General features: G+C 38.7%; 2 protein-coding genes across 15 annotated transcripts in view; one reads left to right on the top strand and one right to left on the bottom strand.

Moving 5' to 3' along the window:
- The first annotated feature begins 5085 nt into the window (after positions 1-5085).
- On the top strand, positions 5086-112870 carry AFAP1 (actin filament associated protein 1). Of its 12 annotated transcripts, none has more exons than XM_015862715.3 (20): positions 5086-5181; positions 52581-52709; positions 56885-56982; positions 68758-68866; positions 72101-72312; positions 75204-75383; positions 85236-85328; positions 86309-86393; positions 88813-88962; positions 92010-92221; positions 93846-93991; positions 97588-97705; positions 99236-99493; positions 100804-100918; positions 102725-102889; positions 103408-103598; positions 104270-104431; positions 106180-106242; positions 106336-106386; positions 109390-109529. In XM_015862715.3, exons 2-19 carry the CDS (start codon positions 52583-52585, stop codon positions 106339-106341), a joined length of 2490 nt encoding a protein of 829 aa, XP_015718201.2. In that variant the 5' UTR covers positions 5086-5181; positions 52581-52582; the 3' UTR covers positions 106342-106386; positions 109390-109529. The 12 variants fall into 12 exon arrangements, with proteins under 12 accessions (XP_015718201.2, XP_015718199.2, XP_085403526.1 ...); XM_015862713.3 differs by adding an exon at positions 22966-23054 and having other exon boundaries at positions 106180-106386; XM_085547400.1 differs by lacking the exon at positions 109390-109529 and adding an exon at positions 106786-106962.
- An 11964-nt stretch (positions 112871-124834) lies between these two features.
- SORCS2 (sortilin related VPS10 domain containing receptor 2) overlaps positions 124835-126440 on the bottom strand; it is a 513640-nt gene continuing 512034 nt past the window's right edge. For 2 of the 3 annotated variants that reach the window (XM_085547385.1, XM_085547389.1), the window contains one exon: positions 125491-126440. This exon is cut by the window's right edge and continues 1482 nt beyond it. The gene's annotated coding sequence lies outside the window, so the exon portion shown is untranslated. The other variant, XM_085547390.1, reaches the window with a different exon arrangement.

Genomic DNA, 126440 nt, shown 5'->3' with positions numbered 1-126440 from the left:
TTACAGTTGTCTGGCCTGAGATAATTTAGTTGGGGAACTGGGTTAATGGTCTTCTTGTCAGTTGATAATTTTGCTAGTTGTGGCTTAAAAGAAAGTCTCTCAGGGGCATGGACAATTTGGGCAGCCCTGTTTTGCCAGAATAATAATAGGAATTGTTCACCTCCCAGGTAGGTTTCAATAGATGGCAGTGCCTGCAGCACTGCGTGAGGCACAACATGAGACACAAACAACATCAAATGCTTCAAATTTAATTCTTTCACAATCAATTCTTCAGTGTAATAACTAGTTACTTGTAGAGTGCAATAAAAATAACAACAATCTGAGGCTACTGAAAATATTTTATTTCATCCTCGATGGCACAAAAGAGAATATAAATATGCAGTAGAAGCTGAAAGAGATTTTTTCCTGAGTAGGAGCTGAAATGAAAGGGTTCTGCAAAAGAACCCATGGTCATTAGCAGGACTGTGAGGAGCTGAATTTCAAGCCAGATACCTCCATAATTTGTGTTTCTGGATATGTTCTATATAAATATAGGTAAATGACTACATACTCTCACATTTACTTTGTGTTTGAACCTCTGAAATGGGCTCCCATATAAACAATTCAGAACTCCTATGCTCACGGGACAATTCAAATTAGTATTCCTACTCTAACAATCATCAGTCTGGCAATACCTATTCTGGAATTAGAAGCATTTATGATAATTTTCTCATATCCCTTCTTGTTTGCTTAAAAAGCTAAAGAAAAAAATATCTACTGTAAGAAAATGCATTAGAAGTAGTAATTTGCCATAGTTTTCTAGGCATGGTGATTATGGGCTGGGCTAGATGATCTTAGTGGTCTTTCCAACCTTAATGATTCTACGAGTCTAAGAAATGAAGAGAACTACTACTTGTAACACAAACCTTACAAAGATGCCAACTCTGCAACATTGCATCTTGATTTCCAAACATTGTACAGAAGGCAAACATTTGAGTAGCTTGTTTACAGACAGAAAGAAGGTCTTTTTTTCTTTCAGAAACTTTCAGAAATTCATTACCTTAAATTGAAGAATTTGAGCAAGTTTTTATAGCATAAAAGCTTTATAACGTATGGCTTTGTTACTTCTGCAAGGATCAGTAAAAGAAAACCTGGCCAGGATTTATTGAAGGAATAAGAAAACTACTGATGTTAACAAACAAACAAACAAATAAACAAAAGACATTGCAGCCAGTCAGCTCAGGAGCAAATAACTTTTCCATTGCTTACATGAGAGTGTGAAGAGCCAGTGTGGTAAAACACAGTGGGTTTAGTTGAATTGTTGGGAACTTCAACAGGATTGCCCAGGCATGATTTTGACAGATTGTAAGTGTAAGAACTGTCTGTTCCCTGATCTTGATGATAAAGGTGAAGAGGGGAATGTGTTGTTCAACAGTGCAGGGGACAGGAGAAGAGGCAGGGAAGGGCTGAGCTTCCATTTTCAACACCATTCTTCTTGAGTTCAAAGACAGCAGAAACAAGAACGCAAAGATTACAAGAAAACTTGCCCTACTGTGTTCAGCTCTAATATAAAACATAAAAATAATGAGAGTAGGGTTAAACAAACAAACAAAACACTGATAACCTATGTTTGTACTGCAGAGATTTGAAGCTACTGTTCAGTGACACTAGGAGTTTAATGGGCAAAGAATGAAAGGATTTAGTGTAGCATTTTAAAAATGTCAAGTGTTAAATGCTAAGCCCACCAAAATCAGTGAAAGTCTGATGTGCACAGGACTGCAAAGGTCAGGTTATACAGAGCTTTTTTAAAAGCTGGAATCAACAGGGGGCTTATTTTTAATGGGGAGTAACCACTTCTAGGTACACATGCAGATTCTAGAAAGAGTATATGAGAGAGTATATGAGACTCTAGAAAGAGAAAATCACAGTTTCATGGTGACAGAGGATGAATTTTGTTCTAAAAAGCCGTATCTTTTCAGTGTGCTGCGTGGGGCAGGGGGGCCATTGCGTGAAGGGCCATTGTAGTTGTAGGCTTCGTAAGTCTATCTGGGGAAGAAAAAGAAATGAAGCAGATGATTGGCTGTGTTGACTACCTTTCTGGTACCCAAGATACAGGATGTTTCTTACAGCTCTGATTTAAGGTACTGACAAAACCATACTCTTCTTGAGGCTATCAAACAAACTTACTGAAAATACTGAGCAGACTTTTGGGGAGTGCCAGTCATCACCTTCATCGTTCAATAGCGTCTATGGAATGGTTTATTTCACCAGGACATCGCTGAGGTTTTGAGGCCTCTTATACTACTAAGTTGTCTGATATGGACTCAGTCCAAGGCATATTTGAGGGGGAACTGTATATCTTTAAAAACTGACCCATGCTTCTAAATGCTTAAAATGCTGTTTTCCTGGCTTTTTACATTATTTAAGTGAGCCAAAGCCAAACTGCTTGGAGTTTCCTACAAGACATAAATCTCTACAAGTGGTAGGGGATTTCTTTTATCATGCCTGTGCTTCTCCTATTTCATCCAATGTTGATTATCTGAGAGGAAAAAAATCTTCAAACATGCCTAATAACTCTCCTAAAGATAATAAATAAGGTCTTTCATTGTGACAACTTTCTTCCTTCAGCAGTCTGGGGACAGCTGAAGTTCTGATCTTGTAAACAGCTATACTTAGATATTTTACTGACTGGAGTATTCTAATTATTTCCTTCCTTCTTTCTTTTTTTCTCACTGGTATTATTGTTTATTTGTTATTCGTTATGATTATATTCTTTGTGATAACCCATGTTAAGAAGATTACAAGAATATGCCTGTGACTAGGCTTCATTAAGTAATGTATAAGACGGCAGTGTCTGTTTCTACAGTAACAAAGTAACCCTTGATAGAGCAGAAAATTAGGGTGAATTACTGAGAACAAAGACAGCATTTGGAACATTACATGGATGTCTGTCATGACCTGTAACTTGTTGGTTTTGAAACCACTTTTTCAGACACGAGGGATGTCTGTTTCGAACTGGGAGATTTGCACACATTTACCCTGTAGAACTTTGTGGTAGAAGATGATTAGTTTAAGAAGTTTATTGGGTGCAATGTATGACGTACAGTTACTGTGAACCACAGGTTTCCTATTTATAGAGTAACTCAGTTTCCATGCAAGAAACTCCGCAGTAATCAATTGATTTATTTCAATCATGTTGTGTTCAATGTGAGTTATACGCTGTTCCTTTTAATTGCATAAAATAGATCTTGTGTTTAAATAGTGTCATTAATGACTCATAGGTAAGAAATTCAGTGAATCTCTAAGGTCTATTTAGCAGCTCACAGAATGACATAGACAGACTCAGATTTGGGGAAAAAGTGTCACTTTAAAATGCTTTATTGTGGAAAGTGAGAATGCAAATAAGACAAAGTTATTTGGAGCCCTTCAACTTTAAGGGGAGTTCTCCTCTGGAAGGAATCATTTTGCTGCCTGGTGCTCATCTCTGTGGCACACATTCTCTTCTTTTGTCCCTGTGGAGTAAATCCCAGAAGACTAGAAGTACTCACAAGTTTCACCAGCAGCGTGAGAACCAGCACATCACTATCTCATCAGTATGGGGCATAACATGCTTCTTTTCCTATCTTCCTTGATATTAATTCTCAGCTATGTTGTAATAGAGCTTTTAAGTCTGCAGAGGGGTCACACGACTTATGCACAGGCTATGCATGGAAATATTACTTAATGTAATGTAAGCACTAAAACACATCAATCCAGAAGCAGAAATGCCAGCACATCCTAGAAGTGCTTGCTGCAAACATATGAATCAGTGGCACTGTGCACGGATTACACTGTATGTGCCAGAGCAGCCAAGAGCTACTCTGAATTTTCCATCAAAATCTTTTGGGCTGCTGCTACTAGCTATCATGTTTTACACGTCCCGATACCAATCAAGTAGCTCAACAATAGCTGAAAGCAGTTGAACTGTGAAGAAGAGGTGTTATGGTTTAATTTTTCAAGGCCAACTAAGCCCTTTAATATTGCCAGAAAAATGACTGCTTCTGTGTGCTCCAAAGCCCTTCCTGCCAGCTCGTAGTGTAATGAAAAAAGCATAATGAAAACAAGCAGATAGCAGCATGCTGCTGCTGGAAGAGCTCACCCAGTCATTCCCTGCCCATACCCAAAGGCAAGAAAGAAAACAGACAGAGGTGAGATTTGGTCTCAGTATGTTTTCTGGACTAGACTGAATTGTGAATTTAGCACTCCAGTTTTAGGCTACAGAGCTCATGCTGATACTGCAACATAAATACAGAATGAATAGAATTTTTCCTGATTTAGACTACTACTTGGGATATCACCCTATTGCAGTGAATGAGGATGATAGGAAAGAAGACCACAGAAAATTTGGCAGGATCACTTAGAAATTTATTCACCAAATTTAAAACCTCTTAAGGAGCTGTGCACTCTGAGATGTACAACATAAGCTACAAGCTCAAACAGAAGGATGTACTTGCGCATAGCATGTTCCACAACGCTCATTACAAAAGAACATTTGTATATCCAACTGTTACAGCAAGGCAAAGTAAAACATGTTGTTACGCCTAGTGGGATTGAAGATGAAAAAATTAAAGCTTTTTCTTTTTCAGCATCCCTCTGTGGCCTTATGTTTCCGGTTTCTTTATGGAAAGAGAAGATGATAAAAATATGAACTTGTCGAAGCTGGAATGCAATTATCCACCTTGTGCAAGAGTTGCACTGGACCTGCCTGCAACACTACTAAATGCTGAAGCCTGCTTTCAGCTCCCCAAGGAAACCTGAAATATAAACTTTAATCAATATAATGCCTATGATTTACATCTGGCTTATGTCAAGCTAAGCTTAGAATCATAGAATCATTAAGATTGGAAAAGGCCTCTAAGATCATCTAGTCCAATCATCTGCCTATCACCAATACTGTCCATCAAACCATGGCCATAAGTACCACATCTACACACTTAAAACCTCCAGGGACAGCGTTTCCATCACCTGCCCTGGAGCCACCACCCCGCCCCGCGCCCGGGGCCGCTTTGTCCCGTAGGCTCCGCCCCGGCCCGGCCCGGCTCCGCCCCGGTCCGCCCCCTGCTCCTTGCGCGGCGCTGCCTGCGCGCTGCTGGCTGAGCTGCGCGGCTGTGCGCAGCTCCGAGTTTGCTTTGTGCCCGCGGTCGCGGCAGGACGGCCCCGCAGGTAGGAGGGCTGCGCCCGTTCTGTCCCGTCTCGTCTCGTTCCGGGTTAGCATCTCTCCGCCGAGCTCGGCGGGCGGTGAGGGAGGGAAAGGGTTAAGGTGAGACAAGGGATTTTTTTCTGTCGAGGTTCTGCTTGCTGGAAAGCATTCCAGCCCAGGGGAGGACAAACGACACAAAGTCTCGGTCGGTTTCTTGGCCGGGAGGTGCACGTGGAAAATACTGTGAGCGAGCCCTAGCATCCGGCGGCGGCTTCTCGCCGGGCCCCGCCTCGCCGCTCTGTGCCGTCCTCGCTGGGCTTCGGGAGACCGAAAACCCGGCGGAGATCCCCTGGAGGGAAACACGGCGTCTGCGGTGCCGAAAGCGGCATCCCTTCCCGGGGGGAGGCAGCAGCCTGGCTGCCGGGAGAGCTGCCGCTTTGTACAGCTGAGAGTTTCGTGCTTTTCTGCCTTTTAGGGAGGGAAGAGGTGGTCTCTCTCTAGGCTTTACCATTTGAACTTGTTTCATCATAGCAGAGAGATTGCATCATGTTACAGTCCTGGATTCAGTAAGGGCAAAGGCAAAAAGAACCATCCTTCCAGATTTATCCCATTGGCTTCTCCATCTGACCCCCTCCTTTTTATTTCCTGTTTAACTGAAAGGTTAAAACTAAAAAGCGGTGTGTGATTGGTAGAAGGCTGCTCAGTTCACAGCGACGTATTTTGATTTCTTCCACTGAGAGGTTTTTTTTTTTTGGAAACTCAATTTTAACTTGGTCAGTTCTCGGTGTGGATCAGTGTGGTGGGAATACAGGAAACTTAGAAAAGATAGACTGTAGGAAAACAAGCAGTGGCAAAAGAGAGCTGGGTAAACAGCTAAACAGATGTTGCTTTACATATGACAAGCTCTGGAGGAACTGAATGGATTCAGATGGGCATCCTCCAAAAGCACGGCATCCACGTGCCCAGAAACACGGAGCAGATGAATGAGTGCCCGTGTCCCAGAGCCTAGGCAGGGCAGATGTCAGGAACTGATGTTAAACTGATCTCCCCTATCGATGCTACACCAGTAGTTTGATGCAACTAACACTTGCTGTGTTTGTGCCTGTTTATGTGTCAAACCTGTGCAAGGATTGACCTTTTCAGCGGAGGTCTGTCTATAATAGGTCTCAAAGCAAGCAAGATCTGATTAAATGTTGTACAGCAATCCCGACCTTTCTCGCCTTGCAATTCTTTTGTTCTTTGTGCAGTTCTTTGTTTTGTCCCGGAGGCTGAACTGTCACAGTGCAGCTCAGTTTGGTTCTCGGAGGTGTTTACCCCAAGTGTGGTATCGCCCTTACAGGTGCTGTCACTCCTTGCTATGAGTGTTACAGGGCTACCCATTTCCTATAGGGAAATGGCGCTTTTATGGAGGGCTTCTCTGATTGCCCAGGAAGGGATAGGGGTGCAAGGAAGCAGCTTGGCAGCCAGATGGACCCATCCATCAACATGCTCCTATATGGGCACTCGGTGCCCTTCAGTCACCCTCATGCCTCCTGGTGGTCTCTACGGGAAGAGCTACTCCATTACTTTTGAACAATTCCTTTTTCCTTTTGGTACTGGGCTGGAACAGCACCGAATTCTGTGTTAGAGATGGGGAGAGAGCAGTGCTGCCTTTTTGGGGCTGTGGGGCACCAGATGAGGCTCAGAAGAATTTGATATGGATTCTGAAAGAAAAAAAAAGCATTCTCAGTTTTCTTTGTGTGTCTGAACACACTGTGATCACAGTGACAAGGCTGCTCATAGAACAATGAGCAGACATCCCCTGCCTTCAGTGAAGCACAGAACTGCTCGGTGTTTCCCAGGAAATATGCTAGCTAAATTCCAAGTGTTGCACTTTGTTTCTGTCTCGCAGGTGGATCTGTAGATACAAGGATTGGAAAGGTCTCTGGGGTCGTAATTTCATACACGTGTGACTAATTGTGGTGTTCCTTTCAATGGTGCAAAAGGAACCTGCGGTAAGGTCAGAGCGGGGATTGTCTTGCCCAGCTGCTCACTGCAGACTTCCCCGAGACATTGCCTTGGGACAAAGAGCCGGTGTTTCCAGGCTGCTTTGTGCAATCTGGAGTCAGCCAATTTAATTTCCGCCCATTTTCAAAAGTTTCATATCTGATAGGTCTGTCAGTGAGAGCCCTGTTAATGGGGGCCCTGCTTGGTTAAGTGCTTTGTTCAAGGCTGGGCTCTTTGTGTGGTGTGGATGAGGCGAGAAGGAAGAATGGATGTGCTCTGTATTCATTTGCAAGAGATCTCTGTCTTGCATGTGGCGTGCAAGGACTTTGCATCCAAGCTCAGATACAGTTAACTCTGTATTATTGTGGTTTTACTCAGACTGAAGCTCTCTGTGTCAACTCTTGAAAAAATCATTCATCCCTTCTAGTTACACTATTCAGCTCTCTTTACATTTGCTGATGACATACAACTTGTAGTGATATGTGTCTCTTTGAGCTCCTGAGTATCCTTAACACAACACCGCCACAGTGAGCTAACAGTGATCTTATCTCTCTTAGAGCATCCCTGGGAGAGTACACTGAGCACATCTCTCTGCCATCACGTATTTTTGAGTTGACTGCTAATAGCTGTTTCTTTGGAGGACAGTTGTTGGTTATGCCTTTATTGTGCCAAAATCTTGACAAAATGCTGACTAAATATCTATCTTTCCATTAATAAGTGCCAGAAAAGTGTGCTTGAGTGATTTCAGATTTAATCTGCAATCCAGCTGATGTCTCAAAGATAACATGTTTTTACCCCCACAAAGCACAGCGCTGTGTATGTGAGGTAATTGCCTCGAGTTGGACTGAATATATATTATTCATTAGAGGACTGTCATCGTATCATGTTTGTGAAATCCCCAAAGTCTCTTATCACTTTCCTAACCACTTCCAAACACTTATGGAAAACAAGATCTTGGTGTCCTTCTACATCATTGCCTGATGCTCTGTCTCGCTGAATTCAGTCTATGCTGGTAGCCACTTTCAGTGAGAGTGTTTGCTTCCTTCATCTCAAATAAAGAGACTTTGGGAAATTGGCTTACTTCTTGGATTCACGTTATCGGGGACAGCACTCTTACACAGAGAATGTGTACTGTTATCTCAGTTATGCAGGGAAGCGAATAGCAGAAGCTCTTTAATATGCTTCTTTCCTGTTCAGCTACTGTTATGAACTGCCCTCCAGTGTATGAAGACTCAATATTTGGTTGCTGTGGGCGGATCTTTTTTCTCCATTCAAGCATGTTTTTCAAACATCTTTTTCAACTATCTTTTTCAAACTTACCTGCTCCCTCATTGGTTGCATGTGCTTATGGCATTGCTGCTGTCCAAATGTGGAGCAGAAGATAAGGGAAGGGAAGGAAGGAATTCCCACATTATTAGCAATTAACAGGTCCAGATTTTATTTTGCTTCAGTGTTTCTTCCCAGGAGCAGCTGCAAATAGAGAACACAAGTGTGACCTTCACTGCAGCTCTGAGCGTAGCCATCAATCAGGTCTGGCAGGGGCTTTATTGCGTCTGTCAGAGGGGCTCGTAAGCCACATGCTGTCTGGTTTGGGGAGGGGGTGGGAACAAACAAACAAAGGGAACCACTGTTGGTTTTGCTTGAAATAAAACAAACACGAGTGAGCTTTTCCCATGTATGCCAGCACTGGAGACAGATTTCAGTTTTTACTATGAGTCTTTGGTCTGATTAATAAAATAGGATTGGCAGTTGCACCATGCCTCAGCATCCCTAGCATACCACTTAGAAAACAATGCATCCTCACCTGCAGTGAGTGCTCTCTGATTAGTCATGGGTGATAATTTTACCAAGGAATTAATACAATTAATTTTTTTTAGGTAGTTTGTGCACATAGGTGTTAGGAAAGGTTGGATATTAAGACAAATTTCTTAGAAAGAACGGTGAGGTTCTTTCTCACAGGCTGTTCATGCAGGTTGTGGAGTCACTGTCCCTGGAGGTTTTCAAGGAATGAGTGAATGTGGCACAGAGGGACGTGGGCTAGTAGGTGGTCATAGGCATGGCTTGATGGTTGTTGGACTTGAGGATATTAGTGGTTTTTCCAACCTTGGTGATTCTATTAGAGAAAGGATTTTCACACTTGTCTGAATCTTTGAGGGAAATGAGGCAGTTCTGTCAGATAGAGCAGTTCTGGGGCTTTGTGAGAACACGTGCACCTTCACAGGCTTTTCTAGGCTTGTGTTTGGAGGCAAGTTCGCAATGAGCAAGCCCAGCTGATGAGCTCAGCTGATGATCGCATCCCACTTTTAAGCACGTAAAGCATTATTCATACCATGTAAGTGCTTTGTATGTTTGCTTTGAGTTCATTTGTTTTTTTGGGTTGTTATTGTCCCCTACCAGCCTTGATATGCTTTTAGAGTTCTACTGGAGTTCAAAACAATTTGCGTTCATAGATTTATTTTTTTTTTTTCACCGCTACAACAAATCTATGCCTTTTCCAAATTCCTTTGCTGTCTTTCTCATGCTAGATCTGGAAGTGCAGCTTTCTTGCCTTCTTTCTGAGGGCTCACACAGCACATGGAATCATAGATTCACAATGTTGGAAAGGACCTACAAGATCATCTAGTCCAACCATCCTCCCTTTAGCATACCTACAGAAATACCACTAAACCATATATCCTAGCTCCCTATCCAGACATCTCTTGAACACTGCCAGGGATGGCAACTCCACCACCTCCCTAGGCAGCCATTCCAGTGCCTGACCACTCTGAGAGAAAAAGAGTTCTTTCGTATGTCCAGTCTAAACCTCATCTGATACAACTTGTGGCCATTTCCTCGGGTCCTGTTTATTGCTTGGGAGAAGAGGCCAAACCCCTCCTCATCACAGCCTCCCTTCAGGAAGTTGTGGAGTGCAATGAGGTCTCCCCTGAGCCTCCTCTTTTCCAGGCTAAACAATCCCAGCTCCCTGAACCTCTCATCATAAGACTTGTGCTCCAGACCCCTCACAAGTTTTGTTGCCCTTCTCTGGACACATTCCAGGGCCTCAATGTCTTTCTTGTAGTGAGGAGCCCAAAACTGAACACAGTACTCGAGGTGCGACCTCACCAGAACTGAGCACAGAGGGATGATCACCTCTCTGCACCTCCTGGCCACACTATTTCTTATACAGGCCAGGATGCCATTGGCCTTCTTGGCCACCTGGGCTCACTGCCGGCTCATGTTCAGCCCAGCATCAACCAACACCCCCAGGTCCCTTTCCTCTTCACAGTCATCCAGCCATTCAGCCCCAAGCCTATAGTGCTGCATTGGGTTACTGTGGCCAAAAGTGGCAGTCTGTCACTTCATGCTTTGCTGCCAGTTAAATTGGAGGTCAGGAGCAATGGGAAAGGCAGCAGTGCTGGTGTGCAGCCCTAACTTACTTTGTGAGCCTATGTTTGTGTGTATACAAATGGATGCATGTGGATTTTAAGAGAGCACGTATAGGTGATATGAATTAAAGCTGACATTATCATAAGTATCTGAGGGAAATGGCTAATTATTAATAAATATTTAGTGTTGTTTCACTACCAGCTGACAGGTTGCGGCTCTGAACTGCAAACTGGTAATGTGGGATATTTGTATTATTTATTTTGCATTTTAACCAGCCAGTCCTTGGCAGAAGTTCCCTTTTTACCAGGTTTGGGCAAGGAAGCTTGAAATGCCATGAGAAATCTGTAACAGCAGGTGCAAAGAAAGCACTCAGAAAATGTGAAGCAGATCTAGGCACCGGGGAAACTGAGCTGCAGAGGGGCCTCTGTGATGTTGCTCTGCCACTGGGCTTAGTATAGATCAGACCAAAAAAATTACACTGATAGAAAGTCGAATTTATTTTTATAAGCAAAGTCTGTATTGGGGAATAGAGTTAAATACTTACTGGGCATTGTTGCTGGCTGTAAAGAAAAAAGAAGAAAAAATACCTTTAAATATTAAACAAATAACCTCACCTTTAAATGTTTAGAATAAACAATTTTTTCAGCTCTTCTTGAAATACACTGTCAAAGAATGACCTTTGAAAAATGAAAAGATCTTTTGTGGTAAAAAACAATGGGGGTGAGGAGCTTCTGTGAATATCTGTAGTGGATCTCTTCTCCTTGCCCTGATCCCTCTACCTGCGCCATGTGCTTGCAATTAGGACCATGAAAAGCTGCAAATCCCCATGGACAGGGGCTGAAAGGTGCATGGTGGGTCCTTCAGGAAGAGCCAAGAGAACTGGAAGGAGGTAGAGGCTAGGTCAGGCCATGACATTTTGTTTTGAGCTAAACAGGAATGAAATCCACCCTAAAGTGTCTTGGGGAAAATTCTGGATGGCGGCTGGTGTGAATAATGCTGAGTGCAGTTGGGTGGGACCCCACCTGGTTACAAAAACAGTTGTATTTCCAAGGTTAGTTAGTTCTGTTGGAATAAGAGGAACTATTAAACAAGAAAGGTCTCATTTGAAAGGAAAATCCCAATTGGAGACCTTAAAACAAAACAAAAATCTAAGTCTCCCACTTTAGAAATTAATCAAAACAGGCCCCCAGATACGCAAACAACTGAAATCACACAGCAAAACTCTCAGTTAAACAAAACAAATGTCCTCTGGGGAAAGGAAGAGCTGTTCCTTCTCTGGGAAAGTTTGTCTGTTCTTGTGGCTTCTGAACTTTTCATCTTCTCTGGGACTTTCTGTTGTGTTTGGTTCACTTTTTGCAGCTTCATGGTGTCCTGTGTCTTTCACTGGAGAAGAATTTATGCAAATGCTTAGCTTTAAGTCAGTGAATCATCTTTGATGTTGGTGAGATGAGTATGTTGGGCTGTGCTTGTGTTTACACTGCTCTGCAGCAAGGGAGCTCCAGCCAACACAAACCAGCTGGGTGGGTACATGGCAGCCTAGCATCAACCTTTTTGCCCCAGAATAGGCTGTCCCACTGACCTCCAGCCCTCTCCCTGAGCTGATTCTCGATCAGGCCTTATTCAGCAGGCCAAGGATGCAAAACTGAATGTTAACCTGACACAGGTTCACATTTGTCTTTCAGTAACTGCTGTTACCATGTATCTGCTCTGACTGAGCCTCACAGCCACCCAGTGCAGCAATTTCCTTCATGTCCCTTTGGACGTTCTCCTTTATTATTGTTTACAAAGTGCTGAGGCTAGATTTTGCATATGTGGAATGACTTGTTGGGAGATGTCACCTCCCCAGTTCTCTCATTTTTCTTTCTTCTTGCGTATACTCTACTGTGCAACTTTTGAAAGGAATTTGAATGTAAAGATTAGCTATGCTGAAGATTTCCTTCTAAACAGTTACTCTTTGTGCAGCTTGAGGATGAATGCAGATAGGTTTGTAAGGCCCATGCACTATCTTCCCCAAAACGGCTTAAATATTGGTTATACTGCAAGGAAAGCAGAAGCTGTCTTGTAAGGGTGTCCTTGTTAGGGATTTTTAGAGGTTTGAGGGGTCTTCAGCCCTTCTTTTTTTGTGTCATAGTGATGCCATTTTAAGTACTGTGGGACTAGCTCTGCTGTACTTGCACTTTCTGGTTCTTGGTCAGCATATCTGAGGGCTCTGAGATCTGAGTGGAAACTCAGATTGCTCCAAAGTTTATTGTACTCCATGAGAGCAAAGGGTAAAATCAGTCTTTGAGACTTGGTGTCATTTGGGATAGGTTTCCTTACATACCATCCCTTATAAAAAAACAGCTGTTCTGAGGCTGTCATTCTGCCAGCTTGAAGGAAAAACAGCCAAACAAAGGAAAAATACCCTGCCAAATAGGGATCAGACCTTACTGTGGTTTGAGTGCACTTTAAGTAGTCTCCGTCTTTGCATTCACACTAGTTAAGTTCTTCTTTCCCTTCAGGGAGCTGACTTGGAGAGCAGTATTTATGATAGTTTGGCCCTCTCCCCCTACATCATTGTAGGGAAGGGCCACTTCCTCCTGTGGGCTAAGCACTCCTCTCTATGAGTCAATTTCTGGACAACCCAGAGCAAGATCTAATTGTAAACATCTGAAAACACACATAGATGAAATCAAGGCACACAGCTTCACTGGGTGTGACCATGAAGCTGTTATGGACCAGGAGACCTCACCTGGGTGGTTTGGTGGCCAGGCTGGGCTTAGGACCAAAGCTGCCCACAGACAGCAGTACAGGAATGAGCACTTGCCCCTGAGGTACAGCTTGAGCCATATATATAGCCAAAGAATTATGTGCCTTTCTTGTGAGTTGTCATCAGTGACTTACAGAGCACTTTGTACCTACAGCAGCTCTTTATGTGTTAGTAGATCATAAAGCATTGGCAACTGTATGAGATGGGACAAGGAATGTGAACTGGCAGGGTACAGAGGAAGGAAGGGAGAGATGGGAGTGAGTGTTTACTTCTTGAAAGCTGGAAACAAATGTTTGTGAGTATTTTGGTATACTGCTTGTCTCTCATCAGCCCCACTAGTGACTCAACAGTCCTGAGATTTTGGTACAAAACCCTGATCCAACTGCATTTTAATAGAGTGCATAGGAGTATAAGAAGCACATAGATATCCTACAGCATTTCTTCTGCTATAGTCACCTCTCTTTTGCATTTTAATCTTAACTCCTGCAACTTGAATGAGTTTAGGAACATTTCTAAAAGCTGGGATAGGGAAGCATTTATTTACTTCTTAAATCTAGATGTTATACCCACACCACTGCACCGCTTTTGAGCTACGGTTGATAGAGGTTGGCTCACCTTGCCCTTCTGTCAAGAAGGAGCAAACATCTCATTTACTCTTCTATGTGACCAGTGGCACATAATGCTGTAGAAGACTGCACTCTTCTATCAAGCCAGTTGTGAAGAGCCATGTGAGTTATCTCATGGATGTGAGATGTGCTGGAGCTCTGTGCACATACATACATGTGTTGTTTATTTTTTTATTGCATTCACTAGGATCAACTGCAGCCCTGCATTACTATCCCAGATCTGTTCCTTTCTCCAGAACAGTCTGCCAAAGTAATCCTTCCCCTGTTCTGTTCTGCTGCACCCAGTACGGCAAAGCCAGAGAAATATGCATACAATTCATGGAGGCTCTTACCGGCTACACGGGTGGTGGGACAAAGTGTGGCTCTGGGTATATCTCAGCACTTCACCATGGAGTCAGTAATGGACTGTGTGTTTCAGAAAGGTACAAAGTAATTGTGGGTAACCATGCACGTTTGATAACAGGGACTGAGAGAGTATGTATAAATATGTGAAATCAGGCAAAACGTGTTACGAGAAGGCTTTTCCTTGGATTGGAGAAATCGTTATTACTGGCATAATTTTCCAAAATTGTAAATATTGGATATTTTCTCAGGTCAGCCTAAGAAAATGTTAAATTCCTTTTGTCATTGTTTCTTTATTAAAGTGAGAATTTCCTCACAGTGAGATTTTTGTCAAACTAGAAAATAATGAGGAAATAGATACTCTACATTCCCCAATGGAAGTTGTCCAAAGCAGAAGGGGAAAATGCCATTTCAGACTGTTAAGAGCAAAATGATAAAAGACATCTGCAAAAATAAATGTTCAGTGGTTAATGTTTTCTCATTTAAAGTGCATTTTCTTATGGAAATTTAAGCAATTATTTATACTGTAGTAAACCTAACACAGCATCTGGTAATTTATTCAGGTTTTAATTTAGAGTTATTAGCTGCAGGTTAATTCTTTCTTTTGCTTAAGAATAGCTTCCATGTCTACAATGAGCTCTGCTCTGAATCCAGAAAGTGAAATTTTTGTCATTGACTAATGAGCAGAGCATCAGTGACTTATGACCCTGTAATAAGACTTCTGGAAAATCACTGGACTCCAGCAGGGAGCCCTTTGGAGTGTGATTTTTTGTTGTCTGCTCCCATTATCTTCTTTTTCATTCAGCCCGTCTGCTTGCTACTAATAGCAAAGATTACTGGAGTCTGTGCTTTTGAGGATACCATTATTTTCCTTTTTTTTTTTTTTTCTTTTTTTTTTTTTTTTTCTTTTTTTATCTGATCACATCATAGAATTATGTCACTAAATAAAAATTCTGGCACTGGTAAGACAGTGTGTCCTCAATGATTAAAAGCTTCATCAGCATAAAATGTTGTGTTCTTTAATTTAAGAATCGGAGATCTACATCCCATCTGTTCTGAATCTGAAGGCTAAGAATTGGCATTATTAAGCTAGGTAAACAACTGTACAATGTATATGAGCATTTGTAAAGGAAACTAATTTTGTGTTATCTGAGCTTCTTTATCTTCCTAGAGTTATTTTTCATATCCTACCATCCTCATATATTCATCAATTTTCAAACTCCTTCAAGGGAAGAACTACATATTGCATGAGATAAGAGACAAATAAGGTGTCTCCATTTTTTTTGCTGTATTATTATTGTAGGATTTTTACAGAGATACTTGCTAGGTCAGATTACAGTTGGTTTTCAGATTGAAAATTGGAACTTAGAAAGGAAAAGTTTAAAATGATTTATTGACTTTTACGCATAACTCACTTTCAATTTTCAGCTTTTCAAATCATGACCTATTAGTGTGTACTCATTTAGGATACTCTACAATGTAAGTTGAGCTTGATCTAACAGCATTGTCCAAAGATGAATTTTGGAAATGAATGGTACTCTACACCACTTTGCATGATTCTCTACATAATTGTCTGTCACCCTGGTTTTTTGATTTTCTAATTTTTTTTATTGCTTGCCTTCCCTTCCTCGGCATTTGATGGAGTACCTGCATCTGCTGTGAGAGGAGATTATGGATACAGGATCCTGACAAATAGCTTTAGAAGATAAATGATGAGAAATTTCACCATTGTAAGAAATGAGACAGAGTTGATCCAGCATGCTGATTTCTCAGTCCCACAATAGAGTCTGGCCAGTGGGAATTTGCTTGGGTCTGATTTTTTTTTTTTATTTTTATTCTTCCAAAAGGCCAACAGGAGAAATTATGTAGGAGATTTCATTTCACATTACCTTGAACCATTGTCCTTCAAGGACAGTATGTGTCTTGACATACGCTGCAATCAGAAGCACCTATCTGCTGCCAAAGGCAAAATGAAACAATGTGGATGTTGATCAAAGAATGATTTCAAATTTTCAAATAGTGCCAAAGAGGGTTATTTGTGAAATAAATGTGTCAGTGCATTCTTACACCAGACATAGAACAGTAGTAGTGCATACAGAAGAACAGCAATGGTATGTGTAACTGTTATTCACTGTACTGTGGGATATGAAGCTGCATTGTTGCAGCTGAATTTATACTGATAAGTTAGAGCAAAGAAGTTGAGTACAGTGTAAGTTTCTGCTTATCCACAGGGCTTAACGAATGGCACATACATTTTCTCAAAAAGAATATGACAGAATCACAGTTGTAGGGGACCTCTACAGATAATTTAGTTCGACTTCTTGCTAAAGCAGCTTCCCCTATAGTAGGTTATGTGGGAAGGTGTTCAGGTGGGACTTGACTGTCTCCAAAGAAGGAGGCTCCACAACCTCTCTTGGCAGCCTGTTCCAGTGATCTGTTAACCTCATTGTAAAGAATTTCTTTCTCATGTTTGTATGGATCTTCCTATGTTCCAGGTTGTGCCCGTTGCCCCTTGATCTGGGCATCACCAAAAAGAGCTTACTGTTTACATTTGTATAAACATTTATTTGATCTGTCTTCTTCTAAGCTGAACAGTCCCAGGTCTCTCAACCATTCCTCATAAGGGAGATACTTCAGGCCCCACATCATTTCTGCAGTCCTCTGCTGGACTCTCTCCTGTAATTTCCTGTAAGTTCAAGGGAACTGAGGAGCCCAGAACTAGACAGAGCACTCCAGTTGTGGCCTCACCAGGGCAGAGTATGGGGGAGGGTAATCTCTCTCACCCTGTTGGCCATACTTTTTTTAATGCACCCCGGGATATCATTGGCCTTCTTGGCCACAAGAGCACACTGCTGGCTCATGGCCAACCTGCTGTCCACCCAGGTCCTTCAGTTTTCAGAGGCAGTTGAATTGGTTATTCCCGATAGTAAGGAGGCAGTAATGGGCTCCAAGTACTTTTTCCACCCTCCTTCCTTCTCTTGAGACAGCAGGGTGAAATCTTTAATTTGTGCGCTAAATCTATTATGTTTTTGATGTATGAGTTTAAGGCAGGGAAATACACTTGATGAGGCTGTGACAGGGGGATAACAGGGAATTTGAAGTGAAATGAAAATGTATTTTCATAAATTAATGTATTTTCAAATCTTGAAGATTACAATTGGGAAATTTACTTCCTATGTGAGGATAAACTTCTAAGTTAGGATTCTACTATTGGTACATGATGTGCACTGATAAAACATTCCCTAAACCAATCTGTATTGAAAAAAAGAAGAATGGAGTTCAGTTTCATCATCTGTTCATCACTCCTGCCTCTGTCTGGTGTCCATAGCTGCAGCCTGACGTGCATGATGAGTGAATCAGAGACCATGCAGTGAGATCCACTGTGAATCTCATCTTGAGAAAATGAACTCCCAGTGGGGCCAGGCATTCTGTAGTTCAGAAAACACAAGTCTAGATATTTCTCTCATTTATATTCCCTGTTAAACTGATTGAGCACAGGTAGAAGGTATATTAAGATATAAGTAATATTAACACTCTTAAATATGCGTGCGAAAAATATATATGGCTGTATTTAAACAACTTTCTAATCATATTTAAAGAGCTTTCTCATTACAATAAAGCTATTTTTTACTTTCTCTTTAGCAAACATTGTGTCAGAGTTTCAAATTAAATGGCTGTGTGAGTCAATAGGCACTTAACATTGGGATCCATTCTGCTGGACACGAGACATACTCATGTCTATAGCTGAGTCTGTTCCCTGTAGACTTCCTGTACAATCAATGGATAGAGATTTGCTTCTCTAGGATGCAATCAGATCTGTTCTGTTCCAGATGTCTATTTTAGGAAGGCTGAATTTCTCCATTGACTGTGCAGTGAGCCTAGGGCAAGTAGCTCAGATGCAGATGACTGCATTGTAAGTGTTGGCATTAAGTCAGAGGAATGTCATCTCTGAAGTTCGAATGGCCTTCCCCTCTACTTTCAGCCATATGAAGTGAGTAATTCTTCTAAACTCAAAGAGTGTATTCAGGAGATTTAAAACAAGATGATGGCTTTTTGGATTTGCACAGATAGGTAGCTTTTTTGTAATGGTCTTAATTTAGGTTTGTTTGGCACTTATAACTAAAAAGTTTGTCTTGACTTTTATGAGCAACTACTTAAATGCTTTGAAGGCTCATAGGAATAAATGAAAACATCATTGGAAAGACACTTGAAATGCAAAAATGATGACAGATTCCCAGAAAATGACTTTTATGAGAGAAAGTTCTTAGCTGTGCAGTTTTGAGAAAGGATGTATAAGTTTAGTTCTCAGTTTTACAAGAGATTTTCCATAATGGTCTCATATAAGATCGTTTGTATACCGAATGCTCGTTCATTCATCTGTGAGATTTTTATTTAGATTACTCAGTCAATTATTGAAGCTCAGTGCCTCACTAATTAAAATGTCTTGTATTGGGGTGACCAAGGTTCTCAGGATTAAATGGATCAAAAATAATGAGCTTTATTACTACTGTTTAGAGTTTATTTAAAAAAGAAAGGGAAAAATTGTTCTGTCAGATCACAGATAAATATTCCAAAGACAGAAGAGGTAAACAAAGAATCTCATTGTGTGTGTAGTGCCTTGGGAGTAATCTTTTGAAGATAACTATAGGGAAACTGTATGAGGAGGAAGTTTTTCACTCAGAGGGTGGTGATGCACTGGAATGGGCTGTGGATGCCCTATCCCTGGAGGCATTCAAGGACAGGCTGGATGTGGCTCTGGGCAGCCTGACCTGGTGGTTGACTACCTTGTACATAGTAGGGGGGTTGAAACTGGGTGATCATTGTGGTCCTTTTCAACCCAGGCTATTCAGTGATTCTGTGAAAATATAGCTAGAATTTGCTTGTGTCCTTAGAAAAAGCATTCATCAGGGGGCAGTGAATTCTAGCAAGTATATGGATTTAACCAGTAACATACTGATCAGCTAAACTTGCATCCTAGATCCTGTAATATCAAAGATTCCCAGTTTTTTAAAATCTAAGGAGAACTGGTGACTCAAATTTATTATTAAAACATGTGGGTTTTTTATTAGCATACTACAGATCTGGATAGAAGGTATAAGTGTAGATACAGATAATGGAGAAATAAGGATTTGTCTAACAGAAATTCATGAGATGTATTACGCTAAGCTTGTATCTGTCAAGGCTGTTGGATGGGCAAGTTTTTATTTGATTTAGTAATAAACACGCTGCATATTTCATATTATATATAATATATATAACATATATAATATTTTGTTCTCAGGCAGTTTAGCAAAGTAATAATTTCCATATAATTTATCAAGGAAATTTCCGTGGAGCACAGTTCCTGTATCCAATCTGTAACATGCAGCAGCATACAAATGACTCCAGTAGGAAATGAGCACCTATAAACCGTGAGACCCAGTCCAGCAACATCCTTTACATGAGTGGTTTAATTTAAGCTAATAGTAAAGTTCAGATATGTTAATATGTCTATTTGTGTGCCAAAATGTCAAATAACACTGCATACCAGAAGGATGGAGTGTGCCCTGTGGAGTTTCTTCATACTGGAGTGACCTTCACCCATAAGGCAGACAGTGCATGTAACCCTGTGCTGTTTCTTTTCCTGTTGACATTTGTTTACTAGGATCAGCACTTGTCTGACTTTCTGTTGTTGATGAAGTCTTAAAAATAGTTCAAAGCCTTAAAAATAGTTTAAACCATCTTTTCTAAAGAGTGTAGTTCATCACTATTTCAGGCCGAGTAATTGCTATCTGGCTACATCTTGCTTATGTTGCCTTTTGTGGCTGACTATCCCCCTGCGATATCTTGTTCATTGTTGTTAAAAACATGATGATTGTTGCACTGTTTTAAATAAAAGATAAGTTGAATATTGTTAGGAGCTGGAAAAGCTATGTGTTTGTTAAAGTGCTATTCTTAAATACATCACATTATTCACTCAAGTGTAGACCACCACATAGTTGCTGTTTAGTTTAAGCTTGTGAGTGTTTCTTTTTTGCAAGGGCTTATGACAGTCTGAACAGATTTTGTTAGCATGATCTATTAACCACAAAGACAAGACAGAGCTAAATGAGGGGGTCAAGCCTTAGTGGATGTTTCTGTTCTTTCCCTGAAACTGTATTCAGTTTTGGAACTGTAGCAAGTTGTTACCTATGTTGGTCAGAGGTGATCTGTTGAGGATACTCAATGCTCCTTGATTGTTTGGAGAACTGCTGATATTTCTCAGAGATCAAGATCGTAGGTGCAGCAAAATGTAAAGAGAGGGGCAGGGGTTAAGAGTTTAAGTGCAAGGAACATCTTCTGGAGATGCCCTTCTTTTACTATTGACCTTGATTTGGAAGAAACTGGTTTGTAACTTCGTCCATGCAGTAAATAGATTTCACCTCAGTAGGATATCAACAAATACTGCTATGAATAGGCTTTATTGAATTAATTTTAAGTTGTAACTAGTCTTCTTCCCTGGGAAGATAGTGAAGAAGTAAAGTGTATTGCCAGTGTGGTTCTGAAATAAAGCTGTATGTCATTCAACAATCCTAAGTCAAGCATGGGATATTACATGTGAACTCAATTTTCTCCAATAAATAGCTTTATTAAATTCATTTTAAAGTGTAGGAATGTGTATTTATTGTCGATTATTATTACTGTTTCTGTAGGATTTGAACAATATGACTAAACTCTACTTCTAGGAAAAAAAGAATGTAGAAGAAACTGTATTGTACTTAATTTAATCTGGAGGACAACAGTGTGAGGTTAAAATATATCAGGAATTATGTAAGTCTCCTTGAATGAAACTTGTGAAAATGTTTCCCCATTTTAACACTTGCTTATTTAATGTCAGCCTCATCAGTTTATTAATTGAGAAGCACAAAATAAAAGCAGAAAAAAGAAAGGGGTATACGTGGTATCCTAAAGCTTAATTATTTTTACATATTGAAGAAAACCTCTTATTATGTTTAATCTATTGACCTGAAGATAAGTATTAGAAGGGAAAATAAACAATCTCCCTCAAGTAAAACAAGAAATCTTAGACTGTTTAATTCTCATAGAGATGTTCAGAATTAACTTTGCATGCAAGTGTTCTTTGCATGGTTGCTTTGTAGCCTTTAAAAGCCCAGGGCTGCATTGTTATCAGAGCAGCTGATGCATTCCACAGAGATGCAGGATAACACTTGTGTTTGGTATACACAGCCCCAGGGAGGAGAAAGCTAAACGTGAGCCTTCTTGCTGCTATTGCTTTCATTTGAAAATAATTATAATATCTAGGCAATTGGTGACCTTGCCTCCAGTAATTTCAGCAGTTTGCAGTGCCTCGGTGTAATTCATGTATAAGGATGCATACACAAAAACTTTGCATGTCTTTTTAATCAATACCAATTTTTGCCTTCTGGTGTTTTGCTACAACAGAGTCAATGCAGCCCAAAATTTCTATCTCCAAGTCTTGTATGCTCCAAGAATTTGTGTATGTTTGCTTCCGTAGTCCTCTGCTGCATAATAAAAGCATCCTTATCCATGCTTACACACAGCTGCTGAGTCCAACATATAAACAAATAAAAGCCCACAGGAATAAGATCAGTGCTTGAGAAGTGGTTCTCTGAGGACTTTGGGGTGAACTGCAGCCTTCCTGCCATATCCCAGAGTGCCTGGCTGATGAAATGGGGATGTTTTCTCCCACCGTTCGCATCCTGGTAGTTGTGTATCTACCCCCAACAACATGAAGATAGTCACGTATGTACAAACATATGCACATATATTTAGGAATAAACCATCTGTAGAGGTCCCTTCCAACATTAACCATTGTGTGATAACTGTACTGGAGGCTGTGGTTTCACTATAGTTTTAAATCTAAATGTAGGCTATGCCTAAAAGAGAGAACTCAAGTGTTCTTCCCACAGGCATGTGGAAAGCTGGGTCTCTGTCCTGGAAATGAGGGACCAGAGTGATCAGTCCCTCTCAGCAGGAGTCCAGCCATAGGTTAACATAAAGCTATTATAAAACCACAACTTGCTGGGAAGACAGAGAGTAGAAATAATCATCTTATTTGAAATACAAACATATTTGCACACTTCTACTCTTGCAGACTGTGCTGAGAGGCACATCTCAGTATCTCAGAAAGCTACTCTGTTTTCTCAGTGCAATAAAGGAGGCATTGGCAGCTGGTTTTATGCTTAAGATCTGGCGTGAGCTAAGAACTGAAAGAAGTGCAGCTAAGAAATAGTTAAGCTGAAAGCACCTGTATGTTTCTTGGAAATGAGTGATTCACAAATTTTGAATTTAAATTCTCGATAATGTCGTAATTACCCTTTTCTCACTTTTCTGACTATTATTTGGATACTGTTACACTTAAATTCTAAATAACTGCTCTCTCCTTGACAAGCATCAGACAGGTTCCTCCAGAAATTGATTTCTTCCTACTTAAACAGCACTCTGCATAATCAGATATAAATCATTAATGAGAAACACTTATTTTCTGTGAAAATGATATTGCATCGTGAAGGTAAGGAGAAGAGGGTCTTAGGAAAAGGTCTGTTATTTGAAGTTTTGTGTAGGGTTCTTTATAGGTAAACTTTACTTGATTAAGAACTATGGCATACCCTTCATGACGATCTGGCGTTAGTACTACCTGTGCATGGCTAAACTACTTGTGGTGCACTGCTGAAGTGCTGCAGCATATAAATTCTGACCAGAATTGGTAACCATTTGCATTAATGTGACTATTTCAGCCACAGTGGCTCGTCTGTTGAAATAAGACCTGGTGCTGCTTCCAAGTGTGGGGAAGAGAGGGAATGGTATTCTTGACAGCTGTGCCAAGGTATGTTCAAGCCCTGAGAGATCCATGTTGTTCTTTTGATTGGAGCTGATTTTGAATGGCATGTAGAGTATCCCATCCTGTAAATATTCTGCTTCATTCTTCTCCTGCTAGAACCTCTGAACAATTCAGGACAGACTGAAAGGAGCCTGTGCTTATTATCTCCATGCCACAATTGGGCCTTGTGCTGTGTCCAGTTACTTGCAACCTACTAATTTATAATATTAGTAAATAAATGTTTCCTCTTCATAATCTTATTTATTATGAGTAGATAAGGTCAAATGGGCTTTTTTGGGTATATATTGTCAGTTAATACTTCTGACAGATGCAGGCTGCTCCTCTGATTAAAATGATTAAACACTATCAGGAGGTAATAGATTATGCACTGTTCTTCCCACCTCCCTGCACTGACCCCATTACTCCTCAAACATTCCATAGGCAGAAGCACAGCAAGGATCCATGACAAAAGTCCAGACTCAATTTGTATCGTCTGTTTTACCGTACAACCCTATATCATTCCATTATTGTTCTTCTCATAAAAGTGACTTTTATAACATAGAGAAGTTAGCAGACCTCCGAACTCTCTAGTGAGAATTAGTCTGTCAACCTGGAGCAAAGGCAGAATTTAAGAGTTTTTCAACAGTTTAAGTCAGTGGTTTCATTTTGTTTTGTTTTGTTACTCGTAGCAAAAATCAAACAGCTGTATGCTCTGTAAGATGTGATGGTCACATCTTGGCCAAGTGTGAAGAAGATCTTGTGTCATGCTATTGCCGAAAAGCCACACAAATATTTTACTAAGAGTGCCATCTGGAAGAGTTGTGAAATGTTGTCCCTGCTCCAAACAACCCAGAGGTGGTCTCAGGAGGGGCAATGTGTAATATGGAGGGTGCCATATGTAGGGAGTAAAGTGGATGGATTTTAACAACAGGAATAGTCAAAGGCCTGGAAAATGCAACCTGTGAGAGACCAGCAATGGGATTTCAGATGTTTAGCTAAGAGAAAAATGAGGAGAGATGTGACACGATCTTCAAATATGTTAAGGCTGCTACAAAGGGAAAGGGAATGTGTTCCCCCTGTGTGTTGTGGATTGGACCAGAAAAATTGAGCTTAAACCACAGCAAAGGAGATTGATATCACATGTTAGAAACACAGTAACAGTGAGCGTTTGGACTAGATTTACAGTGGAGGCCAAAGGTTAGACAGACATCGATCAGCAATGAGATGGGTATAGCTGAGCTCACCTTGGATGAGAATGATGAACGAGATCACTCTTTCAATGTTTCATTTAGCTACATCCTTTGACTGAGCAAGAACTATTTATGTTGTGTGTGTTCCCATATTTTCCTAACCCTCTCCCACCCTGATTCTTCCTCTGTCTTGTAGTAATGTCTTTCCTCAGGCTAACACTTAGTGATGTTTTGAAAAGTAAACACTGTAAAGAACATTTTTCATGAGGATTGCTTGGTTTTCCTGTCTGCCCTCCTCTGACAATGACCTGACAGCTTCTGTTTCTCCTTGAGTAAGATGGTAATGCAGTACTGGGCAGAAACTGGAGCTGGTGTCCACTTATTTCAGCTTCTAGTGGTTGGCACTTCTCATTCCCTGACAAGATCACTTAGTTGGTATCAATCTGTCATGCTTATCCCTATGAAACAGGTCCTCTGAGGGATGTTGTTGCAGGAGACAGTGTGGTGTGGAAGTCAAAGCCTGATATTTTAGGAGGAAAATATGTAACTGAGTCCAAATGAATGAACGTTGAAGAGGCTGTGGCCTAGGGGCATCTCATTCTGCTGTACTGGGGTGCCCTTGCTCCCTCTTGAGTCTGTTGTCTCAGTTTGCTTCCTGTTACTGCTGCTGCTTTGGAAGCAGCTTTAGTAGAAAAGAAAGGTTTTATTTGAACTGTTGTGGAAATATCACTTCTAAGAAAACAGTCAGTGAATGTCCAGATTTCTCTTCCTTTTGCTCTTCCAACCATCTTGTTAGAATACAGCATCAGTATCTGTGTTTTCTCCCCTCTGATGTAACTTCAAAACTTTCAGCAACTTTTAAGTTTCAATTTCTTTTGGCAGACTTCAGTTCTCCATGTTAGGCCCACGCACTTGTATAAACAGAACTGGCTTCAAGCTGCATTAAATATAATCACTTAACTGCAAAAACACAAAACAGATAAAATGACTAAGATTATGATTCCACTTCTTACAAAGTTTTAGGGCCAAAAAACAGTGGTTTGGAGTAGCAGTCACACCCTGCTCACAAAGTCTTGCATTTTTTCCCTATTGTCATCCTTCTCTTTGCTAGAAGTGCATGAAGGCTGTTTTTCCTTCTCTAAAAGTCACATAAATAGATTCTGCCTAAATTGTGTCTTAAATGTACGGACACATGACAACAGGAAATATAAAGCAAGCCCTGAAATATGACACTGCCACTCCTTAGGGAGAGGAATCCTGAATATTGAGTGAAATCCTAGCATTCCTTGTGCTTCTGCCTAGAAGCAACGTGATGAGTGGCAAGCATTAAAAACTAGAAATGGCGTGTAAGGGATGTAGTCAGCAATAGCACTCAGAGTTCATTTGCTTTACACTGATGTTTGACAGTAAATGTTTGTTCTGTGGGATGAGTGAAATAAGAAAGACAAAAACTAAAATAATTCTGTAAATCAGTGTGGTGACAAAAAGCAAACAAACAAACACAAGTGTAAGCGATGGGGCAGAAGAGGCCACAATTTTGATTTTTAAAGGAGCTTTGGATGTTTCCTAGGGATGCTTCTCTTCTATGTAGTTCTGTGAACTGAGTCATTTTAGTCTTCATTTGAAAGTTTAAAAATTACCCCAAAGAAGAAAAAAAGCAAGACAAAAAGATCCACACTCACAAGAAAACCCAGCTATGCTCTTTGAAAACTGACACTAAAAGCATGGAAATGTTTTTCCTTACAAATGAGGACAAAACAGCTTCATTGCTCCCTCAGCACTGCCCAAACTTGAACTTATTAAAAGAACTGCTTCCTGAAGTTCAGAAAACCCAGCTGTGCATTACATGAGCATCACAAGCTGTAACTTGCTTTGTATCTGCCTATTTAATTTCAGCTTTTAGCTTAGACAAAAAGAAAAGTTGCTGTGCCAAATGGTAATATTAAGTATTGTGTTACCTCCTATTTAGTTGAAGTTCTGGGGCTGCTTAGGCTCCAGAAGTACTGATGGACACATTTGAGTTGCTGCTTCAGAGTGCAGGCATTGCTGCACCACTTACCCAGATGTGAACTTGTCTTGAGTGCTTCCCAAACACTTTAAATGCTCTGACCTGAATTTAGTGCTGCTTTCAGTACTTACAAGCAAGTCTGTAAAAGCAGATAAGCTTACAGCTGAGTGAAGCATTGATTTGCACTGCTTTTCCTGCCATATCCCAGAAAGCTGGAGGCTAAGCTATGGAAGAATAGTTACATATTTTTCTGCATTTCCATACTTTTCTGTATTTATCTGAAAGGACGTGGCATATCTGTAGAAATGCGCTCCCAGAAGCTCCTTCAAAACCCACTTAGAAAGGCGTGGGGTGTCTTATACCTGGTGGGCAGGTATACCCCACACCTGAACTGTGTTAGCCTATCTGGCAGTAAATCAGATCTTCTTGCAGAAAAAGGCATGTTGTAGCAGATATCTAAGAGTTTTGTGGTATTTACTGCTCACTTGGTTGATTATAAGGAAGGTATTTACTGAACAGCTTCTGTTTAAACTGTAAAACTCACAGAAACTCTCATAAAAATGTTCTGAATAAGAATTGAAGAGTACTTTAGGGGCTTTCCAGTGTGTTCATGCAACCTGAGTATCAATTCATTTGTAAGTTGCGTTAGTATTTCCTTAAAGGATAAAAATATTCCAGATTTCTTGGTAATATAGTTGAATATTGGAGTATTCCAGGGGATTGTTTTCCCTGTAATCTAATTTACTCTGCTCATGAAGAGGAAAGTGTGTGGTTGTTATTACTAGAGAAAGTACACACTTTTATTGATGGCACTGCTTTAGTTTACTTGGTTTTGGAAGACATGGATTTACTTATGGAAAATCCAGATGCAGATGATTAGATGAAAGGGAAAACTACCAAAAACAATAGGATGAATCTAAATCTGTGGAGCCACTATAATGTATCTGCATATCTGGATTGCTATTCTTTCATAATGAGTAACAGCACCCGGAAACCCTTTAACATATGTTGCATTCACAGTGAATCAACCCACGGTTTTACTCATATCCTTTTTATACTTTCATAAAACAAAATTTGGATCTGGTTCCAGCAATTTGGAGAAGTTTTATGGCAACTGAGTCAAAGAATTTGGCATGTTTTGCAGGTTGGAAGGCCACTGGAATGCTTTGTAAAAGCTCTGCTAATGTCTTAGTAATAATGAGGTAACGGTAATAAATTGTGTTGCAAAAATACGGTTCTTTTCAATTTTTATTTTAATATTTAGAGGCTATTCATACTGCAAAAGATTCCTGCATTTTTTGTTCTCTTCTCTTGAGGGAAGATTTCTTACTTTATCTGGTATTTGAATGGAGGTGGATGTTTTGATTTGATGCGTAATGCCTGAACTGTTTTGTTCATGTCTTTGTTCAGCAAAGGTTTTCTAGAAATAATCACAAAATCTGTGGCTTTCTTAGTTGTTAATAAGTAAATAAAAAAATAAATCATAAGCCTATGTTGGTTTTCTAATTCCAAAACTTTTGGGTATAGGTTTAAAATAAGGGTAAAGAAGGTGTGCAATGCTTATACTGACCTCGGTGGAAATTATGGAAATACGGTAATGTCAAAAAAGTCTCACCATACCTCCTTAAATATATAAAACGTGGATGTGAACAACCATGTCCAAACATTTAATGTGGCCTACGTGATTTTGGTAGAAATAACGGGATGTTTTTTCTATTCAGTTTTCTCTTTACCTTTCTTCATGTGTGTGTGTTTTTTGGCTGTAGGCATTAATGATTCCTGACAAGCAGAATCAGTCACTGGTTGTGTGCTTTTCCAGAAGTGCTGACATGAAAAATGAAAAAACAGAAATGCAAGAGGACAAAGAACTGATCTTTTGCTGCTGCTGTATTGTGCTTAGGCCTTTTGGAATACAGCTGTATCTACTCATAGAGGGGAGTAGAGCAAGGAGTAAATCCATCAATGTTAACAAACTTAGGTGTGTTTGAAGTTGGTATGTTAGAAGTGTTAGTTTATTTATTCCATGATGTCAGCTGATTATGCATATTAGGATCTATTTGTGAGAAGCTGTTCTGTAATTTCGTATCTGTAATGCTTATATTATCAGTAAGTTGGGGCTTTAAAAAGTGAAGAATGGCTTCAAGTGGCACATTGGCAGTCTGAGCACTTCTGTCACTTGAATCAGAGGACTGCCACACATTGTAACACTTGTGAAAATAAGGTGGCTATGTCTTAATATTTTCAGATATATTAAATAATATAAACATAGGCTGTACTGGAAGACCATGAGGAACCTGAGACTAAAATGCTGAAATCTGAATATCAAGCCTTCCCTACATGATCATTGAGTTCCGGAGTTACAGAGGAGTAAGTTTTGGAAAACAGCCATATGGCAGCATTATTCCACCTTTCTATCAACTTAAGCAGAGCTGGAATTGACCCGAACTTTCTCCTTGTACTGACACCAAAGGCTTCCTCTGAGCTAGTCATGAAGAAACTACCAATTTTTAGTTCTGTTAGGCGATGAAATCACCTGTGTCTTGTCTTCAGGTGTTGCCTCCTTGTTATCTGCTGTCTCCGTATAAGTATGCCACCAAGACATGGGCCACATCTCTTCTGGGTTTCATATACTTTCCTGAATACTACCAGAATAAAAAAATACTTGATGCGTTCTGGTGTGCGGACCAGACTTCTACTTAGTCTGGGCAGGGCAGTTCATAAGCAGCCAATGTGCATAAATGTGACTGAAGATGAGGAGCGAGTTCCCTTTTTTTGCTGCTTGGCATTAACAGTTCTTTAGAGAAAACAAATGTTTGTTCAGCATATTTGTATTTTGCCAGAAAATGTTAAGTCCTTTATTCCAGTTGTGATGCTAGGTGATTAATTTACCACTTTTTTTACCCTTTTCTGTTTCTTCAGCAGTGTTTCATTTCTGTGAGCATGCTTATTTGCAGGATAGAAAGCACATTATCACTGGAGCATTAAGAAGGGAGTAGCTCCAATAATAGCAACAGACTTTCGTAAATTAGAAACAAAGAAGCAGAATAAAAAGCTGACTTAGACTAACCTTTTAGTGTTTAAAGAAAGCTGTATTTACCTCAAGGCCTGTCATTTAAAATACATAATAATAGATCATCATACAGTTCCCTCTTTGTTTTTGTTATATTTTTAGTTTTGATTACTCTCTTTTTGGTGCCATATAATCTAAAGTCATTTTAACTAGCACTCACATCATAAACAATCTCTGCAGGTTCTGTGTTCTTGCAGTTCATATTTACCAAATACTGGTTCTTTTGTTAAAACAGTTTTGGTTTACCCATAAATTATTTACGTGTATCAAAACAGAATGCGAAGCTTGTGTACTTTTTCAGTAGATGCTCAGGAATGAGAAGGGGATGTTGGACCACACAACTGCCCTCTGAAGCTGTTCTAATTATTCTATATTAAAACTTAATGAATATCTTTTTTGGATGACCATCAAATCTTTCATGCACTCTTAGGATTTGAAATTTGAGTCAGGCGTGTCATTAGAAAGATTATAATCCAAATTTGGAATATAATTAGAATTTCGTGTGTATTTGACCTCACGGCAATTCTTCTAAACTTTTAGAATATTCTTTAAATCAGTAAATCTATTACTGAGTTCAGGTGGTTGCCAGCTAAATAATTTCTGCCAGCTTAGCTAAGATTTATTCCTGTTTTCTCTCTGAATGCAAAGATGAGTATTCATTTAATGCCCATTTGTAGGGACTCAGTAATTGGATACGTTGGATCATTCATCTTTAGGTTTTTAATTGAAACCCAGGCAACCTCAAAGCCATTGATATCACTGAGGCTGTTTGTAGCTATTGTGAAATGAGCTGGAAGTCTCATCCAGATATTAATAGGCATCTGTAGTAAAGCCATTTTGCTGCACCCCATTTTAGAAAATGAATTTCATTTTCATTAAATGCATAGATAACACAATAATGTATCTTCCTAGAATGCAAGAAGCTTTTTTCACCTAGATTTTGTTCTCCAAATCACATTTTAGGTCTGAAAGTGGAGCATCCTCAGGAGTTTTCCATTATCTTGTCGTGCTATTCCTGCTGGGCTTTCAAAAAGAAAGCTTCAGTTTTTAGGACTGAGATAAATTTTGTGCACAGTAAAATAACCCTCACTGTAATTACCGATTCCGTACCTGAATGTAACCTTGAGATGAATATAACCTTGGCTCAGAATGAAAAGGATGTACAAACTGATACACTTAACACTAAGTATGGAAGAAAAATGAAATTAGGTGTGGGGAAACCAACCTGAGTATCTAGTCTTGAAAGTAGCAGTATAGAACTACAAGAACCTGACTTCATTTCAGCCCGTTTTCTTGGGCTGCTCCACTGGGAGCATGTCTTGTTGCTAGTGAATCAGCAGAGACAGCAGATAAGCTGAATGCAAGTTACTGTCTGGGTCATAGTTTATTTGTTTATTGTTTTGTCTTTCACTGAGTTCTATGAAATCGTTTTCTAATGTGAGGATGCTTTCCAAGAGCACTGTGTTTCTGTGCTTCCTTATGAATTCTGCACCAATTAATGAGCCTTATTGCTGCCTTTTGGCTTAGGACAGGCTGCAACCTTATCTCTCTTTGAAAAACATTTATTGTGTTTGCAAAACCTTCTTGTTGGATGCTGATAGTGAGATCAGCTTCCTCATACACAAGTGTGGACACCATCCAGATCCCTGTGGAGTTTACTATCCAAACATCCACTCAGCAGAAAAATCTTCGTTAGCTCTGTTTCATCCCTGTTTCCTACTCCTTTATTTATTTTGACACTGGGGAATAATATACTCTGCTCATGAAAACCTCTACAGTTGGATTTAGGTATATAAAAGCAGGTAGACTGTAATTTTAACAAACCTTTAGGTAGTAGCCTGGTGTGGGTGCACACATTCAGGTGCATATAGGAGCCATCAACTTCACCATGGCAGCAAGTGGAATGGCAGCATGGAGCTGACTCCCAGCAGTACAAGGTTTCCCACTTTGTAACATCACATTCCTGTTAAACAAGGAGTTGAGGAGTTGTTAGACCCTTCAGTGTAAGACAATTGTATATAAACACATAGATCATAGCAGAGGGTCCTTCAGAGCTTCAGAATGATTTGATTTCAGCCTCATAGCCTGTTCTGCTAGAGGATGAAAGTACAGCATAGGAAGTTCCGCACAAATGTGAGGAAGAACTTCTTTACAGTGAGGGTGATGGAGCACTGGAACAGGCTGCCCAGGGAGGTGGTGGAGTCTCCTTCTCTGGAGATATTTAAGATCCGCCTGGACGCCTTCCTGTGTGACATGGTGTAGGGAGCCTGCTTTGGCAGGGGGGTTGGACTCGATGATCTCTAGAGGTCCCTTCCAACCCCTACAATTCTGTGATTCTGTGTGATTCTGATTCTGTGATGCTAAGGGTTAGATGAACATTTCCTCAGCAGGACTTTTCTATCAAGATGAGGAGCAGGTTATCTTCTCCACTTCCCAACCCATATTTCATAGAATCATAGTATCATAGAATATCCTGAGTTGGAAAAGACCCACAACAATCACGGAGTTCAACCCCCTGGCTACACACAGAACCATCCAAAATCCAAACACTGCATTTGAGGGCAGTGCTCAAATGCTCCTCGAACTCAGGGAACTTGAGGCTGTGCCCACTGCCCTCTGGTGCAGACCCTTTCCCTGACCCCCAGCTGCCCCTCCCCTGGCACAGCTCCATGCAGTTCCCTTGGGCCCTGTCACTGAGAGCAGAGCTCAGTGCTGCCCTTCTGCTCTTGGCTGAGCAAACCAAGGGACTTCAACCGTTCCTCACACCTTGCCCTCTATTTTCACATGCTGTTATTTTAATATGTGGTTTGATGCTTTCTGAGGTATACTTTTTTATGCTTTAGCGTTTGCTTTTCCCTTCTCTCCCTGAAAGCATTGGAAATTCTCACACCAAGATTACAACATGCCAGATGCAAAAAGGAAGGATTACAGAGAGTGGCGAGAGGTCACCAGTACAACACCAGACACATAATGGCAGGCCACTGGGGCTGCCCATGGTGTCAGAACATCAAATCCCACCAAGCTGAGCTACTGAGACAGTCAGAAGTTTTCCTCATTCATAATTCATACTCCAGGGTTATTTCTCCATGCCCTTAAGGTACAAGAACACTTTATTTCACCTCAGAATGATTAGTATTAAATATTAGAAAAAGATGCTTTGGAAACATACCACATACGTTACTTGCAAATATCTGCTTCTTGGCAGCTTCAGTCATTTGAAGAGATCTTTTATTTAGTTTTTTAAAAATAAAAGTGTTTTTTTTTCAATAAATAAACATTCACACATTATTACTCACATCCAGGAGGAAGCGTGACTTCAGGAAAAATGAACTTTCTGCTCAAGCAGCCTCCAGTAAGACTCCGGAAGAATGAGTATTACAAGAGTCAGATTCATTAAGTGCAAATTAAAATAATCTGTCATAAGATAAAGTGCGTTTTGCCTCTCAACTTTTGTTCTGAAGCAGAAATTAATTGTTCTTCAAGATAAAGTGCTTGAAGGTTTTTGCAACTTTGCGCTACCTTCCTGATTGTAGTGTTTATATTAAATTGAAGTTTATTTTATATTTTTGGAGGGAAAAAAAAAAAAAAAGCTTTTTTTTTGCATTACTTTTGGTTGCTTTGTGCCACTTTAACAGCAATATTACACTGGAATAGGCTCCCCAGGGATGTGGTTGAGTCACCGTCTCTGGATGCGTTTAAGATCCGTTTGGATGTGATGCTCAGAGATATGATTTAGCAGAGGGTTGTTAGGGTACTATGGTTAGGCTGTGGTTGGACTTGATGATTTTCAAGGTCTTTTCCAACCTGGATAACTTTATGATTCTATGATTCTTTTCAAATGTCAATTAAGTTTTAGTATTTAAACATCTTTGGATAGTTCTGGAAATAGATTGATACTGAAGTCTGCATGTTTACATCACTGTTTATCTTTTTTTTTAAACGAATCACCTTGATTCATTTTGAAATTCCCCAAAAGGTCAAAGTTCTCAGCACAGTCGAGAAATGACCCTTAATAAAAGTTAAAATATCGTTATATATTACTGTGTTTGGAAACCAGAGCATATCCACTTAATCATAAACACAGTGCATGAAGTCTGACACAAGTAATCTGCCAAATGCTTTGTAGGGGTTGGTGCCAGTTAGGAAGATAATCTAATTCCCTCCATTCCCAGAGCTGGGCTGCATCCAGTGGATGGTTTTTTCTTTGGGTTGTATTTCTTATAAGCTAATTTGGAGCATTCTTGCCTTTGACTTGGAACATTTTCTAAACAGAGCTATTGATTTGGACATGCTATATTAGTGCCAATACCGTAGTGTAATAATTTTATATGGTTTTAAAAAATTCCCATTACTTGAGAGACGATTATAATAAAAGATATGATCCTAGAAAAGCTTCGTGTGCTTTCAGTCATGAGGAAAACGTTGCTTTGATTTTAATTTGCACTTAATGAATCTGAAGAAGCTATAGCAAAACACAAAGTTAACCTGAATCATCTTCCTATGACGCTTTATCTATAAAGGCAATCACTTGCTGTACCACCTTCAGTGTAATTGTGGGCTACTGGAAAGGTGTGGAGATTCTCTGACTCCACTGTCTGTTCTGGATTTCTGGCCTTTCTCCTGTGTGAAGACTTAGACTGAGTAGTTGCAGATTCCTTCAATTCAATGAAATAAAAAGGGTTTATTTTCCTTAAATAAGAGCTAACTCATCCTGCAGCTGCGCAATTATTACTTCTGGTGCATTCATCACAAATCCATCGAAGTTGCTGGGAAAGCAATCCAGTCAAGTGCTGATATCTTCAAGACTGCTGACTTTAATTTTACAGAGACTCTGCAGCTACTGAATTTCCGCTATCTTCTTGTTGTGCTTGTGTGTGTCTTACTCTAAAGTCAAGAATGCAATCTCTCAATAGTCAGGTTTAATCACAGAACACATGTATATTTACAAAACTGCATTCTTCCAATATTTATTCAATAGTACCACCCTGAATTTCATTTGATAACTTACAAAGGATGAGAGAGCTAAATTCTGTGCCAGAAGCAGTTCAGCTGGCCACTGTTAATTTAAAAGAATGTTTTGCTAAAACAGAGATAGAGAAAATTATGAGCTGTCTTCATGGAACAGATTTCTAAGTTTTTATTAAATATTTCCTGCTAACAGTTTTATATTAAGGCTACTGCTTGTTGGAAAATACTGGTCTGATCCTGGTACCAGCTGGATCTCCTGAGGTCATCCGATGCTGGTGATCGAGCTGGAGCAGGACAAAACTCCCCCTTTTACCATCCAAGTGTAGGATTAATGGCATGGGACTTCATACTCCAGGAAAAAGATGCAGTCTTTCTCTGCTGGTCCAACAATGCTCAGCTAAGGGAGTAGGTAGTGCTTGGTACTAAAGGCTCATTCCCATTTTCTCTTAGTCCTTCTGGCTGAAAACTTCTGCAAGAGTCTTTTACAAGGTTCAGTCCTTCCACCCAGTGCCAAAGACTGTCCACAGGCCAAAAATGTCCCTTTAAATTAAACAAGGGACACATCTAATTTGTTAATCAGTTCTTCTCTCTACCATCTGTGGCTGTAAAAAAAGATCACATGGCATTAATTGTCCTGAACTTCAAATGACATTTAAATCGGCATTTTTTTGTGACTATAATGGCAAATGTGTTTGTTTGTTTGTCTTATGCCCAGTTTAACTGACTGCCAGTGCCTGCACTGTGAACTACACACTGACATCCACAAAAATTGCCAAAATACATATTACAAAATACGTGTTACTAAAAATGCATTCTCTGCTTCCTTACTGATATTTAGTATTTCTAAATCTTACATGACAATTTTGTATCATCTTAAACAAACATTCTTTTTTTTTTTCTTTTTTTTTTCTTATTTTTTTCTTTTTTTCCAGTTTTTTAATCTCCTTGCTCCTTAATTATTAAGATAATTAAATAGGGGCACACCGCTGTCCTTTGTTTCATCATTATCATTATACTTTTGCCTTTTCTAGAAGAAATAGTCTATGTTTTTGTTTTTTCTCTGAATCATTTCTACCTGGTCTTTTATGCATTTTAATAATCTGTGTGTGCATTCTGTTTGCAGCATGTAGTGTTGTGCAATACATTGTTTTTTCTGATCCATTAGAAATCCACTTTGTTTCTGCATATAGTATGTTAAGTAGATAGGTTCACTACTGACTCTGACCTTGCTCCATCCTGCTGTTCCTCAAAGTGTTGCCAAGTGGAGGAGCAGGAGGAAAGTGAGCCATGGCAAAGCCCTACCTACACTGCTTAGTGACACCCCAGCACCTCCTGATATGCACTACAGTGCCACTCCTGTCTCAACTTTCTGTCATTTCCATCATATAATCATAGAATGATGTTCTATGATGTGTAGGGCTTTGCCATGGCTCACTTTCCTCCTGCTCCTCTACTTGGCAACACTTTGAGGAACAGCAGGATGGAGCAAGGTTGGAGTCAGTAGTTCTACAGAGCTGATGAGGATGGGCATTTTGTGCTTGCCCATGGAAAGATATTGAGAACAACCTTTATTAGGTGTATCAGACAAGCCTCCAGTTAAGGCCTATATGTTAGTGCAGATCAAAGAACAGCTTTTCAGATCTGCTTTATATGCTTCTTTCCAATTTTCCCATTTAATGACAGCATTTTTAGGTTTTCTGTCATCTGTGTTACTTGATATTTTTTTTCTCTGGCTTGTTTTTATTCAAAGTTCTCAGGTTACTTAGCTTCATACTGTTTACTTGTAATTGGAAAAGCTTGAAGATACATATTTACTTGTTCACTAGGCGAAACGTTGCTGTTCCTTAGACCACCTAGAAGATTAAACCTTCCCAGGGTACCTATGACCTCTCCTGAGTGAGTTACTGAAAGGAACATGTTGTAATGGGATAAATAGCAACCACTTTTCTTCTAATTCAGGGAAAGTTAGAAATGACTGAACAAGTAACATACATTTGACTGCCTGCTGGCAGACCTTTGAGATCTGGTTAGCCATGTTTACAGCAGTTCTTTTCCTACTGCCGTAATGTTGTATCTGCATGGTTGAAAAGTCATTAACTACAAGCTTGAAAATGCAATAAACCTGATGTTGCTTTTGTACGTGTGGTTTTAAAAACCGTAGTATAGTAATGTCTAACTCTAATGTAGTGCCTTTCTTTAGTAGATATCAAGGCTCAAAACAAAATGAATTAAAATGGCTATCTTTATTTCCAATGAAGGGGGACCCAGAAGATAGAGAGGAGATTCCACTTACTTCAGAGCATCTCATGGGTCCATGAAGAGCCATCACTGGTTCATCAGAGGACTGGTTTACTGAGTCCTCTGATGTCTTCAGTCCCCCATTTTCTTGGTAAAGCTAAAGTGTAGGGATGTAGCACTTCATTTGCTTACTTCTGTACATTCTGTATATGCAGCAACTTGGATTGTTTCTTCTCTAAGCAGGATTTTGAAAAGTGACTGAAGCCCCATTGTTTGTATAAAGAATGTGGATTGTCTAATCTCTGCCTAAAGAAAGCACTTACGCTTGGGGTTGTCCTCAACTACAAATCAGAATATATATAGCTTGCAACATAATCTCTGACAAAATGTTGTTTTCCAGACTTGAGATGTTTTCTGAAAAATGTCATTTGATTGTGCTAATTGCCAAAGAATGATGTTTTCAAGGCATCGTTACTGAACCTAAAGCTCATGACAGGAGCTCAGTGAACCCTGTTCTCTTCACTTTTAATTTGAAGCTCTGTTGACAGCATTGCTCCATTGATCAGCTGCACGGATCATTGAACCGTGGCCTCATGGAGCACACTTTGGGTAACTGCCACCAGAGCTCAACAGAGTGACATTAGCTCATGATTTGCTACACTTAAGCAGTGCTCCCAAAGGACCAGAGTACTGGGCTGAGTTTTCAGAGATCTGAATTCATTTCTGTATTTGCCATTTATTTTTGTAGTGGTCTCAGGCAATTGCTTTTCACCACAGTCACCTAGCTCTTTCTTTTTCCTGAAGGAAAGATAGAGGTAAAAGGAGTGATGAGGACATTGGAGTAACTGCATTCTTCAGGTTCCACTGAGCTGTCTGAAGCTACACTTCTGTGCCTCACCATTTTGGAAAGTGGAGATATTAACACTCCAATTTGAAACTTGTGAATCTGGGGGGCTTAATAAATATTCAGTACTTTGAAGAATAAGTGCATAAGAATTTTCCAAATAATAATTGCAACTTGTGGCTTTTATTTAGAACCCCTTCCATCCTTCCTCCATCAGTATTTTAAAAAATAGTTGTGTCTGTGCTACAGAACTGAGGGAATTGCTTGAAGTTTTGTCATTAACAAAATTATGTTAGTCAGCATTAGTTGTGCTTGTGATTTGCTTGTATATGATGATGATTTTCACTTCTTGTTTGACTTTTCCACATTGCTGTTTCATAGAATCATAGAATAATTAAGGTTGGAAAAGTCCACTAAAATCACCTAGTCCAACCATTAACCCATCATTGCCATGCTCACTAAACCATGTTCCTCAGTTCCACATCTGAAGGGATGGTGACTCCACCACCTTCCTGGGCAGTCTGTTCCAATCACCACTCTTCCTAAGAAGAAATTTTTGCTTATATCCAACCTGAGCTTCCCTTGATGCAACTTGAGGCCATCACATCTTGTCGTATCAATGTTACCTGGGAAAAGAGTCCAACCTCCACCTCAGCACAATCTCCTTTCAGGTAGTTGTAGAGAATGATAAAGTCTCAAAGGTTTCAGACCTGTAGGCTGAACCAGTAGCAGTGGGATACAGCTTCACTGTAACCTGTGGAATAATTTAAGTACCATCATTTGTGAGAGAACTATGCTAGCCACATGTGACGTGCATGCTGGCACATGTAGCAGTCAGAGGGGGGGAAGTGTACTGGCGTGGCTGAGCATTTCTTTTTTTCTGAAACATTTATTCTTTCTCAGCATGGGAGGGTAAAAAGTGAAATCTAAGTAGTTTTAATTAATCCATGCTGCAAATGATGACTGGCTTGGCTTGAAATCCTATCCACTTCCTCACTACTTCTGGACGTAGGTGAGCAATTCGTCTGCAGAATAGCGCAAGCCAGGAACGTAGTTCTGGGGGCTGTGATGGTTGTCCCAGGCTGAGCTTCCTGGACTCAGCACAGTATCAAGAAACAGAGCATCTCTCTGAGCCCGCTCCTCCTGCCTGGCAGCAGCACGGCAGCCTCCTGCTCCATGTCTGCCTAATCCGGTGAGGAGCCTTGGGGCTGTGCGCTGCCAAGACGCCTGTCAGCGTCTGACTTCTCGCCAGCGTTGTGAGGCGGTTTGGCATTGGAGAGTGGGGAGAGGCTGGAAATGAGAAAATTGTGAATGCTTACATGGTTCTGCCATCAGCATCGTCATTACTATTATTTATTAGTGGCTGCACATCTGGGTGAGCTGTGCTGCAGTGTGCATAGAGGCAGGTCCTGCAGGCTGGGCCTGCCCTGATCCACAGGGCTGCAGCCTAGGGGAGCATTGCAGGGAATCTGCCAAGGAGGTCATTAAGGACCATAAATATTAAAAATATTAACAGCATACTAGGAAGTGTTTTGTCTAATTTCCTAGTTCAAATATCTAATATATATATTATTTGTTGTTGTGTTTTTATAAAGTGAAAATTTATCACTTAAAAAAAAAATCCTTAAGGTCTTCCCACTGCATTCTGATTGCGTGACTTAGAACCAGTTATAAAAACCAGAGAGACAAATGTAGCCAATGTTGTCAAAAATTGATAAAGTTAGTCAGATAATGTGAGAGGGCCACAGTGTGATTTGGATTTGTGGATGTGCTAATTGGCTGGAGATTATCTCAGCAAACATTGGTGCTGTGAGAACTTTGCCTTTAATTGGAATGGTTTGGCAGAATCTGTTTGGTTCTGAAATTTTATTTGATGAACCAATTTTACACACTCTACATGGATACATTTGCATAATAGGATGCCACAGCACAGAAATGATGATGTCACTGAGTTTGTTGATCTGGAGAGTTGCAGAACATTCTGTTTTCCCCTTCTGCTGCTGGTAATCCCAAGAGGGAATGGCAGCTACCTCTGCTGTAGGATGTGCATAAAATGCTCCTTCATGCTGTGCAGACGGGGCACCAGCTGTGTTGTGTGTCTTGTTCATCCCTGTGAAATGGTGGGACACTGAACAATGACCACGTGATTCTTTCTCCACTATTGCCTGTCACAGAATCAAAGAATGGCTGTGGATTAGCAGGAACCTTAATGATCATCTAATTTCAGCTCCCCTGCTATGGGCAGGGTTGCAGCCTGCTTCCCAGGGCTGCCCCAGCCAACCTGGCCTTGAATGCCTCCAGGGATGGGGCATCCACAGCATCTCTGGGCAACCTGCACCAGTGCCTCACCACCCTGATACTGAGGAATTTCTTTCTAACATCTAATCCAAATCTCCCTTCTTCTAGTTTAAAGTTATTCCCCCTTGTCCTATCACTATCAGGTTATATTAAAAGTTGTTTTCTCTCCTGCTTATAAGCTCCTTTTAAGTACTGAAAGGCCACAATGATATCTCCTCAGAGCATTACCTTCTCCAGAGACTGAACAGGCCGCCCCTTAGAGGTAGTCCAGCCCTCTGATCATCTTCATGGCCTCCTCTGGATGCACTCCTTAATTTGGGACTGCAGCCCCATGTTGCTCCACAGGGCACTAGTGGATGTAGTTGCCTCATGTCCCAGCTATAAACCAGAGGCAGTGCTGCTCTGCATCCCAAATGGGTGCTAGGGAAATGTGGTACTCAGTGGGTCCGTGGTACCTTGTAAAACATCAAGTACTTTCAAAACGTTATAAGTGTTCTTCCTCCTCTACTCGCTTGAAAAAAAAATTGAATGCTTTTTTTAGAATCTGCTGATTTGTTTCTTGATTTGGCTGTCAGTCAGCTTTCATCAGTTTGCCATCTGGAATGAAAGCAGAAGCTAATTTTGTCTTTGGATGCATTTTGAGAAAAACCGTGGGAAGGTGTAAAGGGGGAAGAAATGGCCTAATAATGAGAAAGGAGATTAAATCAGCATATAAAAAACTGCTACCACAAATGCATGTTTGCATCTTTCCTATAAGAAAATCATTATGCCGAGATAAATCTTGTTTTTCTTGAAGGAACACTGTTAAGGTGTGCTGGACAACCGCTCTCTCTATTTCTTCTCTTGCTGTAGGACAGCCTGGCTTTTTTGAAATGCCTATCTACCTTGTGTTCCAAAACAGAGGATTATTTAAATAGCATCCATTTTACCGCTGGCCTTTTCTGCCTTTTGCCTGTTGTCTGCCATTGGTTTCCTGATGGGACTGATGGAGATCATTTCTCATTATCTTACTGCTAATGTGTATGCATATCATGTACTTCAGCAAATAGAGAAACAGAAGTGGAAAGAGCTAGGACACAATGGATCAGTTTATCTCTCACTATATTGTGTTTTGCATCTAATTCATTATAACCATGGTGCTCTAAGTATATCTTGTGTAAAAAATTGATTACCAACTTTCTTTTTAGAATAATCTTTTTTTGCCGTATACATTTCTAGTCATAAGAAGAGGCTGTGAATGACAAGTACATGTTGTTGTACATGCAAAAACATTTTAACAAGAGGCTTTTAAAAACAGTTGTTTTGCTAATGTTTCTACAAGCAGTTTCTAATGTGTCTTACGTAGGGAAGAATGTACCAGATTTCTGAGTTTTTCTCCTGAAATTTCTGTAATGATTTTTTCAATGAAACCAGGATGTTACAATTTATATTTAGGAAATACCTCTCTGAGACTTTCTTCAGATTAAAGGCTGCACAACTGGGAGTTGTATGAGTGTGCTAAGCTCAACTTAGCTCAACTGACTTTTATGACAATATATGCTAAATTCTTCTCATGTATTCCCTTTTCTTCCATGAAGTGCAAATCAGAAGCAAATAGGAAACTATTAGGAATAAATGAACATTATAAAACACAATTTTAGTTGTTTCCACACTGTCCAAGACTGATCAATAGGCCTTAGGAGTCAGGCTGGGAGTTGTTATTTGCGCAAGCAACACTAGCCCTGCATTTTCCATATCTTTGCTTGTGAAACTCTTTTCTACATTCTTTCAAGAGATTTACATTTTATTCATTTGCTTTTTAATGATGCTTAGTGTACATAGGGGAAGAAGTGGGAGAAAAGGAGCAAAGGGTAGGAGGCAGAAGATTCAGTCCAGTTTGTTTCAGAGTGTGTGTGCGGATGCAGATGAAGCATTTTGATCAATATGGAAGAAGGAGCTTGTCAAATCAGATGCCATTGTCTCCCCGTTTGAGTTGCAAAAAGAGCTGTATGCATAGGCTAATAATTATCTGTAGTGCTAAGGAAGACAGATGCAGCGTTTAGCTCCTGATTCAAGCCTCAGCAGTATTAATTTTCAAGTGAGCAGCAGCAGAAGCAGATGGCGAGATGAGGGAAGCATTCAAATGTTGGCCATCAATGGCTTTTTTTTAATCTTTGCGTTATGGAAGTGGCTGGTGCCGTCTGATTACTGCCCTGGCTGAACCAGCTGCTCCTTGCCCAGCCCATTGGCCGGCATGAGGCTTGCTGCTTGTGCTCAGATGCAACGGGAGAACTTTAGATAGGGATCAGCACATTTTTGATAGCACCAATCCAACAGATGCAGCACTCTGTGGTTTCATAGTTAGGCTTTATGTTTGGGAAAAACAATGCACATAAAACCAAGAAAATATGCAAGCTTGCTCTAAACTGAAATCCTTGCTGTTTTTGTGTATTTTTTTTTTTTTTCTTGGGGGAGGGTGGTGGTTTTTGCCTTCGAGATCTCAGCAGGAGGATATTTGGCAGTGCATCTTCTTTGTTGCTTATGAATACAGAAAGAACCAGGAAGTACCTTTACAAATATTGTTAAACGAGCTGTTCTGGAGCATAGCCAGGTATGCATGGCAAGAGCTAGATGGCTCACCCAGCTCTTGATGAAGCTCACATTGGTCAGGATGTGCCCTCAGCTGTGACAAAAGTGCACTGAGATGTGGAGACATGAGCCTCCTGCCCATAGAATGGGTATTCCCTGCCTGAGTGATGCTGATGAAGTCTTGCCAGAAGTAGCTGCATTATTTGAATAGAGGGGATTGCTCTGGGTTCAATGGCCAGTTTTTATCTTCTTGGTATCCATCACTCATCTGATAGCAGCATGCAGTCATGAGAAAAATATGCTGAGAATATGTATAAAGAGTGTGGTGTTTTTTTCCCTCTTGTGTATAAATATGGAGACATTAAGCACTGTAGCAGTGAGCAGCTGGTGTTGCTTGGTTCTATGACAGGCCAATTTACAAATGGCAGGTTGTCTCTTTAACCTTAAAAAATGTGCCCAGTGATGAGCTGATGGGTTGCAGTTGTCCTAGAATGATTTTTTGCCCTGGTCATGCGTTGGCTTCATTATCTATATTTTGCTTCTGGTAATGCTAGCATTTGGGACAAACACCCTCAGAGCTTTGAAATGCCTTTTTCCCCAGAAGAATAATTCATTTTCTGATGTCCCAGCTGTGCGTGGGGTGGACACAGTGGCTGGGCTGGGGCTGTGCATCACTGTGGACCTATTCCTATGCATTCATTCCTACATCCTGCTGCTTTTGGCAAGGTGAACGCATCCAACTGTTTGTGTACTTAGCTCCTGTTGCACAGAAGTGAAATGACTGCTTTTCAGCTGTTAATAACTAAAACACAGATTTTTTTTTTTTTTTCTCTGCACTCATCCTGTTGTTGAAGTTTGTGGGAACCAGTCAGAAGAATAGGGACTTTTTTTTTTTACCATGGGAAACTGTGTGCAAGGTCTGGCCTAAAGGTAGATAAAGAAACCAGATGCGTGACGAGACACGACCCAGCCACTCGGTGAGGGAGAATGTAAGGATTATTGTTGCAGGGGACTGCTGAAAGAAAGAGGGATTTCATGGGAGCGAGGAGGCTGCTTGGCAGGGAGAAGGGAAGCTAAGCTGATCCAGACATATGGGGCAACATAACCAGATGCAGAAGGAATGGATAAGAAGGAGAAAGCAACAAAGGGGAGCGAAATACACAGAGGTCAATTTTGCCTAAGACCTATATGTAAGTTAGTCTACCAAACTCCGTATTATAGAGGGGACAAGAGACACAGGGAGTGTGATCACACCTTTCTAGGAGGCATGCCAGGAGCAGCCTGAGAAAGGTACTGGAAGTGATTGCGTAGTGTCTGTTAAACATACACTTACTGTTTTCACAATAAATTCAAAGTACATCTGTAATTAAAATGAAATCTCCAGAGCACACAAGTATTAGGTGCTTCTAATCACAGTGAATCAGGTTGAGCATTACTGAAACCAAGAGAACCACACCACATAAGGATCCAGTTTTTAATCAAGTGTTTATCTTTCTTCATATATATATATATATATATATATATATATAAAATTTATTTTATTTTTCTTAATTTGTAAAGGGATTAGCTCACTTAGTGATTTCATTTGGCAAACATAGGAAATAAATGATACAAATATTGATTAATGTTTATTCAGTTTGGTGAGTGAAGTACAGTTTTAAGTCCAAGTTTTGTACACAGACAAATCACATATAAAGCCAAGAGTACCTAAATAAATTTGTAAGAATATATCTTTTTTTTTTTTTTTTTTTTCTCAGGCAAAGATTCCATCTAGAATATTATACTATGAGAAACATCCCAGCAAACAGAACTAAGAGTGCTGTAGACCACTTCAGTGTCTGACCTAGCACCTCATCCATCTGCTCACACAGCTCATCACAAGTTTTCAGAGTAACTGATGCGAGTGTGGGAAAGATGGAGTTCTCTTTAACGGATTGTGCAGTATTCAGGCTTTAATGTCCCAGGGATCTGACTGAGGGCATTTAAGTCTTACACGAAACTTTGTTAATTTCAGTCACCTGGGCCATCTTATAGAGATCCTCTCAGTGCAGTCAGTAACTAAAACAAAATACCACTTTGGGATCTTTAAAGGAATTTCTGGTTTTAATCTTATGTCATGACTTTGCAAAAGTCCTTTGAAATCTTATGGTCTGAAACTTTGTTTCTTGCTTTGCTTGGTCAGTGCTACAGACAAAATATACCATGTATCAGCACTCAGATTATTGAAAGTATATAACTTTACAATTAATTGCAGTGGTACAGTAGTGCTCGCATTAGAGTTGCAGGCTCTAAATCCATACATAAAAATTATTTCAGCGCATTTGTGATCCTTTCCCTGCAGCATGCTCTCATGTGCCTCAGGCTCTGTCACAATAATATCATTTGTCAAAGTTTGTCAGTTTTTGTCTAGGAAGTGAGCCTTGCATGCATACAGCTGCTTTTCTTTAAAACTACCATAATCACCTTCAGGCATTTTCTTAGATTATTTAATAGAGGATGTGTTTCTGTAACTTTTCAAAGCTACTTGTATGTGTTTGTGATAAAATAGCATTTCGATTTCTAGCACAATCCTTAGCTCAAATGGCAAAACTGCTGACTTAACTGAGCCAGCTTGTCACAGGTGCATTCTTTAGAACCTCTTTTTTAGTAGTTATTTTACAATGCACTTTTCTGACTTCTAATTTTCTTCTCTCTAGGGAAATGAGAGATATTGTAACTTTGTTTCTTGGAAGTACATTTTCATAGGTCTGTTTGTTTTTATGTGTACTTGCTAAACTTACCTGCCTTTATCTGCGGATCAGTTTATCTGCTCCTTTGGAGCACAGTCTCTGCCCAAGCCCAAGGCACCCAAACCAAATCCAGGCTCCCAGTTCTCAGTGTGGCAATCAGCACTATTGGGCTTCATGGGGAATGCTGGACTGGTCTCACTGGGTGTGCTGTATGGCATGGAGGAACTAAGAGGAATAATTCAGTTCTGGTTTTCTGAGCTTGGCTTGAGCTTGAACTTGGAGGCTGAGAGAAGAAACTAGAAATAGAAAAGGTGTACAAGTTTTTGCAATACCAGCTTTTCAGTTTTGCATTTTCCTATCACTTAATTTACTTCTCATTCTGTATACAAGTAATGCCTCCATCTCGACACAACACGCTGACATAGGAAACCTACAGTACCCAGCAATCGTCTACCCATTCTACCATTTCTATAGATTTTTTCTTTCTTTTAAATGAAGACTTCCTTTTTTTTCCCCCATGAATCTCCATCTATGAATCTTGAATTTCAAAGCTACCTCAAGCTCTAATATATATCTTGTTTTCTGTTGACAGTGATCTATTTCTCATGTAATGAAATTATCCAAAATAAGATTCAACAGTGAAGGAGGGACTTTTCTTGTGGCACTGGTGGAAGGTTAGGTGTTTCCCACATGAAGTGTTAGCTCAGCTCATGCCATTCTATTCTCTACCAGAGCAAAACATGTGCTTGTTTTTTTCTTACACAAATACAAAAGTGGGGATTTCTGGATCTTTTCTTATAAAATACAGTATTATCTCATTTCTGGCTTCGAGTTAACTGCAAACTGGCAGCCTCTAGGAGCAGATTTACAGAGTGCAAACTACTCTTGCATTGTACAGCAGGTATGGCTGACGTAATCATATTCAAGACTTTTCAAACAAATTTTTGTTCAATATTTGATGTGTATGACAATAATTGTAATGATGAAAAAGGGATATAACAAGTGCAACTTTGCAGTTGCAACCTACCATTGCCATTTTTGTATTTCTCTATTATTGTTTTACACTTCTGGTTTTATTTTTATTCCATTAACTTCATTAATTTACTGTCTCACATTTCTGATGGATATGCAATCCAGCCGAATCCAGATTTTGGATCCATAACTTTGAAAGAAATTCTAATCTACAGACAGATTTGTGCACAGCTGAAGTCTTAACTGTTGTGGTTGCTTATCGCTTGTGGTTTGGAGTGATGAAGGAGTTGAACTAATGCAGGAGCCAGCAAGCAACACCTGGAATGACTTGTGCGGGTGAGATGATGTTGCCTGATACATTTGCAGATTATTAAATGGAAAAAAAATCTCACTTTTCTTCCCTCATAGGGTAGTGAGGGTCTGAAAAGGAAACTAAAACTGAATGTTCACTGTGAGCACAGATGCTGGAGGGTGAGACCCTTGCCTGGGCTGCTGAGCATGCAGGAGGAGTAAAATCCACGCTCTTTTGCTTTACAGAGTTTATTTTGAGAACAAAAGGAACCTTGTGTGCAAAATATACCTTCAGAGAAAGCAACTTGTTAAAGTCTGCTGTAAGTTTCTGTAGCTAATTGTCAGCATTTTTTTTTATTATTTTTTGGGTGGGCCTAACATACTTTGAATTCGATGTGGATAATTAATACTTAAATAAATGCCTGTAATACTAAATTCTTTCTATTTTCTTGTGGGTCTATGAAATGGCTTAGAAGCAGGCATTCCTCTCCAAAGTCTGTGGCAGTGCTTAAACACTGGTCTGGACTTTAAAAAAATAAACTCTTTATCCATCTGCCTCAGCTAATGGATTATACTCCTGCATTGCTGTCACTCAATGCATGACTCTAGCTGTTTGAGTAGGATTTTTGGCAGCTTGTTTCTTGTCCAAACATTCCTTAATGCTTTCCCACCTCTTGTTTTATCATCCAAGTACTGTAACAGCAGCATGTGGAGCTCTGATAACTTTTTTGGAAAGATCGTTTTGTAAAAGCCAATTCCTTGGAAATTGAAGCAGAAGGAAGAAAGAAAAGGAGGAATACGTGTGGGTTGTGGCTGAAATGATCCCTTGACGCTCATTGAGGTTGATCATAAATATGTATGAGACAGGAGGAGTTTTTAGTGGTTGTGCATTGCATCTCTTGCCCCAAGCTGTCTGGAATAAGAGTGACAGTCTGTAAAGGTCCAGAGTTTAAACAATAGATCACTGTATGAGTTTTTAGAGATTCTCAAATATAATTGTTGTTGTTAAAACATCCTGTTGACAATCGTTGTGTATGTTTTGCTTGCTTCTTAATTATTCTTCATCTATAAGGCTTCATCTGCTATGTAGGGTTCACTTTTTTCCATGCCCTTTTGCCATTTCTTCCTTGAAGTACCATCCACTGGCAAAATGATGATCTCTGCTGTATAGAGCAGGGTTCTAGAATATTTAACAGAGTATATCAAACCTCATATACTACCAGAGAGCAACAAAGAAGGGATTCTGCAACCAGGACAAACTGTCCTAGTGAAAAGTCTTTTCTTATCACACTTCCTCCCCCCATTTCTGTCTCACAGAGTTCCCTTTTCAGAAGGAATTGGTTTTTAACAAAAAAGCCAGCTGTGAGGAGCAGGAACTGAGGGCTGAGATGCAATGAAAGGATGTCCTCAGTAGCAAGAGGCAAACTAGGAACTATAGTGTTGTTTGTCCTATGGTTTAGAATCATCCCAGTTTAATCTGTTTGCTTTCTCTCTTTGATAGTGAAGCAAAGATGTTGGATCCTCTAAATCTTTCTTTCCTAACATCTGAGATTTTACAGTCAATACAGAATATAAGAAACCATATTTCCCTTTTCACAAGTACTGTATTAATTATCTATAAATCGTTTATCTGATATCTCTGTAATTACCCTTTCCTTTACAGAAAGCATTGTCTTATCGTAAGGATATAACAAGTCTCAGGGTTAAGACACATTTTGTATCCTGTCCAGACTTCATGTGTGATCTTGGGCTAATAGAATATAATCATGTAGTTTCTGACTTTGTTCATCTGAAAAATACCAGGAATTCAGTCAATTCTTCATCTCTCATAGGCTTTGCCTCCCAGCCATCTCAGTAACCCTCACTCAGCTTTGTCAATGTCTCTTTTGTACCAGCGGGGCCAGAAGTGGGCACAGTTTTCCATATGTGGTCTCACCAGTGTTGCTTAGAGGGGAAGGATCACTCCCCTCCAGTTCTTGGCTTTATTCTTGCTAACACAGCCCAGCATGTGGCCCTTGGCTTCACTGGCAAACCACTGACTAGTGCTTTAGTCGTCCACCAGAAGCCACAAAGACATCTCTAAAGCTGCTTTTCAGCCAGGTGGCTGCCATCCCAAACTGTTGCTTGGGCTGATTCTGGGCCATTGCTCAATTACAAGTGTTTTCTAGCATTTTTTTCCAGGCTGCTGAAGTCCATTTCATTGAAAACCCTACCCTGCGGTTTATCATATATTCCCCAGGTCTGCAGTTGTCCATGACCTTGATGGTGTCATAATTTTTAATCATTCTGCCAGACAGCCATCAACAGCTTTGTCTTTGTTGTGAGTAATGAATTGTCCCAATGCATCGTGCTGCTAACAGATCTTGAAGGCTTCCATTTTTAAGTGGCGCAAACGTACATGCATCGAAATTGTCCTATGTGATGTAAGTTAGAGAACATCTTTTTCATGTACTGCAAAACTACTGTTGGAATAGATATGCGCTTCATTTAAGGTAGCATTGCAATAAATGCTCGTGAAACAGTGTTAAGGCTGTGACATCTGAAAACCTCTTACTGGTGACCAGATACAGTGTGTACATTGTCTGTGTGTGTTCATGTCTGAGCGTGCTTGGATGGAGCTATGTTTGGATTGAAGCTCACCTATTTTTGGTATCTTATTTTCATATATAGCTTGAAGATTGATCTTAAGATGATCCATAAATCTGATCAATTTAGTTTCAGTAATTTAAGTGGGATTCTTTTCCCCCTAATCAAAACAGAACTCAAAAGAGGGACATAGGCTTTTGGATTTCCTGCAAGATGTGCTTTTTAGTAAATACAAGTCTATACTAACAGAGGACTAGATAGATGGAATTCTCTGGCCTGTATTGTATGGAAGGTCAGATTAGACAATATCTTCTAGAGGATTTCATCTGGGTGGCCTGTTCAGGTTCTAAACATCTGTAGGTCACAAACTAAATAAGGAATGAAAGATTTAAGCCCAGAGGACTTTTATTCAGTGATGCGTAAGGAACTGATCGAGTGGATCTTCTAAAAGTGTTGATCTCAATTTCAATTTGTATTTCAATTACAGTTCCTCACAGACAAGTGAATATGGAAGTGAATTTGTTTTGGGTTTATACTGTATGGATGAGACTAACAACAATGATTCTTGTCATCCTTTCAGGATTTGCCTCTATTTTTCTTTAAAAGTTCTTCAGTAACTGCTAAGTCACTGGACAACACTTCAGGGTCATTTGCCATATAACAAGGTTTAGAGATACTGTAATTGCTGTGAGTAACCGAAAAACAACCTGAACATTCTTTTTTAGGAGCTCATTCAGCTCATCCTTGACTTTTCTTCTGGTTTGAGAAAACTAGAAAGCATGTATATGATGCACAACTGTTCCTAACAGTGTTTTATCAGTTTGAGTAAAAAAAGTCTGTTCTTTAAAAAATGGTGATAGACTAGTGCCCATAAATGTAGATTTGAAATAATTGCATCATTATGCTGTCTTATTCCAGTTGGTTTTCGTTTTGGTTTGGAACAAAAACTGCAGCGTGATGTAATTGCCTCTCTCTGATTATTTTTACCTTGGTGTATTCTTTTGCTGGCTTGTGTGAATAGTTCATATGCTGTCATTGGAAAAAAAAGTTAAAGCTCCTGAGATCCAGATCTGGCAACCCTTCAGGATGTATCATTGTTCTTTATTTGAACACGTTAATTGTAGCGGCACTTTGGGGGTTTATGATTGCTATTGAGCATAGAAAGAATTTCTCATCTTTTAATATGGAATGTGATTTTGCTCCTCAGTCAAGCTAAAATCTGCTTACTGTTGTGATTACCATCTCTGGGCTCCACCCTGCCTTTCACCGCCTGCCGTTTACAAGTAATTCCTTTGGCAATGAGAATTCAGCCAGAACTGTCAAAGAATTTTGCCCATTTTTGAGATCCTTCTGATTATTATTTTTATTTTGTGGTGATGTCAGATATCCAAGGATAATCTCTCACTAGAGGAGTATGTTTTTCTTTGGGACTTGCATCACCCTCTCATTTGTAAGTCTGCATTTCAGAAGTAATGATTGCTTACTGAAAATATGCACTATGTGGATATTCTATTATTTAATTCCATTACTTTTTGTGAGGACATCACTACATTTCGAAGAAAAAGAAGATTCTTCAATCTAGAAAACAATCCAAGGATTGAAAACAGGCAAACGTTTTTTTCCCAACTACATACAAGTACTTTTGTTGCTATCTTAAAAAAAAAAGAGCTCGCAGTTCCTTATTTTAAATGCACTAAATTCACTTAGTGGAAGTATTTCTGTTCTTTGCTTAAGCAGCAAAAATATTACAAATTAAACTGCATTTTTAATATACATAGAAAAAGTTTTTCTTACTAGATGGGAACAAAGTTTCCTTTCTTTTCTTTATGGATGTTTGATATCATTGCATGTATAGAAAGTGAAATTCAAAACTTCCTTCCTTAACACTTTGATGTTTGTGATGCTATTAACTGCTGCTGGGTTGAGTTACAATGCTTTGAGTAACTTAGTTTGGTCAAGATATGTCAGTGAGCTGTGGTCACTGTAATGCAGATGTCCTCTGAAGGCATGGAAGATGAGAAGGTGGATGTGAATGAGGGGGCCTCATGTTCACATAATCATCATAGAATAACAGTCATAGAATGGCCTGGGTTGAAAAGGATCACAATGATCATCCTGTTTCAACCCCCTGCTATGTGCAGGGTCGCCGACCACCAGACCAGGTTGCCCAGAGCCGCATCTAGCCTGGCCTTGAATGCCTCCACTGTAATTGGAATGTTTGTGTATTGGAATCCAATCATAGAATACACTGCTTATTTCTAAAATCTAAATCACAACACAGCTGATTGGGTTTTGTTTTTGTTTGTTTCTTATTGTTTTCAGGTTATAGATTCATTTTCATTGTTTTCCTCATATCTTGTGATCGCTTATCACTTAGCAAATATTATTTAAGTCTAACTTGAATAATCTCTTTAAGTATTCTTCTGAATCTCTTCTTTTCTGCTTCAAAAACTTGTATGTTTCTCTATAATGTGACAACTGGAAGTATTCCTGAAATACTTTTGGGTTTCAAACAGACTCCTAGGCCGCTTCAAATATGGTGGTTAAAAAATGAAACAAACAAAAACAAAAAGACCTGTAGCCATTGTATCATGTGCTACATTCCCAAGTGATGCTTATTGTCATTTTGGATACTCTCTTTAGGGATAGAATAAGAGGCAGGTACAACCATTTACAAATAAAAAGTGCCATCTGCATTCATGGGGTGACAAGAAGGGGCAGCAGTCCCTTGTAGAGGTGCAGCTGACACCTTCAGGCCTCCCTGCACAGTCCCATTTTTAAGCATCAGATGAAACAAATGCAACTGGACCAAAGACAGTTTAAACATCCAGTTGTACATCGCTAGTGAAAGAAACAACTTGCAGTTTTGCCTGGGTAAACAACCATATTAGAGAAGGATTTAAGAGTAGGGAAAAGAGTAGGAAAGAGAGTAAGAAGCAAATAATGGATTTTTTTGAAGTCTGAAGAGGCTTACCAGCAGTCACTTGGTTACACCTTGAAAATACGATAAAAGAGAAAACTGAAATAGAGGCACTTTAGAATGAGGCAACAACTGAGATTAATGGCCCTGAAATGAAATTAATATTTCCCCTCATCTTTTAATGAAGATAATGTCATCAGACACAAAAAGTATGGAAAGGTGAGCTATTCCATCCAAGACAAAACCAAAACTAAGCATAGACAGTTCAATTAAGTGAAGATACCAAGATACCAGAGACTCCCTGAGTTATGAGTGAACTGAAGCACAGAAGTGTAGACTTCTCATAAATCTGCTGAATAGCAATCATATGATTAGGGTGTAACAAATGTAAATAGAAACTTTTTTTCCACTGCAAACAGAAGAAATATGGTGAAGGTAGTAGAGGTTTTCCCTAAAGACTTTGGAGAATATTAATTTGTCTGGAAATTTTATCAAGCTGTAATTTTGTTGTGGAGTTAGTAATTGCTTTTTAAAGGAGAGGAATCAGAATGACAGTGCTCAAAGAGCAGATGGATGCCACTCCTGCACTGTTATCCAGAGCTGGCTCGATTATGTGCTATGTGGAATAACTGTTTTTTCTGCATCTATTTTGAGGTAACTGCTACACGTGCCAGTAGTACTCAGTCTCTTTCCAGCAGGGAAGAATATACATTTTTAAGAACTGCTAAAAAATAATAAAAGTATCAAAAATAAGTATTAACTCTGTCACTCTGTCTTTTTTTTTTTTTTTTTTTTTTTTTTTTTCCTAATGGGACATTTTAGAAAAAGTAATTTTCTTGTTTTCTTTCAGCCATGGAAGAGTTAATAGTTGAGCTGCGGCTGTTTCTTGAACTTCTGGACCATGAATATCTGACTTCTACTGTCAGGGAGAAGAAAGCAGTAATAACTAACATTCTCCTGAGGATACAGTCATCAAAAGGTCAGTGTCAGGGGTGTGTTTTCTCGCTCGCAGAGTGCACGGAATAAGTCTGAGTTCAGTGAAAAAGCTTTAAGGGCTGAAGACAAGCTCTAAATTGAAGAAAGACAGAGAGACAGGGTAAAGCCAAAACACAGCTATCCTGAATGCTTTTCTCCTCAATCAACAGTAAAATATGGCAGAAGCTAAACTGGAAGTAACTTGATTGCACATGGGTGAATCCAGCCACAAAACTGTGCTAGATAGAATTCTTTCACCTGTGTTGGTATAGTGGTTAGTTCATTTTATTTGAGGCAAAAATTCTATCTATCTGTACATTTTGATGTACTGTGTTATAAAAGTCTTCTATGATGTGCTTCATCTCTCTGGTGAGACCCATATCAAACCAGGACTTGATTTTGCTGTGCACATTGATGCATGGCTGACACAGGAGTACCAAGCAAGAGCTAGGAAATGACTGGCAGTGTGTTTGGTTTGCACTTTGCAAGTAGATTTCCCTTCTCATCCTATCTAAATCCATTTTGATTGCACAGTCACTTTGGTCTCCATCAAGATTATAGATTGACTGCATACATCAACCTTTCCATGGGGGCTTATACAAAGAATGCTCCTCACTATCTTTCCTAATATTACTCTACAACATTTTTCTGTACAAAGAGGCATCAGGGCAATACGACTTGCGTCTCTCCAACAATTCACAGCAGTTTTGTTACTGTAAACACACAATGTTTAGGCTTTTGAAAAATGATTGGATGTTATGAGGAAAAATGCCATGCTGTGAGCACGATGTTTCTTCTCCAGTGCTAACAAATACATTACAGTGTTTGATGCAGTATTCCCCTCTTCAGTAAAGAAATCATATTTGCCACAGGATTCAAGTCCAAGGAGAACAACTGTGAAATGGTGATTGCCCTTTCAGTTTTTATATTCTTAAAGACCTCTCATTGCTTTTACTTTACTGATGAGTGAAGGAGGCAGGCATCAGGATCAGATGATATGGAAGGGAGCTTCAAGCTCCAGAGGCTGTTCAAAAAACCCTGCTGTCCCCCCAAAAAATATATGCATGTAAGAACTTGGAGTTTGTCATGTTTCATAAGAGTCCAAACAACAATGGTGACCTGACAGTTTTTCTTTTAATATTTTCAAAACAATTTATTTAAAATACTTTAAAGTTGTATGGTTTTTGCATCCAAGCACCTTACCGGGGATATTTAATTTAAGATTATAGATGTGGGAGAGGATAAGAATACTCAAGAGTCATAGCTTTTTTCCATTCAGCTTCTACCTGTTGGGGTTTAGAGTCTATTTCAGGATCTGTAACAAGATCCGTTACATCCTACTACAGGATTCATCCATTAACAAGATCCATACAAGAGCCATATATTTAGTGGCGGGGCTTGGTTCAGTGCAGTTGTTAGTGGAACATTATACCCACTTCTAGCAATTGCATTCAAGGAAATATGGTTTAGGCATTTCAAATGAAAGACATAAAGTGATTAAAGGATCCAGAAATATGCCTTCAAATTATCCTAAATGATGAATCATAATTAATATTGATGTAGAAAAGAGATGACTGAGAATGCACTCTTAGACACAACAGAAAAAGATAGTGTGCAATGGCTGGATGTTTGTTTCAAAGTGGAAATAAAGCACATATTTTGGGCACTGAATATATGAATTAATGGGAGAACTTAGTAAATTCTGCATGATACTTCTGGCATTTTTTCAAGAAATATTATTTTGCTAAAATGTACACTGTAGTTCAAGCAAAAATTAATTTGAGGAAGTCCTATAGCTCAGTTAAACAAGAGGTCATAGGATTATACTTTATATGACTATAAACTCTAGTTTAAGGAGTTGCAGTTTAAATAGAGTTTAAGCCAGCACAGCCTCTAAAAAAGCATCCTGTTAGTCTCCCCAGGCTACTCATTCTTGCTCATCATGTGTTGCTGCTTCCTTTCTGCTAGCACAGGCATTGTTTGCTTTTTTTACTGGTTTGTTCCTGACCAGCTCTGGTTCAACCTGGGGCCACACACATGCCTATGCCAGCACAGAGAAGAGGCTGGTGCAGGACAGGATTCAGGCAGGGAAGGAGCAAGCTTCAGAGTCATCTTGTGCTGGCTTAAATTGGCTGAGAGACTGTAGAAGGAGTCATGCAGATGGACAGAGATGACCCTGCTTTTTTTTTTTTTTTTTACTAGCTGTAACGTTCAGTACTCCCATCCCTTTGAAACTATTCATCTCTCCATTAAAATTAAAAGCAATAAAAGACTCCTAAGCCCACAGAAGTATGTAACTAAGCTGAGTTGTCATTCTGAGTCTGTTTTTCAAAATGTTGCTTTACTCCACCCACACAGCTCCATGAGAGCTCGCGGATCGCTGGCACGGTTTCACAAGCCTGAGGTCGGTGCTGAGTTCAGGCTCGTTATAGGCACTTGAAAAAATCAACTGTGTGAATCCAACAGTGTATTTTGATTGCTGAAGTAAGCCATTTAAGAACAACAGGGAATGGTAACGAAGGGTCAGTGCAGCTGGGAACTGAATGGATTCTTTTGAACATCTGGAAGTGAACAATTACGCTTTTTCTTTGTAAAGGTGTGGAAATTATAATGACTGTGTTTTAGTAAAACACTTTTAAACTGTCACTTTCATTTCAGTAAGTTCTTGGAGAAATCTTCAGAAATCTTTTACATTGTGTTCTGAGATCTCCTAAATGCACACCACTCCTTTCACTTAATACCCGTCAAACAGAGGGAACTGGGCCAGTCAGATGTACTCTTCACGTTGTGGCTGCCAGGCCTCAACGTTCTGCACATCCAAACCAGAGGTCATCTCCAGGAGCCGGCAAAACTATAAACTTTGTTTTTCTTCTGAATCTTGGCTTGCCCAAAGTGCTGTAGGCCTGAAGAAAACACTTGGCATCTCCTTGTGAAACTCAGGCTTTCTTCTAAGAAACAAAGACACAAACAGTTGATTTTGGAGTAAGAGCTGTTAGTGGATTCAGTCACTTAATATGACCACCATTGTTGCTGGTTTCCCTTTAAGGTACTTGATGTCAGAAATTTATAATACTGACTTTGATGCAATTTGTTAAAAGAATGAAAATATTAAAGCAGGTTCTTACTAAAACACACATATTTTTGGATGAAAACTTGGTTTACAGGGTAAGGTTCACTTGGAATATATATATGTATTTCTTCAGTAAAATGTCCTTCGTATTTGAGTTTTGATTTTTATGTAAAACATGGGAATTCATCCTACATAAGGAGGAACAAGTAAAAGTGGGGAAAAAAATAATTAAAACAAGTGAAAAAAAAAATTGGAATATTTCTCAAGACTAATGTGCATCTTGATTTGTAGGAAGACAGAAGAATCTGTGGTCCTTAGAGACAGTTTATTTTATCAGTGTTATTTTTCAGTCTATGACTTCACCGCCAGTGCGTCTGGGTTATTATGACATGAAACGTTTCATCATTGATTACATTCTTGAAAATTACATGATCTTCACCAAAAGACATCCATTTGACTATGTAAATATACATTTTAAAAACTTAACTAAACACTAGGAACTAAATTCAGCCTCAGAGTAAGTAGGGTATGTCCCATTGGCTGAATTTTTTGCCAAATCATTGAGATGCGCCCTCCCCTTTGTATTCAGAAAAATAAACAATACCATGTTCCTGTGAAGTGTGTTTGAATGGAATTTAAATTATTGTGCCAGAAACAGCAGAACTAGTGACTTTCCTGAGGGAGGAAGTAGACTCTGCTTTATCTATCTATTATATGCCACTGCTGAGACTATCCAGAGTCTTAAGCATGATATCTTCCTCATATCATTGGTTTTATCTGTGATTTGTGCTTGACAATGTTTGAATTTTCAGTCTTTCCAGATGGGTAGGCAGTTCAGCATGATCTCCAGTACATTTTTTCTCTGTCTGGTATTTGTTGATCCAAATATCATATATGTCATTATCATATATAGTAAGTATGTGTTTGCTGTGCTTGATTAAATTCCTGAATTCCCAGCATTCTTCAAGTATTTCCTTAGTAACCAGCCTTGGGAGGCAGGTTGTGAGCAGGACTGCATACCAGATTCCAGTGGATGATGATCTACGTATAGAAAAATGTCCCATTTGCACCCACCAAAGTGTTAAGCGATATGTGTTTCTCTTCTGCAGGTTTTGAAATAAAAGAACATGTGCAGAAACCAGAAGTTACCAACAGCCTGCCAGCACCTCCTCAAATGCCTCTGCCAGAAATACCTCAGCAGTGGCTGGTGAGTGTTAATTTAGGTATATCAATATATATATGAGAGAATGTTTTTGTGATAAGCACTAGCAGAAGTGGTTACAAGGGGAAGGAGCCTGCAGGTCCAGGTAAATGGTTATTCCTCACAGCACCACTCTGGTTAAGGGAATCGTGTTCAAGAGAAGACCAAAAAAAAAAAAATCCCTTCGGGTGAATTAAGTGTGGAATCCCAGTCTTTGTCCATTTTCAAGATTAGAGTGGCAAAAGCCTGAGCAACTTAATCTTAACTTTAGAGGTCACCCTGTCTTGTGGAGATTGTTGCCGTAGCTGAGCCTATGGGTCACAGCCAGGTTTTTAGGACTTAAAGACCTGCTTTCCCTGTAGCAAGTCTTGTGAGAAGATTCCCTCTTTGTTCTTGAAAAATGAAAGTGTAAAGTACAGGAAGATTGCTTCATGTTTTTCATAGAATCCTTAGTCCTTTCTCTGCTCAGTTTTTGGGCAGGAAATTCCGGGCAGAATAAGCAGCAGTGTAAGATCTTGGTGATGTTTATAGCAAAGATGCTGTCTGCAGATCCAGTTCCTGCAGTTGGGAGCAGCTGTCTTGTAAAGAAATGAACTATCAACAAGTTTTCTCCTCTGTGACTTCTCAGTTGCCGCTTTAGAGTAGATTTGAAGTAACATTTGCGACGTTTTTTAGAGAGGCATATGCAAATAATGGTCTATCCTATTGAAAAGGGATTGTAGTCTTAGCCCCAACATTGATAAATTACCCATCTTTTTATTAATTTGTAGAAAATACTGTGCACTGATAAGGACAATCAAAGGCTCAACTAAGGAGACCTACTTTAACTGATGTGGAGTGAATTCTTCATTTTAATGTGTTACTCTGTTATTACATCTCTGCTCAGTACTAAGAAGAATCTTACCAAGTTTACAAGCCAGTACCATCTTATGAACTTAAGAACTAGGTCAAAGTCAGATCAAACTGTTGGTCAGCTCTTCTTAAAAAACCTTTTTAATAGCAAGCAATGCTATACACACGCTGCAGAACACATTAAAAACAAAGAAGGATTTTATGTGAAATGTCTCTATCATAGTTTCTCCCTAAGTGCTGTCAGCATCTGGATTGTGACCTGGAACACGATTAAAAATAAAAAATAAAAAAATAAAAAAATCCATCTACAAAATACAAGGAAGTATGGAAAGGGAATATTTATGCTAGAAACATCTGAATTGAGAGCTGAAATATATATGATAGCAAAAGTCACTTAAAATGGATGCCAAAAAAATAATTATGCATGAATTTGAGCAGATGCAAAAGTGATCTTATTAATATGCAGTGAAACCTGGGGAATCCATTTCATGGCTAACAGTGCCTGAAAATGATTATATTTTTTCTTCAAGTTGCACACAGCATAAATTACAAGGGAAATGGTTGGTGAGAGGGAGAAAAATTATGCAGAATGCACACAACTTTGACATATAGACTTCATAAGCTCAAGCCAGTTCAGTTCCTTGTTCTTTTGTATTTACATAGCTGAAGTTTAATAAATCGATTCTGAAGATTCAAGATGTTTTTTTAAAGACAGTAAACCTACTTTTCCTTTCTCATATTAATGTGTAAATTCCCTTAAAGTTAGTACAGCTGCACTGGGTGAAATGGTGTGAAGCATGAATTAGGTCCAGTAGATCAGCACTTTTCTGCAGGAGTTATATTCAGTTTAGGTTTCAGAGAAGCAGAAATAGTGTTCTGATATACATTGAGGATTAATGTGGAAGCTGGCACAGTTAAAGCTGCCTGCTCTGGAGCGTGTTCTTATTCTGTTGAGTCTGGCAAAGTGGTATTTGGACATGACCCTCCTCCCTGAACTGCCAGTAACAATGCAGGCACCTTCATCTCAATGAAGTCACAAAGCTGAGCTGTTTTTTCCATAGTAGTGGAAGCTGATTTTTATTCCTGCAGTTCCAGTAGTGCTGTCAGGCTGCTGTGGGTCATGCCTCTACCTCAGTTGTTAGTGCCACTTTGTGATCAGCAGGAAAATGTTCCAGGCTTCTCATTATCTTTCCTTATCCAAATACAGGTTATGAGTGGCTTTATTTTAAGACACTAACACGTTGTAATTTGTGAAAAAGATGACAGACTACTGTTGTCCTGCAAAAGACCAGGTGGAGCCAGAGCAGAAGGCCAAACCTTCTGGTTTCTAACCTTTGGACAACGGTGCAAGCTCAGATCCCAATCTGAGTGTGTTTAAAAGTTTATTCTGATGTCATTTTGAGCCAAGGGAAATGGAAATTTCTTGGAAATGTTTCCTTGCTAGATGTTTCTTTGTTAGATGCTCATTATTATCAGATATGACCAGATAATTCTGCGTCATCCTTCCAACACTATACTTGATAGCAGTGGTAATGTCTGAGATCTGATTTTCCCTTTTATTAATGCTCCTGCATGGTGATTTTAAATCCACCTTTAATCAGCGGGCTCCTAAAAATGTTTATCTTGCCAGTCTCTATAAAAATTGTACGTAATTACATGATTCAGTGATAATGATGTTCTGCCATTCATATCGGCCAGAGAAAAGAATCCATTGGGCCCTCCAGAAGAGAGGAAATTCTGCTCTAAGATGGTCTTCTTCACATTACAAGTAGGAAATCATGTTGTATGGCACTTTGTTTAATCAGCTATTCAGCACACTCAGCACAACTTTTCCATTTGTTGAATAATATCTAGTGGTGGTCTCAGTCTCCAACAGAAACACAATGTGCTGCTGGAACACAGGAATTTACTGGAAGTGGGAATCAATTAGTTTAAATAAACCACGTACTGTTTTAAAATCTAAGTTTTTAGCACAACAGTTAGTGAACATGATGGAAATTAAAGTTTCATTTACACCACTGTTCCTTTTTATGGCACTCAGGGGAGTGCATTGAAAAATGTTTAGTCTGAATTGATGTTTAAGCTTTTACTTATGTAAAGATGTGTGGGTGGGAAGGAATTCAATCCTCCTTAAAGTAGTGCCAGGAGCCAGAATTATGTGTGGGCAGGTGCTGTGCAAGGTTTCCTCTGCAGATCTGCAAATAGACTCGCATATTTGCTCAGGCTGAATTTTATATCATTTTTTATCATTCATCAGCCTGTGAACAAAGATCATAAAATTCATTTTATTTAGAGACACGCTGTTAATATTTAAAATGAAGTCTCCAGTTATTAAAATGCATTGAAGCCCAGAGTGTATTCTTGTACTTGGTGGGCTTTGGACCAGGTCTTTAAATCCAGGGACAAAGTTGGACTTTACATATACTGGATTAAAGCACAAATCACATGATCTCTTAGAGATTCTTTTTTTCTGTATACCCTCCCTTGCCTGTATCTGGACTAGCAGGCTTTGTGTCAGGATTAGATGGCACCAATCCTCCCTTGTGTTAGCCCTTGCAGAGAGCTCCTTCAGACAGCCAGCAAAGTAAAGCCTGCAAGGTAAGGGATTGGAAGCATGAGGAGCATCTCAGGAGTCAACTCCACTCACTTAGAAATGAAAATATGTGCTTGCTAGTATGAATACAGGGCTAGCAGCAAATGAAACTTTGCCTGAGACAGCAGCAGAAAAGGAGATCATTGTGTGAAACAGAGTTGAATTGGTTCTCCATTTTTAAGTCTTCTTACTTGTGTATTTTCACTTGTTTTCACACTCTCCAAATCAGCACCTAGTTTTATGATGCATCTCTGCACGTAAAGGACAGGCAAGAGGCAGTGCTAGATGAGGGCTTCAGAGAATTAGCAGAGCTCTGTGATACCCCTCACAGTGCTGCTGGGGGTTTAATATCTGGGATCCAGTCACTGCACTATCGCTATGTTACCCTGAAGTACTGAGGCAACAGAATGATATCCAGTACTTCCTGCTGCTCCAATGCATCAGAGGAATACTAGCATAAATTATCCACAGCCTGACAGTGACAGAACACTCCGAGCCTCTAAGCATTTGGTTGCCATATTACATCTGACAATCAGTGATTTCAGCGCACTGTGCCATCCAAGAAAATCAAATATGAACAGCATGCTTAGCTCCTTTTCACAGTAAAATTGGATATATGTTTTGTTTTTCCTGGAATATTGACAATTTAATAATTATTTAACCGCAACAAGTGTCCAGCAAGATGCCAGAACCCCTGTAGGTATAAATCAAAAGGATAAGGTCATCTTCCTCCAACCCCTTCTTGCAACACACACAGTCACACTGTAGGAGCGTTTCATATAAATGAGTTTCCTATTGTGGAGATGGAACTTGACAAGCTCCCTTTATCTGCCTGCCTGTCCGATATTACTCTCAGATATTTATTAAAAAATTCTGAAGGGAAATAGTGTCCTTGAAGCAGAAAAAAAGTCATCTGAAATCAAAAGGATTTTTAAGGTGATGCATCATCAATCACATTATTCATTATTTGAACAAACAAACAGAAAAAGTGGCAGTTTTAAAGGTCTTTTCAAATGTGCATTTAGGTTTGTGGCAAACAAAAGCAATTAGTACTTTGGTAAATCCATCTTAAATCCCAGTCATACTCTTCCCAGATTCCATTTCTCTACATTGCATGTAATAAAGGCTCTATAAGTTTCATTTCTGAAGTATAGATTCATGCTCTTGAGCTAGTTCCTATATCAGTGTCTGTCGTTTGCTCTAGTTTCATGATTTGTTTGACCAGAGGTGACCAAAAGAGCAGTCCTCTTGGCATGGTTTGTATGTGGAACAGTTTCCATGTTTCTGTATGTGACTGCATAAGGAACAAAGAAAGATAAATGTTTGTATGTCTTCAAGGATACCACAGCTGTCATTCACATTTCCTTGATTGGTGCATTATTGTTGATTATTTATTTCACATTTGCAAGTTGTATCAGAGATCTAAGTTTTGCTTACAGAAATTTCCTTCTTATTTCATTTATAATACACCTTTATTACAATGGCCATCACAGTATTTCAAAGCTTTCTTGATATTCAAGCTGACAGAATGACTATTCCTAACGACCTCTACCTGAAACTCGCATTTAAACTTCATGAGGTAGTTTTGGCATGAAGTAGGATTGAACTGCTTTACCAGATGCCTCCTGTGATCACTGTGAAGCTATATGCCCTCTTTTCTGTCTTTAGTAGTTGCTGGTGGTCTTTGACCTCTATCAAGGAAAGCCATTAAATTATTAATGCCACAGATTTGATAGGGTATTGTCCCACTTCTTTTTCCTAACATACTCACATCTGTGTTCTCAGGTTTTTGATTTCTTCTTTCTATGCTGTACTTGTCCATGAAAACACCTTGTCTATGCTGACAGAATCATAGGATCAATAAGGTTAGAAAAGACCACTAAGATCCTCTAGTTCAGCCATCAACCCATCACCCCATGCTCACTAAATCATGTCTTTCAGTGCAACATCTACATGTTTTTTCCCCGGGCAGCCTGTTCCAATGTCTCACCACTCTTTCAGAGAAGATATTTTGCCTAATATGCAATCTGAATCTCTTCTGGTGCAACTTAAGCCTATTTGCTTTTCTAAACATGCTTATTAATATGCAGTACATAAATACATGGCAAAGGAATTAGGCCAATGTGTCTTCTCTTGCTTTTGTTTGATGCCCTTAGGGAATATCGTTCCAGTGGACATGCTGTTGCTTTTTTCACCCCGCTGCCTTGTCTTGTCTGCACAGCCATGCCAGGTACCTGGATGAGCTTATAAACTCATGGAATGCAGGCCCTTTGAACCAGAATAACCACCTCTGACTGAGGGCCCCATGCTACTTAAATTCGGTTTCATCTTTCTCATGTAATATGCATGGAAGTGTTTCCTACCATAAATTAAAGGCCATTTGTTGATACAGCCAGACCCTTTGCCTGATATGAGTCAGCTCAGTTGTTTTGTCTAAGTGACGCTTCCAACTGGCTGTGTAATAATCTTTTAATATAAAATCTGAATGGAACAGGAGTACTACGTTTGTGTTTCTGGCTCATTCTTTTCTATTTTTGCTTTTGAATTTTCTCCTTAGATCTTCTATTAGTTCCATGGAGTCTGCAATTTATTTTCACTTCTGCTACGGTTGGACTAGATGATCCTGTAGGTCCTTTCTGACCTTGTGATTCTATGATTCTTCCATAGAGCTTGAGTGTAACTCCTTGTGTGGCACATTATGTACTCCAGTCTAAGTTTTATTTAATATCTGAAATATTAATTAAATGCAAATTAATCACATGCAAATTAATTAAGTGCCTCTGCTTCTGGCGTGATTCCTGCATAAGTGCTCTCCAGACAGTCTTCAGATCAAACTGTGGAGCCATACTACACCCTTATTCATTTTTTAAAAGTGAACAAGTCTGTTCAGATCCTTTCTCTATCATCACCTTGTATTTTTGTTGTTGTTCTTGTTGTTGCTGTTGATTTTGTTAGACACTCCTGCATCGGCAGACATATTCCTGAGCAGTTTCAGATTCACCTACACTGCCTGGAACACTGTGCCAAGTGTGTACCCTCCCTTGCTGTTTGTCTTAAATCTTTTTCAGGATCACACTAAACATGTAAGCTTATCCTTATATTCATCCTCTGATTAGTAGCCTCTTCTTGTAGCATGCAGTCTTGTTTCTGTCTGCTCTTCTGAGCACATTCATCTCTTTTCTGCATCTGTGAAATCCAGACTACCAAATGCTACTGGCTGACAGTTTTGCAGTAGTAATTCAGCCTTATTTAGTCTTGGAAATAATTATAAGAGCCTCTTACCACTCCTGTGAGCCACATTTGTTTGTTATCTGTCTGGCTGGTAACTGTCCTTTGTCAGATGTGCTCAGAGACTGAAAAGAGGAATTGTTAGACTTTTTTATCACACGATTTGGCTCCTGGTTTCTTAAGGTCCAGCCAACAACTCAAGAAGTTAATAACCTTGGAATACAGAGCTGAGGTCAAATGAAGAATTCTTCTTGGCTTTTACTTGTCTATGCTTAGGCTAGTATTTCACTCCTGCACAGCTCAATATGCTCTTAACATCCCTTATAGTCAGCATTTTTGTCCTGAATAAAATCCCTGGGCCATCCATGTCCTCATTTGCTGGCAATAAGCAGCAATTTCTTCTTAGTGCCTTAGTGCTATTGACTTTATGTAACAGCTTTCACACCAACTTCAAGTGCCTGATGTGTAGTGATGCCCAATTTTCAGCCAGTACTGCAGTGTGATGAAGCCCAGTTGAAATGTACGGTCAATTTTCCAGTTGTGTTGGCACTCAGTTTCTCAATTCATCTTGCATTCAAACATCCTTTTTTATTTTTTAACATCTGGATCATGGGATTACTCTTCCACTGTCCAGGCTGGGGATGGGATTGTATGGAGGTCACTTAGAAACTTGCCCCATTGCAAAAGGCATGTGCATGTGTCACAGTCTCCACATCCCACATTTGCCTACTGGCTTCTGAATAGCTTTATTATGCATCCTTCCAGTCTCACATTGCTGTTCTGCAGCACTGACGGGCAACACAGCAGCTGCCTCGCTGACCAGTTGGGCATGAGCTGGTGGCTGATCTAATGACATGTATGAGCACAGCTGTGGAACTGGATGTATCAACAGTGTTTACTTCTATTAAAGTTGCTGCTTTTCACAGGAAACTTCCACGTCTTAAATCATTGTGTAAATTGAAGTGTTTCTATTGCCTTATGTATGTCTTCTTTGGGGTGTAAAGCAATTTTATAACCTCAGGCTCTGGAGAATGACGTTTCTTTTCCTCTGCCTTTCATACCACTTTGCATGCTATATACCATTGCATCCTCAGCAGGTATCAGATAGACTATCCCTAAAAAAAACATTACTGCCTGTCTAAGTAATCACTGGACTGAAGGGGGAAATGAGGAATTTGGTCTCCTGGGATAAAGAAAGAGTTTATTTGTGATCCGTTTTACACAGAGGGGTAGGCAGAGAGGTAAACCATAGTAAGCCACTAAACTAATATGCAGATAAATATTCCTTATTTGGAGATACCTATTTATTTCTCTTGGCAGTGCCTCCCGTAAATTGTTGCTGGGTATCCCACAAACAACCAAATTTTTTGTGTATTCAGAGATCTTATTTCTGTAGTATAATCATCACCCCTCCCACTTTTTGGGTTCAGGAAAAGCATTGCTCTTTTTTATCTCGGCCCCAGCACCTGTCAGACACCTTTATGAGTTATTTCAATATCACCAGTGTTATTCTGGGCAACAATATCTCACTCATCTTTGTCCCTTTTCCTCCATGGAGATAAAAATAATGGTAATGTTTTTTAATTCAGTTCTTATTCCTGTGATTGAGCATAGCTATAACTATTTACCCTAAAGGCAGCTTTCTCTAACGTTCTTCCCTGTGGCTGTTGTAAAAAATATAAGTAAAAATGTGTACTAATGCCTTTTGTGTAGGTTTCCAGGTCTTTCCACTCAAACTTACATGTTTTGTGGGCTTTTTTTAAGACTTATTCCTTTTATATAATACATAAATTGCTTAGTGTTCTTATGGACCTTTTATTTCTCATTAAGCTAATGAAAATATATTCAATCAAGAGCTATTCCAGTTCCTAACTCATAACTTCACCATAGTTTTTTCACTGAATAATTACCAAGTTGAAAAATAAAGCAATGCAACTAGTAATAATAAAACAAATATAAATATTATTAAATAATATCATAATGCTTGTTTTACTTTTCTCGGTGCTCAAAAATGTACGAATTCCATAGCACGCAAAAAGATGTATCTGTTTATGATACAGTTTTGAAGAAGACTGTTATGTTTTGTGTTTAATCAGTAAGAAGGAAGCCTTGCTTTAATCAGAAGTATTTAATGTTGGATGTTTCTGTTTCACCTAATAATCTTTTTTTTTTTTTTTCTTTTTTCTTTTTCAAAAATACGATATTTTTTATAATTATTTTCAACTTTGTTATGGCAGGCCCTGCAAAATGCATTTCAGAACCAAGGGCTGGGTAATTCACCAATAGATTCCATCTGTGTTGACATTGGCTGCACAGCACAGCCCGCCCCAGCTGCATGAAGTAACGGTGCTCCAGCAGGGTCGAATTCAGACAAGCACCATTTGTGTTTCATTTCCTTTTTTCTTTCTTTCTGAATAACATTTTGTCTAAAAACAAGCTTTTCTTTTTCTTTTTTTCTTTTATTTTTTTTCTTCTCCTGATCTATATTGGAACCTCTTCTTCATTTCTGGATAGTTTGAAACTTCACTGTGATGTCAAGTTAAAATAGGGATGATACTCAGGATGGCTGTTACCTAAGTGAATTAGGTTTAATAATAATAGGAATTTCATAAAACATCTGTACACCTGACAAGGAAAATAGTTTGAGGCTAGACCAAGATATTAATATATCTGTCTGATCAAAGAAGTGATATGAATGTTCACTGCCCCAGGAACCTTGACCATGAATCCTTTGAGCAAGGCTCTGTAAAGAGCAAATAAAATATAAAATAAAAATGTAAATTCTTGAGGCAGTTTGTTCTATTGTGTCTTACAGTTCAGGCCACACAGAGCTCATTTGTGCTGGTGTATTGTGCAAAATTTGTGATGCACTGTCAATATTTCAGTATTAACAACACGAAGCATGTTTTAATTTCTATTATGCCTGTTGCACAGCAGCAGATAACTTTGAAGGACTCACTTAATTATGATGATGTGCAGATTTGCAATTTGTGTTTTTCAACAGAATCACAAGGAAATTGCACTAAAAGTCATATTTTTTCATTATTTTGCTTCTTTGACAGATAATTGCTTGAGCAAAACTGGTCTCTGATGAAAATTCATTTGAAAATTCATTTGACTCACATTGCAGATAACAGTAATTTCCTTCTCTTATCTGTAATTGAATGTGATATAACAAGTTGGCTTTATCATTTGATATAGAAATAATATTAGTGTGAAACTCAGTCTGACCAAGAATTTTTGTGTCAGTCTCAAATCATTTCATTGGTCATAAGGAAGTTTTTGTGGCGTGATGGCAAGTTAGCACTCAATGAACTGAAGTGTAGATTATTTCCTTTTCTTTCTGCTCCATTGGGAATTCATAAGCATTTACCTGTGAGATGAAATAACGTACTGCGTATCAATTTAACTACAGAGCATTCTTAGGCTGGTAATCATAATCTTCTAGTTGAGAATTAGGTGTCTGGCATGTGCAACTGGTCAGTGTTATGTTTGGCTCTGAAATGCAGAGAGATGAAACTGACAAAGAAATTGAAGGCAGAGAATGTTATGTCATTAATGCTCCAGATGACTTTAGACCTATAGCAAAAGAGGAATCTAGTGACTGTGACTTCACCTGTATTATGTGCAAAAAGGCTTTATGCCTTTCCTTGACTGTCCTGCCCACCTAAGATCTCAGTGGTGTTCCAGAAGTGTCAGTATCCGGTCATGATCAAAGCCCACCTAATTAGTTTCTTACTTTGATATCTCTTTCCCTGAGTTTTGAGCCTAATGAAGACAAACACATTTATTTCATTACATGACAATTAATAGAAAAGCTGTTCCTGAAGAAATAAGACTGCTTACAAGTTATGTTTTTGTAATTATGCAGTAAACCACTGGCTTTGGAAAAAGACTTAAGTTGTGGGTGTTCTGTCCCTAGAGGTGTTCAAGGCCAGGTTGGATGGAGCCCTGAACAGCCTAGTCCAGAAACTAATTTATTGGTTGGCAATCCCACCTATGACAGGGGTGATGGAGCTAGATGTCCTGGAAAGTCCCTTCCAACCCAAGCCATTCTATGATTCTGTTATATGATTTCCTCCAATATGAAAATATGAAACTGAAAAGTCTGTGTGACTTACATAAAATGCAGTTTTGCTTTTGCTAAAAAAATAGAACAGTAAAGTCATATGGAAGAAGTCACAGAGTACTAAATTTACTTTGCTACTATATCAACATACCAGCAGTTGGTCAGCTTTAAATTTAAAACAGGTTTATATTTAGAAAAGAAGCATTTCAGAATTTGACCTGGTATTTGAATTATTTATTTTATCATATAATAGTTTCTCAATATTCCAAACATTTCTTAATTTGTTGCTCAGTTTTCTCTAAGAAAAGAAATAATGTATATATTAAGAATTAATTTGCTGTTGAAAAACACAGTGCATCATTAAAACATTATCTAAGTAAGTTAACTCCTTGATATCCAACAGCCCAGTCTTTTCAACTTTTCTAAACTATACAACCAAAGGGGTTTTTTTTTGCTACTGTACTATGAATTTTTTTAGATATGGATTTCTAATTAATAAGTTTCAACAGTGTAAAATGGCCTATGCACATAAATCTCTTTCCTACACAGATCCTATAAGTTTATACTTAAGCAAACTATATCTTTTCAATATTTTGGATCATATTGTGTCCCAAAGGACTCTATTTGACTGCATGAGAGAAGGTTCTGCTTCCTTATTATGAGCGGTGGTAAAGGTTTGAAGCATAATTCACTTCCCTGCTTCGGATCTGAACCTCTACTTATTATTGTTTAATTATAACATCATATAATTAAGCTTGAAATTTAGACTTGTTTTTCTCCTACAACCTGCTACTCTGCAGAATACATCTCATTCAAAGGACAGTGTCTTACTCCTTCACAGCCTTGCCTTCAGAGATAGTTACAGTAAGAAACAGTCATTTAGCTGTGTATATAAACTGAATGGCTATGCTTGTGACTCGATTTATGTATGTACCAGCCTTGTAAGCAGATCATGAGCAAATGTTCTGTCCATGTTTATTTTAACACCTTGTTATTATTTAATTACTTGCTCATTTATTCTTTTTTTTCCTTCATTTAGCCACCAGATAATGGGCCTCCACCATTACCAACATCTTCCCTTCCTGAAGGCTATTATGAAGAGGCAGTGCCACTTAGTCCTGGGAAGGCTCCTGAATATATCACTTCCAGTGAGTAGTCTAGATTCAGAGCAATTGTTAACCCTAGAATCTTTCAGGTTTTTTAGAATTCAACAGTTTTATCTCTATTAGTGTAGTTTAATTGTCCTCATCAGCCATGCATTGTTTTGGTATGCAGAAATGTTTTGATCTGCACAAACCAGGCTCCTTTTAGTAAATCTGGAGCGCATTAATGTTTCAACTGCTGTTGTAGGCAGGTCTTGATCGGTTCTCTGGGCATATCTGAAGCATGAATGTGCCAGGGACGTTTGGGCCAGTGGTCCAGAGTTAAGTGTCATCTACTTCTCTAAACTACTGGTAGTGTAAATGTAGAGGCCACAAAAATTGGTCTTGATCTGCAGATCTATTGTTATTCTCTTATTGCACTGATTTACTTGCCAAAGTATACAAATAAAAAGCAAGAAATGGTCTTTTCTAAAGTGAGTGATTATTGAAAACGTGCCGAATTTCTACTGATTTGATGATGTAGCAACACATCATTTATACTGACTCCCATAAGCCATGTTTAATGCATGTCAGTGTTATAGTAACTACTCGTTTTGTGCAAAAGGCATAGGGTAGTCCCCCAGGTGACCATTAAAACTTCCTTTGGCAGCACACAAATACTCTCTATCAAATTCCAGTACTTTTGCAAAGACTCACTGCACTTAAGAGGAGACAAGATGAGGGCACAGTAATGAGAATGCATGCATGGTGTTTTATAATAAGAAGTTGCAAAATTTTTCCCTTTTTCTACTCTTTTACTGGGTGGGGTAATTTAATACTTGTGTATGGTCTGTTCTTTTTTGTTGTTGTTTGCGTGTGTCAAAGATTAAAAGGATATCTGCCTCCATTTTTTTTGCTGTTTTCTATTATCTGAACCAAAGCAAAAGCATAAAATAATATTTGTGTCCTTAAAGTACTTGCATAGGCATCACCTTAAAACATTAATTATACATTTATACACTACTTGGCAGGGAAATTTGCTTGACATTGTGTTTTAGCTCTAAATATAAAAACCATACCAAGGTAGTTGGCAGCTCTTAATTTAGCTGGGAAATTCAAGATAAGAAGGAATTTCATATAATGCAAAGTAAATGAAGGAACTTAGCAGGGCAGCAGGACCACTCCTCTTACATCCTTGCTTGAAATGCTGCAGGGTGGTCCTGCTATACCTTACAATCTGGTTAGCTGCTGACTTATGTTTTGTTATTAAACAAAAGTCATACTCAGGCAGGAAAATATTAATAGCACAGATATTAATAGCATGGATCACCTAGGAAAAAAAAAGGCACAGTATGAAACTGATATCTTTTTGTACTTAACCATCTAAATCCATAAAAATATAAAGGATATCAGCCTTCAAATTTAATTAATACTTACATAAATGTTAGTATATATACCCAGACATTTAAAGCTTCTTCACATTGACTTATTAGTGCAAAAGTGCCACCGCCCTGCTGTGATTTTGCTAAATCTTCTTATGTTCTAAGCTTTAATTTGTATTAAAAATCATCCACTCTTCTTCCATAATTAAGTTTCTTCTACATTTAATATACCATTAGTAATTTATCTACACTCAATCAAAATTTTCACAAAACCTAGTCTACGCGGCTATTAAAATAAGCACTGTATTGACCAAAGATGGAACCTATAGCTGATCAGACTGTTGAGGTTAAAGAAGACCATAACAGCAAATTTCTGGAGGTACAAGAAATGAAAGAATAAACTATTAAATAGCTTTTGGGATAGATGCAATTATCTTAAGCAAATATTCCTAGAGAATATTTTTGTAATATCATTAGTATCAAGGAAACTTTCATTCTACTTACTGTACCTAGAAATCATTAAAGTCACTCACATTTCATTAGATTTGGCAAAACCCCCAAATAGTTTATTTTGGACAGATGCTTTTCACTCTTTTTTTTTTCCTACTGGGTCCTTGTATTTCTCTCCTTTCTCCCCACCACCACCACTCCAAAATCTTGAGAGTCCATTGACATGTACATGTGCACAATACATTTTCAGATCTTAATTATAATTTCCAGTGCAGCCTCATCTATATTTTTTTAAACTTCTCTTTTAAATGAAGATCAAACTATTGCATAAACTTTTATGCTGCCGCAGATGAGATCAGAGTATCTGAGGTCAATTTGGAGGTGAAGAGCTATGGGTGTATCCTGTTGTCAGTTGCACATAGGTTGGGATAGACACACAATAAGCTCACCAGCAATTCAGACCCTTGTCTTGTTCCTGACTGCCATGGGTCTCTTTCCAGTGTACCAGGCTGTGTCTCAGGTACTTTGCTAAAGCAAATGGGAGATTTTCTTCCTTTGAAGAATTTATTTGGGTGAAATTTTATCTACTGGGAATATTCTAAGCAATTCTTCTCCGTGGGAAGTTTCTTTACTTCTCCATGTGCCACTGGAAAACAAGTGTGTCTTCATATCTCAGTTATTATCTGAGGGGCTACAGATATACCCACATCAACTAAATATGCATGGTGAAAATTAGGGCTCTGTAGTAAAAGAAAATTAGTCTTGTAGTAGAGGGGACTGCCAGAGAGCTGTCTGCTTTATTGAAAGCTTAAGGACTAAACAAAAATTTTGTAATTAAAAAGGAATCTTGCCACTACTTCATTAAAGTTGGAGAAGGATTAAACTACTTTGACTAAGCACATAGTAAGAAGTTTTTTTGCAGAATGGTTATGAGCAGAACCCATAGTTCAGGGCACTTCGTCATCTATTCAACATTAATCATATCTCTTCAGGTGCTGTAATTGTGAACTGCAAGAAATATTATGACAGGTAGATAGTACCCCCAAATTTATTCCTGTGACATGCAGTATTTATTTCTTAATATGCCGTATTGATATTTACATTTCTGTGCTTACATTCTGCAATCTCAGAGAGAGAAAGAGGTTTTCTCTGTAAAAGAACTACAAAAGATGAAAGTATCTGCCAAGTAACACTTTGAAGATAGTAAAGCTATTTATTCCCAGCTTGTTTTTCAATTAAAATTCACAAGGCTTCAACACCTTCCGTCTCCTATAAAATTTCGTAATGGAATCACATCTTTTATTCAATTAACTTAATGTACTGATATTACTAAACACTGAAACAGTAGTTTGTTCATGACTGACATTCAAAAGCCTTAGCTTAAAAAGGTACCCTGCTGAGCTTTTCAGTTATTTCTGTACACTTCATGGCTAAATGTTCTAACTTGACACTCATGCTTTTCTTGAAGATTATGACTCGGATGCTATGAGCAGCTCTTATGAATCCTATGATGAAGAGGAAGAGGATGGGAAGGGGAAGAAAATGAGACATCAGTGGCCTTCTGAGGAGGCCTCTATGGATCTGGTGAAGGATGCCAAAATTTGTGCCTTCCTACTTAGAAAGAAACGATTTGGGCAATGGACCAAACTACTGTGTGTTATCAAAGAAAACAAACTACTGGTAATTCTTATTTCTATCTGACTGTATTTTCTTTCTACCTTTTAGACTATGTATTTATTTTTATAGAGATTTAGCTTTGGAATAAGTTCTGCAAACAGTGGACAAGTCTACGGTAACCTTACCAACAAGTTCAGTTATGATTTACCCAAGAATCTGAAAACTACTGAAATTATAAGCGTATCATGTAACCACTTAGAACTTAGACTTTTATGGCTCTTAAACCCAGTCAGTTCCCTGATATAGGAAAGAAAGTCTACCCTATTAGCTTTTACTGTATTTCATTTGGAAAAAAAATTGCTGAAACTATAAATCCAATCTTTCATTCCCTGTGGACCAAAACTCTCACAGGGAGCTTTGTGTATGAACTGTTGGATCAGACTGCTGGAGAGAAAAGTCCCTTGTTAGACTGAGAACTCACTTGGCAGCATATGCTGTTGTAATGTATACACTTTAAACTAAACCTTCACCATCTGTTCTGCAGTAATTACAGATGCAGTATTCACATGATGCACAGCTGCATTATAGAAATACATCCACTTGTTAGTGGATATATTTGTTTCTTAAGCAAATCTGTCATGTTTCTGAATGACTGGAGGCACCAGTAAAAGATTCTGAAAGTTAGTAAATTGTCAGCTTATAGAAGTCTTTTTGTTTGTTGAAAAGAAGGTCTAACTGAGATTCATTTCTATGATATTTAAAGCTATCTGATGCTTAAAGTAACATGTCAGCTGGGGCCTTCCAGTCTTCCAGTGCAGCTAATTATGTAACTAGTAATTACTACGATATCTGAAGTATCAAAAGCTGATTAACGTGATAGAAAATTTTCTGTAGAACCTCACTGTTCTACATGAGTACAGGACAGCTTAGGGGTGTTCACTTTCCAAGTACATTAACAGTTATTGGCTGAATGGGAACTGCCACGATATGAAATAGTGATCCCCAGGTAAGAGGCTTCTGGAAATCTAGCTGGATTTCTAGTTTCTCATGGTTACTGAGGATATAATGCTTGTATCCACAAACAAAAGAATGTTTAATGTGATTTGGTTTGTGTTATGTTGTTGTAACATCACTATTTTTAGTCAGCATTTTTTCAACATATAACTGAACCAAATCAGGTTTCAGGACCATACAATTACAGCTTGAAGAAAGAAGAAAAAGAAGCAAATTTTCTCAGAAGTCACACAGTATTTCTTCTAGAATTATGTTTGTTGTTCTATAGAGAAATATGATATTTTTTTTTCTTTTTTCCTGTAGCCACATGTGTGGTCTGCAAAGTTTTTTCTCTTTATGGGGATTGTCTTTCATTAATTCTGTAATGGGTATTAAGAAAATAAAAATCCCAATAGGAGTTTAATGACCAAATTACACAAGATTGGTTTATTGTTTGAAGGAGGACTTGGACATATAACTTAGGAGATATGGAAGTAAAATAAATATATGTTCTGAGGGATTAGAAATTGCCTGCATTATCAATGCAGCTTTCATCGTAGAACAAAAATGTGTTAATTAGAAGTAGACATTAAGAATAAGACTTAGTAGGGAATTGTATTTCATATAAAGTCAACTAATCTATAAATACTTCACCTTTAATAATGCATAACTACTATTTAAAAAAAATAATTAATGTAAAGGAATCTATATGTTATTAATTGCTGCTTAAAGTGACTAAAGAATGTTTTCTAGGTTCCATAACTTTTTTTTTTTTTTTTTCAATTACAACCTTAAAAGCTGTGACCAAGCAGGAGAAATTCTGAGTTAATTGGCCTTGGAGAGAGAGGAAGATGATGAGTGGTTTGCAGAAAGTGGCTGTACTTGTTCAGTATAAGTTGGAGTATTTATGACATCCTTCTAAGAGCTACCGCTCTCCTGATAGTTTGCTTCATGGCCTGAATATGCATAAGTCTATGCGCTTCATTCTGTTCACAGTTATACATATACTCTGCATATGTATATACTAGTCAGTGTTTAATTCCAAATACCTTTTTAGCCTTCATATTTATTTGTATGAGTAAAAGCCCAACTTACATTGGTATATAAAATTATTGGCATTCAAATACACAGTTAAACACTGTTCTGCAGTCTGGTATCAGCTATACTGATGTGCTAGACGAATAGGAACTAGGTCAGCAGGACATGTGACATAGTGTGAAACTCTTCACCTTTGAATCACCAGTTCAAACACAGATTAAGTCATCAGTAATTCAGCACAGAATGGCTGCTCTTTGACAGCATTTGCTACTGAGGGAAAAAAATAAAAAATAAAAACGAGTAATTCATATAATTTTAGCTGTAAACTTAAAGAGTAGACCAACATTTTTGTGATTTTTTTGCAGTGAATGATGAAAGGGAATTAGCTCAAAAACTACAGTCCTGTGGCCTCACCCTCTTTCCACACTGTGAAAAATTTTGCTGCTTATCTGAACAAAAAGGGCAGCTGAATAAAGTGTCTGCCTGTTCCTGAGTGATGGCAGCATGTAGGCCCCAGGTTTGCATTGATGGTGCTGGTGAGCAGGATCAGCATCTGGGCTTGAAAGTCATTAACTGTACAAACATGTTCTGCTGCTACCTGTGCAGAGACACCCAAAATCACCCTCTCCATATCTAATAGAGGCCAGGGTTGAATAATAAAGATAACAAAGAGATCCTTAATGCCCTCTATATGTTATACCTGTCCTGCAGCAATAGATCTCTATTAATAACAGTCTGGAAGCAATTTTTCTTTTCATTGTGAATTAGAAGGATAGATGTGAAGCTAGCAGTGGCTAAGATCATGTAATGTGGTAAAGATGTCTGTGGAAAATATTAAAAATAGAATTTCTACATAATAACAGCTTTCCTCCAAAGTTCAAAAAGATGAGATCTAACTTTTGACCTTTCCTTACATTTTACAGTGCTACAAAAGTTCCAAGGACCAGCAGCCCCAGATGGAGCTTCTCCTGAATGACTGCAGCATCACCTACATCCCCAAGGACAGCAAAAAGAAGAAACACGAGCTGAAAATCTCACACCAAGGAGCGGATGCACTAGTTCTGGCAGTACAGAGCAAAGAGCAGGCAGAGCAGTGGCTAAAGGTATGGGGTAACCACTTAAATCCCATCCAGTCTGAGACTGCAGAAATCCAGACTTAGCAGTCTGGCCTTGAGGCATCTCCTTGGGCAACCAGAAGCTCAGTGTCACAGAGCTGCTGGGGGTGCATGTGCTTTTCACTGCTAGCAGCACAGTAATTTGCACCAAGAGGGGACAATTCTCTTTCCATTTTTATCTAAGTCATTCTCCAGAAAGATTTGGTGGTTCAGATTCCCTCAGGTAAAGGGAGCTGGCACTCAGAATGCTTTTTGTGCATCAACATAGCTGTTAAGGCTACCAAAATGGGCAAAATTGGGCATACCACCATCACAGTCATCTTTTTATAAAAGAGGTAACTCCGAGGAGGTACCTGCTTGAATTGCTCAGGAGGAAGAAAAAATATTCAGATTCTTGAAGTCAATTAAAGTTCACTGGTTCTCATGAAGCAGTGCATCCTCTGTTATACTTTGCTCTGGAAAAGACAGTTCTGAGAAACAGGATCTTGTCATTTTTCACCTTTCTGTTCAGTGTCTGAAAATGTGGAAAGTTGTGGTGCAAGGGTGGCAGTTTTATACTGGACTTTGCCAGTCTCAGAAAATGGATAACGGAGTTCAGTAAGGTAGTGTGGGAAACCACCGCGCTTTTAGTGGCTTGGTTTAAGACCTTTAAATCCAGCCTTTTAAATGCATGTTGAAAGTCTAAATGCATAAGACCGATCAGGCATACTCAGTGCTGTGCTCCAATCTAACCTTATATGGTACTTATTTTGCTGAGATTAAATTGTATTTCTCCAAACACAATTGAATTAAACAGATAGGAATTTCCTGATGACAGTTTTTGGGGTATGTTTTTTCTTTTTTCTTTTTGTAGAAGAGAGGAGAGAGAAAATGCAGTTTAAGAGGTATGAGCTCTGCTGTGGGCTAACTGGCCACATGGAAAATTAAGCTGTAATTTCCGATTTTGCAACATCAGAATATACCTTTTGGGGGTTTGCAGGATGTCCATGTTTGGTTTGGAATGGGAGTTTGCTCTTTGTCTTAAAAAATCCACTCCGTTTTCTCTTTTTAATACAAACTGATCATTGTTTTTAGTAGTCATCCAATACTGGAATCTTGAGAAGTTTTAAAACAAGGAGCATCTGAGTGACCTATTATCTCACCTTGAATTCAAAAACATTGATGGGAATGAAAAGAAATTCATCAGTCATATTCTTTGCTGAGGGAATTCCACTTCAGTTAGATCATAGCAACTGCTCCATTATTTCCTGTCTCGTTCTAAACTTGGGTTTAGTAAAGCTGAATACATTGGCACTTACCAGATTTTCTTTCATAAAACCCGTTTTCTTTTTTTGTTGTTGTTTTTTTTTCCCATAAAGCTTCCTTCACAGAGAACAGTACTAGATTTTCCCATATCCCAGATGCATTCCTACTACTTAAGAAAAAAAGAAAAAAGAAAAAAGGTTTTGTAATGTTTTACATTTGGCACAGTTGTGTGTGCTGAGGTCGAATGGCTGTACAGTATGCTGTCATCCATAGAGCACGTGGAGACAGTTTGACAACACTTTATTTAGTTCCTCTTGCTGCAGAGCTCTCTCAGAAAAGCTATCCCAACAACATGGCAATGCTACCGTATGCTCAGCTTCCAGGTTCTCAGTGCTGCAGCAGCATTCTCCATTCTGTACAATACAAATAGCAAGACAGCACACGGTGGTTTGTGCAGCTCTTGCAACAACTCCACAGCTTTGAGAAGTATAGATCTACAGAGAAATAAAATTAGTTATTTTGTGTATTTTAAAATGTATGAAAAAATTGTGGGTTTTGTTGTTGATTTTTTTTTAATTATGAAAATACTTTGGTTTTACTCATTCAGCCCTTAGAATGAGCTTGTGAAGATTGTAATTTCTGTAGGTAATAAACAGACAATAGACAAATCTGTATAACTTGCAAAGGGTCTCTGCATCCTTAGTTTTTAATCATAACACACCCTCACTGTCACTGATGCTATATGAATACATGCCAGTGGAGCGAGGTTATTGCTTGGGAACAACAGGTTCCCATGAAGAAATCTGTATGCAAGTATCAAGTTAAAGCTTTACTCTTGAGCCTGAAAAGCTCAAAATGGATTTGGAGGCCAGATTTTCCCATGAAAGCTAAACTAGATGATCTTTTTAAAGTCAGATGTAATCTCTATAAAATGCATTTGCTTAAGCAAACAATTTTTCAAATACCTATTGAAAGATGAGGGGTATTAGAACAAGTAGAGTTGAAATAAATGCAGAATAGTTTAGACTTTTTTTTTTTTTTTTTTTGCTAAGATGACACCAAGAAAACAGCTGATAAATGTGCAAATTGTAGTCTAGACTGGAAACCACAAAGGGAGTTTCAGGTTTACCAGCTAACAAATACTTTTGCTGAAAAAGATAGCTGATGTCACCAAAGAGACTGTCATGATTGCAGAGCATTGAGCATAACTGGTATAAAATCCAGGCTACAGCTGAGATCATAGTAGTAATACCATGTAGAACATAAAGTGGTGGAAATTTCCAAACTTGAGTCCTAAAATGTTCCCACAAAAATGTACATGAAAAAATGTATGCAGTTACACACTTTGACCCAAACATGAGCTTTTTCCATGTGCGCTTGGAGTATATGAGCATCTGTGTGCGCTTTTGTGCATTTGTGGTCAAGTGAGGTCTTAAATCTTCCTGTTTGTCTCAGCACATCCAACAGACTGATGGAAACTACACGCTTATTTGTGAGCATCCCTGGGAAATGCTACATTAGAAATAAAAGGACTACTAAGAAGATTACAAGAGGATGCTTGTTTAGTGGCTTCATTCACACAGATGAATACGTTCAGTGTGCAGGGCCTTCAAACTAGGCCACAGAAAACAGCCCTTCATATTATAAATATGTGGATGCCAAGGAAATTATTTCTGAAGCAGCTTATTGTAGAAGACCAATAGGAGAAGGAAATGGTCATGGTGTCTGGCTCCAAGGCCTTCCCCTCCTCCTAGAGATACCTCCTGAAAAAATGAATTTCTGATTTATCACTCACCACTTATCTATCATACGTTATAGTTAATCTATCGGTCATTTCTGTATCTTGTCCTTTATTGTTATTTTTTCCTAATGCTAAGCACCCTTAGTTAACTTTTCTTCAGTTTATGGTGTGAAGCAGCTCTTCACTTCAAGGTCTGTAATCGAGCATATAATGTATCTATCCTTGTATCCTTGTATCTGCATTTGCCATTGTCCTGATCTTGTAAAGACTTTATCCAAAGATAGAAGAAAATCAGAGCTTGTCATTCAGTCACCCTATGTGCTCCTCACAAGACTGCTGAGTTGGCCTACCCAGCTTCCATCTTTGATAACTGCATGTTAACTCCTGTGAAAATCTTAGAAAACCTTTCCCCCCACCTAATACTTAAGCTTAGTGAGAAGGCCAAGTGGCTTCAGTCTTAACGTGGACTGAGTTTTACCGAAGAATAAGCTACTGGCATATCTCTTTGTTTACCATTTCAAATCAGCAGAAAACTGAGCTTGTAACTGTAAACACTTTTTGTCTGCTTTTACTTTCTATGGGAATTTCCAGCTGAAGACCTCAAAATACTTCAAACATTACTTTCTTGGCTGAAGCAAAGCTCCCTAAAGTTGTTATTATCTCCATTTTTTTAGCTGGGAGAAGTCAAGAGCTGAATGATTGTACCGAAAAACTAATTGAGTAGAAATGCAGTACGGGGATGCATGCTGAGAACAACAGATTTTTATACAGCATTTGTTGGTTTACAAGTAACTGTAGGCATACACAGTGTCCTGGGACATCAGACTGGGTTCTTTCTGCACCTCATCACCAGTGCAATGCAATGATGGCAAAACCTGCAGGCTCAGAGGTCTGAGCTGCACGTTGAAGCTGTAACAGCCTGCAAGTTCCCTTCTGGTGTGCTTGGGCATAGCAGGAGAACCCTGGCTTTTTTGGGAGGTGTCCAGCAGTCACGTGAACCAGTGGGTTTGTGTGACTGGCACGGTGGGAAAAAAGATGTACTTAACAAAAAAAAAAAAAAAAAGAAAGAAAGAAAGAAAGAAAAAACAAAGCAGATGCTATATGTAATATTTTCTTAAAAAGCAATGAATAAGGAACCACAAACATCCTATTTGCTTGCTTTCTCAGGGGTACATTTTCTTTATGCTCCTGGCTAAAATCACAAATGCAAGCAAATCTCAGAGCAGAATTTGGGAGGGCTGAGACTGCATCTTGTCCATTCCCCACTAGACAGCATTCCTTCTCTCTCCTACTTGCAGCTTTGCATGGCAAATTATTTAAACAGTACCCAGCTCAGATTAATGGCTTGAAATGCATTCTGCATCCCTGCACTGCCTGGTGTGGAGGTGCTGCCCTGAGCAGGAGCACTGCTCCCCATGCAGGGCAATGCCTCCAGCCACCCAGCACTGCCTGTCCTGAGCTCTGTCTGGTCCAGTGGCCATATATGGAAATAGTCTTCATGGTAGCAATACAAGAATGAGGACACAGGGTTTGTCTTGGTTAGATATGCCAGGAAAGTATTTTTAAGGGAGTATACATGCATTAAAATAGGCTTGCTGGCTGTTAATCTGTTGGAATCTCATCCCCAGTTTACTTAGAGAAATGATAATAAGACAGAAAGATGAATCTTTTCAGGGTAGGGAATGCTTCAGGATGATGTTTTCCAGTACATAAAGTAAAATGGGTTTATTTTCAGGACTTACTGCATAGACTATTTGATTAATTTCTGCTTTTCTTCTAATTTCTGTGGGTAAACTTCTTCAGGCATTTCTTCTCTTTAAGGTGCTAGTAGAGCTTTGGTGTTCTGTTAAGTAGGATAAAATTAATGCGAATGTATGTAGTTCATAAGAGGTCCAATTTAGTTATGAATTTAGAATTTAGTTATGCCAAAAGTCTCAGAACTCCTCCAGCACTGAGCAAGAGGTTCTTCAGGAGCAAGAACTGCTGGAGTAACTCTAGAGCCAAATGTGTTTCCCTCTACTTGTTTGTGTATACACAGCTTTCAGTTTGACTATACTCCCAATGTAAGAGCTAATAAGAAGAGATGAGAGGCAGGGAACATGAGTCCTCCCCACTTCTAGCATTTCCTATATTCTGTGAAACATAGGGGTAGGTGGAGACATGAGGCTTGTTTGGTTGGTTGGATTAATATCTAGTCTGGCTACATAAAGAAATGAAGCAAGTATCCTTCAAGAAATGAAGCAGAAGTATCAGTTTTCTCTCTCATTTCTTTTGAACTCAGTCAAATTTAATCTTTTCTCTGCCTGGGAGATGGTGTCTGTCTTACAGACATTAAATTCCTGTGAGTGTCATGAAAACACTCTGTGGTAAGTACAGTCTGTGACTGACCTCATCCCGTGGTATCTTTCAGGACAAAGTTTTGTAAGCTCTTTAGACACAGGGAGTGCTTTTAGTCTTACTCCTTATCAGTTACCAAAAAGTTCAACCACAAGGAACCAGCTGCATTCTTAGTACTTTTGCCCAGAATTTGCTGGGTTTCTTTGTGGCAGGGTATGGTAAGTAAGCTGACTTTCTGGCTTTACAGCATAGCCCTTGTTTTTATCTGGCAATTGGATCTTTGAAGGATCTGGATGAAAGCTAATTTGATTCTTCTGATTTTGCATGTAAAAAGAATAAATGTAGGGCAACTGTTTTGCCTGCAGTTTTGACTTGTCATTTAAAATAAAGTACACATAGAAATTTGTGTGTGATTGCAGGTAGGAAAGATCTGTAGTAAATTTTAGTGCTTGTGTAGTAGGCTTTTATAAAGAGAAATATTCCGAACATACCACATGGCAAAAATTCCACTGGCTTCACCCGTCATTATCAGCTGCTTTGGGCAGGGAATCTTCCATTCCTCATGGCGCCAACATCAATGCAATACATTTGCATATCCAGACCCAGCTGGGGATTCAAGACCTTCCTATAGCATAAATGAATAAAAATATTTCAGTTCAGGCTGCACAAGCTTTTTCCATATCTGCATTTGAAAGAGGCAGTTCTGAAATCTAATTGTAATATTGTTATTGTAACTGTGATATTTAAAATATTGTGATGGAATAGCAAGAGATTATTTTAAATGTATTTAGTTTTGAAGCTGTCCAAACAAATGAAAGGTCTTCTGTCTTCTGGTTATGTTTGTTCTTATATTTTAATTATTTTAATACATAGCATGCTTACAATCTTAGTTTGATTTTCCTGGCAGATCACCATGTGCATGTGTATATGTAATATATAATGCATTTACAGTGAGAAGAAAATAATGATTTCCCTTTTCTTATGTGTGGGAAGAATTAAGCTATTAATGGAGTATGCTCCATTACAAAGTAATCACAATACGGCCTCCCAATTCATGCCTTTTCATTAAAAATCACACAGTTGGGGATTTCTTTTATTTGCTTTCTAATTTTGGAATTGCTGAGATTATATGTTTATTCATATTTTCATACATTCCATTGCAACAGATAGAAGTATAGAAGTTTGCTGACCTCTCCCTGCTCTTGCTCACAAGTATTTTTTAATGAAAACAGCATTCTTTTGTTGTCATATGACTCCAAGAGATGGAATATTATAGAAGATTGACAAGAACTCTTGAATCTTGTGACAGAAAGTCTGCAAGTTGGCAACATGGGTGGAATGTTTTATCCTTAACATTTTGAGTTAAAGCTATAAGCATGTGAAAACCTCATTTATAATGGCAGCTGTCTGCAAACGTAATTATAGAGAGTGCATCCAGGCAACCATTATATATTAAAGGCATTTCATCCTGGTGAGCTCTGAAAGTATGAATTTTGTGCTATGCATCAAACACAATTATATTGCACATAGAAGGTGATGAGGAAGCCTTTGCTAACAAACCCCTTGAGCCCAGATGAAGTGTGGAATCCTTGAAAATCCATTTTCTTCAGATCTTAACATGAACTTCCATTTGGCAGTGTTCTATTTTTTCAATCAAAATTTAATTGCATCCCAATTAAACACTTTAGCTTCTCCTTAGGTATGTGAGGTATGATAAGAACCGTATTTACTTAAGTGGATGACTTTGCACATACTATTCAGTTAGCTCTGCCAAATCATTTCCCTCTGTTCTGTCTGTAACTCCCATTAGTATCTGCTTTTGCCAGAATTAACTAATTGTGTAGTGTGAGCAGATGCTGAAAACAAGAGCCATTGAATCAGGGTCATGCAGAAGACAGAAATGAATGTTCCCAGAAACTGTGTTTTCTCTAACTGAAGACCAGTAATTGAAAGGAAAGCAATGCAGAGAAACAAATATCTACATTTTCCATTAGAAAGCACACCCAGTGCCATGAATTTGGTAATACTGGGCTTTTGTTTCTGAGAAGAAACACAGGGAAGTTCAGACAGTCATGAAAGGATACTGAAACATCTTAGATACTTGGAACTAAAAATGTAGGTTCATTTCCCTCCTATGCTTAGATTTTGTGACACTGAGTGAGTGATTTAATTTATCTTTCATGTCTGAGCTCTCCATCTGTAATATAGAGCTGGTTCTCTTCCTGTCTTTATGGGGTATAGTGCCTTTAATTTATGAAGTGCTCATGAGTTGTTTCATAAAGGTCTCTGTAAGTCCATAAACATTTGCTTTTCTTAGCTTCACCCTTACAGGGAACTTCAGTGCTGAGAAAATAACTTTAAACTGTGTTTAATGATGTCTTCAGCTATTTAATGGTTGCTACATCAAAACTGTTCAGTTCAAAACTGGGAAGAGGCTGTTATTATCCCACTTCCTATTTAAGGAAATCTGGGTTTTGACAATTAGATAATTGCTGTTATCCCTGTACCTGGTAGTTCTCAGACCAAGTCCTCCTTGCTCCTACCCAGACTTGCTACAAGTGGGGAAAAAGAGAGAGCAGGATGTGTAAACAGTCATGTACATTTAAAGGGGAAAGTCTGCATGTCTATCAGGAAAGTTTCCGGCAGGGTATGATGTCTCTCTTCCTTAGCAAGTCAGGCTCTGCTGTCCTCGTGTGGCTGTGGCTGTAATCTAGTAGTGGGTGATCACTAGTGTGTACAGAATAGAGTCATGGAATCAATTAGTTTTGAGGTTTGGCCTTAACAGGCTCATTCTCCTCACTACAGAGGGACAGTCCCTTCGCTGGTCCTGTTGGCCGTGCTGTTCCTCATGCAGGCCAGGCTGCAGTTGCCTTCTTGGCCACCTGGGCACACTGATTCATGGCTGTTGACCAGTGCCCCCAGATGATATTCTGTTAAGCTGCTTTCCAAGCCACTCTTCCCAAAGCCTATACTGCTGCATGGGGTTGTTTAGACCCAAGTGCAGTACTTGGCATTTTGCCTGTTAAATGTCACTCAGCCCATTGATGCAGTTTATTCATATACTTCGCAGAGCCTTCCAACACTAAAACAAATCAACTCTTGCCCAACTTCTTGTCATTTACAAATTTAATGAGGATAAACTCAAAACTGGCCTGAATGCTAAGCCCTAGGGAACACCACTTGTGAGCAGTCACCAATTAGATTTAACTCCATTCACAGCGACCCTTTGGGCCCTGCCATCCAGCCAGTTCTTACCCTGAAGACAGTATATCCATACAAGCCATGAGCAGCCAGATTCTTCAGAAGACTGTGGGAAACAGAGTCAAATGCTTTGCAAAAATCCATGTAAACAACATCCATTGCCGTTTCCTCATCCGCTCAGTAGGTCATTGGGTCATAGAAGAGATCAGGTTAGTCAGGCAGGATCTGCTTTTCATAAATGATTAGTCGTGCTAACCTCTAATTAGATGTGTTGAATGCTGAAAAACTCTCCTTGGAGAGGTTGTATTCTGATTTTGTTTTCTGTCTGCTGTTAACTTATTAGTCTATCCAAATATGTACTTAAAGTTTTCATTTTATGTATGGCTTTAAGAAGGATACCTAGCTCATATTTTCTGACTACTCATGTGGAACTTAACTTAGGCTTGTATTTCCCGCAGTCAGAAGGCAAGTAAGGTGGCAGTAGTATGTGTGACAAGAGAAGCATAATTAGTTTCCATTGGCATGAATCTGCATAGAGAGTCAAGATCTGTTCTCATCACCATATGCAGTTACGGGCTGATAATCACCAGGTGGGAACCTCACTAGAAATATATATATGTATGTCTTAGGAAATCCTTGGATGGCTTTAGTCATCACTTACGTCTACATTTAAATGGTTTCAAGTTTTGAACTTCATTTTCTATTGAGATCTCAGTGATTTCGGTGAGATTTTTCTTTAACGTTTTAAAAATAGATCTAATTACATTACCATTTTGAGAAGTCGTTTACAATTACTTTGACCTATACCTTTATATCAATACGCAAGTATAAAATGTAAATGTCATGAAATACCACTGCAATTATTTACTGTAGAGCAATCTTCATTTCTTTTAGCAAAAAAGAAAAAAGATCACCTTGGATCTAATCCCACTATTTTTGTCATCATAATGCAGGTAATTCGGTGGTGTCAGCTAAGTTCATATTGCAGAAGTAGCGCATGGAAATCAGCAGCACTTTGGTTTCTTTACTCAGGAGGGCCTCAGAGTTTAGCTTGTCTAGAAACTGACATCTTCCACCTCTAGACACCGTGTCTCCTGCAGATCACAAGTGAAATGGCTCTGGAAGGCAGTATTCGTAGTGGCTGCCTGCCTGACACACTGCTGTGGACAGAAAGATCTTCACAACACTGCTTTTGTAACCTGACAGCCTACTAAGTGCTTGTGTGATTCTCCTTTCCATTTCCCCTTTGCATTCATACATAATTTCTCAAATTAGTATTTGGTAAGTAATTAATAAGTTTTTACTTTGCTCCTAAGGTCATAAAAGATGTGTGCAACAACTGTACGGGCACTGTGGATTCTGACGGTCCATTGTCTAGTTCTCCAGTACATAAAACAGAGCTGGAAAAGGTAAAGTTATCAAAATGATTAATGCTGACTTTCTCACAACTATTATTGAGGCACTGCGAGACACTGAGTGGTTTAAGGGATGTTCTTCAGACCACAAAAGTTTCATCACTAATTTCTGAGGGCACGGTCTCTCCCCCTGGTGACGTCATATGCAGTCATTGTTATGTTGCATTGTACCCAGGAAACTAAGAACAAATTATCTTCCACAATAGCTCAGATGTTTTCTATGCACAAGCCCAAAGCAGCTGTGTTTGCATGCTCACAAGCAGCAGCACATCATTAACAAAGTAGAAAGAAATACCAGTAAATAATTGTATTCTGAAATGCTCACCTTAAAACAACTTTTCCTTGGTTTCTTTTTGCAATATTCTGTACATCTTCATGGCTCCACCACTCATGAAGAATGTGGTGCCACCGTAATCTTTATTCTACCTCATCCTTTATCCCATACACAGAAACCACAGGATAATTGGTACTAAAATCTATTTCAAAAGCCCCTATTTTGCAAATACTGAAAATATTTAAGCACCAGGTAGGAATGCATTATTTTCTGACAAACTGTAATTGTAAATGCACGCGTGAAGTATTCCTTAAAAAAGTCATTTTAAAGTTTGTCCTACCTGATCCGCATTCATTGCTTAGTAGATTGTTCATTGTTTAGCATATTAATACACAGAGACATTGTGCAATCTTGTAACATGTTTAGAATATAATGTGCAGTGATTTTTTCACTTTAAAGGAAAATCTTTTGATGTAGGCTTAATCTGCGATTTCTGTACTATCCTAAATTCTATATGGAACTGTAAAAAATGGCTTAAAACTGAACATTCTCTTAACTTCTGTTTACCTTCCAATTGTATCCATGCTTGAAAAGTGTTTTACTCATAGGAATATAAATAATATAAATTGACAGATGAGACTTAATACAGTGAAGATGACAACATGATATGGCAAGGCAACTGATCTCTTTGTCCCTGCAGAAATTGTCATCTGAGAGACCAAGCTCAGATGGGGAGGGCGCTGTGGAAAATGGCATCACCACAGCATGCAATGGAAAAGAACAAGGTATGTCTCAGATGCAGAGATGCATTCTGCAAAGAATATGTGCAGCTATGAATAAAGAGAGAGTTAAACACATCTACCTGTTTTGTTTTGTTTTTAATAATGCTTTTGAATCATCAGTGGGAAAAATCAATATTAGTATAAAGAAACAGAATATGGAAATTTTGATTTGGCTTTTTGTCTATTCAGAAGTACAGTTTTTTAAGGACAAGAGCGACCACTATAGGCAACTAACGGTTGCTTATGGTAAGTTTAACTGTACAGTGGGAATATAAGTAGTGGATGTATAGACAAAAAAAAACCAACAACAAAACTATCATTGCATATTAGAAGGAAAGGATCATATATTCCATATATATTATGAGTATATTTCTCACTTTATACACGTGTCTGGACACATAAATAAGTATTAGTATGATTATATATATTAATATACTGTAAGATATGTAATCATCTTATAGCAGTGGGTTTCTGTGGATGTATTAATATAATTTAAATGTGCTGCTTTGGAGCTATGCATATCTTATAATCCTTGTAATCATAGGCATATCCCAAACTGAGGGCATTGTCCCTGAGTTTATATCTAAAAAACTCAATGCCTGTGCACTCACCTCCACACACTATGTTTTCTCCCCCAAACAAAGGAAACGGTGTGATTTCCTTAACATGCTGTGTAGCACTGGTATCTTCTAGATGGCACAAAATTGATGTTTTTCCTCAGCTGTGAAGCTGAAGTGTAATGTGAGCTGCAGGAAACACTGTGTCGATACTGGCTTTGGTGCCAGCCCTGTCTTGCCTTTTCATTCATTCCCACTGTCTTCTTCCTGTGTCATTTTTCCAGCATTTCCTCACCATTCATGACATACCCAATAGAATGAAACAATGTCAGTTATTGTGGTTTCCACAAGCTGCAGTTCATGCTTGCAAAGCTAAGCTTTCAGAAAGCCCACTGCTCAGGTTTTAATCTCTGCAGCCCCCTGAACACAGTCATACACAGTCGAAATCTAGGTGTTGTCTAAGATGTCCCAGAGTGACCAGTGGCTCAGGTGCCCTGCAGGAAGCATACTGATGAGGCATGTGCTGCTAGGAAGCCAGAACATCTGCATTGGTGTTTACTGGAAAAAAATCTATCCATGCCCCAAAACCACCATTTTCCCCTCAGCACTGCATGCAGCAGGTAGAAGATTTATATGATCTTGGCCACAGATACAGTTACTAAATCATTTCTCATGTTTGCTAGCAATTAAGCTAACCATCATAAATTATGCCCTTGTGAGTCCCAAACTGCTACTCTGTTTTCTGTGTATTTCTCTTCTCGGTTCATCATTTCAGATAATTATTTTTCATGTGAACATTTTGTTCTTTTTCTCCTTGGTTTACACAAGCCCATAATCACTAAATTTTCTGTTTGGGGAAGTAGCAAAGGGAACTAAGGATGTGAGGGGTAAACTTAAAACAGCTCAATCAGTAACTATCCGACATGTAATTTCCATCAGAATCATAAATCAGGGCAATTAAAAGGGTAAATTTGTAACCCTGTCAGTTAACAGATTGACTTTTGCTCTTTTGACGGAATCCAAATCCACTGAATGTCATTTCTGAAACAATGATACTTTCATTATTTTGGTTTTATTTTGCAAGTAAATGTCTTCCTTTTAATTCTGTTAGATGTTCTAGAAACTTTTTTTTTTTTCTTATTTTTCTTCCACTTAGGATTTTAGTCAGATATGCAGTTTTTGAAGTCATATCCACAGTCTTTGCCATGTTACCTTCAGTAGCTCAACATGGCTCAGTGCACAGACTGGATGTTAGCAAGCTCTCTCCTTTCAGCAAGCTTTATCCTTTTTGTGATCAGTAATCATGATCACAAAAAGTGCCAGCTTTTAATCATTGAGTGCTTACATTGATTACACTAATTTAATTGCTAATAGCTAATGTATAAGTCTTGTCTTTCTGAAAGGCCTGTTGTGATTAGATTCCTTAAGAACAGACCCATTGCTAGGAAAGCACATTATGTCGTTGTTAATTAATTGTTAACTTTTATTAGATAAATGTTTAGAATGGTGTCTGATCATCTGACTGGATTTTTATTCTCATGTGTAGAAGCTAAATAGTTCGTTCCTGTGGATAAACTTACACCGTGACTGCTTTGAAAAGAGGCCTCAAGCTTGATTAGTTGAAATTAAATTAGAAGTTTGATTTTTGTTATTCTTACCTTCCAAATGCCACAGTTTTTATAGCAAAAGGGTGATTTATAGGCATCAGTATTCAGGAGGACATGTAATGTTTATCTCATGGCAGACTGCAACTGTACAAATGTTTACTTTGCATTGTTTGCCAAAGCTACTTTTTTTTATTCAAGTTTCTCTGTTGTCTACATAATTTAAACACGCTAAAATGCAACCTTTTGCTTTCTTAATAGTGAAGAGGAAAAAAAGTTCAAAAACAGAAGCCAAGGGCACTGTGACTAAAGTAACAGGGAAAAAAATAACGAAGATCATTGGTTTAGGAAAGAAAAAGCCATCAACAGACGAACAGACCTCATCAGCTGAAGAAGATGTTCCAACATGTGGTAAGTTGTTTTTCTTTTTGGGTCATTAAGGCAGCTTGTGTCTAAAAATCTTTAACATTCTAGCCTTGAAAGTCCCATGAATTTGCTTTTACTGCCATGATTTTTACCACTTTACCTTTTTACCTCATCAGAAAGGTGCACTCAGGTTGAAGGACTAGGATAATCAAGAACTTATCATTCAAAACGAGTGCGAAAGAGTTTGCCTTTATAAACAAAAGAGTAGCACAGGCTTTGAAGGAAACAAACCAATAGATAGAAAGTGACTATAGGTTGGATTTTAAAATAAATTTACACCAACCAACCATCCAACCAAAAAAAAAAACAAAAAACCAACAACAAAAAAAAAAACCATAGCAAGAGAACTGTGAAGCAGTTGCACAAGGTTTTGAATTTGGCTTGGATTTTTCCCCTTTAATTGATTAGGAAATCTTGGGAAACCCAGAAATCTGTGACTAGGCAGCAGCTGGCAGAAATCCTTGGTGCATGAAGTGTAATAGATGCAGTTAAATGTGATTGTAAATGTGATTAGATAGTGAAAGAAGAAGATTCATGGACCACCAGTGAGAACTTCATAGATTGCAGATGACTCTCAAGGCCACTCTGGGAATAATTCCCATAAGAAATTTTTGATTAAATAAGTGTGTGCATATGTCTGTATATCAGTGAAGTAAAGATGTGATTTATCAAGCAAAGGAACAGCTGGGAAAAGCTATGTCCAGCCAGATGCATCGTCCAAACCATCTGGCTTCCATAAAACTTTTAACTTCCTGGGTCTCATAGTCTGTTGATTATTCATATTATGTGAGATGTTAACCACAGCTGTACAATCTAATTCTGAGTACTTCTACCATTATTTCGCATATGGGCATAAAAATAGCCATTACTATTGTCTGCATTTGGCTATACCACTTGCAAATTTTATAGAAAAATTTAAGTGTCTAGGCTTTAGTCATTGCAGGAAGTCTTTGCAGGGGTTTATCACCACCAGAAATTTGTCTGAGTGCAATGCCCTCTGGGAGGTTGCTCCATAGTTGAAGGCTTTTACAATTTAGAATATTCTGCCTTACGTGAACAAAGGCAAAAGTGCAATCACACTGTGGGGGACACCCAGCTAGAGTGGAAACAGAAACAGAAACCCACCTGCACTCAGAGTCATAGCAAGGCTCTTCTCTCAACATCTCTTGTCTTTGGCCATATGAATTAAGTTGAAGTGCTAATGCCCCAGCTAATTCAAGGCATTTTGGTCACATTAAGTCCTGAAGGTTTAAGTAAGGCTATTGTGGAGGAAGTATATGAAGTCCTGCTTTTTAAAGCAAAATATGAGGAGTTAGAAGAACTTTTCTGAGAGCTGCGTTAGGAACCAAGGTTGGGGAAAAGTAATTTCTGAAAAAAAAAAGACTCTTCAAAACTAGCCAGCTGGCTTGCACATGAAGGGTTTTCCATTTCTAGTGATTCTATTATAATGCACAGCTACACAGGTTTTTTTGTTAGAGGAGGAGGGAGTAAAGTTGGAGAGAGTGATCATCCCAAGGAGCCAAAATCACAGAACTGAGCACATCCTCCTTTTTTACAGCATCTTCCAAGTTGTGTGCAGTTCTGATCTGCTATATCCTGTTGGATCAAGCTTTGACACTGGAATCGTAATGTTGGAAGGGAAATCCAGAAAAAAAATAATGATAAGTCATAGTTTTAATGAAAACCAAAGAGATAGTTATCCAAGATGATTAAGTGCTTAAATGAAAATCAGACCTGAGATAGAGGAAAAAAAATTTACATAGATCCTGGTCTGTGCAAAGTATCATTTCTTCTTGGCCTGTTTGGAAACAGCAGCATACTAAATTCATGTACCTGTAGTGAGAAAGGAAAAGTAAAAAATTGTTGGTGGGGTTTTTTGTTAACAAATGAAATGGGACAGAAAAATTGGACGTTGATTGTCTTGATTTTGTTGTTTGGCATGATTATTGCTATGGGACTGAGAAGAAATAACTGCCTATTTAATGACTTGATATGACTAAATACTGCCTACATCTGGCATATCGAATGATAAGGAAAGCAGGGTTTGTTTAAAATGCTATTTATTCATGACATCTTGATTTATTGTAAGGACGTGATTTAGTGGGCAACATTGGTGGTAGGTGGACAGTTGGACTAGGTGATCTTATAAATCGTTTCAAACCTTAATGATACAATGATTCTGTTCTATGATTTTAGGATATATTGATGGGGGGAAAAAAAGAAAAAAAAAACAACAACAAAACATGCATCTTAAAGTTATGCTAAATTATCTAACTCTTTATTTAGTATGTATTATTATACATTATCACATATACTACATTATTATATAGTATGTATTTAACTCTTGAGTTTTAAGTGAATATTAATTTATTTCTGTGAACTTGAACACTGACCTGTTAAATTCTTATTTGTGTTGCCATCTTCTTTCTAAATAAAATCAGGAAAGGTAGCATCAGTGTGTAAACCTGACTGCTAATCTGTTCCTCTTGGCAAAGCAGACATTGAGAGGAGGAATCTTAGAAGTTCTGCAGGATACTGTGAATGTTACAGAAGTTAAGTCATCACTTAATTACATAACAGGAGCTGTGATTTTCCCAGATTTGGGCAGTCACCGATATATAGCAGTTATAAACTGGGCAGGTGGGTCTTCTATAAAGAGCTGTATGAGTACATCAGCTGTGTATTTAGCTTGTTAACACTCTCACTCTCCCATTCCTACTGAAGTTTTGGTCATCAGTAAGCTCCAGCTTATGCAGCCACTGCAGTGACTAATACATAAAGCCATTTTCAGCTGAGCAGGATCACGTCTTTACATGGTTTTTTGCTAGGTAATCAGCACAGTGAAATTTTGCAATGAAGAAGCAGGGCAGAATCATTTCCTTGTCTTCCAAAAATCCATCCAGTCTTCCTATTATAAGAGGAATAATTTGTTTAATTGATAGCATTATTTTGAAAATAAGTGGGTTTTTTTTGTTTGTTTGTTTTTCAGAAAAACTTATGAGTAAAGCATCTCACATTTCATTTCATTGCAGGATATCTCAATGTGCTCTCAAATAACCGTTGGCGTGAGCGCTGGTGCCGAGTGAAAGACAACAAACTCATTTTCCACAAGGACAGGACAGATCTGAAGACACACATTGTTTCTATCCCTCTCCGTGGATGTGAAGTCATCCCAGGACTGGATTCAAAGCATCCCCTGACCTTCCGTCTCCTTCGAAACGGGCAGGAGGTTGCTGTGCTTGAGGTGCTGTGGAACTAATGGCTTTGACTTAAGAGACAACCACAAGCTGAATTAGGGAAGCACTGTCAAACACCATGATGTTTCCAAAAAAATGTGGAGTAATGTTATTGTAGAGATGGGTAATAAATACTGTAAGGAGAAAGAAAGATAGGAGTTGTAGGCAAAAGAAGAAATAAGATTTAGGAACAAGTCACATAATGCACTTTAGAAATGTCTGTAAGACACTTTTCACTGCATTGACCTTCCTTTGACCTGGTGCTAAATTATCTCTTCTCCTTTCTAGGCACACTTCTTTATCAGAGATATGGTTGTATTGGCTAAATAACTTAGCTGTAGTTAAATCGTGAATCACTGTTGATGGGAATTCTAGAACTCTTAGCTCTTGTTTGTTTGTTGTATATGTTAACCACTTTTACTCAGCCTGACTTCCTGTGTTATTTTGCAGTAAGAAAGACATTGTGCCAGCAACCTAGTGAATCTCTTTATACACCTCTGCGTTAGCTGCACAGTAACTGTGTGCCTGTAGGTGTGAGAACAGAGAAGAGCACAGTGCTGTTGTCCTTGCAGCCTGGACAGCTGCTAGTCTGACCTGTGGAAGGACCCAGGTTCTGATGGAATCTCATTTCAAGGAGCAGAATTTGACTGAGGATGACTGGCAAACTGGTGTGGGAAACGTTTCTAATCTAGAAAATTGCCTTCAGTGACCATGTCACTCTGCAACAAATGCAAGAGCAAGTTATAACTGAACAGTCAAAATGCAACCTTAAAAAATTTTGGCAGGTCTTGTTTTCAGATCTTGTTAAAATTGGATTTTGAAAAGTGGTTCAGGATTTGGCAAGAGATGTTTGTCCGTTATATTTTGAAACATGGAAAGCCACTTAAGGCCCATGATAGTGGAGATCATGGTAATCTCCCATACTTGCTAGAGAATGTAAGAAGTTCAGAGTTTGAACGAAAGCAGCTCAAGAATCTCAGAAAGGTCATAAAATATTGAAGAAGAATGAGAAATTTAGAAACCACACACTTTCCTTTTTCCCCTCCTTTTTTTCACTTATTTATTTTGCTACTGTTTAGATTTGATTTTTTAAACAATTAGTTTTAAAGTATTTGTACTTGTGCCACTTGGAAAGTAAACGCCATCAGGTAGGCATGTGCAAACTGAATCTTTCAAAAAACGCAACTAAAGTTTCTTCTACTAGTTCAGGTTGTTTTTTTTTTCACTCATTTCTACTTGGCAATAATGTTTGATTCTCAGGATTTATCCTAACTAAAATCTGCCTAGGAAAATAACTCAGTTACAGCTTTCAATTTTCTGAAGTCTAAAATAAACATGACTTGAATCTAAATCCACTAGCCTTAAATGATTATTTTTATTTCTTCTGTCGAGATTGCCCACTTTGCATTACATCATAGCTGATGAGCACGTGGCTTACTTAAAGTGCAGTCCTTCTAGCAAAGCAGATTTAATGACAAATCCTGGGTTTTCTGACTTCAGCAGAAAGAAACCAGAGCCTCTTGTATAATATGGTCAGCCAAGAAGAATGCTGCATTTTGAAACAATGCTATGACTACCTCACTTTAGTGGTGGACTAAAGACTTGACATATGGTTTTGCACTCTCCTTACAGGCATCCTCCTCTGAAGACATGGGCAGATGGATAGGGATGTTGCTTGCAGAAACAGGATCTTCAACAGACCCCGGAGCTCTGCACTATGACTACATCGATGTGGAAATGACAGCAAGCGTCATCCAGGCTGCAAAACAGACCTTCTGGTGAGAGGCATTCGGCTACGTGGTTGTTTTCAGTACTATGAGAATTTATATCTGCACATTAAATCTGGTGCCAAGAGAGCTTATCAAATCCCCTCAGCCTGTGCCAGATTTTGAAATCCTGAAGTGTCTCAGTGTTGTATTATGGTAGATGTGTAGATCTTCTTGTTGGCATTTTGCTAAAACTCTGTTAAATGCAGACACCAGCCAACTTTATTCATGTCTTGACTCATTTTTAAGTTAGTCTCCATATTAACCGCTGTATTTTGATTGAAGACTTAGAATTAACCCTGGAAAAGGGCAAACATGCTAAAAAGTAGATAAATACATGGGTACATAGTTTGCAATCATTTTCTTATTCACCATATAATATTTGTGTCTTAACAGAATCACTAACAGAATGCATCAAATTTAACTGTGAGTCACCTTCTCACTGTTTCCATCTCATGTCCTTTTTTGATTAATTAAGAACTGCATCAAGCCAGTTCTGTTTATTTATAGTTCATAATTGTGAAGGTAGAAATTGGGAAGCACTCTTGGGTGCAGCACAGAAATATTGTTTAAAATGCAAATCAGTCCTTCATCACGAATCCTATTTTTAGACAAGTAACACATACTTTGTATATACAGCAATTTACGTGTGGAAATGAATTTTATCACTAAAGCAATCTTCAGTGGGAAGAGACTCTCGTTCTTCCTGGGCTTGATGAGACTGTTTAGAAATGGGAATGATGGAATGATTGGGCCACAATAGATCTCCTGCTGCAGATGTACCCTGTGGTTTGCTGCGGTCAGAAGGCAAGTGGCCTGACAAGACAGTTTGGAGAGGTGTCATCCCTCATCTCAGCCAAATGAGACTCTCTATGAATTCAAGCAATGTAAAATTTGCGTAACAATACATTAGAGAATCACACTTCATCTGCCTGTCATAAAAGATTAACAACGCCAAAAAAAGGAAAAGGCTTCAGAGTTTTCCTAAAGAAAACTCTTTCACTAGCTATTTGTTAAGAGAGCCAGAGCAAGAGAAAATGCCCAGCTTCATTCAGGATCTATCTTGAATGTCGTTAGATGGAAATCAAAGTGACTCTGTGTTACCACTTGTGTTGAGGGACATGGTTTAGTGGGAGCTATTGGTAATAGGCGAATGGTTGGACTGAACGATCTTTTAGGTCCTTTCCAACTTTGGTGATTCTGTGATTCTGTGACCACAATCCCAGTTCTGTGAAAATCAAATAGTTTTGATAGAATCAAAATGCACTTTGCTTATAGACATATGTTAATCTTTGTTTTGAAGTTAATAGAGTTCAAAAAGTGTATCCTGTGTTGATGTGTTTTTGCTTCAGTCAGCATCTCACAATAACCACATTTAAGAAAGAAACAGAATGGAAATCTTTCCCCCCCAAACACAGCTTGTCTTTCCTTTTCTGAACAAATGTGATATTAATTGGAGCCAAGTGAAAAAAACATATGCAACTAGACCACATGTTATAAAGGAATGTCAAACAACTTGCAAAATAGCAAAATTCCCCTATTAAAAATTAGTTAAAATTCATTGGGTATCTTTAAAAGACTGTAAGAGCTTCTCAACAAGCAAGTAGAGTTGCCATGTGCTGATGTTCAACTATTCCTAGAAAAAGAGGAAAAATGACAATGATATTAAAATATTATTGCCACCCTTTTTAGCATGAATATCCATATTCCAAGTTAACTGTGGTTGTCGTTTAAGCTTTGGTGAACATTCAGTCACTTCAGATATTTCCTGTTACTGGTGCTCTGCCAGTTAATTGGTTCTTCATTAATTATCTCATCAATTTTTTGTATGTGAATGATTAGGCTTCTAGGAAAGGCTGAATGAAAATTATTTCCAAGCAGTTTTCCCCATTGGCTTTCCCATCTAGCAGATTCAACATGCAATTAACTTATGTGGATGCATCTATAAACTAATTTAATGAGGCTCAGTGCATGAAGTGTTTACAGATACTTAGATAAACTTTAGTTTCTTTTGCTGATGGAAACAGTTATGGCAGGTGCATCAGAGGTTGTTTTTGAATATCACAGTCTTCAGATGTGTATAATATGCATTGCTGTCAGTGAAGCTACTTAAATAAGCAGAAACACAATAGCAGCTCCAAATGTAGTCCTTCAGGCTAACCAAAAACAGTTGAGTAGTGTTATTCATTAAGAGAAGCAGTAGACAGATGCATCACTTTAATAATGTCCAATGAAGTATGAGATAAAGCCATTGTTATCATGGCATCATCTTAGGCTTTTTATTGTTTGTTTGTTTTAAAAAAGAAAAGCTTCTGGCTAGTGGTTAGTCCACCAGTTACTGAGGCTGAGGCAGATCTATAGGGCTCACGCTCAACTGGGCAAGTTCATCCCTCCTGCAAGCTTGGCTCCCCTGTGGCTCAGGTGAGCCATTGCTGGATCAGGTCTGTCTCCTTCAGAATAACTATTTCAATGGACTAGATGTTATTTCAAAGCCAAAAGAAAGCAAATGTTAAAACCACAGAATTCCTGAGCACTGGCCAGCACTACAGAAGACCCTCTCAGCTTTAGCAGGGCTTTGTCATATTTTATGAATATCAGCACAGAGCCTGAATAGTCCCATTGTTTGAGATAGAAAGCTTTGTGTTCCCTTTCACATATACCTGAATCTATAGGAATTATTTGGGATCTCACTCTATACCTCATTTAGTTTCAGAGCTTGCTAGGAAAGAAAACTAACCCTTGAGGTTGTTACAGCCTTTGGGCTTGAATCTTCCAGTTTCTGCATTTTTAGATCTTTGCTCTGAACACAAATCCCATTGTAGTCTGTGATACTATGCATGTATTCTTCAGAATTCCAGAAGAAGAGGCAACGGTATTGGTTCTGAGGAGAGCAAACAAAAGCAAAATTACCTGTCCCTTTTGAAGCTTTCAGAGAGCTCATATCCACTATGTGAAACACAGAGATAATGAGAATAGGGAGTATTTGTACGCACAGTTGCACAGGTGGAGAGCTAGGAAGCATGTTGCCATTGTACTAACTCCACACAGCCAAAAGTTCTGACATGGACATGAAAAATCCCCAGAATTTGGGGAAGAAATGGTTATCAGATTTTCGTGGATGTGCTGCCTTATGTTTTATCAGAGTTCCAGCTTTTTCTGTTTTTCAGTTTTTTGCTAGGCTTGATTATTGCTCCTCCAGATTCCCAGTTTGCATCCCCCTGACCATGTGTGCACTCAGAAACACCTGCTTCTCATACATGCAGACAACAAGGGAATGTTTATGGGACACTGGCAAGTTGGTTTATAACATAGATCAGCAGGTTCCCATGTAAACGTGCCAAAGATCAGTTACAGCTGTTGCCATCCTGGCTTTCACAGTCTTATCCTTTCTCTAAGAATACAGTATGGAAACACATGGTGTAATATTGGCTGCTAGCAGCAACATAAGAGTAGCAAAAGAAGCAAAGCTGTCCACAGCGTTACTGCAGAAAATGAGAATATACGTGCTTCCAGGCTACAGAATCTGACACAGGGAATGTACCACAGAATCATTATTTAGACTTGGGTTCAAGTGCTGTATTTTATTATTCTTATTTTGTTCTATTCAGTTTTATGAACAGGCGAGTTATATCCACAAATCCATATCGGGGAAGCACTGCCAATGGCTATGCATGTCCGAGTGGAATGGCACTTCATTACGATGATGTTCCCTGCATAAATGGATCGGTAAGAATTGAATTTACACAGAACAAATGGTTTGCATGTGTTCAATGCATGGACATCTGAAAATTATATTATCTAAAAAGGCCCACTGGGCAGTTTCCAAATGAAGTCCTATTTTTCAGACTGGGGACTGCAAACTTCCCTCACACCTATAGGGTATTAGGGGTGTGGGACATATTGCTTACATTAACCTGCACGTGAGCCAACATGCATTTAGAAAGCAGTTGCCTGTTGACGATTTGTTGCCAAGTCCTTGAATATAATACTGACTCAAGGGGATATTTTTCAGATCACACCGAAGCTGGTAAAACTAAGTACTCAGTTACACCAGGTGTATTTTGGTGTCTGTTAAAATACATACAGAACATTTTTCTGTCCCAGAGGCTGTGCTCCCCATGAGAGCAGGTATTGCACATCCCAAAGGAGAATCACAGGGGTTGATTCTGTCCGCATAATACACAGAGCTGATCACAGTCAGCTGTGGAATAGGTGCTAATGCATAATGGATATTTACCCTTAGTGATATGTGATCCTGACAATTTACAGGGCAGATACAGCTCGTGGCAGCTTTTAATTTGGGCTGTTTCATAAACGCCCCCACTAAGGCTGAGATCAGAAAAATTCATTGTTTCCAAGTGCTAAGAGAACTGCAAGCAAAGTCCTCCATCATTTTTTAGTAATGTCAGAAAGATGTTAGAGGAAAAAAAACCTTTTGTGAACTGCATGCAACAGCATGTGGGGCAAGTAGTCTGTGTGTATGCAGTTCTTGGATGAGCTCAAGCCTTTGTGTGAGTAGCATACTGCCACAGCCAGGATGGATTAAGGAAGGATATTTGGCAACCAGGCCCATGGTTTCTTTTAAGATTAATTGAATGAATCATTGGAGTATTGTTGAGCTTTCCATTTTTCTGAAAGAAAAAGAGGGGAAAAAAAAAAAGAAAAAGAAAAAAAAGAAAAGGAAGTGGCCTGTAGTTATTTTAGATAGTTAGCTCAGAATGATAATCTTCCAGCAAAGAGAATGTAATACTGGCATACCAGCAGCTGGTATTCACTGCAAAGACATATAGCCTAAAAAAAAAAAAAAAAAAAAATTAAAAAAAAAGGAAATAAACCCTTTTGGCCTAGCTGTTTGCTAGCTGTTAGGCATTATAACAATTTATGTACCAGATCTAATCCCACAGATTCATCTGTGCAGCCCATGAGGGTCCCCCTGTTAACACATTCTCCTTGTGCACCCTCAATGCTGAGTTAACAACCGATGATACAGTCTGTGAGTAGGAAGGGTAATAGGATAACATCAGCTTGCTCTTGCAATAGAAAATGCAAAGGCTATGAGCCATATAATGCAATGCTTCTTTTCCATGCTGTGTCTTCTTCCACCTTTCTGAGTAGTTAGCTTCAAGTATACGCAGTAAGCATAAGCTTGCCAAATGTGGAGGGCTTGCTATGGTCAGAAATCTTACTAATGTTTTAATTTCACTCAGGTTCTGCATGGTGTATTGTTTACTAACTGCCAAAGTGTGTGTATTGCAGTGGGAACCAGAAGATGGCTTTCCTTCTTCTCGTAGCAGGAACATGGGAGAAGAAATGCTTTATGATAACGCAGGCCTGTACGATAACTTGCCGTCTCCAAAAATCTTTGCGCGCTATCCGCCAGCTGACAGGAAAACCAATAGGTTATCTACTGACAAACTCTCCTCTAACCATTACAAACACCCTGTCTCATCCAATCTGTCTTCTGCTCAGTCTGTCACTAATACCTCTGCTGTGGGGAGGGGATCTGTCTCGCAGGTACTGTACTTTTAATACTTGACAACACTTTTTTTTTTTTTTTTTTTTTTTTTTGGCTGTTCTGTTTATCTGATGGTTATATTAAGGACGTTGGGCTATTTCAGTCAGTCTGGGCACTGAAGTGCTTGCGGCTCAGCCACCAGCCTACTGCCAATGAATCAGTTTTGCCAAGTGGCATGTGGGCAAGGCTTTCCCCATGAGCTCTTGATGATTTGCAGATTGTAGGTAGTACCAAGAAGATAGATGTGGCCTTCCATGCTTAACACATATGTAGATTCCTTCTATCTCCTTGGCATGAAGTTGTGACTTCAAAATTAAAAAGAAAAAGAAGTAGCATTGAAAGTGAAATATGACTTTGTTGTGACAGCAAGTTTACATATCTGGAATGGTTAAGCTATATATTATATATGCTATGACTATGTATAATGTGAATATATATATATATTCACATTATATATATATTCACATTATATATACTAAATTATATAATATGCATTGTACATAAATTACTGCCTGTTATTTTCTTCCTGACCTTGGTCTGCTGCATCAGGCATCTCATTCCACTTCCTTTTGAGTCCTCTAAAGGTTTTTGAAGGAGCTGATCAAGATGTCAAGGCACAGATGTGCTTGGCTAACACATTCTAGGTGGAAATGTGAGGAGTTGGCAGCACAGTGTTTTTTATCCTTTTTTATCCTGGGTTCATTTTTTTTAATAAGAAAATTTTTTAGAAGCTTGCAGTCATAGAATAGAAAATAATGTATTAACTCTTAACATTCAAAAATGTGTAGCAACTGAATCATTTTGAAACAAAAACACATGTACCATTTACTGATATAGTATATGTATATATGTACATACATAGTTAATTAAAAAGTGTTGAATTTTTGTTGTGGCAAACCATGTTGAATCTTTCTGAGGGCAATCAATGTTGAAAAAGCTGTGTTTCAGGAATCTTTACTGTATGAAATTATTACAAGGCACAACTATTCTGCCTCACAGTGGCTATATTAATATAGTAAATGCCTGACATTCAAATAATTTGGAAACCACAATGCCACTTGAAACGAGGTGTTCATCCCCTTATTAATTTGTGATTCCTGGTGATTTCCCTTCTGGGATTGTGTTGAGCAGGCTGTTCTCAGAGACCAAATCCCTGGAGAATGCTTTGTCTCCAGCTGGATCAATGCAGTCTATTAAGGCTCTCTGAGCAGGCAGCTTTGTGTCAAGATTTGCCCTTGATGAAGGGATGACTGCCATGTAAGTGGCACAAGAGTGGCTGAGGCCCATTTATACTTTTGTTTTTAAACAGTTTAAAGGCAAGAAACCTCCTGCAACTGCTAATGGGGTCACTGGAAAAGTGAGAACATTAAATAACCAACCGAAGAAACCTGAATCAGTGTCATGTGTGAAGCGCACAGCATCCAGTAAGTATATCTGCTCACTGCTACCACTGTGAATGGAATTATGGGGGTGCCCAAAACAGCTGTCTTCTTGGTATACAAGATGAAGAGCCACTATAGTTCTTCAGTATCTGAGAGACCGGGAAGGAGATACCCACCACAACACTGAATAGGAGATATTCTGTGCATTAGTGAATCATTATTACTCCAGCCATGCCATGAGATAAAAGGTTGTAATGTGAAGAATGATAAATATATCTCTGTGGCTGCAAAAACCCATGAGAGCAGAAGGAAAAAAAATTAGTAATGATTCCTCATTTGGAGCAGAGGGTAATTTTGTATTCCTGTGGGAAGAGTAGACAGAGAAGCTAGGAAAGTCATGAGAAAATAGCGGTGCCCATAAGAAGAATTACTCTTATCTCTAATGAAAAAGATATAACAAAATAATGAAAACAAATGTGCAGCTCAAAAGCTTCCTTAGAGAGATGAGATTTCAGACCATAAGCAGCAAGTTCAGAATATGGATTCCTCTGGGCAGATGGATTGCCTGTAGGTAATATGAGTACATCCTTTCTGAGATTGAGGTTCAGGAAAGAAATTTTATAGGAAGAAATGAAGATATAAAAAGACTTGTCAAATTTCCAACCCTCAAATTTTTATTAATTAAAAGCAGTCCTAACAGAGATAGTTTTCCATAAAGAAGAAAAGATAACAAAGAGCTATAGTTGTAATTATTAAGATATGGATTCCAAAATTCGGCTTCTGCTAGTGAAGGATTGAATGTGATTTTCTGAGTCCTTGGTAAATTTTTAAGGACTCGTGGATTTAAATGGTAACATAAAAAAATAGAGTTAGGTTTTAGGATAAAAAAATTGTGTCTTTCCAACTACAGAAGTCAGTTGACACTGGAGTAGATTGCTGGAGAAAAGACATCTCAGTTACCAAAGACTGACTTAAACTGGTTAGGCAGCTGTTTGTCAGGAATGGTTTAAGTATAATGGATGGCCTTCAGATATGCAGACAAGCTGATCTGTGGGGTGACTTATTTCCTTTGAGTTGCAACAGGAGCAGAGGTATAAAAGTGTCTCTGAAATAAATTAGAACACATATATATGAGCCAGGAAAAGAAAGCATTTCTACGGGAAAATAAAAGAAAAAGAAAAAAAAAAAAAAAGAAAGAAAGAAAGAAAAGAAAAGAAGGAAAGAAAGAAAGCAAGCTCGTAAGTATCAAATAAAATGAGAATGTCATTCTGTTCAGTCAGGTGAGAAAAGATGTGTGCTTTCGGTACTAGAAATAGAAATGGAAGCTAGGCAAAAAGGGCAAGTGTAGTTTTGTAGTTTTTCCTTTGACCACTTCAAATTAAAAATCAAGAGTTCTGAGATAAATAGAAGCCTTCTTTCCTTGCTCTGAACTAAAAAGAAGGTCAAGGCGTTTTTAAAAAACATTGTAATAAAACCTAGAGATTAAACTGTCCATCCTATAGTATTTCTTTAGCAGTGCTTCAGAGCTCAGCAGGAATCATATAACTTCAGAAAAAGCAAGTGGAAGATGGGTGTCCTCCAAACATGAAGTGCATCACGTGATGTTCAGTTCCAGGGTATAGTTTTGGATTTTAATTTTAGTTGAAATAAGTCATTAAGGCACTGAGCTGTCTGAACAGCTGAGGAAGCACATGTACACTCACACACATCTATTCTGCAAAGGCCCAAAGTTAAATTGAGGAGGGTTAAGTTTTTTGTATCTACCATTTTAACCTATGACCAAAGTTTAAATGGGAGCAGACAAGGTCCTACTGGATCAAATAAATAATTACCATCTAATATATACAGATGCAGAACAGTACAAATATGGCAAGAATCGTGTGGAGGCTGATGCAAAGAGGTTACAGGGCAAAGAAGAGGAACTGCTGAAGAGGAAAGAAGCGCTGCGGAATAGGCTGGCCCAGCTCCGAAAAGAGAGGAAAGATCTACGTGCTGCCATTGAAGTCAATGCTGGTATGAGGTGCTTTTTTGTGCTCAGTCCTGCCTGTGGTAGATCTGATTATCCAAGCAGCCTGGCATTCTGTGATGACGAGATGAAATTTGGTCTTGGTGTTAAATTATAGTCTGTAATATCTGTATTTGTTTTTTATACATACACAAATTGTGTATGAATGTGTGTATACATATATACACACATCTATGAAATGTTAATGTTGCATATGTAAGGCAAGTATAATATGGAAATAATTTTATTGTGGCTAGCTAATTATGTTTTCATTACATGGAAAAACAGCAATAGCATTGATTTGCAAGTAGACTTCAAATCTGGGGAAGGAGCCTGAAAGAATGCATTTGGTTCCCGTTGCTAAACTTTTACATGATAAATGTATTTTGCAAATTAAGCAACATTCTTGTGAAGTCAGTGATCTTAAAAAAAAAAAAAAGAAAAGAAAAAAAAAAAGAAAGAAAATAATTTTTGCAGAAGTGTCAATTAAAACTTCCTGTTGAAATAACATCACTGTGGATTACAGGCAGGAAGACCCAAGTGATTCTTGAAGACAAGTTAAAGAAGCTGGAAGAGGAATGTAAGGCGAAAGAAGCTGAGCGTGTAAACCTGGAGCTAGAACTGACTGAGGTGAAGGAGAGCCTTAAGAAAGCCCTGGCTGGTGGCATCACACTGGGCTTGGCTATTGAGCCCAAGTCAGGAACATCAAGCCCACAGGTATGCAGATCCCAAGAATACAGGCTAGGAAGGCTGCATTAAAATAAGTGGGAAGTCAGAGTTTTCAAAAGGTTTATTAAGCACATGAAGTAAGAATAAAATTGTTGTTTTTTTATCTGCATTACTTTTATTCTTCATCTCCGTATGGTATATTTTCTAGAGCAATGGTGAACAAGTAGAAGGGAATCACAAGTCGTATATATGCAGTGTTAGGATAACACACAAAAGCAGACTCCCCCTTGTCCTCAGGGGTTGCAGGAGCATAAACCGAGACATTTCTCATTCTGAAGAAGAGATTCAGATGCACCATGCCATCATGCAGTGTCTGAGACCTACTTGTTTTGGTCACACTGTCACCCCTTGCAATGACTGCATCCTACACATTGGTGATGGAGTATGGTATCCTGGCTGAAGCAGATGGGTTTCTGTACCACAGAGATTAAGGAGGCATGTGTCCAACCCTCCCTGTTGCCCATTGTTGTTTTATTACAGAAAATGAACTTTCATCAGAGAATATACACTCTATTTTTGTTCTAACTCCTTTTTTATTTATTCATCATCATCATGAATACAATTTCTTTAAAAGTAGTTTCTGCATTTCTAAGTCTAAGCAATATTGCATATGTGACTAATTGGAGGTAACTCAATGCAGGGTTTTCACTCTTTCTTAGTCTCCAATTTTCAAGCACCGAACTTTGGAAAACTCTCCAATCTCCAGTTGTGATACCAGTGACACTGAGTGCTCAATACCTGTGAACAGTGCAGCAGCTCTGAAGCGACCTCCCTCATCAAATAATTCTCCATGTCGGGGGCACGTACTTAGAAAAGCAAAGGTGAGAATACTTATGTATGGTTTTCTTTCTCTGTCCTTCCTCTTACTTACTTTAAAAAATAATAATAAATCATGCTTACTCATGGAGAGATGAGAGAGAGAGAGAAAGGGAAATACTGGCTCTTTTTCTGTGGGTGAAATTTAGCTTTCAGAAGTGGCAGTGCCATATCAAGATTACTCCATATATACTTTATAAATGCTGTCCTCAAGACAGGGGTGATTTGGGGAAAGGATTTGTAGATTAATTGACATACTTAATTGGGCAAATTTAATTCCACTTCTCTCTTTGTTCCTTTCGAAGTTTAATTTGCAAGGAAAGTGGTGTGTGGAGTAGATAGTCCATCCATAATTCATTAAGTTACACTAAGCTGCATTGCTGAAATGTGGCTGAGAGCTCACAGTTCTGAGGGAACACAATATCAGGGCTGATCTTTGCCAGCTGCACAAGAACAGATTCTGCACTATAGTAATTAGAAATGCATTGTGCAATTTACCTACTCTTAAAATGCATTTAAAGTCGAAACCAGTTTAATTTAATTCAACACGTACCAGGCTGAGGTTTGCATTCCTGTTGTACTGTTAAAGATTTTTTAATTTTTATGCTTTATATTCAGTGAGATTTGAATGACCATTGTTGTGGGCTACATTTACAATAGATCATAAGCATGTGGGCAGCACATAAGTAAAGATGACTGTAGTAGCACTGCCTCACACTTTGTTGTTTGGGCAGTTCACTTCTACTAATTGTAATTATAAGTAATAATAATCATAGACAGTTGTTTCTGTGCCATCCCTTTCTTTTTGCAAAGTAATAAAACATTATTCAAGATAGTTGCAGTCACGGTCTTCATTAATAAAACATATTTACATTATCTGAGCATAAGTCTGGCACTTAAATGTTCTAGATAATAAAAAATCATCAGCTCAAGAGATTATTTGGTTCCATGACCCATCTTATTGTCTCCCATGTCTCTTCCAGCTGCCATTAGGCTCTCAGTATTGCAGTGAATTAATTTTCCTGCTGTACTTTATGTGAGTGCATTTCCACCAGCCTTCCACAGCTTTCTCCCTCTTTGCCATAGGCATCAGTAGCCTTTTATGTCAGTTGGCCTGGTTCATTTACATTCAACTAAGAATAATTAAACTGGGAGTGATTTGTTTCAATTCTTATTAACTTTGATGTTTCTGTTTCAAACTTGGAGAAGAATTCGTGCACTTTAAAGCTTATCTTTGAACTCCAGTTATGCTATAAATTTGTCTCATTAAGATATCATCTCTAACTACACATTTTGTTTTAGATTTGCATTGTTAGCACAGCATTACTGGGGAAATGTATCTAGCAGTTAGAGTACAGTCCTGACAAAAACCAGCATGGATTTGTTTCACAAGTGCTACGGACTGATCAGGCACGTTTAATCTTTAGATCTGGAGAAACCTATAAAAACCTGAACAGTGTTGGTGTAACGAATACTTTACAGCTCTATTTCATTTTTATGTTCAGCTTATACCATACAGAAAAAGTCCTGCCGTGCTGTTCAGTATCACTGCACTTTGGGTGGCACAATAGGTTGGCCAAGTCCTGTTGGAAGGGAATCATGAATATAAGATGAGGCTAATCTGAATGGCTATAGAGCTACTAAGTGTTTCCCATCATGGGAAAAATAACTCAAAGTATCCAGTTCAGCTTTAGCAGCTTCTTCCTGAAAACCTCATGCACTAAATATTAACAATGAAATTTTGCTGAATTAGACAGCGCAACCCAAGCTGTGCTCAGCCCATTCGCCAGGAGCAGCAGCCAAATCCTGCCATCAGGTATGCATCTGCAGCACACCCGCCTTTCAGTGGGCGTTAAATGTGCATATGCGAGGGTGGAATTTGGCTCTCAATTCTTCTGGCCTTTTGCAGTTATGAGTGAGCCCAGGCCTTGTAGATGTGGCTAAACAAAAGGAGTCACACGTGAGTATCTTGGAGCAGAACTTGGCTCTCTGCGCATGCATGTCAGTGCAATGTGTGGGAGTGAAACGGATTTCACATCCGTGCTAACACTTGTGTATTCAGCAGCTGGCAAGTCTCCCAACGTTATGGTTGTATAAGCATTCAAAATACTGGTGTTTTTTTTCACTCTCTACTATGCACTGAATGCCTCTCTTTTCACTCTTTTCCTTGCACCAGGATGCTGAGCCTGTCACCAGCCACTCTTTTGTTTGCAGCCACCCTCCTGTTACTGTTGTGCTCAGCAGCCCTGGAGCACTGCACCTTGCTCTGATGCTGGATTTTTTTGTTTAGCTTTTCCTGTAACATCTATGTTTTTACTATGTTTTTAGTGTGCTTTTTTTTTTTTTTTTCTTTTTTTAGAAAAAGATGTGTATTTTGGGGCAATCAGACGGAATTGTGGTAGGCTGTAAGGAAACTGCAACGTTTACTTCCGATTTGTTCACAAAACTGATGTACTGGTGGATGCCAGCAGCTTCCATTTTGCTTATGTTCAGGTTTTAGAGAAACAAATAAAGTCTCTTGGTTTCCCAGCACCCAGTCAGGTTGTCGGTGTTGACTTAAACATTCTTTCATTGAATTGAACCTGCAGGAGCAATGTACACCAACATACATTCCTTCTGCACCTGCAAAAGAAGCTGCTGCTTTCAAGGCTTATTTAACACTTCTTTAAAAAAAATTCTCTTCCCAGTTGCACAGCCAAGGACTTCCTTTAGAGCTTTGGCAGCAGAGACATATAGAATATATATTTAACATCCATTTTAAAAAGTAATCTAGAGTTCATCAGTACTGTGTTTTAAATTTAGGTTTACCATAATTTAAATTAAATCCAATGTTAAAAATGTATTCTACTTTAATAAAATTACCTTTTAAATGGAGAAAAAACAACAACAACAACAAAAAAAAAACAAAACAAAACAAACAAAAAAAAACAACACCCAAGCATTACATATATATATAGTAAACTTATTTTTCCTGCATTTCTAAAGCCACCAACTGTGATTTTTGGTTGTGTTTTATAGTGTGTCAGGATCATGGAGCTGTTTAGCCAAACTAATGCTTTTACCACTTTCAACAGCAGAAACAGATATTTACATATATAAATAAAAGTTCTCAGCTAGAGCGCTAGAGCTCTTAAATAATGTGGAATGAGCATTAAACTCAGGAATTCAACTTGAGAGCCAAGTTAGCAAGCTGCCTGCAGAACATCTCTGCAGAGTCGATGGCTGGGAGAGGAATTTGTAGACCCCTGTTCCTGGCTGCAAGCAGCTGTGGGATGGCTCCATAGAGATTACTTCAACTCCTTTAGAGCTTCGTTATTTCCTGATCTCTGCATGGATGTGATTCAGGGAGTTGGTACGTTATAGATATAATAGGCTGAGCCCAGCCTTCTTTATGTCCTCTGCTCCAGTGTGTTATTAGGAAGTACTGTAGCTATCAGCCAAATCAATAGCCACAAGTTTGATTTAATGAGGTGTTTAGCTATAGCAATCTCACTGTGATTTTTCATTTATGTAGAAGAAGAAGTGGATTCAAGTGCATCCTCAGCAAGTTTGCTGATGACACCAAGCTGTGGGGGGTGGTCTAGAGGGACCTACACAGGCTTGAGCAGTGGGACCAGGTGAATCTCATGAGGTTCAAAAAATGCAAATACAAGGTCTTGCACCTGGGTTGAGGCAACATCCACTACCAATACAAGCTGGGGGATGAAAGGATGGAGTGCAGCCCTGCTGAAAAAGATCTGCGAGTTATTGTGGATGGGAAGCTGGACATGAGCCAGCAATGTGCCCTTGCAGCCCAAAAGAGCCAACCGTATCCTGGGCTGTATCAAAAGAAGTGTGGCTAGAAGGGTGAGGGAGGTGATCCTGCCCCTCTGCTCTGTGCTGGTGAGGCCTCACCTGGGGTGTTGCATCCAGATGTGGAGTCCTCAGTATTGGAGAAACATGGAGCTGTTGGAGAACATCCAGAGGAGGGCCACAAAAATTATCTAAGTGGTGGAATACCTCTCTACGAGGACAGACTGAGAGGGCTGGGGCTGTTCAGCCTGGAGAAGAGAAAGGTCTGAAGTGACCTGATAGCAGCCTTTCAGTATCTAAGGGGGAGCTAGAGGAAAGAAGGGGACCCACTCTTTAGCAGGATCTGTGGAGATAGAACAAAGGGAAATAACTTCAAGCTTAAAGAGAGGAGATTTAGGTTGGATATAGGATAGGCACTGGCACATGTTGCTCAGAGATGTGGTGGATGCTCCATCCTTGGAGACTTTCAAGGTGAGGTTGTATCGTGCCCTGGACAACCTGATGTAGCTGTGGATGTCCCTGACGCAGGGGAGTTGGACTGGATGACCTCTAAAGATCCCCTCTAACTCTAAGGATTCTATGATTCTACGATAAGAAATTGCAGTAGCAGTACTTTTCTTTGAATACATGAATGAATGCATTATAGATTGCATGCTTTGCAGTGATTGATAAGATTCATTATCCTCAGCTAGGAGGCAGGGAAACTGAGGTATAGAAAAGCAAAGAGATTTCTTAGATTTAATGAGCTATAGATCAACTTGAATTTTCATTTATTTATTTATTTATATATTGGTCATATAAATTTGTCTATCAGGAATTCTGTAAAAAAACAAAATGAATAAATAAAGTAAAATAATGGAAGAGAATAGCAATCACTTGGTGTAAGCTGTAACGGATATTGAATGCTTGCTTCTCTCTCACATAAGTAATGTAGAAAAATCTAGAAAAAAGTTTCTACATGTAGTTGAATGGGGTGGTGGGTGGAAACTGACTGTATCAAGACATACTTTTTAGCATTCTCTAACAGATTTGAGGACTAACTGCTGAATCCAGTAGTCAGTGGAAAAACTGTTACTAATTTCAGCTGGCTTTGGCTTAGCAGGTCTGAAGACATCAGTGAAATATCTTGATTTCTCTAACATTTTCCATATCTTTTTTTCCCCCCTTCCAGGAATGGGAAATGAAAAATGGAACATAAGTACAGCAGAACCACTAACTTTCCATAAAGGCCTTACCTATTATGAACCACAACATAGGCTGCAAAGGACTCATCCAGTGTATCAAGTGATACAACACAAGAGATTTGATAATTCAGTTAATGGTAGCTTGGCGCTAATTTGCCTGTATTCCCTCTACTGTATTGCTGTGTAACTACATGTGCCCCTTTTTATTACTTGTAACTCTTTATTTCCAGCTTCACTGGTAACGCAAATGGAAACCAAAAAGCAAACCAACCATAGTAAGTAAAAAGAGGCATATAGTTGCAATTGAAAGTTTACTTTGCTGAAACAATATAGACCAGCAATGTGAATTGCATTGCATCAGATGGCCGGAACAGCACTGAAGACTGGTGCATTATTTAAGATATATGTGAACTCAATTCAGATAAGTACTCTTGCAGGTAACACTGCTTTGGAGACCTCTGCATGCCACAGAGGTAGCTGAGCCAAGTGGTCGTGTCGCTATTAGCGGTCCATGTGGCAAAAGAAAACTGAAGAAATGGCTTCACATGGATGGCATGACTTGCTTGGACTGGGAAGTGGGAAGTTCATCACTGCCACTACCTCGATGGCAGTGAGAGACAGTGAAATAACACAACTCAGCCGTGAAGAGTTTTCAGATACTTTTTAAGATAGACATTTTTGTCATTGGGCAATAAAAAGCTGCCACTCATTGAAGAAAATTCACTTTAGTACATTAGCTTTATTCTGAGGCACCAGGCATTTTCAAAAGTCTTGTTGTCTAGCAGTGATTCATTTCTGATTTTGTTAGAAGGCAAACAGATATTTTTAGTTATAGCTTCTTTTCTATACTTTTAAAAACAGAAATGTAATTGAAATTAATCCTCAACTGATAATAGCAACTCAGAATAGCTTTTGAGGTCAGTCTTGTTTTCTTAACTCAAGTTTAACAATACTATATTGTTATAGAAGACTGCTGTACTTCATTTTCTTCAACTTTTCAGACCTCAGCTGTTATTTTTGAGGAAGACAGGACTGAAAAGAATGATAATTTTTAGGCTCTTTTATAAACATTTTCACAAAGAATTGGGGATTTTCTAAGACAGAAGTCTGACTACTAGGAAATAGTATCTTAGCCTGTAACATTATAGAAATCTGTTCATCTTTGTCTCTGTTCGTGTCACTCCTGTGAAATCACATGCATTAAATTGCCAGCTGAAGCCCTTCAAAATCTCAAGGTTTCCGTAAAACAGAGAGAAAAAAAACAACATGTAATGAATTGGGGATTTTATTCCCTTTGTGGTTTTTTTTTTTGGTTTTTTTTTTAAGCTTCTGGAGAGCCTTCAATCATGTTCTCAAGATTTTTCTCCTCAACTGTGAAGATTAGAAAACTAATTAAAAAAAATGGAAATGCTACTCATATTTTGAGATAATCAGAGAAGTTAGGTCTGGAATCTTGATAGATGGTTAGGACTTCCAATTAAACTCACTGAAGCTGGCAATGTAGTGTCAATGACAGAAAATCTCTTTATGGTCCAGGCCTATAGGTTGCCTCTTCTCTTTAGGAAGAGATGTAAGTCCTGAAACCTACACAGGTTGTGACAGCTGATGTGGTTAGCTGAGCATTCAGCTCATTCCTGACCTGGTGCAACAGAGAAATTTTAGTTTCTGGGAGCTGTTTGGATCAGTAAGCCCGGGGCCCCAGTGCTGAGTTGTCAGAAAGTCCCAGATCATGGCAGCTCCCTCTAGTCAGGCCACCATGCATGCCAAGTGCTTTTGAAAAGTGGGTCCATAATAGTCCACATACAAGGGCTAAATCCTGTTCCCAAGTGCAGCTAGGGATCTCATTGACCTTAGCGGAGGAGAAATGGGCTCAAAATTAGAAAAGGCTCTTTGCTTCTTGGGACCGTGCTTTGCACAAAGTGCCACGAGAATGCAAATATAATAGGAAACAAATATCAGTGTGGTTTTCTGTGAAACCAGGATATATATTTTGTTTTATATTAGTTTAGGTCTGCTTACTTATTAACTCTATAAGTGGAGAGCACATTCCATACTGTATGACTATGGACTAAGCAGTATCAAGTTCCCATATAATTTAGCAGAAATAAATTTGAAGCAAAAGTAAGTTCATTTAGGCTTTTTATTTCAAATTAAGTTATTTATTTGTATATTTCAACAAATATTTATTTTATATCTGTACATATTTATAATGCAAATTAGGCTTCTAGTCAACGTTTGCAAGGATGTAACAGTCGCCATTAAGTGGTGCCACATCAAGTAATGCAGAGTAATCAAAAGTAATCAAAATCAATTTCTTTGAGTCAATCTTACTTACCCAATGTTGGTGTTGTATCTTCCATCCCCCTTTCACCTGTCCTCCTGCAAAGGGTCCTTAAAGCCATTCCCTCTCCCCCCCCAACCCTGTACTGTAATTGTTGTACGTTTCTAAAGTATAAGTGCATTGGTAACACTGCAATTATCCTTTAGTGACAGATCTATTCTATATAATAGCCAAGGTTTTGAATGGATGCAACAACAACAAAAAACAACTCTGGAAATAACCTCTTGATAGACCACATCCAGTGCTGTGAAATAAGTTCCATTTTGTTTAATAGTACTGTTACTGTGCAATTTATATAAAAAGCAACAGAGCTTGTATTTTCCACATTTTTATGATTTCAGGATCACCAGACAAAGTCAGCAATAGAGCAGTATGACTTTTTTAATGGAAAAAAATCTTGTATTTTAAACCATTGCATTTCTATGTCTTTTGAGAAACTGTTATACTTGTGCTTCCTCAAACTCTTGTTACTGTACCGGGTGCTTTGAAAAACTCTTTTTTCAATAAATAGGTGATTTTTTTTTTAAAGAAAACATCATAATCTTGGGGGATCAAATGTGTTTTTTTTTAATGAGATGATTGTGGCAATTTGATTTTTAAGATGGAAAGTACTTAATTTAGTATCTTTGGTTTCTTTCATTTAAGATATTTTCAAACGAATTGGCCCAGGCTGTGTGTTGTAAGATAATGTTCTCATATTAAGAATGTAATTATTTCCTTATTGTATTTTTTAAAAAACAAAATCATATTTAAAAATCTCTGTGGAAAAAAAAAAAAAAAAAAGCATGACAGAAACATGAAAAAAGTTTTTGTTTTATTTTTGTTATTGGATATGTTGGCAGTGCCCATTATAATTGACTGTAAATATAGTCTTTCTACTGTATTTCTCAATGTATTTAATTTTGTCTTTTGGCACACATTCATAGAAACTTCTGTTTAAAAGAAAAAACAAAAAAAAGTCCTAAACAGACCCACCTACCAACATGTGTCTTAGCAGCTTCAATCTACTTTATGCCTTTCTAGTTTATTCTTCAGAAAGTCTTGCAGAGTGTGAAAAACGACAGGCACCCGGTAGGTGCGACAGATTCAAGACCATTATTAATAAAGTTACGTGACGTAAAGATCTATTTGCATTGTTGTTTCTTGGTATTTATCCTAATAATAGGTACATGGCATCTTAGTATGGTACCCACAGTAGTCGGCCTGAACCAAAATGATTATTCCATATCGCTCAGTTGAAAAATGCATGAATTGTCTAGAATTAGTATCACCTCTGTCCCTGCAAAACTGTGATGATCTGCTTATATGGAAACTGTTGAGTCACGGCCTGAACCACTGATTGAGCACCTGGGGAAAGGACCTGGTCAGCCCTGGGAGCACAGGTGAGGGCAATTCAGCTGTGCAGCTGGGAGGGGGTGGAGCCTGGCTGCACCTCACTTAGACCTCATTTAAGGGCTGACTGCCACTGGGGAAGGGTTTCTTTCTGGAGGTCCCTCCTTGGCATAGCTTTCCATTGCCAACTAACAATCTTCTGTGGTACAGTTGAGCAAATATCTTCCCTTCCTTTATAGAACCTTTCTGTTGTACTGATCCTTCTGTTATCACACCTTTGTTGTAACACCTTTCCCATTGTATTGATATCCAATTGCTACACCTGCTGCAACTTGAGTATAATCTGAGAGCCCAGCAATGGAAGTTCAGTGTACTTAGAACTTGTAGAAGAAGCTCATGCTGCTCGTCTGCTGTTACTTCATCTTTTGTTTAGATGTCAACCCCATTAATAAATATCATAAAACTGTAAAGCAATAAGAATTACCTCCAAGAAATAAAAGAATCAGATCAATCTAATAATCAGGCTGAATAACTTTGAGCACATGAATCCCTTACAGAGGACTGACAGATTAGATTGCAAAGTGATGAGCCATAATTATGACTTGTTACTTTTCCTAGATGTAGCTCTCACACCCACCACATTAAACATGACATTCGGTAATAAGCACGAAATGCATTTCCTCTTACTAAACTCAGGAAAGTAATATTATAAACTAGTGTCTGTTTGGTTTCCTTTTTGTACTCAGAACCTCCTAGACACAAGGAGGAATGGATGGCCAGGATATGTATATCATATCATGCTGCTGTAACTAATAACAATTGTGTTGCAAATAGACGCAGCTTTTTGTTCAGTTAATCAAGGCCTATAACACTACCCTTTGCAATTAAAAAGCCTCCAACCTCAAAGGCAAAGCATATTGTTAACGATTTTCTAGATAAAGAATTTTTGTAGGGAAAGTAGATAGTGAACAAGTTGTATTTACATGATTTATAAGTGTGTGTATATATATTAGGACAATAGTTGTGATACATAATATATAATCATCATGGTTGGAAAAGACCACTAAGATGATCATCTAGTCCAACCACAACCAATTCCCCCCATACCCACTGAACTGTATCCCTCAGTGCCACATCTACAGATTTCCTGAGCACCACCCAGAGATGGCGACTGCACCACTTCCCTGGGCATTACAAGATGAAATTCTTCCTAATATCCAACCTGAACCTCCTTTGGTGCAACTTAAGGCATTCCATTGCTAGTTACCTGGCAGAAGAAGCCAACTTCTTATTGCAGTGTAATCACATTGAAACAAAACTTAGAAGATAAGTATCTTACATCACATTGGTTGCAAAGGAGACTTTTATGACTGTACTGGGCAAAGCGACAGCATAATAAAGTGAAGAATTAATAGGCAAACTGAGAAATCACTGCACTGGGTGTAGAGTCAACACAGCTTTTATACCTAGATGTCATTAAGTGCTAAGAAACTGTTAAAAGGCATTGAGCTTTTTTTCCTGGTGGCTTTGAGCATCAAGACCCCATTGGGCTGGGTGTTCTGACACTTGTGCATATCAGAATATTCAGAAATAATAACTGGAAAAAGTGATAAAAGCTTGCTGTTACTCATCAGCATAATCAAACTAAACTCCAACTACAATAGAGACATGGCTCTTGGCAGTCTGGTCTGGTGGTTGGTGACCCTGCACGCAGCAGGGAGGTTGAAAACAGATGATCTTTGTGATCCTTTTCAACCCAGGCCATTCTGTGACTTTAAGATAGAAGGATTTGCAGAAACTTCACCAGACCACCTCACCTCCATCTGTGACACCTCCGTTGTCTGCTTTAGGACCCATATAACATTACCTAAGCTCTGGCTGGGCACTGAGTGTCCTAGATAAACTCATAATGGTGATGGCACAAGAGAAAGAAAGAGATTCAAAACCATGGAAACCACTCCATGCAGGGAAAAAATAGTGATGTTAAAATGAAATCCAAAGGAGATGAAAGATAAAGGCTTCTCAGTGTGAAGAAAGGAATCTGGAGGGGAAGGAATATGTTAAAATGTTATAAAAATCTGCAGCAGAAAGAGAACGTGACTAGGGAATGAAACAGTTCCCTCTCACTAATAGTACAAGCTCAAAGGGTACCAAAATTAATGAAGCAGGTTCAAAACAACTGCTTCGAGGTACTTTCACTCAGCATAATTCAGCTGTAGAACTCATTGCCACAGTGTTGTGGATGCTAAAAGTTTATGCAGACCCATAACAATAAAGAAAATTCATAGTAGAAGGGAATGACTTAAGGTTATTAACAACAAAGCTACCAGTTCTGTAGCAGGGAGGTCCAGCCCCACAGTGAATGGATGATGGAAGCGTGTACTAATTGGGTATCACTGAATACTTCTCCCTTCTTCCCTAGCTGTATACGTCTTGATAAGTGAAGCTGGTTTCTCTCATAAAAGACTATTTAATTTCTCTGACCACTAGTTACAGAAGCATTCTTTCCTATAAAATAACGCATCCTTTTCAATTTGATTTTTTTAAATACAACTATCTGTCTTAGGGACAATGCAGTGTCTATTTCAAAATATATTGGATAATTGAAACAATTAAATTACATCAAGGACGTTCCTCTTCAATGTTCTCTCCTATAAGACGCTGCTTCACTCTGTGGAAATACAGCTACAGAGTCCCAAATTGAACATAAGCGAAAAACTCCATTGCTGGTTTCATTACGAGTTTTGCAATAGATTGATAATTGCTTTCACTGCATTATATACATACTGAGCACCATTTTGCTTCAGCTTTTGAAAACAATGACAGTCAGAGAACAGTAACATTTTCAGCACCGCAGTTGGATTCATACGAAAGCAACGTATCCTTCAAGGCATAAATCACCAGAAGAAAAAAAAAAAATGGAAAAGAAATCAGTCTCTTAATGGAAAATAGGAAAAAATATTGGCCGGTGTTTATGACTCAGAAATTTTATTACAGAGACATAATTTATGGTGATGTTGAAACCAGTTAGGCTTCAAAATAACATAGCAATTAATTTGGCTTTGAGGAGGACAGGAAAGAAAACAGAAGTGATTATCTTATTCTTTTTTTTTTTTTTTTTTTTTCCATGAAAATTGGTTCCCAAAATAAAGTAGTCCTTCAATTTAAATGCTGTCAGGTTTCAGGGGGTGTCTCACTTACAAGAACATCTTGTCCCTGCCTGTTCTTGATGCTGCATTCCAACCCAGGGGCTTTCCTACAGAAGAGCTCAGGGAACAGTGTTGAAAATAAGAGAGCTTAGGAGTTCTTTTGTTTTTGTTTGCATCAGAGCACTGAATTTGGGAAATGAAGCACTATCATTCGAGGTTCAAAGGCTGCATCCTTAGGGATAAATTACTTGTAGCTTAAAGTGTCAGAAAGCCACAATACAGGAACAGATAAACTGAAACGGCAATCAGCAAAATATCTTCAAGCTGAGCTGCACGAGTAGGGAAATCCTCAAGCTCAGTTCTGTACCCAGCCTTACAGTTAGCACGCTGTGCCATGGGATAGGATCCCATAATCAGGCTGCACTGCTCCTCCAAGGCAGAGCATTCAACCTAAGAGAATTAAACTTACATTTTGGATTTATTTATTTATTTAATTATTTTTCTTGTTGTCCTTTGGATTTTATTTTTCCAGCTTCAGTATTTCACTGGGACAGCTCATCTGCACAGCAGCAAATACCTGTCAGCAAACCCAAAACTGTATTCCAGCAGTAAATCTGAGTCAAATCTGCTTCAAGCTCTTGAAATAGAAAATAATTTCCATACTGTATGTGGGCACAGCATATTCTGGCCTTAGAAATACAGTGACCCTAACAAGAACAGCTCTGGCCAGGATCAGTCCTAAGATAACACTTGGAGAGCTGGGGCCCAACCTATGCAGCTAATCTGATGGGGAGGTTCGGGTTTGCAGCTCATTGTATTTTGTAAGGAGGGCGCAGCTTCTTCTGCACTGCTCATACAGCTCTTCAGGAAGAGACTGGGATAAAGAAAACACGGTAAGTAACAAAGAAATTGAATAAATAGTATCCTAAAATCATTAAAGTTGGAGAAGAGTGCTCAGATCATTCAGTCCCCTCATCAACCCATACCCTCTATGCCCACTAAACCATGTCCTGAAACAGAGAAATTGAATAAATAAGGAACAAGTAGTCTGTGTAGCAATGACAATGCAAAATACTGAAATAAAGGCGCAGCATGGGCAGAGCACACAGAGCTCTGTTCTATGTATGGATGTTTACTGCAGCGAGATCAAGGTTGAAACCTGCTGAATTCTTTCATTCTTCAGCTGTGCATTGGCCCTCGATTCAGTGGAGTGCTAGGAGAACACATATTTATTTCAGCTGTTAACTGCACAGTTCCCTTCTCACCACACAGTGTCACCCTCACACCATTTACACTGCAATCTCAACTTCTCAGCTAGAGCAAAAGGCAAAAAGAAGTCACAGAATCACAGAATGACCCGGGTTGGAAGGGACCTCAAGGATCATGTAGTTCCAACCCCCCTGCCTGGCAGGGCCACCAAACTTCCACATTTACTAGATCAGGTTGCCCAGGGCCCCATCCAACCTGGCCATGAACAAAAGGATGGGGCATCCACAACATCCCTGGGCAGCCTGTTCCAGGACCTCACCACTCTCCTAGTAAAGAACTTCCCCCTAACATCCAACCTAAATCTACCTCTTTCAACTTAAATCCATTTCCCCTTGTCCTGGTATTATCAGCCCTTTCAAAGAGTTTAATCCCCTCCTGGATATATAAGTCCTGCTCTAATGTGCAGGAGGGAGCTTTGCTGTGTGAGTGCTTCTAATAACTGACAAATCCAAACACACACAAACTCTGAGGAGGGGTGAAACCATCTCCCCACCCATAAGCTTCTTCACAAGAAAAACAACAAAGCAACAAATAGTTTAGAACCAAATTTTATTAAAGAAAAACCTGTAGTGCCAGGTTCTCAGGACAAATGCATACCTTTGGATGCAGTGGAGTACACAGGTACGTATACAGTAGTCTGCCTGCTACATGTTTGGAAGCTGAAAGAGACTGTGATAAACTGTACTGCACAGTTCATCACCATCATTAGAAGGTGCCAAAACCTTGGCTGTGGGCCACTAACAGATACTTGGTTATGTGTGTGCACTACATATTGCACAAGACTTTTGATTAGGCTATTGATTGTGCAATAGAATCACAGTTAAGTGTTACATTAAGCATATTCAAACATATATTTGATTTTTTTCTTCTTCTTCTCAAAAACAGCACGTCACTACAAAACTGCCATTAAATGTTACATATTTACAATAATATACAAATAACACTTTTCCCCGTTTATGACAATGCACCGGTTATGGATTAATCTCATTCTTCCCTTGAGTCCTGATACTGTATACAAAGAAACCTGGTCATGATCTCTTGAAACAAAAATAGGAAAAGGCGTGTATGGATTTCACAAGCACTAAAATGTGCAAAGGCAGAAGGAGAGGACTGCAGCATACTGCCTACCACTAGGAATGTTTGCATGGATTTAAAGGGTCCCTTTGCCAGAAATCTGGTCAGAAACACAGTGTTAAGCATTTAGAATCCTATGATTCTACGATTTTCCAACATTAAGGTTGGAAAAGATCTGTAAGATCATCTAATCCAACCATCCACCTACCACCAATATTGCCTACTTTACCATCTCCCATTTGTTGACTGTATTCTAAAAAAGCAGTTGCAAGTAGTTAAGAAATGTGTATATAAAACACACTCGCTAACTATCAGAATAAGAATTCCAGGTGAAGTCAGCTGTGTGCATCTGGGTGCAGAGAGATGACAACTGCAGCTACATTTCTGATTCAGTATGGATGAACATCTCTCTTCTCGATCACAGTTTACCTAACAATGTCTGTGAATCTGCATGGCCATAAATTAGGGTAGCAAATAAATGATGCTCCACATAACAAAATGAGGATCGATTTGCAAAATTTCACAGGTAGTGTGCCAAGCTTAGCTCTAATGTTATTGGCTTTGCCAAGAGCAGTACCTCTAATTAGCCTGAAGATACTGAATTTGGTTTAATTATCCTTTATTTTCCCCACATTATTGCTATGGATAATGTGAATAAAATATATATGGTTGATTTGTCCAAGTCAGGAAGGAAAGATTTTGGACCCACACGTTGGAACAGCCAGAGATGCACTGTAAATATGAGAGCGTTCATCCTTTACTCTTAAAATGGAAAATACTCCCATTCCAACTCTCCTTCTTTCTGAACTCTTTCTCCAGTTCCTAATCCTGGATGTATTTATATCCGTAGCACAGATTCATCAGTGAGAGTAGAGTTATGATCATACAATCAATGAATTGTTTGAGTTGGAAGGGGACTCAAAGGGTCATCTAGTCCCACTTCCCTGAGATGAACAGGGACACCTACAGATTGATCAGATGCCCAGAGCCCCATCCAGCCTGACCTTGACTAGCCCCAGGGTTGAGGCATCCACCACCACCCTGGGCAGCCTCTGCCAGTGCCTCATGATACTGGGATACTTTAGTTTGGGTGAGGAAGGGTAATACATCTGATGTCCTCTAAAACCCCATTTGTGATGTTCCAGTGTGATTTTTTAGAATGACTTCTTTTCGCTCTTGCAAAGAAACAAATATATGGTAGACCAAAGTGCACAGAACTGTGAAAATAAGTGGTAAGTAAAGCATAAGGGGGGGAAGCACCCTACAAGCTGATCAAGTTCAGCAGCTCTTTTGAGTTGCTATTCCTTTGGAAATTTTTCTTCTTTTTCCCCTCAGTCACACCAAAGAAGATAAAAACGAGTAAATCTCCATTTGACATCAGGCCATCTTGCTGGCAGAACCACAACAAGAGAAAACTAACTCAGACGAGACTGAGGTGAAGAGGGGAGAATTCTTTACTCCCTGTGATTAGGTTTTCACTCCAATGCCTCCTGCCCTGTGGCAAATGTATCTCGTGCCATGCACCCATGAAGAAATAAATCATAACATGTCAGTGACAAATAAGGAAGGAACTGTACTCAAATGTCTGGTGTGTATTGGAAATCTAAGAATTCTATGTACCTAAACCTAACATTTCTATTTACATGTCCAGTAAACTCTAGTGTCTGGCATTTACTCTCAGGAGTGCTCTGTCTACTCACCAGCTCCATTCATCCTCCCTAAACTTTATAAAATCATAGTTCATTCATAGAGGGATTTAAGCATTGTAAGTCCAATACACATAATTAATCCATAAAATAACTCTTCTCCCTTGCCTCCCAGATCAGTGACATAATAAGAAGGAGAAGCACCATTAGCAACTGGCCTGCATTCATCTCAGAGATAAAGCTGCATTGGAGCAGCCTCTGAAGCACATACAGATGCATTTTGGTTGGTAGGAAGCAAACTCTTTTCCATGTACCTCATATGTGATGTCACTGTGTGTCTGATGTCTTTAAATTGGTAGAGCTGATAACTTACGTCCCTGATGCTGCATATTGAAAACGTATGCTATTACAAATAGCTGAATGAAAACATAAAATCAGGCACTCAAGGCAGAATCATAAAAACTGATAACTCTGCCTTTCTCCTTGCATTTCTCTGTCCTGTATAACCTTGTGCTCTTCTCCCTCCTGCACCTTTCCTGCATATCTTCCCCCTCTAACCTAGGTTCTACTCTACAAAAAGACCTCTGAGCTTTACAGTTATGTTATGTCAATCACCTCCAAGCTTCTCCAACAGGAAGAATCTGCCAAAACTATCCAGTGACTTGTAAATTTGCATTTTATTGTACTTGAGAGAAAGCCATTTGCCTCCACCTTTAGGAAAGGTCGCATTCAGACCTGTCTCATCAACCCAAACAACTGTTCCCAAAAAGACTGATCCCTACTGCTCCTCCACATAGCAATAGATCCTCTTTATTTCAGCCATTTTCCAGGTTTAGAAGACTTGCGCAAACATCGTGTCACATCCTCATAACCTGAAATGAGGCAGGAGGAGGTATCTGGAAGATTATGGGTACAGATGTCTGCCAGTTAGATATATTTCTTCCACTGAAGGCAGACAGCAAAGTCAATATATACGAATGAGAGGAAAAAAAAAATGCTAGTTACAGGCTCATCATTCCTTCAAGGAGGACAAAACTGTTCCCAATCTCAGACAGAATTATCTGCCCTCTGGGCCAAAGAGCTGGAAAAAGGGCTTCAAAGGCAAAAGGGCCCCTGAAAGATTTAGAGAATATGTGAGCCAAAGTTAAATGTGAAAGTATTAAAGTGTTGCAAATGGAAACGAGGCAGAGAGAAAGGAATGCAGACAGTCAATTTGGATACATTTTTCTATATAGTATCACCAAGTACTTATCACAAAGTTCCAAGCATTAAACAATGAAGATCATCTCCCCAAAGAGTTCAGCAACTCAAAAGTTAGTCAGCAAACAAAGAGAGGGGTGCATTTACTAGCAAACAGAGACAGTAAATTGAGTATTTTCCTATGTTTCAGATGACAGTCCGTAAGCGTTACCATTTGACTGTCCTTCTGTGAACCTGGTACATGTAAACAGGGTATTTAAAGTGCTCCTTTACTACTATGTCTTGTGAATTGCCTGCATGCACATAAGTGATCTTTGGGTTGTACACATCTGTGTAGCTCTGCCTGTTTGCAATCCATAAAAAGATGCCTGTCTCAGAAGCTATGTGGATACAAGTCTGCTGTTCTTCTGTCCAAGCATCTCTTTCATCACTCTAGAAAGATTTACTTCCTAAAGTGTTTTAACTTAATAAGTAAATGGTGTGAATGAATACACATGTATATATGTTTCTATGATATTTAAAGAGAACAAGCTGATTTTGCCTCTTGATCTGAAAGATCAAAGTCAGTTTCTGTAAGAAGTGAACAAAAGTAGCAAAAAGTAGACAAAACTATCAACAAATAACATAGAAATACAATATATACTAAGAAGGTTATTTGGAGTGCCTGAACTTATTGATTATCAATATATTCATCATACCATTAAAAATATAGGCAAACAAAGCATACAATGCTGCACGTATTATTGCTGCCTAACACGGCTTTATGTCCACTGCACTGCAACAAACTGGCATAAGAATGCAAATTCTACAGAAACCCAGAAATCAAGTCTGGCTAATAAAGCTCACATTTATGTAATACTTTCAAAGTACGGCAAGGAATAATTCTGAACTGAATAACTTGCATTAGGGAAAGAATATACTTCTTTTCAGAATGACTAAATATCTTTCCTAAAAAGAAATTTCATCTAAAAAGAGAGACAAGAGAATGCAATTAAGAATATATTTGAGGAGAGATTATTAAAAATGATATATTTGAATATAGATCATAACAGGTCTTTGATTAGACTTTTGTTATGATGTCCAGTATACTCATAGCCTACCACTGCCTACAGGGCTGTATCGTTGCACTTGTGAAGGCATATTTCTAAACCTTTCAGTATTTCTTGTCTTAAATACTGTTTTCCAGAAGAACGTCACTGTTACTGGCACATAAAGTATCTGGAAATAGTAATTATGACAAGCCTAAATTTTAAAAAAGAGAGAAAGAGAGAAATGAAAAGAATGTAAATATTCAGTTAAACATAGCTCCAGAATTCACATTTTCAGTAATCTGCTACTCCATTTGACAGGAGGAAAATTCAAGGTCTGAAGACTTAAAGAAGTACAACCTTGCATATTACAAAATCTGAACCTAGCTTGCTTTGAAAGGAATGTATTCTTTTGTCTTCAGACCATTCTGAAGTACCATTTGTGCAGATGACCAGACTTCAGTTCCCTGATGGCACGTATCATCCTCCGCACTTTAAAAGAAAGTAGAATAAATTAAAAATGAGTCCATTGGATGGTTCCTGTTCCAATCTGGGGTGGGTCTGTTGCTGGTATGGTGAAACCCTTCTGCACTCCTGTCCACTATGGCAGCAAAAAGAACAGGAAGAAAACTGCCAGCCTGGAAGGCTGACTTGTGAAGGACTATTAAGAAAACAAGAGTGTATACCTTGACATTTGTCAAAGACTGCAGGGCTTCAGTTCTTAATTGCTAAAGCTAACTGGGGGTCTAAGGTACTTCAAAACTTGTCACTTAATGATTGCACTTGAAAGTAAGTGAAAAACATTATACTTGTAGCCATGGAAAGAATAAACACTTAAGTGGCATCAGAGGGCTAATCCTGAAAGCAAATAATGAAAGCAAATAACTAATATGAAAATATAGACTTCTTAATATACTGATAGCATACTGAGCAGACTCTGTAACTACTTCTAGGCACTTAAATGTTATTCTAATGTGAGTTTTAGAAAGATTTTCACAGAGAAGTGTGATTAGGCTATATGCCACTCTCAGAGAGAAAAGTAGAAGAAATATGCAATTGGATCTAGAAGAGGGAAAAAAATAGAGGAAGGAACTTTAGAGACGGCCTGGATACACAGTAAAGTCCTGCACCTCAAAAGAATATATTTATAAAGGTAAATGGTTATAAACTTTCTGATCATAAGCCAGAATGAAGATGGAAAAAACACAGCAGTATCAATCAACATATAAAAAGCAACTCTAAATGTAAATGATTTGGCAATGAAATAAAAGATTTTAGTCTCTTTTTCCCCCAAAAGCTTCATTAAAAAAACTTACAGCACAGTTTTATGGGAAACAAAGGGAACATCTTCAACTGAAATTGTCATTCGTGTTACTGACTTAGCAACATCAGATTCAAATTTACATAACATTAAAAATTCAAAGCATATCAGAATCACTGGTTTGTCATCAAAAAAGTAGCTACAAACAAATGCATTTCATTTCTTACAAATGAAAAAACACACATGTATTTGTGTAAGGAAGATAGAAACCAATGCAGTTCCACTCTGCTAACCTCTATTAAAGAGGCAGCATGCAGTAATAGAGTATTCCCACTAAAAAGACTTAAAATTCCCACTCAGTGACTTAAAATACAGATAACCAGCATAGTAACATCACCTGAAATCTGCTTCATACTTTGAACTCATGATGGCAAACCAGTGATGTGCCTTTGTTTGTCCAGAGGACAGTAATGTAACAAATTGTTTTATGAGAACAAACACTTCACTTTTCCCACTGGCCAAAGGAAGCAGAAAACTCACCAAGAATGATATAATTCAATGAGAATATCCTCACAGAGTTCAAAGAAATTGGATGTGAATTGGAGCTATAACAGCAGCTTGCCTCAGGCTCACTCCATCTATTTCCTCACAGTCACTTTCACCACCCTCTTTATAGGATATTAAAGCACACATAAGTTTATATTGCCTTTATTCTCGAGAAATTAATTTACACTGGGGGTGGGTGAGTGTCACTAGATGTCTTTGGGCATTTCTGAGCACATTATTTGGACAGATCACCTTACAGCCATCTCAGACATCCGATGTCAAAAGGAAAACCACTGCTAATAGCTGTAAATCTTGATGGCTGTTAAGCATGCTTCATATCAGCACTGAAAAGTATCAGGTGTTTTTGAAATTGCAAATAGGAACAATTTAAGAAAACCACAAGTTCTAAATGATACCAATACAATACCCGTTTTGTTGTTATTGTTTTTAGTGTGGTCCACTGTCAACACTGATAAGACCTTTGACCATTTAACACTGCAGAAAAGGAAGTTTAAGATCCTGGGATGCAAATTAGCAAGATCAAACCCATGCTGCAATGCTACTGCATAACAATATGGTCCAGTAATAGTTTTCAAACCAAATTGCATTATTTTTATTTTTAACAGTTACGTACCTGTTTTGGATTATGGATATTTTTACAGTTACATATAATTGTGGTTGGTTTCAGTCGTCTTTAAACAACAGCAATCATTATAAGTAAAACAAAGAAGCATGACTACTAATATTACGTACTTGCGCTGAAGATCCTGAATAAACTGTAATTGATTTAGCCTCACAATACCCCTGTGAGGTAGGTAATTACTATTAATGCCATTTTACAGGTGGGAAAACTGAGGCACATACAGGTTAAGTAATTTGCCCAGAGTCTGGGTACAGAATCCAGATGTGTGACAACCATCCTCTCTTTCTTAGCTAATCACCCTTCCTCACTAAGAAACTTAACTGGAGTGTGCACAAACAATGCCTGTACTCATGTGTGCACATATGCCTGGCGTTTATGCGAAGAAAGAACTCAGTTTCTGTATATTCATGTAACCAGACTTATGTAAAGGAGATACATATACATATATAAGCATCTTAAGGCATATATACATATATATACCACAGACATAGTTCAAAACCTAACACTAGAGATAATTTTCATCTAAAGATAAATTGCAAATGGGAAAATAGGAATGGTATTTTCTCAGTTTCTAAATAACTCATTTAAGTTACTCTTGATGGAGAACTAAAAGCTTACTTTATTATCTGTTGGATATTGCTAATACAGTTATAACAATACTGACAACTCTTTAGGAGACAATGCTTTTAAGATATGACAAACCAACCTCGCAGGAGTGCTGCATGAATCAAATTAATTAGCATTGAAAAACATTATTACAGGCACTATATTGTGCTAAGTGTTAATTAGAGTAGCGCGTGGTTAAATATTCTACTCTTTTCCAAAAGACCGCTGTTATCAGAGACACATATCACCCTGTTTTAAATGTATGAAAGTAGCTGCTAAAGAACAGGTCAGATGTGTGACCCAGTTCCAACAATGTCCTTAACTAATCAGACAAACAGTGGGAAAGCAATTTCAGTGCTCGGATCTCCATCCCATACCTTGACCATGAGACTAGTCCCCTGCTCGCTCCATGCTCCATGCCCACTTCAAATTCATTTCACAGGAACAAGCAAGCTGTTTGCAATGCCATTTTACTGTCTGTTCCATCCCATTTTCACTAGAGAACACTGGTGCAACCAAATTTCCAATGCACAGCGCATTCTATAGCACACTTCTCTTTGAGAAATGCAGACTCGGTTCCATGTAACATCTTGGATTTAAGCACACACTTGTTGAACACAGAAGTTAGCTAGATCACTGCTTCTCTCTGGGCCAGTTTGCACAGCACTCCACCACTACATAGGCAGAAATTTTGGAAAGAATTGTGAATTTATTTTCCTGAGGAGTCTGCAGTATTTTTCAGCATCTTTAACTTTTTCACCCAGGTCACTACATGACATTTCTAAACAAGATTTTCTTTGCTTTATACATACATCCTGTGGGGTTTCTGAGAGCCCACATCACTGCACTGAATTATGACATCCCACTCTGCTGTATTTGACAACCATATGCTCTAGGATATCCACAGCTATGCAGAAGAATGACTCCAATGCGTGGAGTAATT

This window comes from Coturnix japonica, chromosome 4 (genome assembly GCF_054131305.1).
Source record: "Coturnix japonica strain WE chromosome 4, WE-NBRP24, whole genome shotgun sequence".
Taxonomy (NCBI): domain Eukaryota; kingdom Metazoa; phylum Chordata; class Aves; order Galliformes; family Phasianidae; genus Coturnix; species Coturnix japonica.
The sequence above is the reverse complement of the archived record's forward strand: the minus strand, read 5'-3'. Positions and strand labels throughout refer to the sequence as shown.

Bases quoted from the DNA above. Each gene is read 5' to 3' on its own strand.
- AFAP1 (XM_015862712.3), top strand. From the start codon at position 52,583: ATGGAAGAGTTAATAGTTGAGCTGCGGCTGTTTCTTGAACTTCTGGAC. The intron at 56,983-68,757 runs GTGAGTGTTAAT...TCCTTCATTTAG, and splicing joins AAATACCTCAGCAGTGGCTG to CCACCAGATAATGGGCCTCC. The intron at 100,919-102,724 runs GTAAGTATATCT...TAATATATACAG, and splicing joins TGTGAAGCGCACAGCATCCA to ATGCAGAACAGTACAAATAT.